The following is a 132681-nucleotide window of genomic DNA, read 5'->3' on the forward strand; positions in this document are numbered from 1 at the left end:
GTTACTTTGTTCGCATCTTTTCTGTTGATAACATTGCATTGTTTGCATCTTTTCTGTTGGTAACGTTACTTTGTTCGCATCTTTTCTGTTGATAACATTGCATTGTTCGCATCTTTTCTGTTGATAACATTGCATTGTTTGCATCTTTTCTGTTGGTAACGTTACATTGTTCGCATCTTTTCTGTTGGTAACATTACATTGTTCGCATCTTTTCTGTTGGTAACGTTACTTTGTTCGCATCTTTTCTGTTGATAACATTGCATTGTTTGCATCTTTTCTGTTGGTAACGTTACTTTGTTCGCATCTTTTCTGTTGATAACATTACATTGTTTGCATCTTTTCTGTTGGTAACGTTACATTGTTCGCATCTTTTCTGTTGGTAACATTACATTGTTCGCATCTTTTCTGTTGGTAACGTTACTTTGTTCGCATCTTTTTTGTTGATAACATTACATTGTTTGCATTTTTTCTGTTGGTTAGGTTACATTGTTTGCATCTTTTCTGTTGGTAACGTTACATTGTTTGCATCTTTTCTGTTGGTAACGTTACATTGTTCGCATCTTTTCTGTTGATAACATTACATTGTTTGCATCTTTTCTGTTGGTAAGGTTACATTGTTCGCATCTTTTCTGTTGGTAACGTTACATTGTTTGCATCTTTTCTGTTGGTAACGTTACATTGTTCGCATCTTTTCTGTTGATAACATTACATTGTTCGCATCTTTTCTGTTACTAACATTACATTGTTTGCATCTTTTCTGTTGGTAACGTTAGTTTGTTCGCATCTTTTCTGTTGGTAACATTACATTGTTCGCATCTTCTCTGTTGGTAACGTTACTTTGTTCGCATCTTTTTTGTTATTAACATTACATTGTTCGCATCTTTTCTGTTGGTAACGTTACTTTGTTCGCATCTTCTCTGTTGGTAACGTTACTTTGTTCGCATCTTTTCTGTTGATAACATTACATTGTTTGCATCTTTTCTATTGGTACGTTACATTGTTCGCATCTTTTCTGTTGGTAACATTACATTGTTTGCATCTTTTCTGTTGGTAACGTTACATTGTTCGCATCTTTTCTGTTAGTAACATTGCATTGTTTGCATCTTTTCTGTTGGTAACGTTACATTGTTCGCATCTTTTCTGTTGGTAACATTACATTGTTCGCATCTTTTCTGTTGGTAACGTTACTTTGTTCGCATCTTTTCTGTTGATAACATTACATTGTTTGCATCTTTTCTGTTGGTAACGTTACTTTGTTTGCATCTTTTCTGTTGATAACATTACATTGTTTGCATATTTTCTGTTGGTAACGTTACATTGTTCGCATCTTTTCTGTTAGTAACATTACATTGTTTGCATCTTCTCGGTTGGTAACGTTACTTTGTTCGAATCTTTTCTGTTAGTAACATTACATTGTTTGCATCTTTTCTGTTGGTAAGGTTACTTTGTTCACATCTTTTCTGTTGGTAACATTACATTGTTCGCATCGTTTCTGTTGGTAACGTTACTTTGTTCGCATCTTTTCTGTTGATAACATTACATTGTTTGCATCTTTTCTGTTGGTAACGTTACATTGTTCGCATATTTTCTGTTAGTAACATTACTTTGTTCGCATCTTTTCTGTTGGTAACGTTACTTTGTTCGCATCTTTTCTTTTGATAACATTACATTGTTTGCATCTTTTCTGTTGGTAACTTTACTTTTTTACATCTTTTCTGTTGGTAACGTTACTTTTTTCACATCTTTTCATCTTATTATGTCCTTAAAGGTCGGCCCGGCAAGGCCAGGTGGTTAAAACGCTCGATTCGTAATCTGACAATAGCGGGTTCGAATCTCCGTCGCACCAAACGTGTTCGCCGTTTCAGCCGTGGGGGCGTTATAGTGTTACGTTCAATCTCGCTATTCGTTTGTAAAAGAGTAGTCCAAGAGTTGGCGGTGGGTGGTGATGACTAGCTGCCTTCCCTCTAGTCTTACACTGCCAAATTAGGGACGGCTAGCACAGAGAAACCTCGTGTAGCTTTGCGCGAAATTAAAAGAACAAACAAAACAGAAACTGCATCGTTCAGGCAGTTTATATCACGTGTCACATAAATCCTCGTTCCAATTGAAAATCCTAGAAAAAGGATTTGTTTGAAAAACAAAATTTTATAGTATTTATGGTTAATGACCTGAACATCTACATTATATACAAGTAATTACAAAGCAGATCAACAGCTTTATACTATCAGTTCATAAGTTTACAGACTGTTCGATTTTCCTAACAGTTCGATTAAATTCAACAGGAAAAATCCAACAGTAAGAAACTTCACATTCAGGAGCGTAGATCCTGGGGGAATGGAGGGATACATCCCCCTTTATTTTAGGAGTGGGTATGGTGTATACAATCATCCCCTCCTACTGTTTGGTCTGTTGAATTGTTTTATTTCATCACAGGCCTGCAAAATGTGTGTTTGTTCTTGTGATTCTCGTGTTCTTACCAATCGAATTACATAATTAGGCCTAGATGTAGGCTTTTTCAGTAGCCGAAATGTACATCTTTAATATAGGCGTGCTTCTAAGCTTTTCGATCTAAGCGATAGTTCGTAAGTATCAGTCAGCAGGCCTAAGTATACATGCAAGTATCGTGGCAACAAGATTACTCTGTGACTGTATGTTTACAGCTTTCAGGTTCACGTAATCATAGATTACCAATTTGTAAATTGAAGAGTCCACATAAGTGGTTTAAAAAATCATCCCCCCATCGGGTGTAAAAAATCTACGCCCCTGCGTCACATTTAATTAAATACTTCAGAGAAAACTTGATACTTAGTACGAATGTTTATTTTGCTAAATTTAACATTTTTCCTCTCAGTCAGATTAAGTGAGCACTCTACTTAACAAGTGCATTTTCTGCTTTCAAATTAGCCAACATGTCACTCTGTTCTTTAGCGGATGTATACTGTTCATATTGAGTAAGAGGTTTAGTTAAGTCAAGGCAGAAGAACAAAATGAAAGGAAGACAGGAACGACTAAGCAGTGAGATTTATTTTTCTGTGCGGACTCGTTTTTTGGCAGGAAATGGACAGCGTATGAGACAAAACTATTCTGCCATGTAATTTAACTTTTGAATATTAAATAGATTACTTCGCTTTCCTTTCAAAAAGTTCGTCCTTGCGAATATAAACCAAGCAAGAATATTGATTGTGTTTGTTCTTTCCTAGGCTTCCGCTTTTAAATAACAGAGGAAGCTGATATAAGTAAAATAATTGGTGAGGAAATCACACCTTTATTAATTTACATATGAACCTGAAAAAAAAGACAATAACGGGATGATTATTACCATTGTGCAAACAAACCAAACACAAATCTTTAGAAATAGCTCAGTAACTGGAACTCATATTATCAATAAAATGAAAATGAGTGTGTAATAATTATATTAATTGTATCCACGGATTAGAGCATAGGATTTAATGTCACATTTTTTACAGTAAACAATAATTGAATTTTTCACATAACTGGCCAATGAAATGATGAACTGATATAATGGCACCATTAAACATATTGAAAGATTGTTTTAAGCTTTGAAATCAAGTTTAACACAACATGTATACTTTGAATCGAAGAAAAAAAAAGTTCCTTTCCTTCTTAACAATACGAAAACAATAAATTTAGGCTCTTGAAAATTGTCTGTATTTATTGTTCAGTTTTTGTACAGTCAAATCCATTTCTTCTGTTATTGGTTTTTAGATAAGGAAATTGCATTATGTTTGGATAAGCTTTTAGGTCTTTGTTTTGCCATGTTAATCGATATCAGATTAATTAGTTTACTTTGTTTTGAAAGTAAGCACAAAGCTACACAATGGGCTATCTGTGCTTTGCCCTCCACAGGTACGGAAAGCCGGTTTTTAGCTGTGCGAGTCTGTAGACGAACCGTTGTGCCACTAGAAGGCTAATTAGTTTATTTTTCAAAACTGTTTTTATATGTTTGTTTGTTTTGAATTTCGCGCAAAGCTACACAAGGGCTAACCGCTCATCATTTAGCAGTGTAAGACTAGAGGGAAGGCAGCTAGTCATCACCACCCACCGCCAACTCTTAGGCTACTCTTTTACCAACGAATAGTGGGATTGACCGTCAAATTATAACGCTCCCATGACTGAAAGGGCGAGCATGTTTAGTGTGATGAGAATTCGAACCTGAGTCCCTCAGATTGCAAGTCGAGCGCCTTATCCACCTGGCCATGCCACAGACAAAGTAATAAATGATTTTCTAAGTTAACTAAATAAATACAAGCTTTTCACACAGTTAAGTTAACCACTTAAGTGCATTACACGTTTTTATAAGTGTTTTCAGAAGTTGCGTTGAGTGAATCTCAAATACACTGTTCCACAACTGTCATGTAGCTTATTTTTATTTTCGAAATAATCTACAATAGCATTTATATAATTATTTCACGAACCCCAGTTTTAAACTGAAAAATATTTCTTGTTTTTATTTACTAGTTTTTAAAAAAATTTGACACCAGTATCTTTTCAGAACAAATCGTATAATAACATCTCGAGCTCTACTGACATTTACGTATAAAATCATGTCTTAAACAACATAATGTAATTTTACTCGCTTCAAGGCATTTTAAATATTTAAACTATTAAACACCAGATATCGCTAGTGTTCGAAGACAAACTTTAGGAACAAAATCTAAAGTATGCTTCTTTGACGCTAAGCATAAGGCACGTTTTAATGGCAAAACAAAATATTATTTGTTTTTTGTAACAAAATGTTCTTTTTTCATTAAATCGGAATTTTTGTTTTAAGAATAAAATACATTGTTGTTTTTATCACGAGAATTTTTGGGCTGTGTTTCAATTTCTTCTTCCACTTGAAAACTAGGGTTTGATTGAGTGATTGTTTGTAACGAAGCACAAAGCTACACAATGGGTTGTTTATGCTCTGGTAATCACGGTTATCGAAACTCGGTTGTTAGCGTTGTACGTCCGCAGATGCACCATTAATATACTGGGAGGGGGGTTTATACAGGGATTCACAAACTTATTTTTGCCAAGCCCACTTTGAGGTGACGATCGCTTACGTAGAAACCCCACGATCTCATGATCCTCCTACAATAGCTTTGAGACCTCTTTTTAGGCCAACAGTTTTTGTACTTTCAAAGTTCAAAGAACCGGCATGGCCAGATGGTTAAAGCACTCAACTCATAATCGGAGAGTCGCGGGTTCGAATCCCAGTCACACCAAACATGCTTGCCCTTTCAGCTGTGAGGGCGTTATAATGCGACGGTAAATCTCACTATTCGTTGGTAAAAGAGTAGCCCAAGAGTTGGCGGTGGATGGTGATGACTAGTTGCCTTTCCTGTAGTCTTACACTGCAAAATTAGGTACGGCTAGCACAGATAGCCCTCGTGTAAAGCTTTGCGTGAAATTTAAAACAAACCAAACCAAAGCTCAAGTCTAGGGTTAGGTTCTTCGCGAAGTATAGAGTGCAGGTAATATACATTCTGTAGCGTTCCCTTAAGAAAAGAACAACTTTGTTTTCCACATTTTGTTGGAAGACATTCTTCGCAGAATGCCTTTTCCCTTTCTTTCTCTTCTGTGATGAAAATGGGACAACTGTTCTCAAGGTTATATTAAAACCTCTTGTAGAGAGTTCCGAGTTTTCAGTTGATATTTTCATAATTATTAGTGTATTCGATCAGAGTTGAGTACAGAGTTGAGTCGAAATGTAGAAGTTCTTAAAGTGCCGCAGACGGTAAATAATAATGTTTATGTTTTTACCTTTATCTGGAGGTAAAAAAAAAACACATTTTCTTTCTAGTTGAGAAGTTGAGAGCTATATTTTTCCGAGTTAGCCTTTACGTTCATTTAACTGGTTAGTGTTGTCAGCATAAATTCATACAATGGACTATTTGCGTTTCGTCTACGGGGAAATTCGAACCAGAAACTTACACGTCGACCCATTAAAGACTTTTCAGATTTAACTACAAATAAAGTGTACAATCGTATCAAATATCGATTAAAACCACTCTTCGTATGTATATTTTCTATATAGGTACAGATATAGATGTACTGTTATAATGATTAACCCTTTTACTGCGTATTTGACATATTTGTATTCAACTGTCGGAGGTAGGCCGGGCAATACACTGTACGGTCAACAGCAGTCAATGACTTATAAAAGTTAAGTAGAAAATAACATCTAGTTACGTTAATAATGATCGTGTACAAATAACTGATTACAACTTAAGGCTGTAAGATATTTTTGAAACAAGAAAACAATGGAGTTCAGTGCGCAGAATCTTTGAAAGCGATAGGGCTACGAATCTGTGAGATCAAAATCCAGCACGTGATGTACGAAGCGGCTTCAAACTTCCTTTTAAATAGCAACTATTTTAAGCCACAGAATATTAATATTTCATCAAAATAATATATACTATGCAAAAAACATTAAATACAATAAGCAGCTACGTTATAACTGTATGGCTTTGTTTGTTTGTTTGTTTTAATTTCGCGTAAGGCTACACGAGGGCTATTTGCACTAGCCGTCCCTAATTTAGCAGTTTAAGACTAGAGGGAAGGCAGCTAGTCATCACCACCCACCGCCAACTCTTGGGCTACTCTTTTGCCAACGAATAGTGTGATTGTCCGTAACATTATAACGCCCCCACGGCTTGAAGGGTGAGCATGTTTGGTGCGACGGGGATTCGAACCTGCAACCCTAAGATTACGAGTCGAACGCCTTAACCCATCTGGCCATGCCGGGCCGTCTATAACTATATAAGCATCGTTTTCTACATCACAAACGTAAAAGGCTCGACCGAAATTCCGCAAAACCCTCAATACTTCAGTTACAAATTAATACATGCTTTACCCAAACACTAATTGACATATTGTAAATACGTAACAGAAGAACAGCTTATGGTTGTCATATGGACATATCTTTATCATATGCGTATGTGGATGTAATTCAACCTATTAGCATTTTTGTTTGTTTATTTGGAATTAAGCACAAAGCTACTCAACGGTCTGTCCGTGCTCTGTTCACCACGGGTATTGACACCCGGTTTTTAGCATTATAAGCTCGTAGACAAACCACTATGCTACTTGGGGTCAAGGGGTTATCCGTGCTCTGTTCACCACGGGTATTGGAACCCGGTTTCTAGCAGTATAACTCTGCAGACATACAGTTGTGCCACTGGGAGGCCCCTTTCCGAATTTCTGATTGTTGACTGGTTGAGCTTTACCAGAAGGCTAGAAAACCAATCAAGATACTAAAAATAAAAAAGTTTTGTACATTATAATTAAGTACAAAGCTACACAAAAGGTTATCTGTGCTGTGTCCACCATGAGCGTCGGAATTCAGTTTTCTTTTTAAGCCTTCAGCGATACCCCCTGTTCCATTGATAGCATCCAAAATAGGGTTAGAAAGCAAATCCTAATTTACTCTTTCCGATTTACAAAAATATAGAATCACTGAGTGCTCAGCCTGATAAGAGTAAGAAAAAAAGCTTCAGGTAGTGTTTAAAACTGAATAACAATTATTACAGTTTATTATGTTAATAATTCTGCATAATCCATACAGTATGGGCCTTCAAGTGTCTAATAAGATAATAATATTATAACAGGAAGCTAGTGTTGTTTAAAAATAAATAAATATCTGTATCAAGTCATTTCTTTACGGAAATTATGAAACGGTTACTCTTAAAACGTCAGGTCACGTTTGGTTTCGTAAGAAGAAAACTTACGTTAATGGAGCTTAATATGTGAGGTTTATGGAAATGCTCAGGGCGGTTTCAAACAGCGTTTTAAAATAAGTGTATTTAAAAGAAAGATTTCTAATGATATAACAACACAAGCGTGCTTTGACAGCAGACTTGCAGCCACCGTAGACTGATTAACTGACTGGACTTGAGCTCAAAGCTACACAATGGGCTACCTATCCTCTGCCCACCACAGGTATCGAAACCCGATTCCTAGCACTGTGAAACTGCAGGCATACCGCTGTGCTACTAGGAGGTCATGTAGACAGTAAGTCTCTCAAGTGTGTTTTGATCTAATAAAAAAAATAACAACAGGACATCCGACTGAAAATGGGCGGATACGTCGTTTTGTTTGGTTTCTTCTTCTTTTCGGCTCCAATAATCGTTTCACATGAATATATTTTTAACTCATCGATTACATCCACTTTATCGGAGCAGCCACATTGAGATCTATCAAATTTCTTTGACAGTGATTGGCCTACGGTAAAAAAACAAAAAACAAAACAAACAAACAAACTCGGAATACATGGTAGTTTCAATTTCAAGCCTGGTTAGAGCAACTTTGAAGTCGAGTTCCCACTCAAACTGTATACTAAGCCTAGTCAGGAGTTATTCGTTTCTTTCTTTGTAAGCCTAACCCCATCAGTTTCATTGACTTCGTTCAGTACTTCTATTATCGGTTTTCTTTGTATGAGGAAACCCTGCCATTATATTTCCTATTCTGTGCTAACATAAAAATATGTTTCTTATTATTGCTGGGCCAACTGGGCGATCGGATTAGACAAGTGAAGTGACATGAATATATTAGAATAATAAATAAGAAACGTATTTGACTTTCTAAGAGAGATATGCGTCTCACATATGAGATATGTTTTATACTTTAATATTACTGACATATCTTGCACAGAAAAAATTCTAACTTACTATATTTGTTTATCAAACTTAGGGATTTATTTTGGTTGTTGCTAAGCGTAAAGATACACAATGGGCTATCCGTGCTCTGCCCATTGTAGGTATTGAAACTCGAATTTTAGCATCGTAAATCTGCAGGCTTAACATTGTATATGCATCATATCTAAGATACGCATTTAAGAAAGTGTAGTTATTAGGTATATGACTTTAGGTGTGCTTTTATCCTCTATCCGGTAGCTTGTCCACAAGTAAGTAGGTTTATAAAGCTATAAATCGTGTTTCAATACCTGCGGTGGGGCAGAGTTTATTGTGTAGCTTAGTGTTGTACAACAAACGTTCCATATATTGTTAGTTTTTGGAATTTCGCACAAAGCTACTCGAGGGCTATCTGTGCTAGCCGTCCCTAATTTAGCAGTGTAAGACTAGAAGGAAGGCAGCTAGTCATTACCACCCATCGCCAACTCTTGGGCTACTCTTTTACCAACGAATAGTGGGATTGACCGTCACATTATAACACCCCAACGGCTGGAAGGGCGAGCATGTTTGGCGCGACGCGGACGCGAACCCGCGACCCTCAGATTACGAGTCGCACGCCTTAACGCGCTTGGCCATGCCGGGCCCCGTTCCATATAAAAAATACTTAAATAATCATTGTATCTCGTAACAATTCCATAAAATGGTAAAAACTGCACTCTTTATAAATAATCTAGGTTTAGTTTGTCAGCTACCAGTATTTTCTATACTTCTTTCAAAGAACCAGAACAAACTTGTTGGTACAGAAGAAGATATGAAACAGTCATCATGATGGTAAGTCGACGTTTTGAATATCGTTTGTTTAACGAGGATGGATTAACCGCCCTCTGATAATATGAATTAAAACACACGAATCTCTTTAGTCAAGAGTGAGTTGTTATTTTTTGTAGCGGAAAGTTACATTGTTTTCCTACGTAAGTAATACATTATCGCGATCATATAACACTGCACAACAAAGTGTTTGCTTCTTGAACACTGTTGGGTGTTCTTTATAGGTGTTTGGCTACTTATCACCAAAATTACATCCAAATTTGCCCATCACGTACAGTTTCATCGAAATCTTCAGTCTCACCAGGACATTGCTACAATGGACAAACGATATCAGGGCAACTGGAATCCGTCAATGCTTGCTGACCACTGTTGGACACTGCAACGTGATGCACCGGACATTGAATACAAACGAAATTCAGGAGCAAAACACTTTTAATTATGTTGAACTTAATAGCGTATTAGAAACATAAACACAATTAAATACGTTATTGCCGGTGAACAGTTAACTGTCTATTTCTCAAGAGTTCCTACGTGATGAAGGAAAACCAAAACTATATTTGTGTATACCCACCAGGTACCTGTCACAATCAGCAAAAACTTTTCACGAAGCAAAACTTAAAAAAAAAATTGTTGTGCAGTGAAATTATTAGAAAAAAGCGTTTCTTACTCTGCATTTCAAAGAACGCGATCAGAAACTAGTGAAAAGGAATTCACGAGTTTCATTTATTTGTGCATCGTATGTTGGGTTAAATATATAAGCCTCTATCCAAACAGATTGGCCCCGGCATGGCCAGGTGGTTAAGGCACTCGACTCGTAATCCGAGGGTCGCGAGTTCGAATCCCAGTCACACCAAACATGTTTCCCCTTTTAACCGTGGGGACGTTATAATATGCGAAATTTTTGAGTCAAAAACAAAACAAGACAAACAAACAAACCAAACAGGTTGTGATAGGAAATATAACGTAGACCACGTGAGATTATAAAAACAACAACTGTTGTTTGGATTTTAAATGCAAGGCTACATGGTGGACTATCTGTGGGTAATCTAATCTCGGGTTTTAATGTTGTAAGTCCTTTAGCTTATCACATACCCATTATGGAACTCTGGTGTTATCACAGTCAGAAGTACATGTCCCCGTCGCGCCAAACATTCTCGCCCTTTCAGCCGTGGGGGCGTAATAATGTTACGGTCAATCCCACTATTCGTTGGTAAAAGAGTAGCCCAAGAGTTGGCGGTGGGTGGTGATGACTAACTGCCTTCCCTCTTACTACTAAATTAGAGACGGCTAGCACAGATAGCCCTCGAGTAGCTTTGTTCGAAATTCAAAAACAAACCAAATGGTTAATTTGGCCTAGAGTTAATTGTTTGATAACTAAACACACATTGTTCTATGGACGGACTTTACAGTATGTATAGTTTAATTACGTATATATATTTATCTATATATAACAAAACTCGTGTTCCTTTTTTTTAATTACCAAAGTGTTTTTAATACCTGAATCATTTATTTGATTTCATAGTATTACTGGTTACTTTTCAGAGTAAAAACTACAAAACCAGAAAACAACTTAATATTTATTTAAAAATACCATTTAAGTTTAAAATGAATACAAAATAAGCAGGTTTAGTTTAACTGTTTTCTTCTTTTGGATTCCTTTTATTCTTTTAATATTTTTTATTAACTTAGACAACAAAATTAATTGTCTTGTTACTAATAATTTAAAATCAAAGCCTAATGTAAAAGATAAGTATTTGATTTAACATCAACAGTACAATTAATATAACACAGTTATCAAATTACGCCAACTACATATATATTTTTAAAATGCTTTATTTATAAAAATTAAATATTCATCCTAAAGGGGCGTTATCATTTATCTGCGGACTTACAACGCTAAAAACCGGGTTTCGATACCCGTGGTTGGCAGAGCACAGATAGTCCATTGTGTAGCTTTGTGCTTAATTCAAAACAACAAGTTATTATTTAAAGAGAAAGGTTCTTTTGCTTATGTTAAAAACATAATTTATGTTTTAAAATGTTCTATTTATTGAAATATAACAAAATCGTATGTTGGAGAAACTGATAATTTGAGACTAAAAGTTAATTTATTTAGGTATCGTGTTAAAAATCTGGAAAATTTTATCTACAGGTCAGTAAAAAATATATTTTTTATCATTGAAATTTTTCTAACTAAGTGATCTAATTTTTTTTCAAAGTGTTTCCAGTTTTGGAATTGTAATAGCAAAAAAAAAAAAAAAAAAAGATATTGATCTTTATCGCCCTCTTTAAACATGTTTTTATTTTTTATTTCAATTGAAAGCCGTTAGGCGTCGAGGTAAAAATTAGTCCAGGTGTGTTGGCGCGCAATATTTTATCTCGCTGAATTATACCTCAAAGTTATCTTCGAAGAAACTCAAGGTCATTCTGAAAAATGTAAGTAAAACATTCTTATACGATTATGTGGTGTATAAATTTGTATATTGTATTGAATAGCTGTTATTAACGTTTACAATATTCTGAAAGTGGTGTTAATTTAAATCATTGTTTTAATTTGATTTTCCATTGTTAATAATGGGAAACTTTATGTTGCAACCCGAGTTGTTATTTTGGAATTTAAAAGTAAGAAAATATAAGATGAAAAACTTGCACACTGGTACAAATGTTATTACTTTCCAAAAATGTATTAAGTTGTTTTCTAGTGTTCGCACCCTGTAAATGTATTGTCACAAAACCAGTAAAATAGAAATGATTCGTGTTACTCTTGAGTTGTTGAAGTAAAATTATCTTGAATTATATATACACACCTATAACTTTGAAATGAAACCAAACTGAACTTTATAAGATACACGAAATATATACGAGTATAATATTTTTTTATAAATGGCGGAACGCTACGTATGTAACCTAACTTTTCAATGTTTTCTGTAACATTGAAACTCAATATTACTATACCTAGCAGGGTTACGTAATTCTCGTTACCTGGTTATCTTTATGACATTAAAAGTGTTATACTTGTTGTTGTTTTTTTATTTATTATATTTTTGTGCGCCAGCAATATCAATCGTGTGGTTTGTACACCCGATTCATTTTATTACTCATCAGGTGCTCTACCAACCCACCCTCAAATTATACGCCCAAAGTAGTGCATCGTCCGTGTGTGAAAGGAATCATTCGGGTCTAAGACAGGAGAGTTCTGAGAAAGAATTAGAACATTATCGTTCTAATTTTTTGGGTTCGCTTCTCTGGAAAAGTGACTTGTATGAAATAATGAAGTTTTGGTTCTCTCCACGAACACATATATAGCGATTTAGACGGCGTTATAACTACAGGGTGGCCCGTAAGTCCCTACCCATCCATATGTTATTATGGTATATTCAATTACGCATGTATTATAAATTTGTTTCTTTTCTTCAGAGAAATATGGTCGATGTAAACCCATTTACACTTGAAAATGTCTCGCAGAACACGGCATCGCATGATATTATGCAACGAGAATGAGGGACAGCACACAGATACACTGGATACATAAGATATATGGATGGGTAGAGACTTACGAACCACCCTGTATAATAGGTTTTAACTTTGCTCAGTCACTAATGCGGAATAGTTTTTAAATATTCAGGCATTTTGAAGATGGTTTTAAACTTGCGATTTTTATCGTCGCCATTTTGTTTCATCACAGTCTTTATTGTTAATTGATATTGTACTTGGACACAATACTCAACTTAAAGTGAAACCATACTGAACTAAAGTTTGTGTGTGTAGTATCTAAAAACATTTAATTATATAAAAGTTTCTAAAGTTTATATCCATGACTGAAATTTTGAAAATTAATGAACAAACAACTATGAACATGCATTAATATCTCTAATGTTTTGTTTATCCTCTTAATTATTCACATGAATTGTGATAAACAGAGCGTCCTATACATTTATTATATAGTTTTTCCTCTCTTTATTATTGATAATAAAAAAAAATTCTACCATCTGTGGAGTTTCTTAGAATCTTAAGACTGCAGTCCTGGCACTCTATCTTTGTGATGGCTGACAATTCAGTTTTTTATTACTCGCAAAGCTACATACTTGGTTATCTACACTGTTACCCACAAAGGATATCAACACTCAGATATAGCGTTATAATCTTTCCGACTCTTCGCTGTGCTGCTGTGGAGAAAGTTATTGACTCTAACTAATTTTACCAAATATTCTAATTGTCCAAAATGGTACTGTTTGTTTATAGCAGCTTTTGAAACATAAGAAAGACAATGGAAGTCGTGATAAAATTCCATGTTGTAGTTAGTTAATAAAAAAACCGTTAAGGTATTTTTAACGCCCTTCTGAACTACCTCTTCATTGTAACAAGTGAATCTGATACTATCAGTGACTATTGAAAATGTACGAGTTTATTGTTTTTTCACATGACATAATGTTCCCCGCTGGTAAAGGGGCAAGTGCTAAAAAAATCTGGGGTTAGAATCTCGCGGTGGGCTCGGCAGATAGCCCGATGCGACTTTCCTATCAGAAAACAAACGTGCAGACAGCTAAATGCAACCCTGTTCTTAAAGAAACATAACGTAATTGATCATAAATTTAAAATATTTCTTTGGAATATTCAAAGTTAACATATTTTTGCCATTTTTCATCGTTTTAGATATTTTATAAGTTAGTATAGACTACGATTAAAACTTGATAAAACACTTGCTGTGACAATTTATACAAGTTTTTGTTTTAAATGCGTTGCTGTTTATTTTAACTAAAGCTTTTACTTCTGTGATTATAAGTTTTGGATGAAAAGGTTGTCGTAAGGTTAAAGGCGATTTGATTGAGTTGTTTAAGGTTAAAGATGGTTATCTTGATGGGTCATAGAATTTTGGTATTTAATAGCGGGAATGGTAAAACTAAAAGACAAAAATGTGTTGTGGCGGGCTAGAAGATAAGACCTTATTTCTTCCAAGACGGTGGTTGACCTTTGGAACGGGATGCTGTTAAGTTAGAAAGTTTAAGGAAAACTTAATAAATGCTTGTACGATAAGCACCAATGTTTAATAGATAAGATGGACCCTTCTTTTGTATCTTGGTCTATGTTAATTGTTATATCTTAACTGTATGACTCATATGCTGTTCTCGACCTTCATTCTTCGTAGCATCATCTAGAGAATAAATCTTCTTTATTATGGAAACTATCGCCATCTATACACGGACTGGTTGGTTGGTTGGTTTACATTGAAAATGTGTGAAGATTTATTGTAAGCTTCCATGGTATTTGAGTTTTGGCAATTGTCATGTCTGTCTTTTACTTACATCATGAACTGCATCGCTGGATGTTGTCTATTCAGGTGGTTTTATGGATTCTGGAACTCTGTCTTAAGTGTATGACTATATCACGTGAACGCAGCTGAACTTAATCCTTCGTCTTAGAATATGGTTTGAGGACATTACCTTCGAAATGTTCCATATGCAGGTTATTAAATACCAGATAGAAGTGACCTATGGCTAGGCCTTGTTTTTGTTGGTAATATTTCGTTGAGTTAAAAAAGAAGATTCAATTATAGTAGTGTTTATCAGTTTCAGCTAGTCAGATTCAATAACGCTTTATCCTAAAAGTCATCTACTGTTCTTGTAGTTTATCAATAACACCTGAAACCAGTTACTATTGTTCTATAATGTAACACAAGCACGTAAGCGCACATGCTTGCGCGAAGCTTTACCACCTTAGGCTTAACGAGTTGCTTTTCGTATAAACCTTTCAAACATTTTCCAGTGTACATTTCGGTAATTCAGTGAATGTATTTATTTATTTATTGGCTTTTGTTTTATGTGCGACAAATCTCTCTCCTACACTGCTACAGGTTTCTGGACCTACTTTTCATATTAATTATATTTAAAGCACAGATTGGAACAGTGACATTGATTAGCTGGCTTTGTTTTATTGTTACGTACACTACAGAGCCTTGCAGTTCGATTGTGTTCTAAAGATATATCGTCGTTAACTCGTATTTTCTATAATTTATTATCTGCACGGTTTTATAGGGGGTTTTATTCAAATATTTACCATAAAGTTGCGTTTGTTTCCTTACCCAATAAGAAGAATATTTCCAGACTTTATTAGAAATGTTTATCTCGAATGAAAAGGACTTACGAAGTTAGACAAGTTCATGGTTAATAATTACGGACCAGCTAAAGTAATTTAGACCAACAAAAGACGCTATAAAGATTAAACCCTGTTCTAAGCGTTATTTACAACAATATTAATTAACTTACCTAGTTTTCTAGTCATCTTTAAAAGATAGGAAGCCGTCCAGCTGTCCCTCAAGGGTGATGATTACCAAGATTTATCTTGGCAATCGATGATGTCATTGCAGATTGGGGATTTTAAGAGATGTTCTTATTTTCTATAGAATTAATAATTAACGCACTATACTTTATAAACAGTTATTAAACCGAGAGACGAAGTCAGAATAAGGCTAAAATAATGAAAACTTTAATGTTGTTTTAGTTTGTTTTTGTCGACTACGCCATCGTCTTATTGGTCAAGTTGTTTTTGATAACTGATTATCGTAACGAAAGGTAATTTTAGAAACTTGTATGGTTTTAATCATGTAATTATTAGTACTTCTCATAAAGGAATACTTCCTATTTGGTACTTTCAACCAAAATAGCATCTCATGTAATACAAGGGGTTAAAAAGCTAGGTCAAAGGTCCCCTAGGATTTAAGCGTAGTTATCTCTAATTCAGAACTACCAATTAGAGGAAATCAGTCACTTGAATGTATCCAGTGCCTGTTATGTAACAACAGTTACTCTAAGCTGATTGTCCTCTTATTCATCAGCAATAAGTTTATGGAGTTACAACGTTAAAGTATAGGGTTTGATCCCTCTATGGACAGAGCACAGATAATTCATTGTGGAACTTGGCGCTAAAACTAAAATGACTGACAGGATTGACTGCACAGTTAACATGAGTCGGCCCTTGGACCTTCCAGTGCACAGCACCAGTAGTAAGAGGGGATCAAAGTGTAACGTGCAGTGTGGTATCCTTTGAGATCAAAAGGTCAGGTCACGTGACGCATAGTTCTTCAAACTGGTAAAAGAGAGCGAATTTTGTGCCACGAGGATGTATAGATCCACAAAGTAAAACCATAGGTGGGTAATTTCAAACTGTGTTGCTAGGGGGCGAATAGTTGCAAATTGCGTGATTAGGGGTAGGCGTTGACCTCTGCTATAGACATGGAAAAAAAGTTTCATGTGGTTTTAGTAAAGCTGTATCATATCAAATAAACTAATCTAGTTTTTAGTTTATATATTCTTGTTAAGATGACTTTTTCATTCATCGCGAAAACAATAATAAACACTTTATAAATACGTAAAATTAATTTTAGATCTAGATAGAGGACTGCTTTCCATGTCAAATTGTCATTTATGTTCTAGAAATATATTATTTACAAATATTAATTACAGCTGTAAATCCAAACTAAAACTTGGTCGTATCCAATTTGTAGTACAAATATCTTTAAGTGTATCGTAGTTTTATTATTTGCATTATGTACTTCAAAATTTATACTCATTTTAGCGGTAAGTTTGGAGGCTTACAAAGCTAAGAAATGGGTTTCGATACCCGTGATGGGCACAGCACAAATAGCCAACGCACTGTTTTGCACTTAGCAACAACAAACACGCGTTTGTTTACTTACAAAATGTTCTAAAATGGAATTTTCTTATTACCAAGAAAACATCAAAGTTATATCTGTATATGTTTGTTTTATCTATCATACAGCTTTCCATTAACTCCAAACGATTTACTTCTGAATATCACACTGATAAACTGTTGGACTTTACGGCATGACTTCATAGTTTATGTATCAAACTATCACACAATAATTTATTTTACTGTTGTTCGTGTTAACAATTTTATATCCACTTGGAGTAGTACACTAGCATTTAATTTATCAGGGCTTTTGCGTCCAATTTTACTTTTTAGTTATTAAACTCTATTAAAAACAAACGTCCTTGTTTCAACTGAGTAAAGCAACCTTAATGTCACGTTGTACTTTTCTCAACGAATGACCCACCGTAGATGAGAATTTTTTGCGTGTAATAATTTCGTGTTTTGTCACAGATCTTTTAGTATGTCACAACTTCCACGTTTTTCTATGTATCTGTATAAAAACACTTTTTAATAAACAATAAATACGTGGGTACTTCCTTCAGGTAATGCACTTCTTGGTTAAAAGTTATGTAGCCGTGACAAAACAAGAATTTTATCCGAAGCGCAGATGAAAGAACTTGTATTCAAATATATCATGACTTTGAACATGGACGAGTTTCCACCGTTTCAAAATTATTGAAATTCGGATGTGGATCGACAATGCATTCATCGTATTCCCTGGGAAAGTGGTCACATCAGCTGCCCCTAATCTGTGGTCAGAATTTTGAGAGAAAACCTCACGATGTTTTACAAGAAAGACAAAGAGGAAGTTGAAATCCTGGGGAAGCTACTGAACATTTTATTTTAAAATTTGGAATTGTTTGGATGCACCCATATCAGTAAACTTCCAGCATCTACTTTACCTTGTATCTATCACAGGAATAAACATGCCACTCTAGTGTTAAAAAGTAAGTTGTGTGCTGCACAAACTAACAGTTGTTTATGTTTTATATCTATTTAATCGTCATGACACTTAACATCAGGAGTTGCGCCGCGTATTACCTAAAACAACACATAAACAGATTGAAGGAATGTTTTTATCGGAGCTAAAAAAATAATTAATTTTCCGTATTTGTGAATAAACTTTAAACACTTTAAAATAGTAACGTTTTTTTGACAAACGAAGAAACCAAGTCGACACAGGCCGTTGTTTAAATAGTTCGCAGAGAAAGCTTCAGTTAATATAAAATAAAACAACTTGCTAATACAGAAAGGAGATTTTCTTCCATTTCTTGGTGTTATTCTACTTTCATCAGATTGAGGGTTTGGCAGGAGAGGCTGATGGTACTTAAATGAATGATTATTAATAAGTGTTATTTCTTAATTACTGTATTAATTAAAAGTACAGAAAATGGCCATTATTCCCTTCAAACTTTGCTTTAGTGACCTGGAAAGTGAAATTTAGAAATTAACCTATTTTCTATGTAAAAACGGGCAAACTTTCACACTTTCATTTACATAAGGTCTGAATAAAACAACATATGAATCAAGATTTACATGTATTTATACTAAAGTTATACAAAAATGTTTAGAAGTGAGTAGTTTTTTTTTTTTTTTTTAGATTTGCGACTGTAATGTAAATCACTTTCACATATCAGCCCCCAAATATAGTTTCCCATCATGTTTTCGTTATACACTCCCAGGTAACAAAAGCAAAGTTTGAAGAGAAAAATAGTTTTTTTTTTCATTTACTTTAGACATAAGCAACCGGGAAATAATACTTTCTGTCCAGGAACAATAAAAAGTAAAAGCTTTGTTACATAGTGTTATCTTAAGGAACAAAACGTTCACTTCTTTAGTACACATAAAGAAACAACAACATCAGTAGATTTAATCGTACGTTTGAAACTGGAATGTTGTACTATTTTACACATCGTGGAATTGACATATTTCTTTGTATTGAAAAATCTGTTAGGTTCTCATAATAAAACATGTAATCACAATAATAAAATGAGACTAGCGAACGTCAGTTAACCTTAATCTAGACCCAGTGGTTCTCACACTTTTAGTCTGAGGCTTCCTGGATCAGAATGAAAACGTTTGAGCCTTCACCAATCTATAAAAACGCCTTAAAATGTGATTTATCGATTTTGTAACAATAATTACTGAACTTTATATATGTATGAAGTATTTTTTTAAATTAAAATCTTTGTTTGTAACTTAATGTAGCCTTTTTCCTGCCGGTTTGTATGTATTATTAAATAATTAGCGACTTATTATGTTTGGGTTAAGTTTATAAACTGATGGGTAATTAATTTCACACTTAATTTTATGTAGCCCAACATGGCCAGGGGGCTGAGACACTCAACTTGTAATTCGAGGGTTGCGGGTTCGAACCTCCGTCGCACCAAACATGCCCTTTCAGCCGTGGGGGCGTTATAATGTGACGGTCAATCCCACTATTCGTTGGTAAAAGAATAGCCCAAGAGCTGGCGGTGGGTGGTGATGGCTAGCTGCTTTCCCTCTAGTCTTACACTGTTAAATTATGGACGGCTAGCGTAGATAGCCCTCGTGTAGCTTTGCGCGAAATTCAGAAACCAAACCAAACTTCCGAGTGACTTCTGGAACTGGAATAAATACTACGAGGAAGAGGAAAAATACATTTTTGTAAAATGGAACGATGTCAGATCTAGCTATAACTCCCAGAGTCGAATCTCCGCCATCAGAAAGCAGTAGTCACTGGTAGTCAGTCATTCATGATGACAAGAAACCCACTTGAATAAAAAAATATATTTTAAAGACTGCTGGTATGGGTATTAAAACTTTAATTAGGATGAAGTATAAAAAAACGTTTGACTTTCTTTGGGTATATTTAGGTTAATAGAGTTTGCAACTGACCGTTGCCGGGCATGTCCTAGTGACGAGTCTGAAAACGGGTATTAGAATATAGGGGGCGTTGCAGTTATATGTTAGGTAATTAATTAGTACAGGTTTAAAGGTGTTCCTTTATATTGGTTTAATTTAGGTTTTAGTTATTGTATGAGTAGGGCTTCTTTGATTTTACGTTTGTTTGTATTTGTTTCCCTTTCTAGTATCTGATTTGTTTTCTATGGTTATGTTGTGTTTATTTGATTTGCAGTATTCGAAAACCTGAGGTGTTTTGTGTGTGTGTGCGTGCTTTGAATCTATCTTCCGTTTTCTGCTTGTTTCTTCGTGGCAGTTGTTGGATTGTATTTTATAAATTATGTTGGTGTTTGTTAGTCTAGTTTTTACATAGTATGGACTTTATTTTTGAACCTGGTTTTTAAATAAATTTATTGTTTACTGGAATGATATATTTTAAGTTTTTTTTCCAAATGTTGGTTATTTTTTCGCTAATATTGGAAATATATGGTTTTATAGTTTGTTGTTTCCTTGAATTTATTATTGTTTGTTCATTGTTTGTGTAGGTGTGAACGTTCTTTTGTTTTTGAGTTAAGCACAAAACTATGCAATGGGCTATCTGTGCTCTGTCCACCACGGGTATCAAAACCCGGATTTTAGCGCTGTACGTCCACAGGCACACTGGGGGGGGGAGGTGTGTTTGTATAATTTTTTTCAACGGTTTTTGAAGGAAATTTGTGGGTGTTAACGAAATGAACTAAATATTTCGTCATTAATCTTATCTGGTGAGCATAGTTTTGTGGCTGTGTTTATTCGGTTTCTTAATATGTTTAGTTTCATGTGCTTACGGTCAGTTGCAAACTCTTTGTTAATCTGAAAATGACCTAATAAGGTCAAAACGTTGTTTTGTACTTTATTTTAATTTAGATTTCAATATCCGTACGAGCTCTCTTTAGGATACACGTAGTCATTAATTGCTATGGGCCAATCTAAGTGGCGCCACCTACTAATTGTTCTAGGAACTATAATACTATCAATACTATAGTTAACTAGTCATTCGTTTTACAACATTAACCTTGAAAGATTATGGGAAGGGGATACTGCCGGACTGCACTGTCTAAATAGTTAACAAAACGTACCTGGCAGTACAGAATGGATTTCCTCAACGTAAGAGTATTCCTTGTTTTACTATGACACTGTCGAATGTGGACTTGGAATGCGCTGCAAACAATGTATTCCTATACGTGGACCATGTCGTATTCACTTGGTGTATTATTGTTACCGGTATTTATAGGAACGAAAACTGTTTATTTAGTTTTGATAAAGATTGTTACGAAATCTTTGTTCATCACTTTGTTTCTAAATGCATTCATGTTAAATCAACTAACAGATACGTTTACATCAAATAGAAAAAAAACAACAACTTTACTATAAGAAATAAAAAAAACAAACTTAAAATCGTTTGTCTAAAACATAACAGATAAAGACACCGTTCTCAGACTTTGTTTAATGCAGGTGCAGGACATTTATACGTTATATTTGACAAATTATGGATAAAGGCGACTTTCCCTGTTTACCGTACACGAGAAAGTGTCGCAGATTCTGTCAACTTTAATTGAGTTACTCTGATTGAACAAAAACTTTACCGATTCTTGTCAGTGTAGATCTCAAGTATAACCAATCACATTTAAAATGTGATATAAGAACACGTTACATGTACTAACCTAATCGATTTTGCGTGATTTAAGACGTTCATCATGATTAGTAAAATACGGTACATGTTTTCGTTATACACGTTCGTTTTGTTTTGAATTTCGCGCCAAGCTACCCAAGGGCTGTTTGCGATAATCGTCCCTGATTTAGCAGTGTAAGACTAGAGGGAAAGCAACTTGTCATGACCTTCCACAGCCAATTCTTGGGCTACTCTTTCACCAACGAATAGTGGGATTGATCGTAAGATTGTATCGGCCCCATGGCTGAAGGGTTTGGTGGGACGGAAATTCGAACCCGCGACATTCAGATTGCGAGTCAAACGACCTGACCTCCCGGCCATGCCGGGGCCCTACACATTTATAATTATCATTACTTTTCCCATTTATGCCAATACCTACAGTAGTATTTGAGTGGAAGTCATTGTAACAAACCTGAACACGTAACTCGTATTAATGATTTTGATAAGACAATCAGGCATTAATTACACGATTCTCCTTCTGGTGTTTAAACACTAATTCTGTGGAGTATTATTCCGTATACATAAATATTGTTTTTGAGAAACATTTGTCTTTCCTGTCGTCCGATCTGATTTATTTTGGTACTGTGCGAATAACTCGTTGGAGCATTGGCGTTTGGGAGACAGAAGATAGACCTTAGATGTTATTTTTCGCATTTCTGATTTTAAACCTGAAATAACAAAAGAACACGGTTGCATGACATTGTTCAAAATGTTAGGCCTACTGGTTATCATCTGTATTTAACTATCACCGTGTTCAAAATGTTAGGCCCACTGGTTATTATCTGTATTTAACATTATCACCGTGTTCAAAATGTTAGGCCTACTGGTTATCATCTGTATTTAACATTATCACCGTGTTCAAAATGTTAGGCCCACTGGTTATCATCTGTATTTAACATTATCACCGTGTTCAAAATGTTAGGCCTACTGGTTATCATCTGTATGTAACATTATCACCGTGTTCAAAATGTTAGGCCTACTGGTTATCATCTGTATTTAACATTATTACCGAGAAAGAGGATTATTTTTAAGATTACAACAGTAGGGTCCGATATAAGGACACTTAGTTATTACAATATGGTGTGAGGACACTTAGTAACTAACTTACTAAGATTCAATCTGTGTCATGAAAATATTGGCTAGAACTGGTGATACAGGATTGCCCACACTTAAGCCATTTATTTGTATGTAGTTTTGTTCATTGAACATAGTTTTGGTGGTAGTGAATTCTGTAAGAGTTACTAATTATTTGCTGGGGTTGTGTGTTAATGGGTTGGGGCCTTGGATGTGCAATTCTAAAGCTATCTTACAAGCTTCGGGGCCCGGCATGGCCAAGCGTGTTAAGGCGTGCGACTCATAATCTGCTTCGTAATTGGCCAAACATGCTCGTCCTCCCAGCCGTGGGGGCGTTATAATGTTACGGTCAATCCCACTATTCGTTGGTAAAAGAGTAGCCCAAGACTTGGCGGTGGGTGGTGATGACTAACTGCCTTCCCTCTAGTCTTACATTGCTAAATTAGGGACGGCTAGCAGAGATAGCCCTCGAGTAGCTTTGTGCGAAATTAAAAACAAACAAACAAACAATACAAGCTTCGGTAGTTGGGACTTCAGACAGGTGCTATTAGCGACAACACTAAGTTGACGAGTGAAGTATTGATACAAATGACTGCTATTAATGGTAACACTTAGTCAACGAGAGAAGTGTTGCTACAGGTGGCTGCTATTAACGACACGTAGTCAAGGAGTAAGGTATGGCTTTGTGAAAGTTAACTAAATAAAAAGAAATGTTAAGTTTATATTGCGCTTGGTAAAACCAGAGTGCGCTAGTTTCTATAAAGTTATTAAGAACGAACACGTCTCAAGTGTGCTTTCAACTTGGATACTAAGGCAGAATTAATCGAGTCTTTTAAGTTTCAAGTAGTTCAGAGTTTACTGGAGTGTTGGCCTGCAGAAATTTTTTCTTCTTATTGTTATTAAGTTTTTATAGAGTCTCGGATTTTAAAGTTATTTGTCCAAAAACGTATCGTTTTCCCACGGGAAGATTTAAAACGAGACCGTTGTAAAACGGACATTCTAAGGAGTGTATTCATTATAGAAGAATAGTACTGAGAAATATGTTTACAATAAGAAATATATGGCTTGCTTTTAATATAATTAAACAAATAAAAATGAAAATAGAATCCCAGAAAAAAATATTGCAGGAAGTGAAGAACATTAAAACTCCGAAATGTATAAGTAAACACAAAAAAGCTCAATATACTGTCTTATCGAGTCAGTAAAACAGTTGTAATTATAACTGCAAACAAACAGGAGTACATCAACAGATAAAGGAATCCCACAGGGAATATTGTTTAGCGGAATTTTTCGCAGTTTAATAAAACGAGTCATAGAGTAGAGGCGAACTCGTTTCGTCAAAAGCAACAAAATAGATAGGTATACGTTGGCTGTAGGAGGCGTTTTCTTCACAAAATCAAGTATTATACAAGACCACTCCACTCCTCTAAGAATATAATTGAAGACAACTTTTTGAAGGCTTAACTTGATTTTACTTTAAGAGAGATTTTTATTTCTTTAACTTCCGAGGAACAAGAACGAGCTGAAAATAAACTAACATTTACGTGATTTTAGGCCCGCCATGGCCAGGTGGTTAGAGGCTAGAGTACTCGACTCGCTGTCTCAGAGTCGAGGGTTCGAATCCCCGTTACACCAAATATGCTCGACATTTCAACCATGGGGCGTTATAATGGTTCAGTCAATCGCACTATTCGTTGGTAAAAGAGTAGTTCAAGAGTTTGCGGTGGGTGGTGATTACGAGCTGCCTTCCTTAATTTAGCAGCGTTAAGACTAGAGGGAAAGCAGCTAGCAATCACCACCCACCACAAATTCTTGAACTATTATTTTAGCTCTCTCGTAGCTGTGTTCGAGATAATGCTTTTGTCTTTCTGGTCAGACAATATGATTCGAATGCAATTATTTTTTTCTGGTCAGACTTTATCTGATTCAAAGATAATGTTTTTTGTTTTTTTTCTGATTCTTGCTTTATCTAATTCAAAGATGATGGTTTTGGTTACAGTAAGTACACTGATTTTTAAAGTATCGCTCTGGAATTCGAGGACAATGATTTTTGTCAGTAAAACTTTACGGGATTCGAACACTGATTTTTGCCACATTATTTGTCTCGAATACCCCAAGTCCTAGTTTCAGCTGGTTGATAATTAAAGATCGAGTTTGGCAGTATTTTCAAGTTATTCCATTAAAGCTCAAATAACTTTCTTTAAGCTTTCTATGGCTCACCAGATGACATGTTAATGCAAGTGTTTTGAATGTCTTGTAATTTATGGCCAGGTGGTTAAGGCACTCGTCTCGTAATCCGAGGAACGCAGGTTCGAGTTCCCTTCACACCAAACATGCTTGCCTTTTCAACCATGGGGGGGTTATAATGTAACGGTCAATCCCACTATTCGTTGTTAAAAGAGTAACACAAGAGTTGGCTGTGGGTGGTGATGACTAGTTGCCTTCTTTCTAGTCTTACACTGCTAAATTAGGGACGGCTAACGCAGATACTCCTCATGTAGCTTTGCGCAAAATTCAAACCAGACTTGTTATTTATACGAAACAACACGTGGAAGGTTCGAAATTTTAAAAGATAAAAGAGAAATAGCACTCTTAGAACAAGCTGTGGTCCTTAAAAGACTTGTACAGGGATGCAATTATTGTAATTTTTTTTCCATTTTGTTTTCGTTAAAAACTTTGAAACCATTTGTCATACTTCTCTTCCACTACCATATCATGACTTTATTACATGTAATTCAGAAAACAGTCAATGTCGAGAGTGCAGATTTGTCAATATCTAAATATGTGTTAGGTTTAACGTACGAAGCTCCGTGGTGTCAAACACTTTTCGTAGTTTCCGAAAATCTGGTCGTTAAAATGTTTGAAATCTTGTAGTCAGAAATTCATAGTAGCGCACTGCTATTAAGGTAATGATTAATAAACGTGCCGGTAATTTTGTTAGGCTGTGTGAGAGACTAGAGGAATTGAGTACAAATATTTGATGAATTCGTTCGTGGAGGGGGTAAGAGTGGTTAGATTTGAGAACATGAGAACGTTTTCATGAAAACGTGGTATGAGGTAATTTGAAAGGAAATATTTGCCAGGAATATTAAGTCGAAATGGATTAATTCAATAACCAAACAATTTTATCGAAAAAGGAATGTTTAAGAAAAACTGTTTGAAGACAGTTGAAAAATTCAGGAACCATTGAAACAACTTACCAGTGATTCTGTTAAACACATGTTGGCGGCGTGGCCAGGTGAGTTAAGGCGTTCGACTCGTAATCCGAGGGTCGCGGGTTCGAATCCTCGTCACACCAAACATGCTCGCCCTTTCAGCCGCGGGGGCGTTATAATGTTACGGTCAATCCAACTATTCGTTGGTAAAAGAGTAGCCCAAGATTTGGCGGTGGGTGGTGATGACTAGCTGCCTTCCCTCTAGTCTTACAGTGCTAAATTAGGGACGGCTAGCACAGATAGCCCTCGTGTAGCTTTGCGCGAAATTAAAAAAAAAAGATCGTGCTAGTTGAATGATATTTGTTGAATAGTCCTGAAGCAGAGCTTTTATACTAGAATCATGTTACTAGTCCTAACACTGATTCTGTAAAGAAAACTATTTGTGGCAACATCACATCACTTGTCATTCGTTAAGAGCACATTATGTTGTCACAACACTGTCAGTATTTATAGCACTTTGTTTTGTTGTCACAACACTGTCAGTATTTATACCACTTTGTTTTGTTGTCACAACACTGTCAGTATTTATAGCACTTTGTTTTGTTGTCACAACACTGTCAGTATTTATAGCACTTTGTTTTGTTGTCACAACACTGTCAGTATTTATACCACTTTGTTTTGTTGTCACAACACTGTTAGTATTTATAGCAGCACTGTTAGTATTTTTTTGTGGTCACAACACTGTCAGTATTTATAGCATTTTGTTTTGTGGTCACAACGCTGTTAGTATTTATAGCATTTTGTTTTGTTGTCACAACGCTGTTAGTATTCATAGCATTTTGTTTTGTTGTCACAACGCTGTTAGTATTCATAGCACTCTGTTTTGTGGTCACAACGCTGTCAGTATTTATAGCACTCTGTTTTGTTGTCACAACGCTGTTAGTATTTATAGCATTTTGTTTTGTTGTCACAACGCTGTTAGTATTTATAGCATTTTGTTTTGTGGTCACAACGCTGTTAGTATTTATAGCACTTTGTTTTGTGGTCACAACGCTGTTAGTATTTATAGCACTTTGTTTTGTGGTCACAACGCTGTTAGTATTTATAGCATTTTGTTTTGTTGTCACAACGCTGTTAGTATTCATAGCATTTTGTTTTGTTGTCACAACGCTGTTAGTATTCATAGCACTCTGTTTTGTGGTCACAACGCTGTCAGTATTTATAGCACTCTGTTTTGTTGTCACAACGCTGTTAGTATTTATAGCATTTTGTTTTGTTGTCACAACGCTGTTAGTATTTATAGCATTTTGTTTTGTGGTCACAACGCTGTTAGTATTTATAGCATTTTGGTTTGTGGTCACAACGCTGTCAGTATTTATAGCACTCTGTTTTGTTGTCACAACGCTGTTAGTATTTATAGCATTTTGTTTTGTGGTCACAACGCTGTTAGTATTTATAGCATTTTGGTTTGTGGTCACAACGCTGTTAGTATTTATAGCACTTTGTTTTGTTGTCACAACGCTGTTAGTATTTATAGCATTTTGTTTTGTGGTCACAACGCTGTTAGTATTTATAGCATTTTGTTTTGTTGTCACAACACTGTTAGTATTTATAGCACTCTGTTTTGTTGTCACAACGCTGTTAGTATTTATAGCATTTTGGTTTGTGGTCACAACGCTGTTAGTATTCATAGCACTCTGTTTTGTTGTCACAACGCTGTTAGTATTTATAGCATTTTGGTTTGTGGTCACAACGCTGTTAGTATTCATAGCACTCTGTTTTGTTGTCACAACGCTGTTAGTATTTATAGCATTTTGGTTTGTGGTCACAACGCTGTTAGTATTCATAGCACTCTGTTTTGTTGTCACAACGCTGTCAGTATTTATAGCACTCTGTTTTGTTGTCACAACGCTGTTAGTATTTATAGCATTTTGGTTTGTTGTCACAACGCTGTTAGTATTTATAGCATTTTGTTTTATTGTCACAACGCTGTTAGTATTTATAGCATTTTGTTTTGTGGTCACAACGCTGTTAGTATTTATAGCACTCTGTTTTGTTGTCACAACGCTGTCAGTATTTATAGCACTCTGTTTTGTTGTCACAACGCTGTTAGTATTTATAGCATTTTGTTTTGTGGTCACAACGCTGTTAGTATTTATAGCACTTTGTTTTCTGGTCACAACGCTGTTAGTATTTATAGCATTTTGTTTTGTTGTCACAACGCTGTTAGTATTTATAGCACTTTGTTTTGTTGTCACAACGCTGTTAGTATTTATAGCATTTTGTTTTGTGGTCACAACGCTGTTAGTATTTATAGCATTTTGTTTTGTGGTCACAACGCTGTTAGTATTTATAGCACTTTGTTTTGTGGTCACAACACTGTTAGTATTTATAGCACTTTGTTTTGTTGTCACAACGCTGTCAGTATTTATAGCACTCTGTTTTGTTGTCACAACGCTGTTAGTATTTATAGCATTTTGTTTTGTGGTCACAACGCTGTTAGTATTTATAGCACTTTGTTTTCTGGTCACAACGCTGTTAGTATTTATAGCATTTTGTTTTGTTGTCACAACGCTGTTAGTATTTATAGCACTTTGTTTTGTTGTCACAACGCTGTTAGTATTTATAGCACTTTGTTTTGTTGTCACAACGCTGTTAGTATTTATAGCATTTTGTTTTGTGGTCACAACGCTGTTAGTATTTATAGCATTTTGTTTTGTGGTCACAACGCTGTTAGTATTTATAGCACTTTGTTTTGTGGTCACAACACTGTTAGTATTTATAGCACTCTGTTTTGTGGTCACAACGCTGTTAGTATTTATAGCACTCTGTTTTATTGTCACAACACTGTTAGTATTTATAGCACTTTGTTTTGTTGTCACAACGCTGTTAGTATTTATAGCACTTTGTTTTGTTGTCACAACGCTGTTAGTATTTATAGCACTTTGTTTTGTGGTCACAACGCTGTTAGTATTTATAGCACTTTGTTTTGTGGTCACAACGCTGTTAGTATTTATAGCACTTTGTTTTGTGGTCACAACGCTGTTAGTATTTATAGCACTCTGTTTTGTTGTCACAACGCTGTTAGTATTTATAGCACTTTGTTTTGTTGTCACAACGCTGTTAGTATTTATAGCATTTTGTTTTGTGGTCACAACGCTGTTAGTATTTATAGCATTTTGTTTTGTGGTCACAACGCTGTTAGTATTTATAGCACTTTGTTTTGTGGTCACAACGCTGTTAGTATTTATAGCACTTTGTTTTGTGGTCACAACGCTGTTAGTATTTATAGCACTCTGTTTTATTGTCACAACACTGTTAGTATTTACACCACTTTGTTTTGTTGTCACAACACTGTGGTGTGCCTTGTAAGACGCACACCAATTTTAGAAACTTGTTTTTGTTTGGTGTTTTATGGTGCTAAACAGCCAGGCTGTCTGCGCTTTTTTTTTTTTGAAATACAATTGTAAGAAAAGTATTTTGACTCGGTAACCAACACCTTGATGTAGACTTGACCTTTTTCGACCTACTGAGTAAATACGTCATATTCTTCATAGTATATTAACAATATTAGTTAAATGTTTTATGCTGTTGAAAATACTTGTAATTAGTAAGTAGTGAGATTACAATCTCAGACATAAGACCGTTTTGTGTAGACCCTAAGCTAACCTCTTGTCTTAACCAATCACTTTTGTCTTGCAATATGCAATGGGATGCTTCAAGGTATTATCAAAGTATTAAGTGCGTATTACGAGGCGTAAGATACGGTGAGTATTCCCAGTAGTGTGTGTAAGTTACAACACGTGATGATTCTCACGTCTGTATATTTGTAATTATAACACTTTATTTTCTGTCAAAATGATGCAATTCTGACACTTCCTGCAATAAGATTCTACACACAATTCCTTGTGTTTTCAGAACTATATGGTTCCACATCTTGATGTGGAGTTAATAACTAGTTTCAATGCTTCCTTAGCTGTTACACCAACTACATTCAATACTGCGTGGATCAAAACTCGATTTTTATTATTTTTAACGTTTTAAGCTGTCGGTGTTACCGTTGACCCACCGAGTTGAGTAAAAACTCAACTGGTTTATGCAGGTAACGTTGCGTATAATATAATCATTATTAATTTAAAAACAAAACAAAAGAAAACCGTATACATAATAGCATCTAATACTTTAGGTATCCCCAATTGAGAATATTATTAGAATATTTTAAAATTAAATTTGCAAATAACCAAATAATTTTTTTTTAAAGTTAATTTGAACGCAGTTGAATGCACTTGAATACATGTTGCTAGGTTACTGCTGCTACTAGGATATTAATACATTGATTTATTTTAAAATATGATACAAGAGTTAATACTGGTTCACATATATCATAAATTTTAATTGACTTCTCTATTTGTTGCTAAGCCTAAAGCTACACAATGGGTTATGTGTCGTGCCCACCACAGGTATCAAAACTCGGGTTTAGTAGTATGTCTTCAGACGTACCAGTGAACCACAGGAAGATATCTAACTGACGTATTGCTGTGTACACAAGTTAGCTGTTTCTCTCCAAATTTTTTTTGTATGTTCCTAAGCGCAAAGCAGTATAATAAGCAGTTTTTGTGGTGCTCAGCGCGGGTATCAAATCATGATTGTTAGTGTTATAAGTCCTCAGAATTAACACTGAGCCGTTGGTGTGCAAATATAACTATAAGCATATCTCTTGTTAAGTATAAAGTTATACAAATAGTATATCTATATCTAACCAAATTTTTAATGTTATAAGCCCTCACTCTTGTCTCTAGGAAATTGGGTGTTTTTTGTGAAATTAAACAATATTCTAAGTTTATTTACGATATGAATTTCTCTTTTTGCAGATTGTGGTGTTCCTTAAATAATTAGTTTGACGTTGTCATATTAATTACGTATGCAAATAAATTCGTTCATATATTCCATATCTTTTTAGCACCATTTTATTGTATATTAAAAACTGTTAAGTTTAGTTGTGTTTATATATACACATTTTTTTTTTCAGTAACAGATTTTTTGTGTGTCTTGACGGGAAATGTTTACCGAAATTCCCCCAAAACTTTGTTTTGGTTTACTTTTACCATGTTTTGCTGACCAAATATTCTTCGAGAATAATCTTCCAACTAGAAGAGAGTTGCACAAACCGTGTATATTTTGGTAAAATATTGTTAACTTTAGGCTTAGGCCACATTCTGTTTTTATCGAACAAAGACTTATAATAAGGGAATGCCTTTTATTGACAGTTATTTGTGTTGTAAATTCGTGCGCAATCCACGCCATCACGTGCATCAGTAACTTTGATTTGTCCAAACTCTTCGTAGCTCATGGGGTGAATCTAGGTAACTTTACGTCTGTAACATCCTTTGGTCGAAACACTTATGCTCTTCCTGTGACGTCATTGAAATAAATGGAGAAGTTTCTTTCCTTTGATCAATAATCCTACTGTTAGACATGGACGTAATTGATTTCACCAAAGTTGGCAACCAGTCAACAGTATCTACCAAACTTTCGAACAACTATGTTTATTACACGACTGAAAAAATCGTCATCTTTCTCGCAAAACTACTAAACTTGTGCTCCTAACAAACACTTTCGAAGATAACACGAAGCTGGAAAATCATACTGTTCACGTACACTCTATAATTGCAACAGTAATTTATAGTTAGGCTTAGCGAACGCTAAGAGGTTCCTCCTTGTATTATAATCGATTCCATCGAAACTTAGTAACACTGGGTTGGAAATTATCGTTTTTCTTACTCTTAACCGACTATTTTTTTTCTCTTTTTTGTTTTTTTTTAACTCTGAGCGGAAATCTAACTCTTACCGTTATATACCAACACGTAAATATAACCTTAATGTGATAATTTCTATGTTTGTCTCTGGTATATCCAGCGACAACGACTACAAATGTTTAGTTTCTTACACCCTTGCAATTCAGTCGAAGTGTGCTGATTTACTAATGCAGATAATACCTAAAATTGACCCTTTCTGGAAGGGTAACATTTCGTATCTTTTTTTGGTTAAGAGGGTCGTTCGTTCGGTGATTATAAAAACACAAAAGGAACGAAATTTTAGTGCTTCGAAAAAAGTATTGTCTCAATGTTTTCAATTATTTTCTGTAAGTGACACTGTTCTTCCCTCTGCTTTAAAGGTCTAGCCAGATAATTACAGTAGGGTTTTTATTAAAACCGCGAAACGTCAGCGACAGCTTGGCGTCGTGTCTGCTGACTAGTGAATTGAAGTAGAAAGATTTTATTGTTTCATTTTTCGCGTTTTTGTTTGTCGATATTGTTTGTTTTGAATTTCGCGCAAAGCTACACGAGAGCTAACTGCGCTACGTGCCACTAATTTAGCAGTGAAAGACAAGAAGGAAGGCAGCTATTCACCACCACTCGCCGCTAAATCTTGGACTACTTTTTTTGCCATAGTGGGATTGACCATCACATAATAACGCCTCCACGGCTGAACGGGCGAGCACGTTTGGTGTGACGGGGATTCGAAGCCGCGACCCTCGGATTACGTGTCGAACGCCTTAACACGATATTTTAGCGGTTATCGCAAATTGACAGCAAATGATGGAAATCATTAAATAGGTTAGAGAACTTGTTAACAAAACATTCGAAACTAGTTTTAATTAGTTTTACAATAAAATCTTAACCCTGAAATAAGATGTTTAGTAATGTATCACCTAGTAGCAGCACCTTTGTCTCGGACATGATTTTTTAAAGATTAATCCGACTTCTATCAAACAAATAACGATTAAACCCAGGTAGTGATAAAAAATACTTATAAAAACCGCAAAATCCAAAACTGAAAGTTTGTTTGTAGCCCCGCACGGAACTAATCCAAACTAACTTTGTGAACACCCTGCGAAGTGGTAACATGGACATACAACACATGGTATTATTATATTTGTAGAGACGTGTTTTTATGGATACTAAAATATTTGATGTCTAAGCTCTAAAAACATTATTTTAAGCCTTTTTATATAAAAATTAAGGATACTCTTTTGACATACTTGGTGTACCATTCGAAGTTCCAATAAGTAGTACTTAAAGTGGAGGTAGGTGTCGCTTTGATCGGTAATGGCGACATCTGTTAAGAATTAGGTTAGAATTATAATGAGTCAAATAAAGTTGCGAGAAATTATAAATAATAGTTTCAAGAGTACAGTTTTGAATTAGATGAAAAGTACATTTTCATCTGTAAACAAAATATTCCAGGGTTTTGTAACTTTTGTTTTTTCGTTTGTGTTGAATCCAAGAAACTGATTTTATAAAACTTCTCACTATTATACTAAACACGGTGTCTTTAAATTTGTGTCTAACTTCTGTGTCCAAAGATGTAAAACGTTCCATATTAGTTTAATCAGAACGAAACCACTATATGAGTCAATAGTTCCAATCCCGTCAGTCAACATGCTCGGCCTTTGCCTTTCAACCGTGTGAGCGTTATCATGCAACAATCGATCCACTATTCGATTAGAAGAACCAAGATATTTGTTAAGTTGACTAGCTGTTTATCCTTCAGCCTGTTATCACTTCTAAATTAAGAATGACCAAAACGCACATTCCTCGGAAACTACAAAAAGAAACGTAAAGAGTTTGGATTTGTACCCATAAAAAATACTTTACTGCTCAGTTTAGTTCTTAATGAGATAATTAAACGTCTGATTTGTACCGTTCAAAATGATTTACTGCTCAGTTTTTCTGATTAAAAGAACCAGTCGTCTAATTTGTACCCCTTCAAATTATCTTATTGCCCAATTTTGTTGTGATTAAGAGAACTAGTTTTGTGATTTTAAATATTTTTTAACATTTGCTACTTGTTTATTTCAAGAAAAACGGACAACTTCAAACTGTTTCTCGTACTTACTCTGCATGTTACAGTTGAACATCTGTGTTTAAGTGAGGTTAAAATTTGGATGTTTTGTTCATAGGATCATGATTTTTGTTTGTTTAGAATTAAGCACAAAGCTTCCCAATGGGTTATCTGTTCTCTGCCCGTCGCGGGCATCGAAACCCAGTTTTTGTGTTGTAAGTCAGGAGACACACTGCTATGTCACTGAGTACCTCGGTTCATAAACAGGAAAGTTTTGACTCTAATATTTTGTTCAAAGGCAAATTAACCCCCTCTCTCTGTGGTAGATTTGGTCTTTAGATACCTGCAGTAAAAACTGTTATTTTGAGCTTGGAAAGCATGAAAACTACCAGTCGTTCTAAATAAATCTATTTCTAAATGGAAATTCTGATAAGAATGAATTTGAACAAAGCTTTCGGGGTACCAACTTCTGTTAAGTTACCATTTGTGTATCTCAGGACGGCAGGTATGGGTATTAACACTTTACTAATAACAATAAAGCAGAGAGCAACATTTCAGCCTTCTTATATATCTGTAGGTTAACAAAGAGAGAATTGCAAACATAATGGACACAAATTGCACAATTCGTGATGAAGAGAAACCCACTTGAAGTCAAAATGTACCTCGGGATGGCTGGTATGGATATTAACACTTTTACTGATAAAGCAGAGAATAACGTTATTACGAATTGTGTAATTTTTGTCTATTAAGTTATTATTACAGCAAAGCCCGCTTCTGCTGCTTTTTCATTATCCAATAATAATAATAATATTTTCTAATTTGGAAGAATTAGTAACAAATGATTTGGTGAAACGTTCTTTAGGATTAAGGGAATCTCCTAACATCCTTTAATTGTGGTACCGTTTCAACATTTAAAAAAAAATTCTTCACGTATCATGTACCCTTTATACTCGTATTTACACTGAGGAAAAATATCTTTGATAACTGTATTATATTTCTATTTTTGAAAGACGTAAATAAATCTCGAGGCAACTAAGATTTATTTTCGAGTCATTGTGATTTTGTTCTTTTGAGCTTTTACTGCGGTTCGGAGTACTTGTCGCAAGCGTGATCAATCGACGATTGTGGTATTTTCGTACTGTGTACGGCGCCGTCTCGCCTACAGGATAGATAGTACATCTCAAAATTTGAAGAAACGTGAGATCTTCAGGCAGGTCTTCAATCCACTCGATTTCTTTAGTCTACCAAGCTTCAATTCAAATAAATCATCACGGAACTGTTGACCCGTTTTATTAATTCTCAGTCATGTATGCGAAATTTGGAAGGATAAAAACTTTTAATGTTTCCGTCTGAGAGTCTTATTCACTAAAACCGGTTTTAGTATCTGCTCTGTAAGATGTGTACCTTTTTATTTATATTTTAATGTAGTCAGGGCTAAGTTTAAAAGCCAAACTTAGAACTTATTAGAAATCTCAATTTTCTTATTCTCCACATTACCTCTTGTGGCTCAGCGGCATGTATGGGGCTTATAACGGTAAAAACCGGATTTCGAAACGTATAGTGGGCACGGCACACACAGGTCGTAGTGTTGCTTTGTGTTTAAGTATAAACAAACATTCTATTACACATCACGCTTATATTATCGGTTGCTTGATTGCATAATAAAGGGTTTTACCGTGGTCTCTCTCATTCGCGCCCCCTAGTGGCAGCACAGCGAATTGACACCGCCATAGATCGGGTTTCGATACCCTGTGTGGGCAGAGCACCGATGTAGCTTTGTTTAATTCCAAACGAACTGTTATCCGTATTTTTTTTAAAGTTCAAATATAACGAAATTAATATCGCAGATGGTTCCCCCTCAACCACTAAAGTATGGTTCTGATTTCTTCAGTTTTATGTATATATTTTTCGATTATAGAATATCAATTTGGGGCGGATTAGTTTGCATATCGAAATTAATATTGCACAGTAACCCCCGCAACGCTTTCAATCAATGTAGGATTCTGTTCTCTCTAATACTACATGTTTTTAATTTACAATAAAATTGAAATTTGTGGTGAATTGATGTGTATGGGAAATTAGTATCGCCCAATAATTTCTTGTCGCCTGCTGAAGGCTCCTATGAGAGGGCCGGTTCTCGAAAATAATGGTATTTTAACGTATTATAAAGTCTGTGTGTAATACTACATGTTACACAATGTTTCCGAGGGTCGCGGGTTCGAATCCCCGTCGCACCAACACACGCTCGCCCTTTCATCCTTGGGGGCGTTATAATGTTATAGTCAATCCCACTATTCGTTGGTAAAAGAGTAACCCAAGAGTTGGCGGTGGGTGGTGATGACTAGCTGCCTTCCCTCCAGTCTTATACTGCTAAATTAGGGACAACTAACGCAGATAGCCCTCGAGGTACTTTGCACGAAATTCAAAAACAAACACTGTTTCTCCAACTCTGGCTTGATTTTGTTAGGACATTGTTAATGTTTTAGACACATTTTGGTGACAAAATTTGAATACCAAGTATGTTTAATTAACTGCAGTACAAGTACGTCAATATTTAATATATTTCGTCACTCAATTCTGCTTCAGTAACATGTTAATTCAAAGTAAAATTAATATTGTCCACCATTCAGAAAGAAAATCATTTTATTAAACTGTTTCACTTATTTTAAAATTTCACATTTATAACTTGGATTCAGTGATTAAAAAAAACTACTCTTCAATACAAGGCAGGTAGCTATGTTGTGCTATCTATGTGTTATCTATTAATCTATATCAGTTATCTATCATATTTGAGTGCTGTATCAGCGGAATTATGAGATAGTAAGGATCGCATCAAATCTTCATTCATATAGCAGTCTTTATGTAGTAGTAAGGATCGCATCAAATCTTCATTCATATAGCAGTCTTTATGTAGTAGTAAGGATCGCATCAAATCTTCATTCATATAGCAGTCTTTATGTAGTAGTAAGGATCGCATCAAATCTTCATTCATATAGCAGTCTTTATGTAGTAGTAAGGATCGCATCAAATCTTCATTCATATAGCAGTCTTTATGTAGTAGTAAGGATCGCATCAAATCTTCATTCATATAGCAGTCTTTATGTAGTAGTAAGGATCGCATCAAATCTTCATTCATATAGCAGTCTTTATGTAGTAGTAAGGATCGCATCAAATCTTCATCCATATAGCAGTCTTTATGTAGTAGTAAGGATCGCATCAAATCTTCATCCATATAGCAGTCTTTATGTAGTAGTAAAGATCGCATCAAATCTTCATCCATATAGCAGTCTTTATGTAGTAGTAAGGATCGCATCAAATCTTCATTCATATAGCAGTCTTTATGTAGTAGTAAGGATCGCATCAAATCTTCATTCATATAGCAGTCTTTATGTAGTAGTAAGGATCGCATCAAATCTTCATCCATATAGCAGTCTTTATGTAGTAGTAAGGATCGCATCAAATCTTCGTCCACAGAACAGTCTTTATGTAGTAGTAAAGATCGCATCAAATCTTCGTCCACAGAACAGTCTTTATGTAGTAGTAAGGATCGCATCAAATCTTCGTCCACAGAACAGTCTTTATGTAGTAGTAAAGATCGCATCAAATCTTCATCCATAGAACAGTCTTTATGTAGTAGTAAGGATCGCATCAAATCTTCATCCATAGAACAGTCTTTATGTTAGTAGTAAGGATCGCATCAAATCTTCGTCCATAGAACAGTCTTTATGTAGTAGTAAGGATCGCATCAAATCTTCGTCCATAGAGCAATCTTTATGAAGTAGCAAGGATCGCATCAAATCTTCGTCCATATAGCAGTCTTTATGAAGTATCAAAGATCACATCAAACATTCGTCCATAGAGCAGTCTTTATAAAATAGCAAGGATCACATTAAATATTCGTCCATAGAGCAGCCTTCTGATGTTATTGAACATTACAAACGTGTTATTAGCGTCGCATTTGGAGAAGTGTCGCTCACGGGCGGCAGTTGCAATTTCTATGCCTTTAGTTGTGTTTGCAAACTTTCAGAGAATAACTGAAAATTGGAACTGCGCGCGACTGTCAGTCCGCAGGGAATTGGAAAACAGTTAGCTAACAACCGCTGTCAAAAAGTAACTCCAAAAGTTAGTTTCCACTTTGAGAGATAGTAAGAATAGAATTGTCATCGGGAAGAAGAAATGAAAAATAAAACGTAACGTGACAGAACTTTATTACACTCATTACACGTCTTTAACTCGTAATTTGGTAAAAGGGCATCGCTGAAAGTGGTCTTAAACCACAAAAAGAAAGACTTAACAGTGTTCGGATTTTAACGTGGACAGTACCCTTACAGTTTTAGTGAAAGGACAACACTGAATGTGGTCTTGAACTATAAACCAAACCTACGAAGCTTGAAACTCTTTTGAAAATAATTAGTTAAGAATATTTATAAATGTTTCAAAGTTTGTACGTAATTAAACTACAGGAGGTCGAATATTGCCCGGAAGCCGAAACGAGAGAGTTTTTGGAAAAGTTTCAACTATTAACTTTAAACGTGGTCATCACCACGTCTCGTGATTAAGCGTCTCGCGACATTTGTATTCCAAATTAATGCTCTAGTAATTGATCCAAATGTTTTAATCCACGAGAAGTTCTTAACAGATCTCGTTAGCTAACAGCTCGAACTAAGACAGTGATTCATGGCTCTTTGTCAACTCTCCTGTCACAAAACAGTAAACATTTGTTAGTAAGAGAGACCTCGATAAGTAGTGTCAAATAACGTACTGTTTATTTTGTTCTTACACTTCAATACATAAAACATGAATTAGAATTCCTTAACTCACGGTTTTATGATATGTGATTCAGCCAATCAGAGGAACACTTCGTAACATCGGGGTTTATTTTAAGTACTATTGGTTTTTAAAACTTTTACGTAATTGACATTTGAAACCATCGGTAGTTGATAAAACTAATTGACGAAAAGTAAGTTAGTTGTGAAACTACAACTGACGTTTTTTTTTTTCCACTTTTGTTAAAACGTTTAATCTTTTCCTCGCATAATTGTTAGTGGATCTTGATCGGTAAACAGTTTTTAAATATAATTAACAGAGGTTTATCTGAGTCCCGAAGTATCCTATCTTACTGACTGCTGAAATCCTACAATTGGTTGCATATTTTACAGGTCGTGACTACTCATACCAAGTTATTTTAAACACGTCACTTTTAAGGTTCCTAAGTTTGTACTTAAATTTTTATGTTGTTTCTCATAATTGGAAGGGTGACATTAGCTTTGTCTTTGTCCGTTTCTTGAATATCTTCTGACCCTCCTTAACCTTCTTGTTACATGCAACCAGTGGGTTACGGCGTTCGAATCCCCGCCGCACTAAACATGCTCGCCCTCTCAGCCGTGAGGGTGTTATAAGTGACGGTTATCCCACTATTTGTTGGTAAAAAAAAGTATCCCAAGAGTTGGCGGTGGGTTGTGATGACTAGCTACCTTCCCTCTAGTCTTACACTGCTAAATTAGACACGGCTAGGGCAGATAGTTTCGAGTAGCTTTGCGCGAGATTCAAAAAACAATACATGCAACCCGCGTGGTCCTTCTGTTACGAAACTTGAGTCTGCACCTGCATGGCGTTCTCCTGTTGTGGAACCCTCCTGATCCTGCTGTTGTGGAACCCTCTTGTCTTCCAAAGAAAGTCGTATTTTGTGCAGATTTCCTTACATTTCAGACACAGTTTACAGAACGAAATAGTTTATTAAGTCCAGATTTAAAGAAACTTTCATAAATTATTCAACGCACGTTATCTTCCGTAACAAAACATTGCACAGTTTCACAGTATATGTGCAATATAACACCATACTGCAGTAGCCATACGCGTACGCGGTATGAACGCTGCAATTTCTTTAGTACTTATTTACCCCATCTAATAAAACTGTGTATACAAAATGTTTGTTTTAATGCGCCACCTGATGTGTGTCATCCTTTTTTCTTATTCTGATTTTTGGTGGGTTGAGTCTTTCAGGCTTAGGTTACTTTTCTTCCAACCTAATTAGACAACAGTACTTATTATATAAGACTTAGATAATCTTTAATAAAGTCGTAAGAGTCCAAATTAATAAAAACTTGTTAACAGAAATATTAACATAAAACTAATTTATAATTGTGTGTAATATAAAATACGTATCTGGCACGTGCGGAACAGGCAAGTGTGAAGTATACGATAAATACGCGGTAAGGACATCAGCGAAACTACGTTTATTATTTTTAAGAACCGCAACTTAAGTTTCAATAATTAGCTTTCACCACTCAGCATTATTTTAAATTGCTCTTATTGAAATATTCCAAAACTTAAAACATACAAGTGACGACAGTGTTAGTGTTGCGTTAAGTTCATTTTTAGGAGTTCAAAAAGGTTAAATTTAATTGTGTGAAGGTCGTATTATTAAACAATGAAAGTACATTCTCTAAGAAATATTATTATAAGCGAAAAAAAAAAAAAACAACCGCGGGAGTGGAACCCAGGACTTTCGGATAATAGGTACCAATTCAATAGTACGAGTCATCTCTGTTTCACCTCACTCATGAGGCTTCTTAACGCCGAGTTTGATACCTCGTGCCACTTCGTGTTATTATGATCTAGCAAATACGGCAGTGATTTGCTACTGCCCATCCAAAACATAGAAGTCTGGCTAGGCTTCTATATTCAGTTATTACTTTGTGAAGCTTATGCTACGAATCAATAAAAGTATAATTTCAGTAGTTTATGTATTGTTGTTTTTAAACTAGAACACCCTTTTTATTTCGTAAAAAGCTACACAAATGTTATCTGTGTATATTCGTCATTAACAAGCAAGAGGGAGGACAGATATCCAACACCATCCATCGTCAGGTCTCGTCTTATTGGATGACAGGATTTTACTGTCAGCACCACAGCGCAAAAAGTGTGTCAACGTGCCGAGCTTGTTTTTGCTGCAAGGAATCGCGAACCATGAATCTTTAGATTCGTAGTACAGGCGTCTTAATTACTAGGTGACATCTCACCCGAGGGAACAAAGTGGAAGTGGGACAGTGGGCGTTTATGATATGGTACTTGTAATGTTTATAAAACCATTTAATGGTTAGGTAAAGGGTATCGTTTATAAATAAAAAAAACTATCATTCTTATAAACTCAAGGTACTCGTATGGCTAACTTGTTAATTTTTTAACGTAAATCACCTCTCGTCTCGTTCTAGTGTTGTTACATTAAATCGACTGAATTATAAATAAATTAATTTTCATCGCAACAATCCTATCTACTGCCATCCCTAATTTGCATTACAGACCTCAAGAAATATAAGCAGACTTCAGCAACTTACCATTCACTCAAGTGATTGACAGTCACTCTTAACACATCCACACCAAGTGAAAACATTTAGTGATTAGCAAGGAGTTCCGTCTGAGCCCACTGAGGAGTATGGTGTACCATTCACTGAAAATTCATTAAGTTAAGTGTTTTTGTTTTCAATTTTTCACCAGTTTATTTTCACCAGTTAAATAAAATTCAGTTTAATTGCTTAATGTTTCAGACTGAAAACCGAACCATTTGTAAAAATAAACGTGCCAGTTTGTGGAAAGTGTGGAAATTAGTTTATGTCCGTAAGTGAATGAAGCAAAAACAATTAATTGTTAAAGATCGTATCACGACTGGATCTGGAACAGATTTTAACGACTAAACTTGTATCAGTTGACGCAGTAATTTTTTAACAACCAAAGAAATAACATTTTTATTACCAATTCTCTACAATACATAAAATAAATAGACCTGTTTAGAAGTTTCAATTTGAATCTAAGAACTAGATTTGTTTCTCCAGAAATGTAAAACATTGATGTGTGCCAGTATTAGATAGTTAACGAATTATTGAGTGAAACGCTAATTCATAAACCCAAATACATCGTTTGGTTGTTTTGTTAAGGTGATGTGGTACACAATAAACAAAATAAAAATGTATTGGTGTTTAGTGCTCGAAAGCTGTATTATTTCAAGCATTTTCTTTGTTTTTTTGTTTTTTTGTTTGTTGTTAGGACCAAAGCTGCACAAAGCTTTCTGTTCTGTGCTAACTAGAGGTTTCAAAACCCTGTTTTGTTTTTCGTTATAAGTTTTCAGACTTTTTGCTGTACAACTCTGAGAGGGAAGGCATTAACTTTGGGAGAAGTGTTTCCAAAGTAATGAAATTGTGTCCGAAATTTATACACAGTTTAAGTACAGTTTTAAGTTAGAAAATGAAGTATCACACAATTCCCTCCCAAAACAACAACACCACCAAACAAACATTAACGAGTATATAAACGATTAGATAAAAACCGTGTAATATACCTAAGTGGTTAATCTAAACGTACGAAAAGCTTGTATTTACCAGGTTTACATGCCGGAAAAAACGTTTATATCTTTGTTTGTGGCATGGCCGGGTGGGTGGTAAGGGCGCTCGACTCGTAATCTGAGGGACTCGGGTTCGAATCCTCGTCACACCAAACATGCTCGCCCTTTCAGCCGTGTGGCGTTATAGTATGACGGTCAATCCTACTATTCGTTAGTAAAAGAGTAGCTTAAGAGTTGGCGGTGGGTGGTGATGGCTAGCTGCCTTCCCTCTAGTCTTATACTGCAAAATTAAGGATGACTAGCGCAGATAGCCCTCGTGTAGCTATGCGCGAAATTCAGGCTAAATCGTATTAAAATAATTACGTCTAAAACCAGAGGGCGCTATTATTCAAAACTGAATTATCTGATTGATTTCTGTTTGAGAGACGAATCGTTACACGCGAGTGATCTTTAATTCTATAATTGTTTCATGTGAAATACCAACGTTTAGCTCCGAGTCGTAGGTCAGAGTGACCATTGCCACGTCATTTTGACGTGTCAATCTTGAACATCTGTCTACTCGTTTTGCTTTTGTTGAGTCATCGTAATTCGACTTTATATTCAGTATGCCATAAAAAAATACGCACAGAACGCCTAATCTGTCCAAAAAGGGTCATCTAATCCCTGGAAAGAGATATCTGATTCATCACACGTTCCGTCATAGATGAAGCATTATTGGCTCCACAAACAAAAGTCGTGGCGTCTGGCGACAACAAAAGAGACATCGCGTCTCGTGTGTGCTCTGTTAATGACGTACATTTCACCCCATATACCTTCACCTAGTTTGTTCCCGTGGAGATGTTTCGAAAATACGGGTGTCTGAGTGATCACATCATAAACAGCTGTCACCTGAGTGAATACTATTTCAACCGATTAATTTAGGCTTATGTTGAGTATGAAAGCAATGCTACACCGGTTATCTTTTACGTTTTTATTAATGTCGTGACTTTTGGGGCACACACACCACTGATATTAAAGTTACGAAACAGAATATAGTCCTATTACTCGACGACGAGTGTAATTAATTAATTTACACTTTACACACTTAATTTTCTCGACTTTTTGTAGCTGTTTCACTGATTTGTTTCTAAAGTTTGTTCAAGAAGAACAGAAAAAAAAAACAACGGAAATAGGTTATGAAATAAACGTGCAGGCCAAAGGTTAAAGACACAAACCACATAAGCAGCTGCCTGGTGCGCAAGATAAGATAACGCTAAATCCTACACAGATGTATTTTTTATTCGGATATTTTTATTGTTATGTTTTCGAATACTGCAAGGGCCATTCTTTACATTTAATCAACAAAAATTTTTAACTTCACTGATTTTGTTTTAAGGACCAGTCGTTGACTTCCTACGTCGCTAAGTACATTCAGTTACTTACGATTTAACAACAGTTGTTGGTCACAAGTACCCAATGCATCTGCGAACGTTCTTTTAACCAATGTATCGAGTTTTTTTAGTACACAATCGAATGTGAATGGAAAATGAGTTTAATGTAACAAAATGTCTGAATGCATACTTGTTATTCCAAACATCAACACATAAGTTAAAAAACGCCCATTTTCGTAACAAGCCACCAGAGTTTATTATATTACTTCATTGTATGTAATTTTATTTAAACAGCTACAGAAAGTTGTGTCTGCGTGGATCTATTCTTAATTTCGAACTAATAGGCTAGAGGGAAGTTAGTTAATTAACGACAAAACTGTGCTAGAGGGAAGTTAGCTGGCTAAGGACGAAACTAGGCTAGAGGGAGGTCAGCTAGCTGACGACGAAACTAGGCTAGAGGGAGGTCAGCTAGCTGACGACAAAACTAGGCTAGAGGGAGGTCAGCTAGCTAACGACAAAACTAGGCTAGAGAGAGGTCGGCCAGCTGACGACAAAACTAGGCTAGAGGTAAATCAGCTGGCTAACGACAAAACTAGGCTAGAGGGCAGTCGGCCAGCTAACGACAAAACTAGGCTAGAAGTAGGTCAGCTAGCTGACCTCCAACTCTTGTACTGCTCTTCTTTAAGCGGAAAACGAATTTTGATTTTTCTTCTTTTAGTGCCTCTACGTTTCTATCTTCTGAATCGTAATTTTGTGGCACCAGTATGGTGAAACGTAAACCCTCGGATTTATCTTCCGGGCAAGCTAACCACTATTTTACACCCGACAACTCTTTCTTTGTCAAGATTTAGTGAGGATCGTAAAAAAATCCATCAGTATTTCTCTGGTGGTGTTCCGGATTTTAGCCGTGTAAGTTTGTTCCCCTGGTGGACAAGGCAAGTAGCCCAATAAAAACCATTAACTGACAGTAATTTCTCTGGTTTCTACGTATCTGTATTCAATATCGTTTGTCATGATTTAGAAGAATATTGTGCATATACTGAGCAAGTCTGTTAAAATTTACCCCGCCATGGCCAGGTAGTTAGGGCGCTCTACTCGCAATCTGAAGGTTCCGGGTTCGAATTCCATCACACTAAACTTTCAGCAGTGTTAACATTATAACGGTCAATCCCGTTATTCATTGGTAAAAGAGTAACCCAATACGTTATAATATGACAGTCAACCCCACTATTCGTTGGTAAAAGAGTAGCCCAAGAGGTGGCGGTGGGTGATGATGACTAGCTGCTTTCCTTGTAACGTTACAATGTCAAATTAGAGACAGCTAGCGTAGATATCCCTAGTACAGCTTTGCACGAAATTCCAAACAAACCTAACCATTGAAACTTCATGATAAAACTCAAGAAAAAAAGAAACTCTATGATACGTTAAATAAATTGTCATTGGTTATTCTGTTTTCAGATGAGATAGGCATATTTCTCCGAGGTGTTTTGACTTATTATGCGAATTTACACGTACTTCATAATATACAGTAATAGTGAAAATAATAGCTTCATTAAGATCACTGTTTTTTATGCTCTTCGAAAGAACTGGTTTCCTAGGAAGGAACATAATTAGTATTTCTTTTGAATAGACCAGTTACATAAACACATCCAAGTGTCGTTTAGCAAAGTCTGAAATGTTAAATTGGGGTTGATATTTAAAAACAAAAGCTTTAATGTAAATCTTTGCAATTATTTCCAGTCATCTCTGTTTCGGTTGAGATTTTCAACATTCACATTTTTCGATAAGAAATAAATGCATTCTCTCTTTCATTTTAATAAGACAACCAGGGAAAGAGAGAGTTAACAAAAACAACAGCAAAACAATCGACTACTTATTCGGCTGATTAAGTCAAAGGTTATCACTAGGGAAACAACTCAGTCCAGTTACTTCTTTCGCTTCTGAATAGTTCACAATATCACTGCTAGGGTAAATAACGAAGAAAGTACAGCTAATTCGTTTTTTGCTAACTAGGTCGTTAGGTCACGTAAGTTAAAATGATCAAATAGTTGTGGTGGTTTTTAGTATTTTGTGACACATGGGCTAAACCTCGGGTCACAGGTTCTGCAAGTTCAGGCAGAATATCACCAACTTAGTACTGACAACTAAATAAAGGGCACCAATCAGCAGCGTCTGTCGTCTATACAGGGTTGTTTCTTTTTTAACCGAACAGCGAGATGACTGTCACAGTTATAACACCGCCGTGGTTGAAAGTGCAGAACATTTTCTGAAACATATCGGGACACGAACCTGGACCTTCGGTTTTGTAGCGTCATACTCTAGCCATCAGAACAATGTGCAGTACTGAGATCAAAGTTCGGTTATTTCATTCGTTGCTGACTAGGCCATCAGGCCACTGCTGGAATAAATATTAAACGAATACTGTTTTTTCTTTCAATGAAATCAAGAGAATGCTTGTAGAATAAATGTGAAACAAATTCCAAACATTTTTCTTTGATATCGATGGTATAAGAATGTTCCTAATAGAAAGATCTATTAAACACCAATTATTTCTTTCTTACTCTAGTGTATCGTGAGATTATCGCTTGGAGAAAACTGAAACACCAACTATTTCTAATAAGGGTATCGTGAGATTATCGCTAGGAGAAAACTGAAACACCAATCCAATAAAAGGGTATCGTAAGATTATCGCTAGGAGAAAACTGAAACACCAATCCAATAAGGGTATCGTGAGATTATCACTAGGAGAAAACTGAAACACCAATTCAATAAGGGTATCGTGAGATTATCACTAGGAGAAAACTGAAACACCAATCCAATAAGGGTATCGTAAGATTATCGCTAGGAGAAAACTGAAACACCAATCCAATAAGGGTATCGTGAGATTATCGCTACGAGAAAACTGAAACACCAGCTATTTCTAATAAGGGTATCGTGAGATTATCGCTACGAGAAAACTGAAACACCAATCTAATAAGGGTATCGTGAGATTATCGCTACGAGAAAACTGAAACACCAGCTATTTCTAATAAGGGTATCGTGAGATTATCACTAGGAGAAAACTGAAACACCAATCCAATAAGGGTATCGTAAGATTATCACTAGAAGAAAACTGAAACACCAATCTAATAAGGGTATCGTGAGATTATCACTAGAAGAAAACTGAAACACCAATCCAATAAGGGTATCGTAAGATTATCACAAGAAGAAAACTGAAACACCAATCTAATAAGGGTATCGTAAGATTATCACTAGAAGAAAACTGAAACACCAATCTAATAAGGGTATCGTGAGATTATCACTAGAAGAAAACTGAAACACCAATCTAATAAGGGTATCGTGAGATTATCACTAGAAGAAAACTGAAACACCAATCTAATAAGGGTATCGTGAGATTATCACTAGAAGAAAACTGAAACACCAATCTAATAAGGGTATCGTGAGATTATCACTAGAAGAAAACTGAAACACCAATCTAATAAGGGTATCGTGAGATTATCACTAGAAGAAAACTGAAACACCAATCTAATAAGGGTATCGTAAGATTATCACAAGAAGAAAACTGAAACACCAATCTAATAAGGGTATCGTAAGATTATCACTAGAAGAAAACTGAAACACCAATCTAATAAGGGTATCGTGAGATTATCACTAGAAGAAAACTGAAACACCAATCTAATAAGGGTATCGTGAGATTATCACTAGAAGAAAACTGAAACACCAATCTAATAAGGGTATCGTGAGATTATCACTAGAAGAAAACTGAAACACCAATCTAATAAGGGTATCGTGAGATTATCACTAGAAGAAAACTGAAACACCAATCTAATAAGAGTATCGTAAGATTATCGCTAAGAGAAAACTGAAAAAAAAAATCCATTACTTTTTTGCTGCTAAAGAACTTTCTTAAGAAAGTGATAAAACAAGACTTCGAGCTTTTTTTATTAAATCTTTAAGAGTTTGAAATTGGCAAGTTTTATCCACCTGCTTTTAGCAGAATTTCGTGTGAATCTACGAAAAACCAAGACCTCTGATTGTTGGTTGAACTGGTTGTTTGAAATCATTTACATTTCAGGTTTACTTTAATAATTGTCCATATTTCATTCGAGAGGATAGCAGTAATTACGTTTTCCGCACAAAACAGTGACGCTTGTCTTCTAAAATCAAAGTAACTAACGAAACTCGAGTCATGAACCCAACACTTTAAATCAACTCTTCCTGTATTGACTGACTGACTGAGAAAAGTATGTGTGATTGGTGAATCGCTTGACGTACAAACATTTGGGTAACCTACTGTACGCAGGACGCTGTAACTCGTTTGTGCTAACATTCAAAGAAGTAATCGTTAGAGAACTTGCAGTAAAATGATCTTCTGACGTCATGTAATAGTGCTTATCGTATAACATTAGCATTTTCCCATTCTTGCCAAGTGAGAATTCCATGAAAGATGCCAAACAATGATAAATGCTCACGCAGTTAAAGTCCTACTAATTTTTAACAGTTCCTAGTTTTCTTTCCTTCGAACAGTTCTAAAATGCTAAAATTAAATAACTAGAGGAAATACAAGAAAAAAAAACGAACTTTTTTTCACTGCGCAGGCGCAGCGTGCACCCGCCTACGTTGAGTCACCCAATCGCTCACTGAGGCTTAAAACGGCGACCACTGCCGTGTTTCACATGCATTCAACTGTCCTAGACTGTGAGCAAGGGTCAAATCCGGAATCTGTTCCAGCTAAACTTTCCTCTGCTTTGAACGTGAACCCGAGCGAACACACCTGGGTCAGCGCCATCTTAAAACTCTCTTTCTCCGTGAAGAAAATTCTTGGTAAGTCTTACGGATATCGAAGAAAAAATTTGTAGCATTTAGAGTTCGAACTTAAATTTCTAATATGCCAATACACACGAAGTAACCTAATTTTCCGCAAAGTCTTTCTTCGTTTCCATCATGCAACAAATAACTCTCTCTCAAAGCAACTCAATCACTTTGACACACCGTTTCTCAATGGTGTTCGTAACTTAGAATCAAAATATCTGTTTCCTTGGTTGACAGAGAAGAAGTTGATACATCATATGAACCAGTGAGATTACTCCACGTTTTTCAAATCTAGCTTCACTCAGAAGAAACACACGTCTGACAATGTAAAAATAAAAATAAGGTCGGTTACCCTAAAGTTTGTATCTTGTTCTTGTGATAACTTGTTTACACACGCACACAATATGCAATATTTCTCTTAGAATAATTAAGAATCAGAAAATTGTCACTACGAAACAAACTCGATAATGTGAGCTTTATTGAAAGGCAGGTATTCCTTCTTCGAACGTAATATGAGTAGGAACTCAATAACCTGAGTGTTTTTGGAAGGCAGACCATTTTTCCACTTGCATTGTCTACTAAAATACAATAAGTATTGTAAAGAAAAGGTAAATGAAGTAAGTATTACTTTGGAGCAGAATGAGGCTTAGTGATTGGTGTTGTGAACTGTAAATTTGAATTTCTTCAGTTATTCTAAAGTTGCTAGTAACAACAGCCGTGCTTCTCTGTTTGGAGCTTTGTGTGAATTATAAGAGTGACAATCAAATACTAGTATGTAATCTGACACGTGTAGCCCAGGGTTTAGGTTTTGTACAATTTTGTTTGTTTAATGTTTTCAAATGAAGGAAATATTTTTAACTGGTTTGTGCAGACCTATACCATTCTATAGTTTTCTTATCGGGTTCCTTTTATGGGAATTTGTTTCTTTGGTTAGCTTAGCAATACGTATAAAGATTTATGATGCTTATAATCGGGTTTCGGTACCCATTGTGGGGATAGAACAGATAGTCCAATGTAAAGTTTTTGAGCCAAACAACCATTCAACAATCTGTTTGACTGTGTGTGAGTTCTGTTTATTATTCTTAAATACTCATATTAGTAAGAAACAATTTTACTGTGCCAAATATATGGCACACGATCTGAGGTACCCGATCTTTGTCCGGGTTACGAACTTGAAAAAACGTGTTGGTGGATGCTCTCTTATAAATGGCAAAAGAATCCTAACTTCCACCCAATGTATGTTTAACATAACATTATTACAGTATTCATTGTTAAGTTTTGTTCAAGCTTTTAAGAACTCGGTATGTATATACTTTACGTGGTATACGCTGTACAATGGTCAGGGTGACTTTGTAGGAAGAGGTATGGGATAAAGTAGTGATGGTAGGGAGCTCTGTGTTATCCGCTTTAAATATCTAATTCCTAGTGTCCTTCCACAATGTTTGATATGATTAATCAATTGACGGTCATTGGTCATAGAAGTGTCTTACGGGTCGAAGGTGAAAGGTCACGGGTCAAATAGGAAGTGGGTATAATTCAAGAAACGGCTCTTTACATCACCCTGTAGATGGGGACTGTTGGAGTAGACGCTACAGTTTAGTTGATGTAGCACTGCAGTAATGGCGGCCAATACTTCATAGGGAGTACTATTTCACTCTTTGAGACTCATGAAATGTATGTCCCTCCCACAATGTGTGTTTGTGTTGTTTCTTAGAAAAGAATTGTCGTTTTTGGTGTAAGGATGTTGCGCCATCTGTGAATAAAGTTAACATTAACTTCCGTCAAAATAATAAATATCAATAACATCAGTAATGAACCATCATTAACATGTCTCTTGTTACAAATTATCATCTCGCAACATTTGGTTAAGATTAGGCCAGCCACCTACGAGTAGTTAGATCGCGGACCAACAGACAGACACAGCTCATTGTGCTTTGTATATATATATAAAATATTGCACAAATCTGATGTGAAACAAACAAAATTCAATGTATTCAATATATCTTTCTATATAACAAAGTATTTTTAACAATGAAAACAAGCTGTTTTAATTTTTTATTGTACGCATAAAGGTGCACAAATACCTGTCGGTCCTCTTCCATCGCGGGAATAGAATCATAAATTTATGCATTATAAGCCTACCAAATCATCGCCGAGCCACCAAAGAGGGATATTTTTTCAAATGCGTAACTGGTATGTTTAGCTAATTGTCATAAACTATCCTTGTAAAAAAAAATTTTATTAAAAAATATATCTGTAACTTTCTTGCACTGACGGGATGCTGCAAAGCAGGGGACATGACAAGTTTAGAACTTACTTCTCAGCAAGTTAACTGACCTCAACAAATTATGTATTGCTTCTAAATATAGCAGTGAAACTTACATTAAATACGTTCTTTACTTTGACCTTCGAATTTTCAATATCACTCCTTATACCAATTTCGATTGGATAAAAAGGGAAACATATAATTGAAGTTCAATTTGATCTCCGATTGGATGGGAAGGGGAAAAATAATTGAATTTTAATTTGATCTCCGATTGGATGGGAAGGGGAAAAATAATTGAATTTTAATTTGATCTCCGATTGGATGGGAAGGGGAAAAAATAATTGAATTTTAATTTGATCTCCGATTGGATAGAAAGGGGAAAAAATAATTGAATTTTAATTTGATCTCCGATTGGATAGAAAGGGGAAAAAATAATTGAATTTTAATTTGATCTCCGATTGGATAGAAAGGGGAAAAAATAATTGAATTTTAATTTGATCTCCGATTGGATAGGAAGAGAAAAAATAATTGAATTTTAATTTGATCTCCGATTGGACAAAAGTAAAAGGAACTGTAGTTTAATCTCAGATTGGATAAAAATACACAATTCATTGTAGTTTAATTCGATGTTCGTGCCATGGAAAGCAAACTGTATAGTGGCACCAAGAAGGCGCACTCCATTAATGAGAGCAAATATGTCTATACTGGTAATTACCTTGTCGTGATTGTGTGCTGATGAGAGCAAGTTTGTCTGCACTCGCATGTATGTTGTTGCGATTCCGTGGCTTATCCGTAAGTATGTTAATTGTGGAACAAGACCTCTTTCACGTATCATATATATCGTTTACTCAAGGAGATACAGTAACTAGGTTTAATTAGCAGTTACAGAATAATCTGGCTCAGTAGTAACAGATTGTAAAAGATATTTTTAACCCTAAATAAAGTACGACATAAATCTTCGAACAATTTTTCAGCGTTATGAGGCTAGCGGAGTCACGGAAAGTTACGACGTATTCAGTGGTATAACAACTTTTCATTCTGTCATTAGTTCTATTTTTACCCTACACAAAGTACGATCTACAAATCTTAGAGCAACGTTTCGGTGTTATGAAGTTTACAGAGTCACTGCTCTGCTTATTGAAAACGTCGGTTAGTTTAATGATACAACTTTCACTGTATCAGCTGGTTCAGTTCCAAACACTAATGATTCTGTCAAGTTCTGGGTCATTCTTCATATGGTACGTGAACAACACAGCTTGGTGAAGAGAGTACACACTTAATAAAACATGGTGAGTACATTGTTAAAAATATCATTTCTACGTTCAAGTTAGCGAGTTCAAGGCTAATGGAAACTAATCTGTACATTATAATGACCTGATGTGGACGTAAGTAAAAAAAACTTAGTACAAGGCTAATAGACACTAATCTTTACATAATTATGACTTGATGTGGACGTAAGTAAAAAAAACTTAGTACAAGGCTAATTGACACTAATCTTTACATAATTATGACTTGATGTGGACGTAAGTAAAAAAACTAAGAGAGTACAAGGCTAATAGACCCTAATCTTTACATAATTATGACTTGACGTGGATGTAAGTAAAAAACCTAAGAGAGTACAAGGCTAATAGACACTAATCTTTACATAATTATGACTTGATGTGGACGTAAGTAAAAAAACTAAGAGAGTACAAGGCTAATAGACACTAATCTTTACATAATTATGACTTGATGTGGACGTAAAAAAAAACTAAGAGAGTACAAGGCTAATGAAAACTAATCTGTACATAATAATGACTTGATGTGGATGCGGGTAATAAAAAACGGAAATTGCAGGATATACAGAGTCTGGTACAGTATTTACAATCAAGTTTTGGGCGAACACAAACCTTCAACTTAAAAGCAAATAAATTGAGATTGAAAGAGAAATAATCAAAAGAAGGAAAATGAATCGTTTTGATGAAGTCTTGTCTCGGAAATTTCAGTTTTATTTAGTTAACTCTCACGATGCTTACGATATAAGTAAAGTCCACGTGCCTTTATCAAGATATTACTTAAAATTATTATTTATAACCTATGGTATTTCGAATAGCAAAAAACTACCAATTGATTATGATACATTGAATAGAATTCCAATCAGATGTACGCTATAAATGTCTCTGGAATTTCAGTCATCTGTCATCCAGAAGACGACGAACTATATTACTCGAGTGGAGGTTTATTTTTGTGTCTTACACGTCCTTTAAGACTACGCGATCTTTGTTATAGTAGTGTGTGTGTGTGTTATAGTTCTAACGAGGTAAGTTTAGAACTGGACAAATTCCTTACCTTTAACCTTTATTTTTGACATGCTTTTTAGATTATTATTAAATCACATTACTTTGTCTTGCTACTATAGCGCCACTTGACTACTATAGCACATCATTTTGCCATGCTACTAAAACACGTGACAGTTTGCACGAGCTACAAAAACTTCTGTTTTTCACTCAACGAAGGCCAGGCATCGCCAGATAGTTAAGGCACTCGACTGGTTATCTGAGGGTTGTGGGTTGAATCCCTGTCACACCAAACATGCTCGCTCTTTCAGCCGTGGGGGCGTTATAATGTTACGGTCAAACTCACTATTCGTTGGTACAAGAGTAGCCCAAGAGTTGGCGGTGGGTGGTGATGACTAGCTGCATTCCCTCTAGTCTTACACTGCTAAATTAGGGACGGCTCGGGACACTGGGCTAACAACCTACTCACTTAAATATTTGTTGAAGAATCCGCAAGCGATTGCGGCCCTATATTCCTAGATGGAATGTAATGGTGATAACTAACTATTATATATTGTAAATTTCAACACTGTTGTAATGATTCACTGATCCCTGTTAACGGTTGAATGATAATACATATAATTCTTTAGAATTCTCATATTCTTGTACGAAGGGCACGTCATAAGAGTTCTGCTTGGATGAACTTACTGATCAAAGCTAGGGTCTGAAATAACTGTCATGGTATCCCATGCAATGTCTAACTATATAGAAAGAAGCTAGCAAAACTCTAGCATATAGTACCGGCATATGCTGGAAGAAATAAATTTAAGAGCATTCTACAAATAAACCTTGATGAAAACCTTAATACTATTTTTTTTTTTTTATCAGGTCACTGCTCACAAAGCGTTGAAAATTGTCGGTAGAGCAGATAGTTCTCATAAACGCTTTACGTGATTCTGGTTAGACTCTTTAACAAATTGCTACAGATTTGAAATGGTCCCTAAACACTGTCACGTACGTTCTAGATAGTGAGATAGAAAAGTGTCCACTTCTACGGTAGCAAGAAGACTGAACAGTTACTTCAGTCAAGAGACTGAAATTTGTTAAACAATGGACTGTTGATGATTGGAAAAGAGCGTTATGAAAGGATTAATCCAAGTTTGAAATATTTGGTTCACAGCATAGGTTGTACATCCAGCGGAAGAAAAGTGAAAGATACCTCAATAAATAACGCCTATCATAAAGTATGGGGGAAGAAGTGTAATGATTTGTTAGATATTTTTCTCTGCTGAGGCCACAGGAGATATTTGCAAAACAGATGGAATAATGAACCAGATGAATAATAATTATAATAATAATAATCAGTACCATTGGATACTGATCCGTCATGGTAAATCCACTGATTTGCGTTTTATTGGTTAAATGATTCTACCACCAAGAAAATAACTACTCCAAGCATCCAAACTCTGCAGAAATTACTTAGCTAAGAAAGAAGTTACTGGAATCATCCAATTGATGCAAAGGCCCCCACAGAGCCCTGATCTCAATCCAGTTCAACAGGTCTGGAATTTGATAGATCAAACACTTGACAAATGAAAAGTTACTTCCAAAGAAACTTTTTATGGGGGTGTATCAGACATTTGGAGTATCAGTTTGGTTTGAATTTCACGCCTTGCTACACGAGTGCTATCTGCGCTAGCTGTCCCTAGTTTTGCAGTGTAAGGCTAGAGGAAAGGCAGCTAGTTACAACCATAAACCGCCAACTATCGGACTACTCTTTTACCAACGAACAGTGAGATTGACCGTCACATTATCACGAAAATGCGAGCATGTTTGGTTTGACGGGGATTCAAACCCACGACCTTCGCATTACTAGTCGAATGCCTTGACCACCTGCCCATGCCGGGCCTCATTTGAAGTAAAAGCCAAAAGGATGTGTTGAATAAATATGTTACAATAATGTCCAAAAGACTCTCTCTGGAACAAGATCGTTACTTTAGAGAAGTTTCTGACTTGATGTCTTTCTGATAATTTAAATTTCGCTCTTCTAGTATAATCTAGTTTTGTTTAAAACCATCTTTATAATTTACGAAATAAAAAAAAAAACTGCTATTGTAGTGTAGACCCATTTTTTCAAGGCTACGAAAAGGAATGTGTCAACTGAATAACATCGCTGAAAACATTTATTACCTTAGTAACCCCACTAATTGGAGTGAAGATGGAATATCTTTAAATGTTAAAGGAGATTTCAGTTGGGTAGGAAAAATTCTGCCTTTCAAAAGTGGTTGGATTTTGGTGTGTTGTGGTTTGTTTTAAAAATCTTGTGATTTATTACTCCAATAACATGGTTTATTTTACGGCTATTTTACAATTTTATCAAGTACACAGGTATTTTGTTCAAGTCTAACATTTCTTTTGTATAGTAGAAAACTTATTTCAGGTTAAACAAATAATTTTTTTTCTGTAAGGCAATGCAATATTTCTGTATTGAATTCACTGTGAAATGGAAGGCATCTCACTGTTACAGAAATATTGGTTATCACCGTAGAGGGAGACGTTTCGGAAATCTTCCTGAAGAAAAACGGAAGACTTTCGAAACGCCCTCCTCTGTGCTTGGCCCGGCATGGCCAAGCGTGTTAAGGCGTGCGACTCCTAATCTGAGGGTCGCGGGTTTGCTTCCCGTCGTGCCAAACATGCTCGCCCTTTCAGCCGTGGGGGCGTTATAACGTTCAGTCAATCCCATTATTCGTTGGTAAAAGAGTAGCCCAAGAGTTGGCGGTGGGTGGTGATGACCAGCTGCCTTCCCTCTAGTCTTACTCTGCTAAATTAGGGACGGCTAGCACAGATAGCCCTCGAGTAGCTTTGTGCGAAATTCGAAAACAAACAAACAAACCTCTATGCTTGCTCTGTGTAAGTAGGTGGTGCAGTCAATAATATTTATACAACTTTACCTACTCAGACAGTCAATTTAATATGAACCTTCTGCCTATGAACCTCTACAAGCAATAGTTATAGTTGTTAGGTTACGGCTTTTTGTTGTTGTTGTTTTTTTTTTAATTCCAATCGTGTGAATAAGTGTTTAAATTGTGATTTTTATTGCACTAATTTGATATCGTATAAATAAATTCATGCAAGCGTTTATCGGTCAACGTCATTTCTTTACAACTCAGTTTACAAGCCCTCTAGTGGACAAATATTGCGAAAATAAATATCGCAGTCCTGTTAGAACATTTAACATTTAGTGGACTTAATATTCGTAATGGAAATTTTCAGTACTTTCTATAACTTCCATGCCTGTTAGAGAGATAAAATATAACGATCTGATATTGGTGTATTGCCTTATAAGACATATAAGGCTAATTAAGATACGTATTGGGGAAGTCTGGCCCGCTTGCATTGCACGTGTACATGTTTATCTGTACTATAATTTTACACGAGTTATAAGTTGCCTTTAATGACTAAAGTCGTGACTGGACTATTGATGTTGTTATAAAACGTCATTATTGCGTGTTTATATATATATATATATTAGCTAATTGCTTTATGTATTACACATATAATATATTTTAGCCCCACAAGGACAGTGGTTAGTGTGATACTGGATGCGACTGGATGGGATCATTCAGCCATCCGGTGGTGCACTCCATTTTATTTCCCGAGGTGTTATTAGATTTGGGAATACAAAACGTGGATATGTGTTATGGCTTGAAATGCATTGACCATTTACTGAAACAAACAGACGACCTTAGAATATAGCATCGCCAGCCAACCAAAAGCACAGCTCGAATTTAAAAATAAAGTCAAACAATAATACTGAAATCTCCAAGACGAAAAAGAACCAGCAGAGTGAGGAATGGTTTGCCATAGATCTGGAGATCTTGCCTGGAGTGATGGATGGGATAGAGAAAAGTTAGTTTTTAAATATCATTGAAGCAACTGAATAAAAACAATGTATTCTTAAATTAAAGCAAACAAAGTATGATGGGGAAACATTATAAATTAACATTATATATGTATATGTTGAAACTCGTTTTTTTGTTATCTCCATGACAACAAGTAGAAGATCGTTTTTTGTGTCATATCTCCATGACAACAAGCAAACCATTACAAAATAGCGAATCTTGCATATACAGATCTGTAACTTGATATAAAGGACTGAAATAATGAAGCAAATAATTCCGAAATATCTCTGTGACAAATGAACAAGACAATGTCTCCGTGGTAAGAAACACAAGTGACAGTATAGTGAACTCTTTAATTATATGGAGTCGTATTCGTTACGAGGGACTTAAACCAAAATGTAGCTTTAAAGAGATTGAAAACTAATTAAAATCTAAGTATATGTTCTGATTGGGAGGAATGGAAGATTTTCTTTAATGATCGTGATGGTGAAACAATATTAGCTTTTAACTTTTTTGAAACCCAGTTTTCATATCTTTACCGTCCTAGAATTAGAAACATATCTCCCGAAACAGAAAGCATCGAATATTAAAATGTAAAAGGAAAATTAAATACTTGTGTAATCTATTCAACATACTAATCCAGTAACTCCAACTGTGTTGCTTTCCTTTGTATTCTTCACTGTAATATTGTATCTATTGCAAACTCAGTTTTTTGTCTAAACATGTGAAAAGCTGTGCACGCAGGCAGCGCTAAACATTCACATTTGAAATGACGGTATAATAGATATGATTAATGTTGATGCCAATTTTTTTTTAATTTCACAAGCAGGATATTCTACACTAATTTATTCGGAGTTAAACACACTATCATTCACATTTCAAAATGCAACGTAAATTATTACAACGTAGATTCACCGTACGTTATCGTTGTGTGGCTGTCAGTGTTTACTGAAATGTTAACAATTACGTTCAAGGTGGGTGTTATAAGTAGCTCAGATTTTTGGTTCCGAGTGAGATCAGGAGTGGAACACAAAACCTTTCTCAAAGTCCAGAAAATAATTTAAATTGATAGATTAGTTTAAACTTTTGTGGTCACTGAGGAAGGGTACTTCTGCTTGTAAAAATACACGTCCAAATGCACTCGAATAGTGAGGTACTGTTTGCCTTCTGTTGAAGAAAGCTTAATTTACAGATTATAGTAAATCGTGAGAAGCAATATTAGAAATACTATGGAATAACAACAACATCCGATGACTAGCTGCCTTCCTCTAGTCTTACACTAGTAAATTAGGCACGGCTAGCACAGATAGCCCTCGAGTAGCTTTGTGCGAAATTCAAGAAACAAAAAAAACAACAACATCTAAGAAGAAATTGACTTGGTCTACACCTGTAAGTGTGCACGTGCTTGTCAACCGATAAAATTCTTTTTTAATGTAAACGTTGTCTGGTGTGCCAGAGACATTACTATTCGTTTAATTGTTTAAATTGTATCTGTTATGTCAATCTCGGAGGAATCAAACCCCCGATTTTAGCATTTGTAAATATGTAAACTTACCACTGTTCCACTGGAGAGAGGGAAATGAAACATTACATAAAGTTCTCATTATACAAGATAGCTTTTCAATACTAGTAATGTTACTTCACTAAGTGTATTAAATACAACTGACAATGTTGAGAATGAGCTACAGTTTGTATAACCTGTTTATGTATAACCTGTTTATGTATAACCTGCTATAACCGTGAAACCTGGTAATTTGGATTTTCTTTAATCCTGTTATCGTTAACTCAAATAATAATGTTATTCAAATGGGAGCTTTTATTACAGCCACCATCAGGTGGAATATTATGGCGTGTGTGTTTTTATATATATATATATATTTGGTAGCCAAAGGTACCCTACCTATCTCATGACTTTGGCCACATGTCTATAATTCCATTGTATTCGCAAATGAATGTATAAGAGAGAGAGAGCAATAGTCGTGTAAAGAATTTTTTTATTATTAAAAAATAAAACGTGCAGCTTCGATAAAAACATTGTTTGTTTTTGAATTTCGCACAAAGCTACACAAAGGCTGTGTGCTAGTCGTCCCTAATTTAGTAGTGTAAGACCAGAGAGAAGGCAACTAGTCATCACCACCTACCGCCAACTCTTGGGCTACTCTTTTACCAACAAACAGTGGAATTGACCGTTACATTATAACGCCATCACGGTTGAAAGGGCGAGTACGTTTCTTGAGACGGGGATTGGAACCCGCGACCCTCAGGTTACGAGTTGAACACCTTAACCAACCTGGCCATGCTGGACCCCACGATAAAAGTATTAGAGTAATAAGATTTTAATAATAGATCAATACTAATTGAGACACGAAAATCCTATTGAACGTAAACTCTGTTTAACTTGAATACGCATAACTTGTACACGAATATCGAAACGTGTGTGTGTGTGTGTGTGTGTATATATATATATGAAACAGCATCATAATGGAACAAAATAAGAAATCTTAACTCTGTTCAGATCGTGGCCACTCATTGATTTGTAACTTTGACCATGGCCAATATTACTAGGTTGTTTGTTCTGAGTGTAGTTTAGTCTATTTATCTGTGTTTTTTGGGGGTTTGCGCTGTACAAAATTTTTGGGGTGCATCTTCATAAGACATATCAGTCCACTGATTATCAGGATAAGTAGTTTTAAACTTTTTGTTATTACAGTTTTGACTGTTACTCTCTGAAATAGGCCCAGCATGTCCAGGTGGTTAAGACACCTGACTTGTAATCCAAGGGTCACAGGTTCGAATCCCCATCACATCAAATATGCTCGCCCTTAATAACCGGTTTACTACTGATTTTTTAAAGGCCCGGCAAGGCCAGGTGGGTTAAGGCGTTCGACTCATTATCCGAGGGTCGCGGGTTCGAATCCCCGTCGCACCAAACGTGCTCGCCCTTTCAGCCGTGGGGGCGTTATAATGTAACAATCAATCCTACTATTTGTTGGTAAAAGAGTAGTCCAAGAGTTGGCTTACACTGCTAAGTTAGGGACGGCTAGTGCAGATAGCCCTCTTGTAGCTTTGCGCGAAATTCAAAACAAACCAAACTCTCTCAAGTTGTCTAATGGCGGGGATCAGTCTAGTATTCTGAGTTTAACTGCGATGTTTCGTTCTTCTAAAAAGATTCGTGGGATGGTGAACTACAAAATAGAATCGATCTTCTGAAGTACAACATCTTAATTCGATGTCAGCTGTAGATTCCTGTTAAAAGAGCACTTCTCACGTTTGTACAGATTTTATTAGCTTTATAAAAAAAAGTGTTCATTGTAACTTTGTGCTTTCTGCCTCTCTATCAGATCAGACACATGGATCAGGCGCATTAGAAGCACTTTCTATCAAATATTTGTTTAGAATATGTGATATAATGAGCCCTAAAAATGTCGTACCTTTTAACCCTTTATTTTCACAGCATTCCTGAAAACCATTGTTTACACTTCATTAGCTAGTTCGAAACTAAAATCCAGCGTCAAATGAACAGATAATGAATGTCGTCGATCAAAGGCAACTGTCTTTAAAAAACATTTTATAGAATGTCACTCGTATTTTCGTGAAGTTAATTGAAAATTTAGAGGAAAACTCCAATCCACTTATTTACGACTTAGAGGTGTTCTTTTTTTATGTTGACAAACGCCACCTTGCGTTGAAAAGATTTATTAAAGTTCAAATTATGTAATTCTTAAGTGAATATTCACTTAAACATTAATATTATTTGATACTTTAAAAGCAAACACCATTAGAAAACCTATTTAAAATATCTGGATTGATTTCGTGAGAAACTGAATAATTATTGGCGTTGTTGATATAATACAATTTATTTGGTTTCACAGAGTACTGATAAACTGTGATATAATACACTCTGTAATTAGTAAATCGTCCCTTAAGCAACAGTGGAAATATTTACTCTTGACAATTAAATAATTAAACAGTGAACGAAATTATTAGATACCTTATTTTTTTTATAACGTTATTACGTATGTATTAAAGATGTATATTTAATTATATATTTGTCCCCCTCTAGTGGCACAGTGGTATGTGTACTGACTTCTGTTGCTAGAAACCAGGTTTCAGTACCCGTGATGGGTGGAGCACCGACACCTAAGTTAACAAAAAATTATATCTTTGTCTTTGGCCCAGCATGGCCAGCTAGTTGAGGCACTCGACTCGTGATCTGAAGGTCGCAGTTTCGAATCCTCGTCACACCAAACCTGCTCGCCCTTTCAGCTGTAAGGATGTTACAGTGTGATGGTCAATCCTCCTATTCGTTCGTAAAAGAGTAGCCCAGGCGTTCGTTGGCAGTGGATGGTGATGACTAGCTGCCTTCTCTCTAGTCTTACACTGCTAAATTAGGGACAGTTAACGCAGATAACCCTCGTGCAGCTTTGCGCGAAATTCAAGAAAACAAACATCTTTGAAATCCCCTGGTGGGTCAGTGGTAAGTTTTCATATTAACAACGTTAAAATCCAGGATTCGATTTCGTGGTGGAGTACACAGCATATTGTCTAATGTGACTTTGCTCTAAAATATATAAACATCTGACGTAAAATGTATTTCAAAATTATTTTCATCGTTTAATAATATGAAGTGTATTTTATGTAAACGTTGTACGTGCTGTCTCTAAGGCCTACAAATTTATTAAATTACTCATTTTACGCTAAACATGTACCTACTGTTTTAACGCGAAGTTTACTAAATTAAACATTGTGCTCTTAAGCGTACAGCAGCGAAATATCAGATCCATAATGTTATCTAGTGGGTCAGCAGTAACTTTTTGTACAGATTCGCAACTCTAAAATATGGTGTTTGATTCTCGCGGGAAATATAGCGCAAAATAGCTCATTTGCGCTAGACTGTGTAGTTCTAGTTTATATATTACTAAGTTAAACCAAATTATATGTCCTTTAGCCCCTACTGGTACAGCGATATATCTGCGGAGGTATACTGCTGGAAAACGGGTTTCGATATCCGTAGTAGGCACAGGACGGTTATCCCTTTGTGTAGCTTTATGCTTAATAATAAAGAGCAAACAATATTGTTTTAGTTTATAACGAGTCTAATCCAAACTATATTGTTCTAGTTTCTATGGGAGTTTTGAGTCCGGATTACTTCACCGAATGATGACCTACATTAACCTGTTGACTGCCAAGTATTTCAGCTGCTACAATACAACTCCAATGCTTTATTTTGTAACATTTTTTTCGTGACGCCATTTTGGATCGAAAGTGAAACAATTTGTAAGTAGGTCAAAGGCATGTATGGTGCTGATATCTAGCGTTGAAGTTAGGTATTATTGAGAACAAATTAACTCGTCCGTGGCACTGTGTTACCGATCAACTTGGACGAGTTATCTCGTCTACGGCCCTGAACAGGTTAATTCACAAAGAGTTGTTGTACTTTCTCATACAACAGTTTTAATTTCTTAACATAACTGCATGATTTAATTTTCAGCAACTAGTTGAGAAGTGGTTTTCGTTCCTAGGTTTGAAGTGGTATATTAGAGAAAAGACGACTAATAAAAACCAACCTTCAAGTAGACTAGTGGCATTGACCGTCACATAATAAAAATCCCTACTGCTGAAAGGGCGAACATATTCAATGGAGGGATTCGAACTTAGGACCCTCAGATTGCGAGTAGACCTCCATAATGGCCCGGCATGGCCAGGTGGGTTAAGCCGTTCGACTCGTAATCTGAAGGTCGCGGGTTCGAATTCCCGTCACACCAAACCTGCTCGCCCTTTCAGCTGTGGTGATGTTACAATGTGATAGTCAATCCTTCTGTTCGTTCGTAAAAGAGTAGCCCAAGCGTTCGTTGGCAGTGGATGGTGGTGATTAGCTGCCTTCTATCTAGTCTCACACTGCTAAATTAGCGACAGCTAGCGCAGATAGATCTCGAGTAGTTTTGTGCGAAATTCTAACATAAACAAACAAATAATTATTCATAATATCTGGCCCAAACTTTTGACACACATAACTTGAAACTTCAAGGAAAGTTAACCATTCGTTACCATCTATTCGTATTAAATTGTCAGCTACAATGATACGGTCTTGTTCCCTCCTTGACTGTTTTGATTTTTGTATCTCCGTTTAATGTTGAAATGACCATTTCAAGATTAAAATATATATACTGGTCTGACATAGCCAGGAAGTTTGGGCGCTCAACCGGCAATCTGAGGGTTAGAGGCTCGTCCCGCCAAATGTTTTCGCTCTTTGTGCTGTGGGGACGTTATAATGAAACGATCAATCCCACTATTCCTTGGTAGAAAGAGTAATCAAAGAATTGGCGGTGGGTGGTGATGATTAACTACCTTTACTCTAGTCTTTCATTGCTAAGTTAGGGTTGGCTAGTGCAGGTAGCCTTCGTGTAGTTTTGTGCGAAATTCAGAACAAGCCAAAACATGTAATAATAGTAAATATTCTGAGTTATGTCGATATTGATTGAATGTCACGTGCTCGGAGCTGCTACACCACTAAGAGAATCTCTTTCACACATCCTGAACAACAACAGCCGAGTTTATACGTCATGTCAGTACCTAAATCATCACAGTTGATCACTGATATGAAACTCGACTTTTTTGGCAAAGATTCCCGCCAGTTCGGAGCCTCGAGTCATCAGGCTTGTCTCGAATAGTCATTTAAGAAGACACTTTTAAGAATTTTCATGAATACAAAACTACTGCCATGTGTTTTCTTTCACAAATAATACTGGAAACTAGTTTTATATATATGTGTATATATATACACACACACCACGGAATGAAACTCATTTAAATTCCCTCAAGTTCCACTAACCCTAACCCTTATCACGTGACTAGAGGAAAAGCCTTTTTAGTAACCCCTGACATCACTAACTTTACTCCTGGAAGAAGGGGGGTGTAAAGATTTGCTATACTAATTTTTATTCCCCAACAATTATTCTGTATTATATAATTCTAGAATATCGGAAAGAAGAACTTGAATGCTGAGATACAAATAAAAGAAAGGTAGAGATAACAATCAGAAGTTATGTGCTTTAAATCATATAATAGATATAAACATATATACTGTGTTTTATGATTCACTTTTATTATATGAAGTCTTGTATCGTCTTCATTATATAATTTTCTCAAAGTCAATACATTAAGTGATGTCTTTGGACTTTTATAATTTTGTCATGTGTGTTTTTTTATAATGTTTTTTATCTTACATGAACCTATACTAATTAAAACATTGTTCCACTGAAAATAGTTGTTGATACAGGTATGGAAATAAAACAAATATCTCTGGGTAGAGAAAAAAAAATAGCAAAATCCAGTTTACTGTTGAAAAATAGACATTGTATTGTCAACTGTGATAATGGTTAACTCTCATGAATCTAACAAAACGTATTCAACAATTTGATTTTAAACCATTCTATTGATTAGTTCATGAAACAACATCAACAGTGAGTTTATCAATACGTCACAAAAATATATTGTTTGTTTATTTAATTTCGCGCAAAGCTACTCGAGGGCTACCTGTGCTAGCCGTCCCTAATTTAGCAGTGTAAGACTAGAGGGAAGGCAGCTAGTCATCACCGCTCACTGCCAACACTTGGGCTACTCTTTTACCAACGAATAGTGGGACTAACCGTCACATTATAACGCCGCCACGGCTGAAAGAGCGAGTGTGTATGGTGGAACGGAGATTCGAACTCGCGACTCTCAGGTCACGAATCGAACGTCTTAACCCACCTGGCCAGGCCGGGGCCTTTTTTTTTCCTTGTTAAGCTGGAAGTAAAATCCAGTCTCAGTTTCGTGATGTACCTAAAACAACTGACAGGTTGTATCAAAGACATTGTTTATAGTGATTGGTGTAAACCCGTTTATATTGAAGCTTATTCCATTCATTCACATGAAGAAAGCTATAGATAAAACTGTCATCCTTCGAGTTCATTGTGGTTACTGTAGAACGTTAGTTAAAGTTAGATAACTTTTTAGCTTATTTTAAAGTATTATGAAAATTCCAGTTTTTACTTTTTATTTTACCATCTCCAGTATTACTCTCCATTCAGATACGCGATGCTTGTGTCCCACGCATATAGATCCACTGTTTGCTTTTTTCTTTAGTGGACAATCTGTGGTACTACTCTCTATACCATAAACACTTTAAATTATAATACCATGCTATCTCGGTCTTTAAAATTTCACTTTCATATTAAGACCGTCATGGCCCTCCATACGCACTCCTAGTGCGTAGTATTATTTCTGCGACATGTTAGTTATCTCCCGATTTGCCATGGAAAGTCTTTCCTCAACAGACATTTGTGATAAGCTGGATTTTAAAGTGACGTTTCCTTCAAAATCATGGATTGCAAATATTAGAAGATACTTGTGTAGATGTGACAGTAATGATGACGCATGGTTCCTTCTGGTCTTCTCTGGAAGAAAATCTGTCAGATATTTCAAGTAAAGTAGCTTATGCGAAGTGAACATTTTTACATCACAAGCTTTGCTATTACCAGCGGGAGTGTAACTTTAAAACGGAATACACCTAGCCTACAACGTGTTACGAACATTTTCCACAGTTACTTGTTTATTTTGACAGTTAGAGTGAAAATACTGCTTTTACAGTATTGCCCAGATATCTAAATCTCTCTAGTATCAATTTTGAAAACCAAAAGAGTAGGAATTGTACTTTTCTAGTTGTTTATCTCCTGAGGTTCAATGCTCACATTTCACAAAGTTTCCTTTTTCGAGCGTTGTTGGGCCCGGCATAGCCAGGTGGTTAAGGCACTCGACTCGTAATCCGAGGTTCGCAGGTTCGCATCCCCGTCGCGCCAAACATGCTTTCAGCCGTGGGGGCGTTATAATGCGACGGTCAATCCCACTATTCGTTAGTGAAAGAGTAGCCCAAGAGTCGGCGGTGGGTGGTCATGACGAGCTGCCTTCTCTTTAGTCTTACACTACTAAATTAGGGACGGCTATCGCAGATAGCCCTCGTGTAGCTTTGCGCGAATTTCAAAAACAAACGAACAAACAAATCGAACGTTGTTAAAATAGGATTCCCCCCTAAAACCTATCGACACAGGCTACTTTATGTAGTTAATTTTGTTTCTAAATTTACAATAATAAAGGTAAAACTCTTAATGTTACAAGTACAATTCGTTTTCTTTACTTTAAATTACAGTGTACATCCCTAGACGACGACAGATCCAAAACATAGGTTTTACCATAGGCAACTAAAACGCCAATAAAATAACGAAACAGTTTGTTGATGTTCCATTCGGCGGTCTTCCTCGAGAGATTGGTTTAATTTGTTGAGTCTGTATCGCGGATATTCGAGCAAAGCTACACAAGAATTATGTGTGCACAGTTGTCTCTAGATTAGAGGGCAAGTTCTAATCATCGATACTTAATGTCCTTTGTTTTAATGTTACCTTCTACTTAAGTAATTAGTATTTGTTTATTGTTAAACGTAAAACTACACAAAAGAACATCGGTGGTATGCCCATAACGGGTATCGAAACCCGGTTTTTAGCGTTGTAACTCTTCAAACTTACCACTGAGCCGCGCAGAAGGTTTTATTCCCATTATTAGAAACAATGTATAACATAAGTTTGTTGTTTTTAAAGGAACTCTGTTGTTTCCATTAGTTTTTACTTTTATGCTGAGTTAGTAGTTCGATTATTAAATGTAATGGAAGGCTTAACCAAAAAAAAAAATTTTGCTTTTTTTGTAGAAATGTAGGCCTAACTTTAAAGACAACGTATCCTAGCAAACACTATCAAAAGCTATGGCGAGTATTAAGTTATAAGACAACATTAAAATTGTTTGTTCTTCGTATTTGGGCTCTCACTAGTGTAAAAACTGACACATTTCTCTGAAACTCGGCATGATCATTTATCGTGTCACTTTTCACATCTCTTAGAAATGTTTCAAATAAACTATGGCGCAGGCGCAATAACACAAACGTTACACTTAACTGAATCATTGTTGTTCGAATTTGATCAATATGTGTGTGTGTGTTATGTATTCGAACAATATTTCTTGGTTATAAAATTACACAAATTACACAAGTAAAAACATTTTTTATCTTTTAAAATTTCTTCTTGTTTTGCACAAAATTCGGACTTAAGCCTACATCAAATGACAGCATGTGTAATTGTGATTGATTATTAACTGCAATAGAATATTTCTTTACACCATATAATTTGTATTTGTACCTGTCTTATTATTAATCCCGGAGATTAAGATAATTTTGTCACTAGGTTGGGAAAACTATAAGACACAGTATGGTAAATAATTATTGTTCCGAAGTGTATTATTATCCGAAGGTGATGCACATTAACTTCAGAACTTATTAGTATCACACGTATTCCCTATGGCAACTGTATTTACGTCTTTTTTTTCAGTACAACTTTGTAACATTAACTGTTTTAGATGAATATTTAGCACTTGCTTGGTAAAGCATTTTAGCTGGAATTATTGCTGGGGGTTTGGATCTCATTGAATTTTGGAAGAAGTGTTCCATAAAATGTCTTCCTCCCACTGGCTCAGCAGTAAACCTGCGAGATCTCGACTCTCAAATCCTGGTTTCGATACCCACACAGCACAGACAACTGGGCACAGCACAGACAACCTATGTCGTAGATTTGAGCTCGACAACAAACGAATGAATCGCAGAACGGCTGGTATGGGTATTAACACCTTTTATTAATAAAATAGAGAACAACGTTTCGACGTTCCTGAAGATGACCTTTGAAGGTCAAAACATTGTTTTCTGCTTTATTAGTAAAAACGTTAATACCCGAACCAGCCGTTCTGAGATGCATTTTTATTTCAAGTGGGTTTATCCTCATCAAGAAACAAACGAATCTAAATTATGCACGAAAATTTATTGTGAATCCATAATTTTTAGGGTTAGACGGATCTTAATCTTGTATGTTGGTGTCTGTATCCCGTTTGAAAAGATGCGCACGCAAGTAAATTTCACTGTTCACTTTTGAAATGATGGAAGAACATTCAGTGAATTTGGAAGGGAATAACCTTAATAGTGCCATGAAAGAAAGGGATCTTGATATAATGGTTGACCAGTCTCTCAAGTCATCGAAGCAGGATGCTTTTGCTGGTAGTAGGGTATATAGCATTCTAGGCTGTGTCTACAGAAATATTGAATACAAGACTAAAGAAATTACAGTTTCATTGTATAGGTCATATTTGGAATATTGTGTTCAATCTTGGGTTATTTACCTCATGAAAGACATTGGATTTTTCGAAAGGATTTCTAGAATGGTGTCTGAGATGGAGTTACCATTCGAGGAGTGGCTGAAATCCCTCAAATTGTTTTATCTTGAGGAAAAAGAATAATTGGGATGGGTCTGATTGAGGTGTTTAAGATTGTAAAGGGTATTGATAAAATTGATGCATCATCCATTTTCATAACTAACAATGAAAATAGTAGGACTAGTGGACACAATTATAAATTTTGATAATGTAGGGGTCATCTTGAGCTAGGTCAATTTTGTTGTTCTGACTTTAGAATGTGTTGTCTTCGGATGTTGTGGAAGCAGTAAAGTTAAGTAAGCCTAAGAGTAAGTTTGGTAAGTACATGAATGACAAGGATTTACAAATGTATTCATTAACTGTTTAGTTTAGAAGATGAAACCAATAGGTTCCGTGGTATTCCAAAATGTTGTGTTAATAATGTTAGTACCAAGGTTTATTTCGCAAGTAGAATATTCTGAATTGTTAGGAATTGATCACGTGATGGTTTAGATTTATTCGTGTTTTTGTTTAGCGGTTCTAGGCATGACTGAAATGCTCAACAATTACTTACCGCAGTGGGTCGTATAAGTACTTCAAAGCTTTGGCCTTGAGTAAAACCAATAGTGCAACACAAGTAACCTTTTTAATGTAAATTTATCTGGTCACTGGGGACGGGTACTTTTGTTTCCAACATATAAATTACAAAAATAAAAATAAAATAAAATAAAATAAAATGCTGTTGTTGCCATATTATTCTCACTAGTTTCTGGCAAATTCTTCTATAAAATTTGTGATTTAACCTATTTGTATTATCAGTTCTTGACATTAAGTCTTCAAACAAAATTACAACCGCATAAGCCTACTCATTATGCAATATGTGAATCTCGCCTTTGCACAAATAATTATTTAATTTCACGATTAATTCCAAATCATTATTTATTAAAGTTGTCATCATTCGAAATCAGAAGTAAGTCGATGTATTGGCGAAGCTTTTAATTAATACTATTGTTCTTAAGCCTTGCACAGTAATAAGTTTAATCTTATAATAACTAGAAAAATAAAATACATTTTGATTATTATGTGCTTCTAAAAAGTTGCTGGGTGTAGATTTTATTTATCGGTCCATTAAAAAGTTGTTTATGCTTGTCTTTCGATCTAAATTTCATACTCAGAATTGTCGCCACCTAGTGACGAGTTAGTTGTAAAAGGAAAATATATAAATTGAGGGATATTACCTTTTATCATTTCTGGTTAGATGATGTCGCACCTGGGCTTGAGGTGAATTCTCAACTGGTTATTATATATATACGTGGGTGGGTGTTATACACACGCGCGCGCACACACACACACACACACACACACACATTACTGGCTGGAATCCGACTAATTTTCAAACTAACATGGTCTGCTAGAATTTTAAAAGAATGGGGAATTCATTGAAGTTTATTGTAACTAAAGAATGTGCATTACTTTTATTTAGGGACTGAGACTGAAAATACAATAAGTGAATAAACAATTTACATGTTTTTATAGTTCTATTTCGCAAGTACTTGTTTGGCCTTAATAGCGAAACGTCCTCCGGTTTAACTAGCGTTTTGCAGCGCATAAGTTGCTTTATTCGTGAAACACTTTAAAATATATGTTGCTAAGCAATACTCAAGTGTCGCCATTAATGGACTCCAGAGCAATTAACGTGAAAGTTTTACTTTTGTTAAATGTTTTATTTTCTCCAGTGGCGAATTATGAAAGCTTCCAAATAGAACTGTAAAACCAGGCTAAAATATAACACACGAACTTCTGCTGACTTCTAGAACAAAGTTGTTAGCTATGAGTAAAATAACACTTGAATCATCCGTGTTTTTTTGACAGCCAAAACGACTAAATACCATGGATTTACACTTTTAACTGTTCTGAAACTTGTATTGATTTTTTTAAAACGGTCTGTTTTTCCTTACGGTAAAAGGTATTTGTTAATAGATCAATGAATTGGTTTATTCCCAGTTGCTTTCTACAAAATATAAGTCTGTTTGTTGTTAATCTGAAATCTACACGATGGGCTAACAAAAATCGGTGTTAAGCCTTGAGACCTACCATTAACTTATTAGGGGGGGGGAGTTAGTTTTGTGGAGTGTTTTCTGCTTGTTAGGTTGTGTGTTATAATGATTTTGGACATACCTAATGGTCTGCCTTCCTAGTTTTCCCCAGATATTTATTATTAAAGACTTCTGCATGTTATTTGTTCTCAGACGTGTTCATTACAGTATGGTCTTTGTACTTCTTACTTAATGTCTCATTACAGTATGGTCTTTGTACTTCTTACTTAATGTCTCATTACAGTATGGTCTTTGTACTTCTTACTTAATGTCTCATTACAGTATGGTCTTTGTACTTCTTACTTAATGTCTCATTACAGTATGGTCTTTGTACTTCTTACTTAATGTCTCATTACAGTATGGTCTTTGTACTTCTTACTTAATGTCTCATTACAGTATGGTCTTTGTACTTCTTACTTAATGTCTCATTACAGTATGGTCTTTGTACTTCTTACTTAATGTCTCATTACAGTATGGTCTTTGTACTTCTTACTTAATGTCTCATTACAGTATGGTCTTTGTCTCACAGTATTCTTTGTACTTAATGTCTCATTTCAGTATGGTCTTTGTACTTCTTACTTAATGTCTCATTACAGTATGGTCTTTGTACTTCTTACTTAATGTCTCATTACAGTATGGTCTTTGTACTTCTTACTTAATGTCTCATTACAGTATGGTCTTTGTACTTCTTACTTAATGTCTCATTTCAGTATGGTCTTTGTACTTCTTACTTAATGTCTCATTACAGTATGGTCTTTGTACTTCTTACTTAATGTCTCATTACAGTATGGTCTTTGTACTTCTTACTTAATGTCTCATTACAGTATGGTCTTTGTACTTCTTACTTAATGTATCATTACAGTATGGTCTTTGTACTTCTTACTTAATGTCTCATTACAGTATGGTCTTTGTACTTCTTACTTAATGTCTCATTACAGTATGGTCTTTGTACTTCTTACTTAATGTCTCATTACAGTATGGTCTTTGTACTTCTTACTTAATGTCTCATTACAGTATGGTTCTTTGTACTTCTTACTTAATGTCTCATTACAGTATGGATTGTACTTCTTACTTAATGTCTCATTACAGTATGGTCTTTGTACTTCTTACTTAATGTCTCAGTACAGTATGGTCTTTGTACTTTTACTTAATGTCTCATTACAGTATGGTCTTTGTACTTCTTACTTAATTCTCATTACAGTATGGTCTTTGTACTTCTTACTTAATGTCTCATTACAGTATGGTCTTTGTACTTCTTACTTAATGTCTCATTACAGTATGGTCTTTGTACTTCTTACTTAATGTCTCATTACAGTATGGTCTTTGTACTTCTTACTTAATGTCTCATTACAGTATGGTCTTTGTACTTCTTACTTAATGTCTCATTACAGTATGGTCTTTGTACTTCTTACTTAATGTCTCATTACAGTATGGTCTTTGTACTTCTTACTTAATGTCTCATTACAGTATGGTCTTTGTACTTCTTACTTAATGTCTCATTACAGTATGGTCTTTGTACTTCTCTTACTTAATGTCTCATTACAGTATGGTCTTTGTACTTCTTACTTAATGTCTCATTACAGTATGGTCTTTGTACTTCTTACTTAATGTCTCATTACAGTATGGTCTTTGTACTTCTTACTTAATGTCTCATTACAGTATGGTCTTTGTACTTCTTACTTAATGTCTCATTACAGTATGGTCTTTGTACTTCTTACTTAATGTCTCATTACAGTACTTTGTAATGTCTCTTTGTACTTCTTACTTAATGTCTCATTACAGTATGGTCTTTGTACTTCTTACTTAATGTCTCATTACAGTATGGTCTTTGTACTTCTTACTTAATGTCTCATTACAGTATGCTCTTTGTACTTCTTACTTAATGTCTCATTACAGTATGGTCTTTGTACTTCTTACTTAATGTCTCATTACAGTATGGTCTTTGTACTTAATGTCTCATTACAGTATGGTCTTTGTACTTCTTACTTAATGTATGGTCATTACAGTATGTATCATTTGTCTTTGTACTTCTTACTTAATGTCTCATTACAGTATGGTCTTTTGTACTTACTTAATGTCTCATTACAGTATGGTCTTTGTACTTCTTACTTAATGTCTCATTACAGTATGGTCTTTGTACTTCTTACTTAATGTCTCATTACAGTATGGTCTTTGTACTTCTTACTTAATGTCTCATTACAGTATGGTCTTTGTACTTCTTACTTAATGTCTCATTACAGTATGGTCTTTGTACTTCTTACTTAATGTCTCATTACAGTATGGTCTTTGTACTTCTTACTTAATGTCTCATTACAGTATGGTCTTTGTACTTCTTTACTTAATGGTCTCATTACAGTATGGTCTCATTGTATGGTCTTGTACTTAATGTCTCATTACAGTATGGTCTTTGTACTTCTTACTTAATGTCTCATTACAGTATGGTCTTTGTACTTCTTACTTAATGTCTCATTACAGTATGGTCTTTGTACTTCTTACTTAATGTCTCATTACAGTATGGTCTTTGTACTTCTTACTTAATGTATCATTACAGTATGGTCTTTGTACTTCTTACTTAATGTCTCATTACAGTATGGTCTTTGTACTTCTTACTTAATGTCTCATTACAGTATGGTCTTTGTACTTCTTACTTAATGTCTCATTACAGTATGGTCTTTGTACTTCTTACTTAATGTATCATTACAGTATGGTCTTTGTACTTCTTACTTAATGTCTCATTACAGTATGGTCTTTGTACTTCTTACTTAATGTCTCATTACAGTATGGTCTTTGTACTTCTTACTTAATGTCTCATTACAGTATGGTCTTTGTACTTCTTACTTAATGTCTCATTACAGTATGGTCTTTGTATGGTCTTTACTTACTTAATGTCTCATTACAGTATGGTCTTTGTACTTCTTACTTAATGTCTCATTACAGTATGGTCTTTGTACTTCTTACTTAATGTCTCATTACAGTATGGTCTTTGTACTTCTTACTTAATGTCTCATTACAGTATGGTCTTTGTACTTTCTTACTTAATGTCTCATTACAGTATGGTCTTTGTACTTCTTACTTAATGTCTCATTACAGTATGGTCTTTGTACTTCTTACTTAATGTCTCATTACAGTATGGTCTTTGTACTTCTTACTTAATGTCTCATTACAGTATGGTCTTTGTACTTCTTACTTAATGTCTCATTACAGTATGGTCTTTGTACTTCTTACTTAATGTCTCATTACAGTATGGTCTTTGTACTTTTACTTAATGTCTCATTACAGTATGGTCTTTGTACTTACTTACTTAATGTCTCATTACAGTATGGTCTTTGTACTTCTTACTTAATGTCTCATTACAGTATGGTCATTACAGTTGTCTTTGTACTTCTTACTTAATGTCTCATTACAGTATGGTCTTTGTACTTCTTACTTAATGTCTCATTACAGTATGGTCTTTGTACTTCTTACTTAATGTCTCATTACAGTATGGTCTTTGTACTTCTTACTTAATGTCTCATTACAGTATGGTCTTTGTACTTCTTACTTAATGTCTCATTACAGTATGGGTTACTTAATGTTCATTACAGTATGGTCTTTGTACTTCTTACTTAATGTCTCATTACAGTATGGTCTTTGTACTTCTTACTTAATGTCTCATTACAGTATGGTCTTTGTACTTCTTACTTAATGTCTCATTACAGTATGGTCTTTGTACTTCTTACTTAATGTCTCATTACAGTATGGTCTTTGTACTTTACTTAATGTCTCATTATGGTCTTTGTACTTGGTCTTTGTACAGTATGGTCTTTGTACTTCTTACTTAATGTCTCATTACAGTATGGTCTTTGTACTTCTTACTTAATGTCTCATTACAGTATGGTCTTTGTACTTCTTACTTAATGTCTCATTACAGTATGGTCTTTGTACTTCTTACTTAATGTCTCATTACAGTATGGTCTTTGTACTTCTTACTTAATGTCTCATTACAGTATGGTCTTTGTACTCTCAGTTACTTAATGTCTCATTACAGTATGGTCTTTGTACTTCTTACTTAATGTCTCATTACAGTATGGTCTTTGTACTTCTTACTTAATGTCTCATTACAGTATTCTTTGTACTTCTTACTTAATGTCTCATTACAGTATGGTCTTTGTACTTCTTACTTAATGTCTCATTACAGTATGGTCTTTGTACTTCTTACTTAATGTCTCATTACAGTATGGTCTTTGTACTTCTTACTTAATGTCTCATTACAGTATTTCTTACTTAATGTCTCATTACAGTATGGTCTTTGTACTTCTTACTTAATGTCTCATTACAGTATGGTCTTTGTACTTCTTACTTAATGTCTCATTACAGTATGGTCTTTGTACTTCATTACAGTATGGTCTTTTACTTAATGTCTCATTACAGTAGTATGTACTTCTTAATGTCTTTGTATGGTCTTTGTACTTCTTACTTAATGTCTCATTACAGTATGGTCTCTTTGTACTTCTTACTTAATGTCTCATTACAGTATGGTCTTTTACTTCTTACTTAATGTACAGTATGGTCTTTGTACTTCTTACTTAATGTCTCATTACAGTATGGTCTTTGGTACTTAATGTCTCATTACAGTATGGATTGTACTTCTTACTTAATGTCTCATTACAGTATGGTCTTTGTACTTCTTACTTAATGTCTCATTACAGTATGGTCTTTGTACTTCTTACTTAATGTCTCATTACAGTATGGTCTTTGTACTTCTTACTTAATGTCTCATTACAGTATGGTCTTTGTACTTCTTACTTAATGTCTCTCATTACAGTATGGTCTTTGTACTTCTTACTTAATGTCTCATTACAGTATGGTCTTTGTACTTCTTACTTAATGTCTCATTCAGTATTTGTACTTCTTACTTAATGTCTCATTACAGTCATTACAGTATGGTCTTTGTACTTCTTACTTAATGTCTCATTACAGTATGGTCTTTGTACTTCTTACTTAATGTCTCATTACAGTATGGTCTTTGTACTTCTTACTTAATGTCTCATTACAGTATGGTCTTTGTACTTAATGTACTTAATGTCTTAATGTCTCATTACAGTATGGTCTTTGTACTTCTTACTTAATGTCTCATTACAGTATGGTCTTTGTACTTCTTACTTAATGTCTCATTACAGTATGGTCTTTGTACTTCTTACTTAATGTCTCATTACAGTATGGTCTTTGTACTTCTTACTTAATGTCTCATTACAGTATGGTCTTTGTACTTCTTACTTAATGTCTCATTACAGTATGGTCTTTGTACTTCTTACTTAATGTCTCATTACAGTATGGTCTTTGTCTTACTTAATGTCTCATTACAGTATGGTCTTTGTACTTCTTACTTAATGTCTCATTACAGTATGGTCATTTTGTACTTCTCTTACTTAATGTCTCATTACAGTATGGTCTTTGTACTTCTACTTAATGTCTCATTACAGTATGTCTTTGTCATTACTTAATGTATCATTACAGTATGGTCTTTGTACTTCTTACTTAATGTCTCATTACAGTATGGTCTTTGTACTTCTTACTTAATGTCTCATTACAGTATGGTCTTTGTACTTCTTACTTAATGTCTCATTACAGTATGGATTGTACTTCTTACTTAATGTCTCATTACAGTATGGTCTTTGTACTTCTTACTTAATGTCTCATTACAGTATGGTCTTTGTACTTCTTACTTAATGTCTCATTACAGTATGGTCTTTGTACTTCTTACTTAATGTCTCATTACAGTATGGTCTTTGTACTTCTTACTTAATGTCTCATTACAGTATGGTCTTTGTACTTCTTACTTAATGTCTCATTACAGTATGGTCTTTGTACTTAATGTCTCATTACTTGGTCTTTGTACTCATTACATGTTCATTACAGTATGGTCTTTGTACTTACTTAATATCTCATTACAGTATGGTCTTTGTACTTCTTACTTAATGTCTCATTACAGTATGGTCTTTGTACTTAATGTATCATTACAGTATGGTCTTTTACTTCTTACTTGTCTCATTACAGTATGGTCTTTGTACTTCTTACTTAATGTCTCATTACAGTATGGTCTTTGTACTTAATGTCTCATTACAGTATGGTCTTTGTACTTCTTACTTAATGTCTCATTACAGTATGGTCTTTGTACTTAATGTCTCATTACAGTATGGTCTTTGTACTTAATGTCTCATTACAGTATGGTCTTTGTACTTAATGTCTCATTACAGTATGGTCTTTGTACTTAATGTCTCATTACAGTATGGTCTTTGTACTTAATGTCTCATTACAGTATGGTCTTTGTACTTAATGTCTCATTACAGTATGGTCTTTGTACTTAATGTCTCATTACAGTATGGTCTCTTTGTCTCATTACAGTATGGTCTTTGTACTTCTTACTTAATGTCTCATTACAGTATGGTCTTTGTACTTCTTACTTAATGTCTCATTACAGTATGGTCTTTGTACTTCTTACTTAATGTCTCATTACAGTATGGTCTTTGTGGATTGTACTTAATGTCTCATTACAGTATGGTCTTCTTACTTAATGTCTCATTACAGTATGGTCTTTGTACTTCTTACTTAATGTCTCATTACAGTATGGTCTTTGTACTTCTTACTTAATGTCTCATTACAGTATGGTCTTTGTACTTAATGTCTCATTACAGTATGGTCTTTGTACTTAATGTCTCATTACAGTATGGTCTTTGTACTTAATGTCTCATTACAGTATGGTCTTTGTACTTAATGTCTCATTACAGTATGGTCTTTGTACTTAATGTCTCATTACAGTATGGTCTTTGTACTTCTTACTGTACTTAATGTCTCATTACAGTATGGTCTTTGTACTTCTTACTTAATGTCTCATTACAGTATGGTCTTTGTACTTACTTAATGTCTCATTACAGTATGGTCTTTGTACTTCTTACTTAATGTCTCATTACAGTATGGTCTTTGTACTTCTTACTTAATGTCTCATTACAGTATGGTCTTTGTACTTCTTACTTAATGTCTCATTACAGTATGGTCTTTGTACTTCTTACTTAATGTCTCATTACAGTATGGTCTTTGTACTTCTTACTTAATGTCTCATTACAGTATGGTCTTTGTACTTACTTAATATCTCATTACAGTATGGTCTTTGTACTTCTTACTTAATGTCTCATTACAGTATGGTCTTTGTACTTACTTAATGTCTCATTACAGTATGGTCTTTGTACTTACTTAATGTCTCATTACAGTATGGTCTTTGTACTTACTTAATGTCTCATTACAGTATGGTCTTTGTACTTACTTAATGTCTCATTACAGTATGGTCTTTGTACTTACTTAATGTCTCATTACAGTATGGTCTTTGTACTTACTTAATGTCTCATTACAGTATGGTTTTGTACTTCTTACTTAATGTCTCATTACAGTATGGTTTTTGTACTTGTTACTTAATGTCTCATTACAGTATGGTTTTTGTACTTGTTACTTAATGTCTCATTACAGTATGGTTTTTGTACTTCTTACTTAATGTCTCATTACAGTATGGTCTTTGTACTTCTTACTTAATGTCTCATTACAGTATGGTCTTTGTACTTACTTAATGTCTCATTACAGTATGGTCTTTGTTCTTACTTAATGTCTCATTACAGTATGGTCTTTGTACTTACTTAATGTCTCATTACAGTATGGTCTTTGTACTTCTTACTTAATGTCTCATTACAGTATGGTCTTTGTACTTCTTACTTAATGCCACTGAAACAAGATGGCAAACTATTAATTTGAAAGACATGGTTTAGTTTCAGGCTTAAAATTTTACTTACGTATGACCGACCGCAGTGTCTTTTGTAATAAGTACAAAAAGAAAGATCGAGGAGTTATTTGTCGTTTTTCCTAGAATTAACTGCCTTCATTTACCTGGATTGTCCAAAATGCCATCCGAACATCCTTGTTACATCTTGGCGTTATTGCAACAACGTACTTCTGCCAGTTTTGTTACATCTTAGCGTTATTGCAACAATGCATATATGCCATCTTTTTTACATGATGGCATTATTGTAATAATGTACACATGTCATAAGCGTTACGTTATTCATGCGTTGCTGATACAGTTCAATAAACCTACATGAGCCCAATAGGGTGCCACCTGTAATTCTGTAGAAATGACAGTTCCAGTCACTCGATTGTAGACAAACCCTGAGAAGTCTGGAGATGTTTTCGACTTGAAGTTGCGTCTTGCTGCGAATCAGAGAGTCCTCCTGGTACCACTAAAATGATTTTTCCCAAAACTAAATGTTATACCAGAAACCACTTGAATATTCTTACCTCAGATAACATCTGCTATTTTCCTAACTTATTATTTTACCTGACTGACGTTGTTTAATTATATTTTTAACAAATGAATTTGTTGGATATTGACTTGCAAATTTCATCTTATCCACAAAGCTGACTCCACTCTTCAAATTCCTCCATTTTCTGTTGCTAAGACTAGCGACAGCTTATTTCATAGCAATAGATGTTAAAGAATCTTACAAGTTTCTCTAACTGATTGTTTAAACTCGTTAATTTGCAGTCGTTTTATAGTTTTAAAATTGTTAATTTAATAGTAATTACACAACGTTACTAAATTTAGAAACTAAAAACTTGACAAACTTGCCAGTTTTTGATGTTATTTACTAAAACCATAGTATACTAAGTAATTTAATTACATGTACTAAAACTTTATCAATTTCTTGATGTTATTTACAAAGACTATAACATACTTAACAGTTTTTGTTAATGTTTATTCAAGAAAAACCTGATTTACTAGTTTATTATCGTTTTGTAATAAACCCTGATCTATTCACTAGTTTATTATCGTTTTGTAATAAACCCTGATCTATTCACTAGTTTATTATCGTTTTGTAATAAACCCTGATCTATTCACTAGTTTATTATCGTTTTGTAATAAACCCTGATTATTTACTAGTTTATTACTGTTCTGTAATAAACCCTGATCTATTTACTAGTTTATTACTGTTCTGTAATAAACCCTGATCTATTTACTAGTTTATTATCGTTCTGTTATAAACCCTGATCTGTTTACCAGTTTATTATCGTTCCGTTATAAACCCTGATCTGTTTACCAGTTTATTATCGTTCCGTTATAAACCCTGATCTGTTTACCAGTTTATTATCGTTCCGTTATAAACCCTGATCTGTTTACCAGTTTATTATCGTTCCGTTATAAACCCTGATCTGTTTACCAGTTTATTATCGTTCCGTTATAAACCCTGATCTGTTTACCAGTTTATTATCGTTCCGTTATAAACCCTGATCTGTTTACCAGTTTATTATCGTTCCGTTATAAACCCTGATCTGTTTACCAGTTTATTATCGTTCCGTTATAAACCCTGATCTGTTTACCAGTTTATTATCGTTCCGTTATAAACCCTGATCTGTTTACCAGTTTATTATCGTTCCGTTATAAACCCTGATCTGTTTACCAGTTTATTATCGTTCCGTTATAAACCCTGATCTGTTTACCAGTTTATTATCGTTCCGTTATAAACCCTGATCTGTTTACCAGTTTATTATCGTTCCGTTATAAACCCTGATCTGTTTACCAGTTTATTATCGTTCCGTTATAAACCCTGATCTGTTTACCAGTTTATTATCGTTCCGTTATAAACCCTGATCTGTTTACCAGTTTATTATCGTTCCGTTATAAACCCTGATCTGTTTACCAGTTTATTATTGTTCTGTAATAAACCCTCATCTATTTACTAGTTTATTATTGTTCTGTAATAAACCCTCATCTATTTACTAGTTTATTATTGTTCTGTAATAAACCCTGATCTATTTACTAGTTTATTATTGTTCTGTAATAAACCCTGATCTATTTACTAGTTTATTATCGTTTTGTAATAAACCCTGATCTATTTACTAGTTTATTATTGTTCTGTAATAAACCCTGATCTATTTACTAGTTTATTATTGTTCTGTAATAAACCCTGATCTATTTACTAGTTTATTATTGTTCTGTAATAAACCCTGATCTATTTACTAGTTTATTATTGTTCTGTAATAAACCCTGATCTATTTACTAGTTTATTATTGTTCTGTAATAAACCCTGATCTATTTACTAGTTTATTATTGTTCTGTAATAAACCCTGATCTATTTACTAGTTTATTATTGTTCTGTAATAAACCCTGATCTATTTACTAGTTTATTATCGTTTTGTAATAAACCCTGATCTATTTACTAGTTTCTTACTGTTCTGTAATAAACCCTGATCTATTTACTAGTTTCTTACTGTTCTGTAATAAACCCTGATCTGTTTACCAGTTTATTATCGTTCTGTAATAAACCCTGATCTGTTTACCAGTTTATTATCGTTCTGTAATAAACCCTGATCTATTTACTAGTTTATTATCGTTCTGTAATAAACCCTGATCTATTTACTAGTTTATTATTGTTCTGTAATAAACCCTGATCTATTTACTAGTTTATTATTGTTCTGTAATAAACCCTGATCTATTTACTAGTTTATTATTGTTCTGTAATAAACCCTGATCTATTTACTAGTTTATTATTGTTCTGTAATAAACCCTGATCTATTTACTAGTTTATTATTGTTCTGTAATAAACCCTGATCTATTTACTAGTTTATTATCGTTTTGTAATAAACCCTGATCTATTTACTAGTTTCTTACTGTTCTGTAATAAACCCTGATCTATTTACTAGTTTCTTACTGTTCTGTAATAAACCCTGATCTGTTTACCAGTTTATTATCGTTCTGTAATAAACCCTGATCTGTTTACCAGTTTATTATCGTTCTGTTATAAACCCTGATCTGTTTACCAGTTTATTATCGTTCTGTTATAAACCCTGATCTGTTTACCAGTTTATTATCGTTCTGTTATAAACCCTGATCTGTTTACCAGTTTATTATCGTTCTGTTATAAACTCTGATCTGTTTACCAGTTTATTATCGTTCTGTTATAAACCCTGAACTGTTTACCAGTTTATTATCGTTCTGTTATAAACCCTGATCTGTTTACCAGTTTATTATCGTTCTGTTATAAACCCTGATCTGTTTACCAGTTTATTATCGTTCTGTTATAAACCCTGATCTGTTTACCAGTTTATTATCGTTCTGTTATAAAACCTGATCTGTTTACCAGTTTATTATCGTTCTGTTATAAACCCTGATCTGTTTACCAGTTTATTATCGTTCTGTTATAAACCCTGATCTGTTTACCAGTTTATTATCGTTCTGTTATAAACCCTTATCTATTTACTAGTTTATTATCGTTCTATAATAAACCCTCATCTATTTAGTAGTTTATTTTTCTTTATGAAAACCTTGATGTATATACCATCATATATGTAAAAACGGCTCAGTTTAGGTTGAGAAAATATTTTATGTAGAGGATCGAACAACGTCTCGACCTTCTTCGGTCATTGTCACGTTCACAAAGAAAGAAAGAGGTAACTGACCGGTAGCTGACCACATGTTTGAAGGGGTTTGTGTAACTAAGCGTAGGAATGTAGAGGGCATGCTTAATGTTTGAATATATATATATACACACACATACGTATATAAATATAGGTATAAAGGTGCTCCTTTCTATTGGTTTATTTTGAGCTTGAGTTGTTGTATAAGTAAGGCTTCTTTAATTTTGCGTTTGTTTATGTTTGTTTCTTTATTTAGTATTTGAGTGTTTTAAAGAAGCCTTACTTATACAACAACTCAAGCCCAAAATAAACCAATTCAAAGGAACACCTTTATACCTATATAAATAAATATATTCAAACATCTGAGCACGCCTTCTACATTCCTACACTCAGTTACACAACCCCTTCAAACATGTCAGCTATCGGTCAGTTAATTCTTTCTTTGTGAACCTGATGATGACCGAAGAAGGTCGAGACGTTATTCGCTCCTCTACATACAAATTTTTCTTAACCCACCGAACCGTTTCTACACACATCTTTCTCTAAAAGTTCGTTTTCTCGTCACCACTGATTATATACCATTTTTCATGATGATTACCTAATACTTTCCGGTTCGAATCCCCGTCGCACCAAACATGCTCGCCCTTTCAGCTGAGGGGGCGTTATAATGTGACGGTCAATCCCACTATTCGTTGATAAAAGAGTAGGCCAACAGTTGGCGGTAGGTGGTTATGACTTGCTGCCTTCCCTCTAGTCTTACACTGCTACATTAGGGACGGCTAGCGCAGATAGCCCTCGAGTAGCTTTGTGCGAAATTCCAAAACAAACAAACAAACAAACCCTCTAGTCTTACACTGCTACGTTAGGGACGGCTAGCGCAGATAGCCATCGAGTAGTTTTGCGCGAAATTTCAAACAAACCAAAATTAATACTTTCTAGAACTACCAGTATCTTGTGGTTTTACCAAACACTTGCTGTACTTACTGGTTTATAATACTCTTTATTCGAATTCTATATACACATATATTATTTCTTTCGTTGGACGATATACTTGTATAAATGTAAAGCATAGATCTGTGATTTCACCTGAAACCTACTAAACAAAGACTATCAAATTGTGAATAAACTGACACACTGCTTTCAGATCGTGAATTCTTATAACGACAGCGTGATAAAAGCTTCTGAGATCTGCTGATAACAGACGAACAAATCCTTTACGAGATATTCAGCAGCTTTCTCAAATACTCAAGTACTGTGGCTCCTAAGTACGTAAAGCGCCTCCCCCAATTGGCTAAAATCCGGGTTTCGATTCCCGTAGTGGGCAGAGCATAGGTAGCCCATTGTGTAGCTTTGTGCTTAATTCAAAACAACAACAAAAGCAACAACTACATGAAGTTATAGTGAACCAACTAGAAGTCGGACATGACGAATGTGGCGCTTCTATTACAAGACCCCCCCCCGACAGAAGAACGGTAAGTGTTCCGATTTACAACACTAAATTTAGGGTCTCTAGTCTTATCAGTAAACATAGCAGATAGCTCGATGTGGCTTTGCTGCAAGAACACACTCGCATGCTCTACTACATGAAAGTTGAAAGGCCATATCCTTGGACACCGTACAGTACTTTCTTACCGTTTCGCCAATCTTTTGGTAAAAGTACCGTGTCAAGGGATGTAGATGAATGTCATTGAAGTTGAGCAGTTTTGGTCAAAACGTTTGAATTATGTTTCTCGCCTTTAAAAACCATTACAAAATTATTTTTGAACAATGTATAGTCGGAGCTATAAATAATGTGGCTCGAACTTATAAAATGAATTAAAGTTTTAAGTACGTTATTTTACGGATTTTCCGACTCGACAAGAAACTCGATTCATTTTCTTGATCAAATTTGCTCTTATGACTTTGTTATGGAGTTCTTTTTGCAGTCTGCAGATTCCGAGTTCGTATATATTCACCCTTTCAACTGAGAGGACGCTATCACGTTACGGTAAATCCCACTTTACTTTGGTAAATAAGTAGCCCAAGAGTTAGCGGCGAGAGGTGCTGACTAGCTATTTTCCTTTAAGTCAGGTCCGGCATAGCCAAGTAGTTAGGGCGCTCGATTCGTAATTCGAGAGTCACGGGTTCGAATCCCCGTCACTACTAAATTAGAGACGACTAGTCAAATAGCCCTTGTATAACTTTGCGCGAAATTCGAAAACAAACAACAAATAGTACACTGTTTGTCTTCCCTTGACAAAGATCTAACAAGAATAATGGCTTTGACTGGCGGTTTATTATCCACCAGGACGGTACAAAGAATTCTAATTACTAAGCTGGTTTATATTCTACATTTCAGCGGCTAGTTAACTACTGTCTAGAGGGAAGTCCAGGGTAGTAAAATACTTGGAATCAGGATTGTATCCATGACCTTCTTGATAGAAGGACCACTGTTCATTCCACTCTTCTGTTAGGAAATGCAACAACTAATTGTTTTATTATTTCAAAAAGGGGTATCCAAATTTTGTTCAGGGTTGATTAACTGTATTGTCCGTCAGGTGTACATAGAACTCTTCTTTTACGTTTCTTTTTCTCGTATGGGGCTCGCATGTATTTTATTTAGTATTTCAATTAATTAAATAATAGTGTTTGAGAAATTTTACAAAAGTCCTAACAATGGGCTCACCTTTATCTCCATCATTCGCTACCCAGCCGTTTGAAGCTAGGGCTGAGCCACGTTAACAATACATTCGTAATATCAGCACACACAACACTGAAGGTGCTGAGTTGTATGGGCATTGGAACTGCCATTTCTACAGAATGACAGAAGGCGCACCCTATTGGGCTCACGTGGTAGCTGTCAGGAACCAATGAACACCTGATCAAACTATCCACTGATAAAGTTTTGTTTATCTGAAGTCGAGCACAGAGCCACACAAGGAGATATCTGTGCACAGTTCACCACGGGTATTGAAGGAGTCATAGGAGACTGTAGTATTGATCTACTTACAATAGCATGTGAAGCTAGAGCAGAAAAACAATACAATAAAAGAGAATGTTGGTACATGAACCAAGTACAACAAAATGTAAAACATTCCTCGTACAGCCACCTAACACAGTCAATCAACCTAGTGTAGATGTCAACATGTACAGCCGCCTAACACAGTCAATCAACCTAGTGTAGATGTCAACATGTACAGCCGCCTAACAGTCAGTCAACCTAGTGTAGATGTCAGCATGTACAGCCGCCTAACAGTCAATCAACCTAGTGTAGATGTCAGCATGTACAGCCGCCTAACACAGTCAATCAACCTAGTGTAGATGTCAGCATGTACAGCCGCCTAACACAGTCAATCAACCTAGTGTAGATGTCAGCATGTACAGCCGCCTAACACAGTCAAACAACCTAGTGTAGATGTCAACATGTATATTCGCGTAACACAGTCAAACAACCTAGTGTAGATGTCAACATGTACAGCCGCCTAACACAGTCAATCAACCTAGTGTAGATGTCAACATGTACAGCCGCCTAACACAGTCAATCAACCTAGTGTAGATGTCAACATGTACAGCCGCCTAACACAGTCAATCAACCGAGTGTAGATGTCAACATGTACAGCCGCCTAACACAGTCAATCAACCGAGTGTAGATGTCAGCATGTACAGCCGTCTAACACAGTCAGTAAACCTAGTGTAGATGTCAGCATGCACAGCCGCGTAACACAGTCAGTCAACCTAGTGTAGATGTCAGCATGCACAGCCGCCTAACACAGTCAGTCAACCTAGTGTAGATGTCAGCATGTACGGCCGCCTAACACAGTCAGTCAACCTAGTGTAGATGTCAGCAACACATGGATACTGCACCTGAAACCATGCGTGTGGTTGATTGCTACAATTCTCAAAGGGTAAGTCATTAGACGAGTGCCTTTATGTTGAGAAAACTCAGGATCGAATGTTGGTCAGTTACAGCAGATTAGCAGCATAAGCGATGGATAGACAGCCAATCGATACTGGTGTGACTGTAATTAACTAACCAGTTATACTCAAGTCACGAGTTTGAAATTTCATTTCTGTAAGTTACTGAATTGTGGTTATTTGGTGTCTCGGAGTTAGTAACGGTTAAAATGACTTTTTTTTACTAGAAGAAATTAATACTAAAATGTAATCGCTAATGAGCTAACCTTTAGTTCGTAGTTCGACTTCACTGTATTAACGTATTTGATAAAAATTACGAACACACCGTAGCCGTGGTTTGTAAAAGATTATTAAATATACTGAGTTAAACAATTCAGCTGAATTATCGTACTCGGAGTAACATAAATTCGATGAATGTTTTTTAGAATTATGAGTATGACAAAATCCGAGAATTGTTTATCAAGACAGAATTTAGTTCTAGATAGATGGTACCACAGGTTTACCAGATCCCACTGCTATCAGCAGATGTACCACAGGTTTACCAGATCCCACTGCTATCAGCAGATGTACCACAGGTTTACTAGATCCCACAGCTATCAGCAGATGTACCACAGGCTTAGCTGATTAATAGATCCAGCAAATGTACCACAGGCTCAGCTGATTAACAGATCCAGCAGATGTACTACAGGCTCAGCTGATTAACAGATCCAGCTGTACAACAGCTGTCAGTCGATATACCAAAGATTACAGTTTTTATACAAGGTCCAATGGAGCCATTATGCTAGGTTATATCTTCACTAATAAAATAGTTATTGATTAAAACCTCAATGCTGAGAAGATAATTGAACGAATCAAAATATACGTCAAACTGAAAACTTGCTAAATAGAAAATATTAACACAGAAGTAGCGAAGAATGAAACTAGGGTTGTTATTATCGCATTTGGTATTATATCAACACTAGCTGTGTTATGCAGAGTCGTGAATAACAAACTCTAGTCACCATAACAGATTACTGCTGGAACGAAGAAACTTGAAATCTTTCCTTGAGTGTTATGTGCAAAGATACGAATTATAGAAATATAATTAAATCTGTTCTGAATATGCATATGTTGTTCTGGACATGTATTCTAAAGGAAGAGGATTCTAGTAACTTTCAACATGGCGTATCAATTTCCTTGATTTCAGCCATCATTGTAATTCTGTTTATGTACATCAGTAGCCCAGCATCAGCCAGTTTTATGAATATGCACACGCATTACGAATGAACAAAGGCCAGGTGGTTAAAGCGCTCAACTCGTAATCCGAGAGTCGCGGGTTCGAATCCCAGTCGCACCAAACATGCTCGCCCTTTCAGCCGTGGTAGCGTTATAATGTGACGGTGAATCTCACTATTCGTTGGTAAAAGAGTAGTTGGCGGTGGATGGTGATGACTAGGAGTCTTCCCTTTAGTCTTACACTGCTAAATTAGGGACGGCTGGCGCAAATAGCCCTCGTGTAGCTTTGCACGAAATTCAAAAACAAAGTTGTGGAGGTGTTACAATAAAAAATATATACCTTTGTAGCTATATCACTTCAGAAAAACTATGGTCGTGTTTTAGTTTGTTGGTGACCATATTTTTAAGATGATTTTTTTGCAGAAGTTTAATGTAACCAATACAAAAGCTAGAGTGTGTTACGTCACACTTGATTTCTTGAAATGGGAGGAGTCATAGAAGCCAAAGTGAACTTATCCAGATACAACAGTTCGATTACTCTCTGCCCACTGCAATTTTGGTGAGGGGGTGCAAGGTGGTCGTGAGGGGAATAGTTGTGAAACCTTATAAGTGCAGTGAATGTTGGTATAATAAAACTCGTGTAAAGACGTAATGTGGGATCACCTTGCCTAGATCCAAGTGCATAAAATTGATCATGAAACTAAAAATTTCAATTGAATATTGAACTTAAATCGTTTCTGAAGTAAACTATTTTCTGTTATTAATAGAAAAAATAAATCTCCTTAATCGACGGAGACTTTCAGTTAAGAAATCAACAAATAATTTTCCAGTTATATTGTCTTTACCTTTCGGTAGAAAAACTAAACAATATTAGGTTATACTTTTGTTGTTAAGCAATATGACATAAGAACCATTGTTGTAACGTGGTACTACAAGTACGTTTTGTATTTATTGAAATGTTAATCTAATAGATTTTAACCAATAATTAAGTAAATATGTCACGAATTCATTTCGTGAATTATCTTGATTTTGATTGACTCACAAAGAAATTTAACAACGTTTGACTGCCTTGACTGAACGTTTCTGCCTCAGTACTAAAGGTCAAGTTATTTCAGAATATCATCTAATTTATACAGTGCGAGATCATTAAAATAATTACCTAATGTACTTATCAGCCTAGCCTCGTCACCTGAAAGTGAAGTCTTCCAATTACCCATATGTTGATTTCAGTTGTCATGTGATCTTTGTTGAGTCAGTATAACAGTATCTGCAAATTACATATAATTCTGTCTAGACAGGGCTTATGTGACCGTGGTCTTCCACAAATTTCTCCCTGCATAGATAGCATTTCCAAACAGAACGTTAGTGACCATGGTCTTCCACAAATTTCTACCTGTCTATATAGCATGTCCAAACAAAACGTTGGTGACCATGGTCTTTTACAGCTTTATCCCTGTCTATATAGCATGTCCAAACAGAACGTTGGTGACCATGGTCTTCCACAGATTTCTCCCTGCTTAGATAGCATGTCCAAACAGCATGGTCTTCCACAGATTTCTCCCTATTTGGATACCATGCTCAAACAGGACGTTGATGACCATGGTCTTCTACACAGATTTTTTCTTGAGGTACAAAAAACCTCTAATGTCGATAAATTCATCGATTCACATAGACTATAGATAGAAGGCAATCTCGCAGCTCCTACGATCTCACCCTTCTTTGATGTTTCCACTGAATCATTTCCAAATAAATCATACTTCGTGTACTTAATTAGAAACTATTTCCACTTGTGAGCCTAAGTTTCCGTCAAGAGATCTGGAATATCAGATTGAAATGTCATATCCAACCAGTTAGTTGAAATCCTCCATTTAATATGCATTCCTTTCATTTGTTGTTAATATCAAGAGATGTCATTTATATTTGTGTGATTAAATATAACTTCATTTCCTCTGTTCTAGAGTAATTACCACATACTACGATGCCATATAAAGACGGCTGGCTACCTTCTAAAAAAAAAAAAAGCAACTGAAGACTTTTTAGTAAGGCTTAAGACTCTCGTTCTAACTACAGCAGAAAGCACAAGACAAAATTAGTAATTTTGAGTAATTAGTAACCACTTAATTCAGTTGTTAAATTATGTTTGTATTTAAGCAAACTACGAAATGCCATCTTTGCTCTGCCAACCGTGGGTTATCGAAACCTTTTCCAGCGTTGTAAGTCTCTAAAGACAAACTACTACTGTGTCAATCTTAAAACCTTTTCATTTGTCATTTCTTATAGCGATGGTTGTTCGCTGTTGCTCAACATCGTAATTTTTATTTTAAAAAAGTTTCTGAACATGTTTTATTTTACTCCTCTAGATGAATTTTCCACAGGCGTCTTATTTAAAGTACATATAAGTCAATTAATAGAACCACTTTAAAGTATTCCAGTACTATTGGCGCTACAGAGAGATGCAACTGATTCAAGAACGTTGTTCTGATTCCGAAATTTTAACTGATCCTTGCCATGCAAACAGCTATTTATTACAAGGTATTGCTGCAACTCTATGAACCTTTAATAACTGAGTCATCGTCAACTTGCAATTCTTTAGTACTATCTTGTTAATGGTACCAAGAAATAATTCCACTTTTATCGCAAAGTATTCTTAGGCCTAATATGAGTCTAAAATATTTTGGCGTCTCAAATACTGTGCTTTAATATTTTCCCCCATGTTAAAGAATCCTTTCATAATAGTGAGCCCTTTGACTCGATATCGTTTAACAGTTTCACAATATGAATATTACTATTGTGGAAGGATTGAACTAGATATAAATCTTATAACCATAAGATACCTATGGCGTCGTGGAATTCATTGATAGTCATGAAAGGTGACAAGAAACCAACTTGAAGTAAAAATGTATTCTAAAGACGGGTGATATGGGTATTAAAACTTTAATTGAAATAAAATATTTAACAACGTTTCGACCTTTTTAGATCATCTTCAGGTTAACGAAGAAGATCTAAACGTTGTTCTGTACTTTATTTTAATTAAGGTTCTAATACCAATATCAGCCGTTTTTATAATACATCATTAGCAGCCTTATACATATTGACGACAATGGTGCCATCTATAGCACCATGACTGGAACCTGCGGTGTGTCTTCTTGTGAAGCTGTTTTGGCAGTGTGGATTTAGAACTAGTATGATTTTTTTTTTCAGGTATATTGTTTCTCATTTAATATAGTGCAAGTAAAAACATATAATTTACTGAGGTAACACGGTGCGTTTGTGTTATATACACATACATACTAAAACAAATCCATTTGAAAATATTTGTTCAAAGCTACACAGTGGGTCATATGTGCTCCAACCGCGCGTATCAAAAGCTAATTTATAACGTATTTACAACTGGATCACCAGGGTCGACTCAATGAGGAAACATGTAAGTAATACTTATGCATACATTTGTGTCTGATTGTTTGAAAACAACAAAATTAGCCGGATCCAGTTATTACTCATTCTTTGATTTTAGGATGCATTCCTCTGTCTCCTACAGACGGCGTTCCCCATAATAATGTGCGTTACAACTGAATAGGTAGAGACTTCATCACTTGTAAGAACTTCAAGAGAACATCTCACACCATGGACTAAAACATCTTCTCTTGTGACGTGACTATTTAAAGAACATTAGAAAATCAAAAACATTCTGCATCGGCAGAAAGTACAATTATAGGGATTCATATTTACGGCTGGTTCGGGTTATAATTATCAACGGAATAGTTATTCATCGCTACAAGACTGGTTAAAATTAATCAGCAGCTTTTTAGGGAAAATAATTTTGCATTTTTGTCGTTTCATATAATGTATTTTACATAAGGCCCCTTATAACCATCTCCTCTAGTGGCTGAGCAGAAAAGCTGGAAACTTATAAAGGTTAAAATCAGATGTAGATATACGTGATTTGGAGGGCACTCTTAATGGTAAATGTGGATCATTCTGCTAAACAATAAACAGAACTAAACAAACCTGATCAACGAACCAGTCTACTAATGAGAACTAATATGCCTCGAGGTTCTAGTTCTCGGCTGGTCAAGGTATGGGATTTATTTTTCACTTATTGAAAAAGTTTCAATAAGTTGGTTTAGCTATGTTTTCAGTCAAATTAGTATATTTATTATACTTCTTGATGCACCAGATCTCTATAATAATATAGTAATTCAAATCCCAAACGCCGAAATCTCATAAGCCCACTTGTCGTAGGCCTAACATTAGTTAAGCCTTAATAACGTATGGCATATATTTGATAATTGGGTAAATTAACAATAACTTTTGTACTCCTTTTGTTTTAGTTTATTTTAGGCTATACTGTACCTTATTTAATACTATCAATAAATAAATTTAATGCTATTCCTGGACTTAACAATAGGACCTTTTTTTGAAAGTTTTGATAATCTTATAACACGTTGTTGATATCCAGTAAAATAAAGTGTACGTGTATGCACAATTACGTAACAAGGTGCGCGCGCAATCATGAGATAACCAAAAAATCAGTTTTATTATAACAGATGCTGCAAAGGAAGATTATAATTATTTTCTAAACCATGTCGTTTTCAGTTGGCTATTTAAGTGTCCACGTTCTCCACAGTTCTCTACAAGACATCCCTGAGATTTGTTTATTTCAAAACGTAAACGAATTCACCGCTTTTAGCCCCACCTTTGGCATCAAACTATTTCAAACATTATTATTTGTAAAACGATAGAGAGCATTTAAGTAATACTTGTTGTATAAGGAAGAAAATAACCACACGTGTTCTCCGCCTTAAATCAAGAAAGTATTAATCCCCGCTTGTACAGCGGTAACTCTACGGATTTATAACACTAAAATGAGGGGTTCGATTCCCTCGGTGGGCTCAGCAGATAGTCTGATGTAGCTTTGCTATAAGAAAACACACACAAGAAAGTCTTAAAATTTACACGTGCAGCGTGTGTAAACACCTATATATCGATATGAGAATACTAGAAATGACCTCTTGCCATTAATTGTACTCTGCTTTTAGGATAAGAGCTTTCTATTAGGTTTACTTCTTTCTCCGTTTTCTGTTTTTTTTTATTCCTCCTTACTTAGAGATTCCACGTATAACTTTATAGCTAGCGACAACAGAGCTAATGATCATTTTTCGTCTTCTATCCTGAAGATAAATGATCACAACGCATCATATTTCGAGATGTATCTTTCCTTGATCATTATTTTTATAACGTATTTGTGTTTTCTCGGGAGTAAAATGTCTTAATATTAGCTCGATTTTTCGTAACTTTAAGCCTCTGATATATGTGGAACTAGCTGCGCGAATATGAACTATGCCATACCGGTGGACTCAACAGATAGCCAGATGTGACTGTGGTGTAAGGAAATACACTATACTATACTGTTAAAATATTTAATCGAAACAATGGATTTATAGGTACTCACATGTTTTTTGTGAACATTTCAACAATTTTGGTACACATTTGTGTGATGATAAAGTTAAACATTGTGTTTCTTGATTCATATTTTTGATTTAGTCAAATATTTTCTAACTTTCAATATCTAAAATTCGCGCAAAGAAAGAGTATCGAACGTTCTTGTGTATTTTCATTTGAAAAAAATTCTAACGTTCAGCAGATATTTTCACATAAGTTTCTAATTTTGTACAGCTATTGTCGCATAAAACTGGGCCCGGCATGGCCAGGTGGTTAAGACGCTTGACTCGTAATTCGAGGGTCCCGGGTTCGAATCCCTGTCGCACCAAACATGCTCGCCCTTTCAGTCCTGTGGGCGTTCTAATGTGATGGTCAATTTCACTACTCGTTGGTAAAAGAGTAGCCCAAGAGTTGACGGTGGGTGTTGATTACTAGCTGCCGTTGTGTAGCTTTGGGTGAAATTAAAAAAACAAAGAAAGAAATCCTAAACCTGAGTCTTTCCTCCCGTGGTACAGCGGTATGTCCGTGGACTCACAGTGCTAAAAACCAGGTTTCGAAACCCAAGGTGGGCAGAGCACAGATAGCCCTTTGTGCTTAATTCCAAACAATCAGTTTAAACCCTAAACCTTTATGGCCATTGTGAACTTTTTACAAAAATGTGCTAGCCATAAACCTGAAAACAAAACTGTTATGGTCAAAGCCACTCTTACTACAAAAGTTTGTTAGCCCTAAACATGAAAAACATCAGTCCTGGCCAATGGCAGCTCTTATTAAGTATGAAGGTTTGCATTCTCTAAGCAAACTGGGTGAGTTAAAATTCTAAACTATGACCCGTGGAAACCTAACCTATAACCTTTCTTTAATTCCAGCGAAGTTAATAGAAACTGCTTGAAAATAAACACCTAACAATTACATTAAATGTTCGTTTTTTTCATATACAGAAATAGTTGAACTTTCATTCGTCTCGAATTAAATTTTTAATTAAGTTTTATAAAAATCGTAAAAAGGGCAACTGAATTTATTCAAATAACCAAATATTACTGATCTCGATTCGTATCGTATTACGTTTAACCTTTCATTCTGATAGGAGCTCTTGCTTTTAAGAAGCTAAATAGTCATCTTTAGGTAAAGATAGTAAAAATTAACTTCTGAACCTATTTCAAATGCACATCCCTGAAATCGGAAAGGTTTAAGAAAGCAGAATTATTCTAAAGGAAACAGTAACAGGATCGAGTCGAATCACGTTCGTATCTCGCTGAATTTCGCATATACGTAAATTGGTTGCTCGCACCGAGGTATTAATATAACTTTGGTCTTATCTGTAAGGACAAATAATTCGTATTTGAAACTTGTACATATTTGAATTTTGAATTTTTTAGTGAGTTCGAAGTACGGTATCTAATATATTTATATCAGAAAACATTGATTTTCTTAAATATTTGTTTTTCTCAACTGCATAGCTGTGTTTTAATTTCATTATTCAATACATAACGCCTTATTGCACCTCGTGCACTTTCAAGCCGAGTAAGAAATGCTTCAAAATACCAATAATATTCTAGTAAATATAGGTATTTATCAACTCCGGAATGGAATTTTATAATCTTAAATATATATTTTTATGTGTATCTACTTGAACTTACTTGTATAAGTGAAGTTTCAACTGTACAACATTTTTACGACTGAAAATTTTGTGATACACTGGGAAACCCCTGCCTGAAAAACATTTAGTAGACTGAACTCAATTTCAACTATCTTAAGCCCGGTATGGCCAGATAGGTTAAGCTGTTCGATTCGTAATCTGAGGGTCGCAGGTTCGAATCCTCGTCGCACCAAACATGCTCTCCCTTTAAGCCGTGTGGGCGTTATAATGTGACGGCCAAATCGACTATTCGTTGGTAAAAGAGAAGTCCAAGAGTTGGCGGTAGGTGATGATGACTAGCTGCCTTCCCTCTAGTCTTGCACTACTAAATTAGGGACGGCCAGCGCAGATAGCCCTTGTGTAGCTTTGCGCGAAATTCAGAAAACAAACAATCCAACTATATCTTGTTTTTACTTCGTATTTTTCATAGTAAATAGTTGTTTAAAAAAGTGTTTGTATATTATTATTATTATTATTACATATATTAATCTCTGAATTACTTAAATGTAATTCTTGAATAGTAGCTGTAACTTTAACTACGATTAAGAGAGTGCATTTAAATATTAATAGAAGATGACTTGTTTTCGTTTTAATACCATGTTTATCAGTCAAGTAAAACTCGCATGAACCTCTGTGTTGTGGAATTTCCAAAGTAAACGTAGTAAATTGGAAAGTGTTCTTACTTTTATCTGGTAAAGTGTTCTTCGCAAGACATCTCCTTTCTTGAGTACAAGTTTTGCCATGAGAAGATTGCGTTAAGTAAGCTCTAAGTGCCATATAGTCCAGGTCAACCGCAGAATTCACTTGGCTGTAATTTGATTTAATGAAAGAAGGTGAAATAATTGGTTTCGAACGCGAATATTTTATCCATGTTTGTTATTATTACGTTATATCTAGAGAAGCAATAACAGGGTATTGTAAAAACAAATAGTATTTATATTTTCGTATTTATAGTAAACTTACAGACGCAATATGTCGCCGTCTCAACTCTCTGTGGCAAGGTAGGCCTAACATCCATTACCAACCGAAAGAGAATTGATTTTCACTCTTACAAATCACCATAAGTTTAACTACGGGGAATTTTTTGTGATGTTGATGGCCTCAAATATTAGTTTACTAACACGGGGCAAATTCTCGTCCATAAATTATACGTGTATAGTAATACAGTGAATATCAGAATTCATTAGTAAGTATGCCTAGAGTATGAAAACAGTATAATCATTATTAAACGTTTTTCTCAAGATTCGGGGACCTTATTTTATTATTCGCCGATAGAGGGCTAGCGAACATCTCTTATAAAAGATGAACTTTTTAAATGTTACTTCAGTTCTCTCTTACTAGATAAGCAATTGTAAATTACTTTGAAAATAGAATTACAATCTTCGCATTATTCAAATTATTCCCTAACTGATGAAAAGTTTTGGAAAATCGATAATATTTTGTATTAATTATTTCTAAGCCTAATAATCCTTTGACTCGAGCGGAAGCTAAAGGTGTTGAGTATGTTTTTTCTCCGAAACTATAACAAACTGGAGACATATTATTGATCAAACAACTACAACTCGTTATAACGGTTAAAAACTAACAAACTGGAGACATATTAATTAAACAACTACAACTCGTTATAACGGTTAAAAACTAACAAACTGAAGACATGTTATTAATTAAACAACCACAACTCGTTATAACGGAACAAAAAAAGATACTTTTAGTTTTTTTATTATCTTGAATTTGGGTCCAGAACAACGTGTTTCTCGTTATCGGAAGGTTTAGATGCCTAACGTGCACAAGTAACAAGCAGTGTTCGTAAAGCGTAAGACGTTTTAACGAACATCGAATATCTATCTGTCTGTAAATGTTTATTTCACCCCAGAGCCTAAGTTAATCTTGTTGGCAAGTGCTGTCTTCATCCCCGAGAGGGTCAAGACGTACTGAATAACTTTTAATTTGTTAACTTTCTTAGGTTTGTGTTCCAGAGAAATATAGTGAAGAAGGAAAGCTCTGAATAATTTTTAATTTGTTAACTTTCTTAGGTTTGTGTTCCTGAGAAATATAGTGAAGAAGGAAAACTCTGAATAATTTTTAATTTGTTAGCTTTCATAGGTTTGTGTTCCTGAGAAATATAGTGAAGAAGGAAAACTCTGAATAATTTTTAATTTGTTAGCTTTCATAGGTTTGTGTTCCTGAGAAATATAGTGAAGAAGGAAAACTCTGAATAATTTTTAATTTGTTAACTTTCTTAGGTTTGTGTTCCTGAGAAATATAGTGAAGAAGGAAAACTGAATAATTTTTAATTTGTTAACTTTCTTAGGTTTGTGTTCCTGAGAAATATAGTGAAGGAAAGCTCGATTTTCCTTCTCAAGCTTTAGGTTATCTTCTAATAAATAATTCTGTTTGTTCATTATAAACTGTCGCAGTTTTCACTAGAGTTATAACAATAAAACTTTCATGTTGGATTAATTCTTGGGTTTGCTATTGTTATTATTAATTCTGATGTACGTTATCATAAGTTAGTGATATGATGATGTATTTGCTGTGTTCTAGCTTTTCATGTTACGAGATGTCACTTCAGAGGTTTTGTACTTTGTTTGATGGGTTCTAGCGTTTCATTTTATACCACATCAGAAGTTCTGTTCTTAGTGTAATAAGCTTTGCTGTGCTCTATTGTTTTACTATATACTGTAGTAAAACCTCTGATGTTGTGTTCCACTTTGTTGTGTTCAAGTATTTTACGTTGTATTACCTCAAAAGTTCTGTTCTTAGTGTGTGACACTGTATTAGCTCTTTATTGTATCTATTTGCTGTTTTTTTTACACATTTTATTTGTTTAATACTTGGAATTATTATAAAACTGTCAGTAGTCGCTGACGTCACGAGGTGGTAAGTAACATGCTATTATTGCGATAGAAGTACCTTCTGTTCATGAGTTAATGCCACGATCGTTGACCTTAAAGGCATGGCCAGTTTGTTAAGGCACTCAACTCGTAATCTGAGGATCGCGGGTTTGAATCCCCGTCGTACCAAACATGCTCTCCATTTCAGCCGTGGGGGCATTATAATGTGACGGTCAATCCCACTATTCGTTGGTAAAAGAGTAGCCCAAGAGTTGGCGGTGGGTGGTGATGCCTAGCTGCCTTCTCTTTGATCTTACACTGCCAAATTAGGGACGGCTAGCGCATATAGTTCTCGTGTAGCTTTGCGCGAAATTAAAAAAACGCTCACAAAAAACATTAACGTTAAGATCACCATGATATGCCTTAGGCTTAACGTGAGGCCTAACTGTAGTGAAAGTTGCTATGTGAAAGTGACAATTTTGCAACACTACAAGTGCGTTTGCTTTAAGTACTTCTCTCTGTAATGTTTTCCCTTTATTGTTTATAGTATTATAAATAAATACATAAACCATTTTAACCTTCTAGTAAAATAATATTTATACTTATATTTAAATGTTTTGATTTTCTGAGTTTGTTTGAGTTTTAATATTTTACGGGGAAATTATAGGAAGAATTTTAATATAGGATGATATTAGAATTAAGTAAAACTGCCAACGCTCTTACAAGCAGATATTCCGCGTTTAGAAAGACAAGTGCGCTTTTGGTTTCTTTGTACTAACCTCTAGTTTAAGTTGTTTTATTTTCACTTTTGCACACCATAAACACTTAAAATGATCTTTAATATAACGCCTTTTGTACCCTGACATGAAACATGTTGAACTCATTTTGTGATGACTAAAATCGTTTTAATGTTATTGTTTGTGTTGCCACATTCGGCCATTCTTTATCTGACAACCGTTGTCTGGACAATAGGCCTGCAGCGTGTATCCATTGTAAAAGTCTCCATCGTAAAGTATCATGTTCCAAGCTTACCACTCCACCTTGCTTGCTTTCTATAATCCTTTTATCAGGCATTTATTATATATGTTACAACAAACCGTCATCATGTTATTTTCAATTATTATGATCAAATAAGAAATTTACATTAAATTAACAGGTCTAATTAAAATTGCAACTAAATTATCTATTTTATTTTCAGTAATTTTAATTCATTTATTTCCAAATATTTATTCCATAGCTATTGATAACCAGTAAACCAATGCATTCATATTTATATTCATAATATTGATTTTGCAATACGTTTTTACCTATTTAAACAGAAGAATTCTCTCAATCATTTATTTTAAAAAAATTCATGTTACTGAAAACATGTTTTTAAGGATCAGAAGGTGTCGCTTTAAATCAGTCGTTAAAGCTTTTATCTTGCATTTTATGCCAATCATTTCTATTCATGCTTAGTTACTTCATTAACTTTTCAATTGGTACGTGAATGTATGCGAGTCATTATTTCTCACGTCAATAATATTTTGTTTCGAAGGAGAACTAGTGCAATTTCCTTTCCTTCTCTAAGGAGAGTCTGTAATTTTAAACTGAATAGTGGGATTGACCGTCACATTATAACGCCCCCACGGCTGAAAGAGCGAGCATGTTGGATGTGACGGGGATTCGAACCCGCGATCCTCAGGTTACGAGTCGTGTATCTTAAGCCGTGCCGATTGGAGAGAAAGCAGCCCCTCATAAGCATACACCGCCAATTGTGTTTTGGTGCAACGCACCAACAGCCACATACAGGGTGGCCCGTAAGTCCCTATTCATCCATGTATCCAGTGTATCCGTGTGCTGTCCCTCATTCTCGCTGCATAATATTATGCGACGCCATGTCACAATATGCTCTTCAAGTGTAAATGGGCTTGCATCGACGATATTTCTCTGAAAAAACGTAACAAATTTATAATACATGCGTAATTGAATATAACATAATAACATAATAACATATGGATGGGTAGGGACTTACGGGTCACCCTGTAGAGTAAAGCGTATTTGTGAGGAAACGTGATTCCTTGGATTCACAGTATGGGTAATTTATTAACTAGGCCACGCCTGACTACATGTTTATTAGATTGCTTTGCTTATCCCCGGAAGGTTTTTAACTTGAATGTAATCTGTATTGTTATCCATTGGACGCTTAAACATAAGAAATTGGTAGTTAAATGTGATAAAATTTTCATATGCGATGTGTTTGGGTAACTAGTTAAACGATAAAGTTGTAACTATTCTTTGGTTCATTGCCACGAAGGATACATTTGTCACTCCTAATACCTGTATAGTTAGCAGTAGCGAAATATAGAAAATAGGCTTATCTCGGAAAACATCTTCCATTATTTCTTGTGACCTAACCGTCAGAATCTTTTAAAATTTATTGAAAAATAAATTCTAAACAAAAACAATAAAATGCAATTAACGGAATAACTTTTATATCCATTGGATATACTTCAGTTTGATGTCTATTAATAGCTACCTTTCTACTTCGGTTGTCTGTTTAGGCTTGACATTTTTATCTCGAACAAAAAAAAACAAGAACTTAAACTTACTATTTTAACATGAATATTGAAAATAGTTCACTAATTTCCATTTGATATTAAGGAAGAAAAATTCTTTTAGGTCATAAACCTTTCCAGTTCTTCGGTTTCCATTTATATTTTGAAAATTCGTTTATCCATGTACAAAAGTACATTTTTCTTTCTCTACCACGGTAAAAAAAAGCTACCTTGCATAAGAAGGAATTGTATGTTTTATAGATAATACCAAGTAAAATAACTTGGAAAAGATGTAAAAGGTGCGAGTTTTATAGACTAACCGTTGCTGATGTCGTAGTTACTGAAAATTGAGAAAACAAACTTCTTGGAGAGTAGTGTCTGATATGACAGTAAAATAATGAAACTTTTAAAATCAGTTCAAATAAATTAATACTACGAAAAGTTAAGTATCAAAGTTAGTGCCCTTGTAAGAGTGGCCATTGCAAGTAAAGACTTCTTTAGGCTTACAAGTGAAGGTCTAGTGTGCCATTCCTAATGACACATGAATATTGCCAATAAACCAATAACCAATACGCGCCCTTGAATAGCTTGTATAAATACGTAGTAGTCAATATATGTATCCTATTCGGCATGACCAGGTGGCGCTGGACTCGTAATTTGAGGGTTGTGGGTCACACCTTTACCTATACCAGACATAACTGAAGCACTGTCTCAAGAGAAACTAAGACAGTTTTCCCATGGAATTTTTCTCTTTGTCAGTTCATGGTCCAAAAGTTTGAAAATATTCTCTCCCTTTGAAGCTTCTTTCCATTCTGCCATTGTCAAAAGAGAACAAACAGTTTTTCCAAGCAAAGGGTCAAGATATCGTACAACCACTGGATACAGTTTTGAGTCATCCATGTCAGTGGATCCATCTGTGGCTAAACTGTAAACACTGTTAGTAAGTATGCTTGAAATCATTTTGTCATCTTCATAACCCAACATTTGTACAATGGCTGCAGTTTTGATTCTAGCACAGCCATATTGTTTCGCTATATCAGAGTCTGGGAACATTTTTCTGAATAGATGTCCTGCATGATCGGCTACAGCTAGGGGTAAATTATGAGCAATGACGAATTGCGTGAACATCACTTCTGCATTTATGGTTTCATATTCTGAATTCTTACTCATAAATGTCGGTATCTGCATCGTTTTTGTCTTCGCCTCAGCCTTTTGTTGGTGAGATTCCGATTTTGTATGTCTGGAACAATCGTTTATCCCGCCATGCGCCACAGAAAAATTGAAGTGACAAACTGTACAAAACGCATGAATGTCACTGACTTTTGATGTAATGACCGGATATTTTGCACTATACTCTTTTCTAAATTTTTGATTCACAGTTTTAGTCCTTTTAGATTTGCCAGAAACAAGACAATCTGGTGAACGAGGCCTCTTTTTTTTTCCATCTTGTGAACGATCGCATTGGTGTTTCTATGCCGCTTAGAAAACGAGAAATACCAATCTATGCGAGCGCTGATTGGCTGACAAGCACTGATGACGTAACTATGGATTCCCCCACGTATCCAGTAAGGAGAAGCACCGCACTCAAACTATTGGTAGACGTCAGAGGTACAAATATTTATTATTTCAAGCACAAACATGATTATCGCAAGTAGCCATTTGGACTATGTCTTTTACTTATTATTAAAATTTAGTTGTATCTCACTAGAAATTTTCTTTTCACCCCTTTCAAGCCCTGGGGAAACACTTTATCACTTTATTGTATAGGCCTATGTAATATATAATAATTTGGGAGTTGAAACAAGTCTTAATATTTGTCTGTATGAGTGTATAGTCGCAATGTATACACCAAAACCATAATGATTATGCTCACATCTAAATGGTTAGCATCTCTGCAATTCCTGTGGCCTTAGGACTTACCATTATTGTCTTCCAGAGTTTTTTACAGTGGCTGATTAAAAAAAAAAAGGAAAATTACATACCTCACTTGTTATCGTTTGTGTTCGAAGCGTGAAATATATATATTTCAACAGGAACTCTCAAGGTTTAAAGTGTTAGATTAGACAGACTGTTAGGAACTCCCACGTGTCCTTAATACAATAAACGGCCTTAAGGCCGCACCGGGTTTTCTAAAACGCGTATGCACAACGTTTGAAACCGAATTTTGATATTCGTAGTGGGCAGAGCACAGATAGCCCATTGTGTAGGTTTAACTACAAGCAACAGCAAGAATTTTTCTCGCTTTATTAAGTATGGAAACAAAACCCGCTTTAGTCCGAGTACATTTATAGAGCATGAACTAGTTCTATGATCTATGTATAAAGCATTAACTGATTTAGTAATTATATAACCTTTCTGTAGAGCAAGAACACATTCAGTAATTATATGAACTCTGTATATAGTACATGTCTTATTCAGTAATTGTACGAACTCTGTATAAAAAGCATATCTTATTCAGGACAGGAGTTATATGGACTCTATATAGAACATGTCTTATCCAGTATTTATATGAACTATTTCGAGCATGTCTCTTTCATAATTGTATGAACTCTATACGGAACCTGTCTTGTTCAATAATTGTACTGACTCTGTATACGGCATCAAGTGATCTAGTGATGCTGTATTCTATCCTGAGGTTGTAGACATTTGTTTTTTCTTATGAAAGAGTCTTACTTGCGTTTCCAAAATACATGATTTTCATTGTACAAAGTTAACATGTACTAACACCATAAGCATTATTAATATCTTAAAATTAAAGATGTGTGATAACATATACTACTGGAATGTTTTAACATTCATCCAATTTGTTTCTCGCTGTAAATAATTTAAAAAAATGGAATTATCTGAACACTTCGCTTAGCGAAAATATGCTAAAGAGAAAAGCTATTTTCTCAGGGGCACATCCGAGGAAATTACAAGTAGCGCCTGTTAAACGGTTTTCTTTGCACAGTACTTGAAATGTGATGAGAACAGGGTGATTCGTTTCTTCTGTAGACAGTCATGCATTGGAAATGTTAACAAATTGATTTATTAAATCCAGAAATTACCAGAAAGTAACCATATCCTCTGTTTTACAAATTGTATTTTTTTCAACACTACAGTTCGTGTGTTAAAGTTGTTATGGGAAGAAACATTTTCATTGGATGTTGTCATTCCCAGTTTTAATGTTTCCTGTTTGTTGGGTTCAATACGTATAATAACATTTTTTATGTACTCTAATTAATTGATAAACTTTCAGCGCTAATGTTCAGGGTTAGATTCCCACAGTGGATAGAGTGCAAATAGCATATGGTGTGACTTTGTGCTAAAAATCGAATAACCTCATTTTAATGTAGAATTATTTTATAATTACTTGAATTATACAAATCGTGAAATACGTCACAGGATATAAATATGTATTATAATACTGGAAATATACGATAAGAATGTAACAATAGTATTTTTAATAATTATTTAATAGCGAAAATATACAGCAACAGAATTATAATGTTCTCATTAACTCGTATGTTAGATAAAACAGCATCTAGTCAGCTACACCCCCGTCAAATCTCGAGTTACATGTTGTTCAGCTGATTAGTTAAATCTTACCTCTTATAATGTGTCTACGGCTGTAAAATGTAGAGATCGTTTTTGTTTTGCTGCAACGCCCCCTAACATTGAAATTTCACATTCACAGTCTGGACAAACAAAACACAGGGCCATGATTGTTCTTTTTCTGGTACAGTTACAAAACTTGTATCTATTTAATATAGGAGTATCCTAGGTTACAACAAGCTCTAAGTAATAAATAACTGAAACTATTTATGACCAGAATCCAAGTAGAAGTTGGCCATACATCTTCCTTAATTCTAACTAAATCTATCTTTTCATCTTTCTTAATTCTGACTAAATAATCCTTGCATCTTCCTTAATTCTAACTAAATCGATCTTCTCATCTTCCTTAATTCTAAGTAAATGATCCTTGCATCTTCCTTACTTCTGCCTAAATAATCCTTGCATCTTCCTTAATTCTGCCTAAATAATCCTTGCATCTTCCTTACTTCTGCCTAAATAATCCTTGCATCTTCCTTACTTCTGCCTAAATAATCCTTGCATCTTCCTTACTTCTGACTAAATAATCCTTGCATCTTCCTTACTTCTGCCTTGCATCTTCCTTACTTCTGACTAAATAATCCTTGCATCTTCCTTACTTCTGACTAAATAATCCTTGCATCTTCCTTACTTCTGACTAAATGGTCCTTGCATCTTTAATTCTAACTAAATTTTTGCATCTTTAATTCTAACTAAATAATCCTTGCATCTTCCTTTATCGATCTTTACATCTTTAATTCTAACTAAATAATCCTTGCATCTTCCTTAATTCTAACTAAATAGTCCTTGCATTTTCCTTTATGGATCTTTTCATCTTTACTTCTAACTAAATAATCCTTGCATCTTCCTTAATTCTAACTAAATAGTCCTTGCATCTTCCTTTATCGATCTTTTCATCTTTAATTCTATCCAAATCGATTTTAGAAGGATATTAGATATGGTTTATCTTTTTATGGCTGCTAGCGGTCTACACTTTTACAGTGAATTGAGATATAATAAGAAATATAAATTCACATGAATGGACACAGACTGTCTTGGCAGTTTTGTTTTTCCTTTATGAGCTCTTCTTTTCAAATTATTATTCTCGCTCTAATTTCAATAAGCAAGAAATAAAACTTAGGTACTTTAGTTACTTAAATTGTATGTAAATTAATGAGGGTAAATTTACTTTTGAAATTTTTAGTAAAACTCTGACACAGAGACAAGTTTGCAGGTTCTAACGCTAAAAACTGGGTTTCGATACTTTGTGGTGAACAAAGAACATTTGTTTTATTTAGTGCGTAACCGTAAACGCATCTACAAACTTTTGTTAGCTGGGATTATTTAGATCAAGTCACTCGTTATTCTCAAGACTGCACTAATTTTATTATACTACACAAATTTATAATTATCTTCTCAGATTTCACATGTATTGACTGATGAACTTTTTAAGTCATCAGACAGGATTTTCCACAAGATGCTCAACACACGAAGTTATTTTATACCTCCTGTACTAAAATGTGAAGTACAAGCTGGCAAACAATCCATGTCCTAGCTGATAAGTGAAGCCATCTAGTGTTCAAACACACAACTTTATCAGACAATAAATCTTCTGTTCGTATTTGCCCCCACCCCGGCTAAGAACCTGGTTTTATACCCCTGGTAGACATATGTACTTTCCTAATATTATTATAAAAATGCTACGTTGTCAAAAATCACTATCTAATTACCATAACAACAGAAAATGATCGATTAATCATTCACTTAGTTCAAGTTGTTGAAGTTAAATATTATGCTTTTATTACAACACTCCAAAATATTAGTGAAAATTAAGGATTTTTAGTTTTAAATGGAGCACAATGGACGGTATGTTCTCTTCCCACCATGGGTATCGAAACCTAGTTTCTATCGTTCTAAGTTTGCACACGTACTGCTGTTCCACTGAAGAGGGAGGGGGAAGAATTAGGTGTACTTCAGTACAAATTGTTTCATTTTTTTCACAAATCATTTCGTAAATTTAATAAATCTGTTGTATGAGAAAAACACCTTTATGTCACTAATTCTCCCTTTCGTGAAAATATTTCTTCAAAAAAACTATATTTTCCTGACATCTGTTGGTAGTTTAGACATCACCTTAAGTTATCAATAATATCATAAAGGATTGTGCCAAAAGAAGACTATTTCACATTTGTGTAAATAATCAACTTAGTAAAGACGATATCAAAATATATTGTAGCGTTTTAGTTGGATCAACGTAGTCTCGGTCAAGCTGCGGGTCAGAAGGTTCACTATCGAGCTTGCACTATATTGCTGAGTGTGTTTTCAAATAAGTATGTAGTCAGCGGGTGTTATTAACTATTCCCTCCTCTAATCAGCATTTGTAAGCAAGGGAAGTTTATGTTTTGGTATCCTTGATTTGGCAGTTTAACATTTGCCCTATAAAGTGTCGAGCACTTTAAATGTATTACATTCCTCTTACTGGTTGATCTAAAATAATAAAATTATTGTGTTGGAAACCCGGAATTTCGCAACTTATTGTCTTTAATTTTTCGTGATATTATATTCTACAGTGTACTTATGTATTTTCTCTTGAAACCAACGTTCACCACATAGATCGAACCCTGAATTTTAAAATTATGAAACCAGAAGCTTACCAGTACCGACTGTGTTATTTTAATAAATTGTATCAGAGGTAAAAAAAATTTTTGTTAGCTTTGAATTTAAACATTGCAATTTCATGTACGATATAAAAAGTTATAGCTATATTTTCTTTAAATAGCTATAAAATAGACAAAAACAATTTCATGAAAACAAGAAAAATGATAGCATTTATAACCGGTACGTGACAGTAATTTTCTACGTATAATGTGATTACCTTCTGAATTTTAATGTGTTAGAGATCTAAAATGTTAGGAAAATTTATACCACAGACAGATGTCATTTGACATTTTGTTTTCATAACACTGTCCTTCTTTGTCTTTAGTCCAACATGACCAGGTGGGTTAAGGCACTCGACTCTTAATCTGAGGGTCGAGGGTTCGAATCCCCGTCACACCAAACACGCTCGCCCTTTCAGCCGTGGGGGGCGTTATGATGTAACGGTCAATTCCACTATTCGCTGGTAAAAGCCAAATTGTGTTCATTGCAGAAATCGAACCCCTTATTTAACTTTGTCAGTCTGTAAACTTAACGATTTCTCACCAAGGGAACCAGTCGGAAATATATCAAACCAACTCAAAATAATTGTGAATAGTTCGCTTTTGTGAATTTATTTCAAAATAACCCAGTAATTCACTATTGGCATTTTCATTAGATTCTGTGTTTTCGTTTCATATCCAACGTATTATTTTGATTTTACACCAAGTTTCAAATTAGGATTGGATTGAACAGAAATTGTAATTTCAATGCCAAGTGTTCATTAACGTTTTTTCATTAATTAGTTTTCTGGGTTTTGATGGTGTTTTGAATACTTATTTTATGAAACAAATACATGTTAATGTAGCTTTAATGTATTTCTTCAGTGAAGTCGATCTGTTTAGAAATCCCCTCGTCTCATGACGCTATAAATCTGGTGCTTGTGGTGCACCGTCAGCAGATACTCCATTGCGTAACTTTGTGTTTAAAACTGTTGAATTGAAAATTACCCAGATTTAAGAAGATCTGTAACGTATTTTTTATTGGAAATAAATAAACTTAGATATAAAACGAGAACTCACTCCATGAATTAATTTAAAACTCTGTTATCAACATTTATTTCTCCGAAAAAATCGATGTAACTTCCTTTTCATTCTTAATGCAGTTTGATTATTTGATTTCAGTTATCTAACAATTTTTGCTTGAAGTCTTCTTTCAATTCCTGGTGTGATTTCTAAAACGTTCAGGTGATATTCATTAGATTATTACATGTGCAGAGGAACATTAACGTAAGTGGTGTTTGTTCATTTTTATTGTAAATCGAATTACCCAATTAATATTATGTTAAATGCAAAAAACGTAATTACATATATCGTTTCGTGTGATATTTGTTTTTGCCCGAAGCTCTACAATGAGATATCAACAATCTGTGTGTTGGTCAATCGATCCCCGGATGTTAGCGTTGTCAGTCCGGAAACTTACCAAAGACCCGCCAGGGGACTTGATATTAAAGCTTTGTTTCCCAGAAGTTTAATTAAATAAGAAAAGGAATATTAAACGTGAAAGAAAAACGTTTTGGGTGTAAGTTGAATATTTTATTACATTCAGCGGGAGATTAGTGATTTATAAAGTGCAGTTTGGAAACGAATCGGAAGTTCATAACTTATTAACTTGTTTATACAAAATAACAACAACATTGTTGTTGCTGGAAATCTCTTCTTTTATGAATAGCTAACATCTCTTTTGTAAAGTTGAACTTTTGTATCTGTCATAAAAATCCTGTTTTATAAGACTGTCTTTTATTTCATAAAAGAGACTTTTTATAAGGCTGATTTATTCAAATATATTCCATAATAAACATCTGTTTAGGAAAGCTGAATTATTCCATATCATGGACTTGTTTTATAAGACTAAATTATCCAACATTCTATAATATGGACCTGCTTTGTAAGGACAAATTATCTTTTAGCAAATGAGAGGAAATCCTCAATAGCCGCTGCACTTGAAATAATTTTAGGCAGAATTAGAGTAAATTAATCAATGAGTACTTTTCCCCTTTGTATTAGCTGTATTTTTGGGCGCGTGTATACATGTACAATGTTAATTCTCGTCTTTACTCTCAAGTTCAATTTTTTTTAGGGAGACGAATACATCAATCGAAAGGGTGTGACTTCAAGGGTTTGGAGTCCAAAATAGTAATCAGATATCAAATCGGTTAAGAGATGATGGAACAAACCCCGTTCTGATCTCAGAAGTTTTTGTTCATTTGAATCACTGTTGAATACATCACTTTAACAACTCTGTTACTGTTCAAACTCTTTACTCTATGTTTAAATCTCCTAAGAAATTTAACAACTTGCAATGCTAAAATTAATCATAAAATACTATGTTTCTAAATTATTGTCTGTATAGTCATTTTATAACTTTCTTGCTTCCTATAGGCCCTGCATGGCCAGGTGGTTAATGTGTAGCCTTGCGCTAAAATAATTAAATAAAATTCTGAAAATATCTTAATTTATAACCAATATTCTGTCTTGGGTTACTTATTGTGTTATTTCACACATCAAGCGTTTTGTTCGGTTGTATATTATTGTGTTATTTCACACACCGAGCGTTTTGTTCGGTTGTATATTATTGTTATTTCACACACCGAGCGTTTTGTTCGGTTGTATATTATTGTGTTATTTCGCACACCGAGCGTTTTGTTCGGTTGTATATTATTGTGTTATTTCACACACCGAGCGTTTTGTTCGGTTGTATATTATTGTGTTATTTCGCACACCGAGGGTTTTGTCCGGTTGTATATCTGTGCTTATGCATGCATGTGTTCTTCACAATAGATTAGGGGTGACCAATCTACAGCAGGGAAGCAGACAGAATTCTGCAGTATTTGTTACTGAAAAGACCAAAACACATTCTCCCGCAGAAGATCACACGTAACTTTGACAAGTTCCGAGACGAAACTGAAGTTTCCAGTAGCTCCATTTCAACGCTTTTATTTTATAAAATAATATAAATAATGTTGCTTTAAACAAATTGCTCTTAATTTATATATAATGGAACGTTATTAAAGAACTACATATCAGCTTTTTAAGAGCCTCGGGGTGGCAACCTCTGCACTAAATAGCATTGGTATCTCTTTAAAACTGTGATCGGAGTATATATCATTTCAAACATGCTAAACGGATTTCGTTATGATTCTAAATTACCAGATAAACAAGTATTCATTTTTATCCTCGGAGCGCTGGTAACTTCCTTACTACAATCGTCTGTCTGAGGTATTTATATTACACATTTTAACCTCGATCGACCTGAGGAACATCAAGTCTCAACTGTAGAACAATATTTACCGCTTCCTGAATTTCTTTAAATTTCTTGTGAATTGAACACTAAAAGAAGTGCGCAGAAATCTACTAGATTCCTCGTTATTATATTAAAACCACTAGAATTACGAGAAATAGACGGAAATTTATTCTCTGTAAGAACACCATGTCAGACGCCCCCTAGTGGTACAGTGGTATGTCTGCGGACTCGCACCACTAGAAACCTGGTTTCGATACCCGTGGTGGGCAGAGCACAGAGAGCTCATTAATTAAAATAAGGTACAGAATAACGTTTCGACCTTCTTACAACCAGCCGCCTTGAGAATGTATTTTCATTTCAATTGGGAGTTCACGTGATCACGAGACAGGTCATTGTGTAGCTTTGTGCTTAATTCTAAACAAACTGCATTAAATTCTCAGTATAAAACGTATACACCATAATGAGGATCTTTACTAAGCAGTTCCTTTCTGTCGAACTGGTGTGATAAGGTTCGTGGAAACAGGAGTTCCGATTTATGAGTACAGTTTCACAGAGTTGCATTATTTGAACAAATCAGGCGATCTGCGTTGTCCATTGCGGAGAACTGAACCCCGGATCTGAGCTTTGTAAGTCCATAAACTTACCGTTGTCCTATCGGAGGGGCCTAGCGGTTTCAAAGACATCACTTATGTAGAAGTGTTCGGCCCCTTCCCTACAAAAAAAACAACAAGAAAAAGTATGTAGGTTGAGGAAGGAATTTCCTTCCTAACTTCTCAACTGAATTCATTAGACGGCTAGTCAGTTAAAGATGACATTTTCATGTTCCATGAGGACATATTCCACTTAGTCACCGAGAAACGTGAGAGAAGAAATCTTAGCAAGTTCAGTCTTTCTCTTCTTCTCTCGTTACGAACTTGATTAGAAACCTGTCTGTCAAAACCAGTGTTATCGCTCATTGCCGCCATTTGCGGTAAAAGCATACAACACGTGCTGCCAATATCTGCGGAGGAATATTAACCAATTATTATAACTATTCGAGAGCAATGCTCGCGGATTAATTTCCGTGACTAAATTGTGTCCCCCGAGGCTCAACAGGGCTTATAAAATTACGCATCTGGGTTGTATTCCAGCTGAGGTAAAATCAACTAGATTTATTGATTTCTTAAAATCAGCCTGAATTATAAACATGTATTAAGAATGAAATATAAAAATAACCTACTTTTCTGCTAACAAATGCTACAAATTAATATTGCGTAGACTGGAAAAAACACACCTAATTTTAAATTTATGGCTCCTTAAAACTTAACATTTTTCCTAATACATACGTCTTAACAGTTAGAATCCATTATTTGTACCAATTATCCCAAAGATGTACAACAGTGTTTGATCAAATATTTGTACCCATTGTTATAAAGGACTGACTCTACGAATGTATTTAAAGTAAGTTATTGGCCCGGCCCGGCCTGGCCAGTGGGTTAAGGCGCTCGACTCGTAATCCGAGGGTCGCGGGTTCGAATCTCCGTCACACAAAACATATTCGCCCTTTAAGCCGTGGGAGCGTTATAATGTGCTATTCTTTGGTAAAAGAGTAGCCCAGGAGTTGGCGGTGGGTAGTGATGACTAGCTGCCTTCCCTCTAGTCTTACACTGCTAAATTAGGAAGGGCTAGCGCAGATAGCCCTCGTGTAGGTTTGTGAGAAATTCAAAAACAAACAAACAGACTTCTCTTTATCAAATGCACAGTCTATTGCCCTTCGAAATTCCTTCATAGTGTAAGAAACAGGTTCACAATTTTGAGGAAAAGTGGACACCAAATACACTGGAGTTATTCAGATATTCGCAATTCTAATGAAGCGAAATTCGAAACAAATCAAACAAATCTTTGCTGCTTCTATTCATCTTTTTTTTTCACACGGACTTGTAAGGTATAAACGTTGAAAAGTTGAATTTACAAGAATAACCATGACGATTTTGAAATATCTTTTTGTTTTCAAATTGGGTTTAAGGTCTAGTGATGACTAAACACTTCATAAACTAGTTTACCTATTGTGAATTTCTTGTCGTGCAGGTCGTAACGATGACTTCTGGTTGCCGAACTATTTCCGTTATGATACACATTGTTCTGCTGCTGCTCTGGACCAATCTGGACAATACAACAGGCTATCCTACGAGATACAGTTACCTGGACAACCACGCAGCTCCTCCAGTATCTTCTCTTCCCGAAGCCACTTCTGATAACGTGGCAGAGACACTTCCTGTAAAGTCCAAAGAGTTTCTTCTCAACTTGTTCTCTTCAGGATTATCAGACCTTAATCGGGATTATGAAATTCCCGATGGATCTGAAGATGTTTATGATTCTAAGAAATATGACCAGTGGTGGCGTTTACATCCCGAAGAGGCATCCAAACTTGCCACTTACAGTGACCTCTTTGAAGATGATGTGATTGACCAAAAGCCCTACAAATCGGTAAGTGACGAAGACACGCTATTCCAGAATATAGTTGAATCAGCCATTGCAAAACGTGGAAATCGCCCGTCTCTCTCGATTGTTAGCCCCCTGGACGTTCTCAGCCAACGGCTTCGCTTCGAAATGGCTCGCCATTGGATGAAACAGAGCCAGAAACAAATAAAAGAGAATGCTGAACTGCTGAGACATCTCGGGAAAAGGGACACAAGTCGGCTGGCTTCCAACTTCCGTCAACCTCAACAACACCACGAGGTAATGTTTAAAAGTATGTTTTATAGCAGAACCCTAAAATGTACGTTTCTCGTCAACAGTTACCTCTTTCGTGATCATCATACTAAAGAATTTACAGCTTCTATCGGTTCCAGCGTTCAGATACGTAAAATCTTCAATTTATTAAACATCCATAATCCAAAGATTTATAAATCAACGTACGTGCACTAAATTCTCGCATGATTTACGAATAGAAGAATGTCTCGTTTAACTGCATTAGTGTACGTGGTTTAACATTTCTTAAAATGTTTATTTGTATAATATTATATTGAAATCTACGCTCTCAAGCTACGCCAATGGGAGCCCTATACAGAGAGGTCAAATTCTATTGTTCACCGACTTTCTAAACAGGGAGCGCTTTTCTCCACACTTAGAAACCTAAATTAGGGTAAAATATGTGATTTTAAAAATGGGTGAAAAATATTAGTAATCATACTCCATTTATATCCAGCCCAATTTAAATTGTCCAAACCATTTCAAAATAAACAGAAATATCACATTAGTAAATAAGGGGTGTTTGAGTTTGCGAAAAAGAGCAGAATGGAGTTCTGTATATTACAAGACTGCAATACAGTATCGTGTATTTTGCTCAACTGAAGACATTTTAAAGACTGCAATAGAGTATCGCGTATTTTGCTCGGCTGAAGACATTTTAAAGACTGCAATACTGTATCGCGTATTTTGCTCAGCTGAAGACATTTTAAAGACTGCAATAGAGTATCGCGTATTTTGCTCGGCTGAAGACATTTTAAAGACTGCAATACAGTATCGCGTATTTTGCTAGGCTGAAGACATTTTAAAGACTGCAATACAGTATCGCGTATTTTGCTCGGCTGAAGACATTTTAAAGAATGCAATACAGTATCGCGTATTTTGCTCAGCTGAAGACATTTTAAAGACTGCAATACAGTATCGCGTATTTTGCTCAGCTGAAGACATTTTAAAGACTGCAATAGAGTATCGCGTATTTTGCTCAGCTGAAGACATTTTAAAGACTGCAATAGAGTATCGCGTATTTTGCTCAGCTGAAGACATTTTAAAGACTGCAATAGAGTATCGCGTATTTTGCTCAGCTGAAGACATTTTAAAGACTGCAATACAGTATCGCGTATTTTGCTCAGCTGAAGACATTTTAAAGACTGCAATAGAGTATCGCGTATTTTGCTCAGCTGAAGACATTTTAAAGACTGCAATAGAGTATCGCGTATTTTGCTCAGCTGAAGACATTTTAAAGACTGCAATACAGTATCGCGTATTTTGCTCAGCTGAAGACATTTTAAAGACTGCAATACAGTATCGCGTATTTTGCTCAGCTGAAGACATTTTAAAGACTGCAATACAGTATCGCGTATTTTGCTCAGCTGAAGACATTTTAAAGACTGCAATACGAGGGCTGTTCAAAAAATACGCGGACTGACGTCATAAAACAAAATGTACTTTATTTAGAAGTCACAGGTCTGGGACCCCTTCAAAGTACTCTCCTCCCCAACGGTGTTTTACACTTGTTGAAACAGTTCTGGTACGCTTCTTTTGTAATGTCCTCCAGCTCCTTCGTCGCATTTGCCTTAATCTCCGGAATCGTCTCAAATCTTCTTCCTTTCAAGGGTCTTTTAAGTTTGGGGAACAAGAAAAAATCGCATAGAGCAAGGTCAGGTGAGTAAGGGGGGTGGGGAAGAACAGTGATCGAGTGTTTGGCCAAAAACTCACGAGTTCTGAGGCACAAATTTCGCAGCAACGCGGTGCATCTTCAATTTTTCGGTCAAAATCTCGTAACAAGATCCAACTGATATCCCACACTCTTTAGCAAGCTCCCTGACAGTCAGACGTCGATTTGCCCGCACCAGGGTGTTGATTTTGTCGACGTGTGGGTCGTCAGTTGACGTGGAAGGACGTCCAGGACGCTCATCATCTTCAATGGACTGTGGACCATCCTTAAAACGTTCATGCCACTTGAAACATGCCGTACGCTTCATAGCAACATCACCGTAAGCCGTGTTAACCATAGCAAAAGTTTCAGTCGCAGATTCTCCAAATTTAACACAAAATTTCACAGCAAGTCGTTGTTCCTTCAGGTCATTCATTCTGAAATCCGCCAAACGAAAAAATCGCACTTCACTTAAAACCGCGTAGCTAATACACAAATGAAGATATCTACAGTCGGGAAATGGCATCGTAATCAGCTGATCTGTGCGAACCTAGCGACACCAAGCGGATTCCCCTGGAACCAACTGGAGCAACGCAATTCAAACAGTCCGCGTATTTTTAACAGACCTCGTACAGTATCGTGTATTTTGCTCCGCTGAAGGCATTTTAAAGACTGCAATACAGTATCGCGTATTTTGCTCAGCTGAAGACATTTTAAAGGCTGCAATGCAATAGTGCGTATTTTGCTCAGCTGAAGACATTTTAAAGACTGCAATACAGTATCGTGTATTTTGCTCAGCTGAAGACATTTTAGACTGCAATACAGTATATCGTATTTTGCTCAGCTGAAGACATTTTAAAGACTGCAATAGAGTATCGCGTATTTTGCTCAGCTGAAGACATTTTAAAGACTGCAATAGAGTATCGCGTATTTTGCTCGGCTGAAGACATTTTAAAGACTGCAATAGAGTATCGCGTATTTTGCTCAGCTGAAGACATTTTAAAGACTGCAATAGAGTATCGCGTATTTTGCTCGGCTGAAGACATTTTAAAGACTGCAATACAGTATCGCGTATTTTGCTAGGCTGAAGACATTTTAAAGACTGCAATACAGTATCGCGTATTTTGCTCGGCTGAAGACATTTTAAAGAATGCAATACAGTATCGCGTATTTTGCTCAGCTGAAGACATTTTAAAGACTGCAATAGAGTATCGCGTATTTTGCTCAGCTGAAGACATTTTAAAGACTGCAATAGAGTATCGCGTATTTTGCTCAGCTGAAGACATTTTAAAGACTGCAATACAGTATCGCGTATTTTGCTCAGCTGAAGACATTTTAAAGACTGCAATACAGCATCGCGTATTTTGCTCAGCTGAAGACATTTTAGGTTATCTACGCACACACGCACTCATGGTAAAGAATCAAACAAAACGTGGTCTAAGTCGCCATATGCTCTCTCACCCAATGGCTCAACGATAATTCTACATGCTTGTAACGTTAAAAATCAGGTTTCGATACCTGTGGTATACAAGCTCAAATAATCCATTGTGTAGCTATGGCCTTAACAACAGTCAAGTCAAAACAAGTACCCACATACCCCACCCTACATTGGCTCAGTGATAAGTCTGAAGGCTTAAAATTGGGTTTGATACCTGTGGTGGTAAAACACGGATAATTTTGTTTTTAACAACAGCCAAGCCTCCATGTGGTTGCTCACCTCTCCCATTTCACACTACACACACAATGTTGCATATTTATAGTGCCCATAGTGATGCCATAAAGACATGCCGATTTCTTAACAATATAAATATCAAAACAAAACAGAGAAACAACTGCAACTTTGTGATTAGAAACTTAACTGTGCTGAGAAACGAGACTTTTCACGTCAAAAAGCTAGTTGTCTTGGAAATGTTGCCGAAATTCGCTGCACATAAAAGTTTATTGTGTTGAGAATTATGTTTGGAAATATGGCGTTAAAAATAGAAACTTAATTATGTCTGGAAATATACTGATAAGAATAAAAACTTATTTTTTTTCTTTCTGGAAAGATTGTGCCAAGAGTAGAAAATTAACTGTAGGAAAGGTTTTTATAAGAATGGAAAGAACTGCTCGGAAAGGTGCTGCTAAGAATACAAATATTATTGTATTGGAAAAAAAACACATTTGAGTGTAAAAGCCATGTGGTACCAGTAATGTTGTTGTTAATGGAAATAACTTCGTAGCTTTAGCTACAGTACCGATAGTTTAATATGGACTACATGATTTGTTTGTATGGACTAAATTGGACCATGCTACGATTAGATGGAAACATAAACAAAATGGCAGATTAGCTTATGACATTTTACTTCTTCGTGGTTCTCAAGACGGTGGCCTTTGCCTGAAAACCAACATGTTAATTAAAACATGTATTCTATGTTCATTACTTTGGAAATACGTACAAAATATGTTACGAAGCTAGTAATAAACCTGGTAGCACGTATCAGCTCGTATATCCTAAGTGGAAGTACTTACGTCATCACAGTTCATTACTAGAACTTGTACGGCAGAATGGACAGACGTAATATCAATACGTCTTGTTTGTGGATTATGTGGAATCCTTTTGAAACGAACTTTAACTTCACCTAATGAGCTCAAAACTCGAAATAATTAATACTACTGGCTTTAGGCCATCTGGCATCAAATGCACGCTATACACCACGAGAAACCAGTGGAATGCGCAGTGTGTGACCTTGTGCCCTAATTAATACGGATACATTCTATTATCATAGCTGTTTAATCTTGTTTGTCGTTAGGTTGTTTTGTTTTTAATTAACATACTATATTATTTTATAAAAATCGATCTAAGTTCCAAAGTGGTGTGTTAAATTAATCAAAAAACACAAGTAGAAGACCGATGGACGGTGTATCGACAACAACTGGACAAGAGAGCGAGGAAAAAACCTGGCGGAGAACAGCATTAAACATCACTTGTAAAAAAAAAAAAAAAGATAATTCTAATACATATTTTTAACGTTTTCTACGTTCCCTATAATACTGGTCAGTTTACGATCAAGCATCATTATATTACCTGCTTAGGTAAGTCCATAGACAATGTACCTTCATCTTGACATCAGTTAGGTTCTGGTGAAGACAGTACTGCATTTCGAGCCTTTATGTCAGTTTGATTTATGATTTGAAATGTCACACTAAAGAAATCAATATCTTGTAACAATTAAAGTGTTAGTGAATGTTGACACTTTATTGTACGAAACAACTTACACTTTTGTTCAAATTAAGTTTAAAAACTTAGAGGAATAACAATGTTCAAGAATCATTGGCTCTCAGGTTTTCACTTATGTTGTTGTGTGTTACAGAAGTAATAACATTCTGGCTATAATGAACAACATTCTTTACATTTCGTATCTTATGTTTACAAATAACGTAAGTAACATTTTGTTGACAATAATTTCTAACATATTTTTCTAACCTGTTTCAGGCACTTCTAGGAGTCCTATCTGATGTCTGAAGGTTCGTTTCATCCCTGTTATAATGCTGTAAAAATGTTATTGTTTCTGTAAAATAATTTGTAAAGATCCATTCTCAACACAAACCTTAACTTCTATTGTTTGTTTTGTTTGCATTGTTGTATATATTTTAATTATGGTTATGTAGGTGCAGATATTCTAACTATGGGAACTGCTCTGGAAAAATAGTCAAAACAGAAGCAAACTGGTGTGACACCAAACCGTAACCATTAAAAAAAATGTCAATAAACAGTGTTGTCTGGCTTATCAGAAAACGTTATTGGTTAAGGCACTAGTCACGTGACTGTCAGTGTTGTTTTCTTGGATATCACGAATTTAACACGCCAGTTACATGACGTCTAAAACCCTTTTTTTTAATAATCGAGCAACAAATTGTGTTTAGTGAATTAATAAACCATTCACGTGACCGTTAAATAATCTTATCGAATATCAAATATTTTAGTAACGTTTGTTTGGATATTCGCGCAAATTAATATTTGTTGGCCCTTCCTTAAATTTGAACTACTAGATTAGAGAGAAAGCAGCCAGTGAACAGCACTGACACTTCATCTTCTGGGTTATTGTAATCGATTAGTGGGATTTCATCTTATCTTATAACACTCTCTCACCGTCCTAAAATGAGTGGTACGATTTTGTTGAAGTTGGATGCGAGAAATGGACTCTTGGGTTTCAAATCTGGCACGCTAACCACTTGGTCACGCCCAGACGTATTATACTAATCACGGCCACATGTAGTTCACAGAACGCTATTGCTAATAGTTGTACAGTTCCCATTTCGCCTTCCTCAGATTATAATAATATATCACCATCAGAAACATGGAATGAAACAACAACTCTCTAACATCTTTCTCATCTTAAAAATTATTTCTATTTTGTTGACTTCGTTAACAGCTCACTTTTATGTTCATGTTAATATAATACCCTTGTAGAGATCAGATTACAAACACGGTAAAACAAAGATAGTAACTCTACAAGAGAGGGCGACACAATGATAGTAACTTTACGACAGAGGGTGAAACAATGGTATTGACTTTACGACAGAGGGCGAAACAATGATAGTAACTTTACAGTATTAATTTACAACTTTAAACATGAATATTGCAATATCAAAATCAAACTAAAGTACAAGAAATACAAATAAATCACACTTTTGATTATAATAGCTAAACCAAAATAATGATAGAAATAATAATGTCTCGCGCACAAAGAACGAAAAGAAAAAACTACATTGCAGTATTACTTAAAATAACAGTACTAAACACTTCTCAAAGAATATTGTTAATTACACTAATATATTTTAACCAATAAATGTATTGCGTATCCCTATTTTACAACATTAGTCCTCTCTCTTTTGTCCTTGTTAGTTTAACTTTGAGTCTTAGGTCCAATATGGCCTTGCCATATGTTTTAAATAATCAAACATGAATGTGGTTACCAAACATTACTGTTAGGGAATGCTGGTGCTGGTGTTTTAACCTGTTGACTGCCAAGTATTTCAGCTGCTACGGCAACTCCGAACCAAGTTCAAGATACAACTCTGATGCTTCTTCATTTTGTAACATTTTCGTGACGCCATTTTGGATCGAAAATGAAACAATTTGTAAGTAGTTCAATTGCATGTATGGTGCTGACATCTAGCGTTTAAGTTAGGTATTATTGAGAAAGAATTTACTCGTCCGTAACACTGTGTTGCCGATCGGCTTGTACGAGTTATCTCGTCTACGGCACTGAACAGGTTAACTATAAAAACCTCTAGTTTAATATTTCAAACTAGTCAGCAGGTGAGCTGACATTGAAGATGAGGAAAATCTATGTTAACCAATCGATACTAGAAATGACATACACAATGTAGTAACTAAATATAATTCTTCTGCAATGGAAAAGAAGAATAGCGAACTATTTGAGAGTGCTCCAGTTTTGGGTCTGTTTATAAAAAAAACATTGGAACTTTTGTTTTTTGATCCTACGTGCTAACTTCTTAAACAAATTTGAAAAATAAAATAGAAATTGTTACCTCACAGTGCCACCTATAGTCTTATAATGTCAACAGACGTCACATAGTCTTATCTGGGGTCACCTAGAAATGTCATGTTAGGCGAGGAACTTAACTTTCCTGTTATGGCTGCCTGTTACATCAAGGAGATAGCTATTATTTCGTATACGTAGCTCCTTCTTTCGTAAGCACATTGTGCATCTTGATTCCAAACAAACTCACTTTCGTCACTGTTTCAGATCTGAAGCTTAGCTGAACACACTACGTTCTACCTGTCTTTCTTTCTCTTCACAGTTACCGGATTCTTAAAATAAATGTATCAGTTATTAATAGTTGTATTTCGTAGGGTACCTGAAAGTGTTCTGTTCCCGAGAGCAAATAAAACCAAAATTAAGAGTAACAAACATTTTTATTTCTTGCATTCGAAGTTCACACTTTATGCTGCGATGAAACCTACAGAGTGCACAAGCTTCTCATGATTCATAGTATGCGCACGTTTTACTGACGTCGCGATTACAACATTAAGCATCTCTTATGTAACGTCATTTTAGTCTCTACTGGTTGACTGACATCCAACACACCACACTGTTGTAAATGGTTAAAACTGGCGGCCCGTTCTTTCAGGGAAATTGCTTAAATTACTCAAAGGCCCCATAGTATAGCTGTTCTTCTAACTTATTAATACTCCACCTAATAACAAGTTAAAACAACCCCTTGCACCATTGGTAGCCCTAGACCCTGCGTAGCATAGACGCCACAATGTCTTGGAAAATGTCGTTTGATTGTGGTGACGAATGTGTCCATCTTGAAAAAGTCATTGCACTTCGGGGTGAAAAGAAAAAAACAGGTGGGATGGGATGATGAGTAATACCATTCAGGGAATATCCTGACGTTGTGCCCTTTTAATATAATCGAATTATCTAACTTCATCCATAAAATGTACTTTTGTTTTTACTTGGTCAGCCACCAGAAGTTTTATATGGCAGACACATTACCTTTAGATTTCGATTGTTCAAAGACATTGATGACGGACATATTTGGAAACCACACAAAGAAACTGTCTTTAATAGTGACACGCTTGCTTAAAGGGCATTTAGTGTCACGCCCCTTTGAAGATCAGAATAATTTAATGTCTTACAAAGTGTCTTAGATAACCTGTCGAGATGAATAGTGGTCAGAGAGCATGTAACCATGTTTGTAAACTTATATTAAAACGTTTACTAATAGTTTGCAAAGTAATGTCAAGATGTTCACACGTTATCAAAACTTGTATAATTGCTCTCATGTTTTGTGCTTGCGACCTGGATAGATTCCATCCAGCCCGTATTGGTAAGGTGTTTTAAAGGGCTCAAATTATCACCTGAAAAGGCACCCATTATCACGTCCCTTTGAAAACCAGAATAATCCTTGCTCTTACACAATCATTTACAAATTAGCTTGGATTAAAATCAACCAGTCGCCTGACACATCAAGATGTGTGTATTTTTCATATCCAAAGAAATAGTTTTAAAAACATTCTAAGCAGCGTTGAAATGATCAGTCGGTGTTATACTAACTATCACACTCTTCCTACAATATTTAAAAAACAGCTAAAATTAAACGATTCAGGTTTTCTCTTAATGTTTGTAATTTCAAGAATTTCGATTTATTTCTATGAGTGTCAGTTGATCAAAATTTTTATTTCTATCTAAAGTTATCTATTGATTCGGATGTATATCTTTTTTTTCAAGGAGTAACATACTCTTCGGATACCTAAAACATTACTTCCAATAACATGCCCACCGCTACTACAGCGGTAAGTCTACGGATTTACAACGCTAAAATCAGGGGTTCGATTCCCCTCGGTGGGCTCAGCAGATAGCCCGATGTGGCTTTGCTATAAGAAAACACACACACTCCAATAACATTAGCTTCTTTATGTACATGCCACTCCTTCCTTAACTCCTATCTTATCACATGTATAACGTTCCTTAACGACTGAGGAGTATTTCACGAACCCATTATCAATTATACCCGTGTTTTCTAGCATACACAAATAGCCAGCCAAGCTCTTCAGACGGTCTTAAATTCGTCCAATAATAAACTCAAAGAAAAGTGTTTAGAAAAAATATTCAATTATTCCAGTATTTGTTCTGAGGTTTTTTATAAATTAAATAAATATCAGTTTTTTTTTTAAATAATTGTTTCGACAAGTGTATAACACGTCACACCAGGGGTCCGGCACGGCCAAGCGTGTTAAGGCGTGCTACTCGTAATCTGAGGGTCGTGGGTTCGCATCCCTGTCGCGTCAAATATGCTCGCCCTTTCAGCCGTTGGGGCGTTACAATGTTACGCTCAATCCCACTACTCGTTAGTAAAAGAGTAGCCCAAGAGTTAGCGGTGGGTGGTGATGACTAACTGCCTTCCTTCTAGTATTACACTGCTAAATTAGGGACGGCTAGCACAGATAGTCCTCGAGTAGCTTTGTGCGAAATTCAAAAACAAATTTATAAAAAGAAAAATGAAAATCATGTGAATATTGAAGAAAATAAATTTACACGCATTCACAAACATAATTAATCGTAGACATACAGATGGATAAATACATAGACAGCTACATGTAATTGTATAGATTGTTTTGAATTTCGTGTAAAGCTACTCAACGGCTATCTGCGCTAGCCGTCCCTAATTTAGCAGTGTAAGACTAGAGGGAATGCAGCTAGTCATCATCACCACCCACCGCCAACACTTGGGCTACTCTTTTACCAACGAATAGTGAGATTGACCGTCACATTATAACGCTGAAAGAGCGAACATGTTTGGTGCGACAGGGATGCGAACCCGCGACCCTCAGATTACGAGTCGAACGCCTTAGCCCACCTTGCCGGGCCGGGCCCAATCGTATAGAAGAGGTGTGTTTGCATTTCTTTTATCGTTCACTTCTGGCACAGCGATGAGTTTTCGTATTTAGAAAACTACACACACACACACACACACATTTCTTTTATTATGAAAAATACTGCCCTCTCCCAGTGGCAGTCTAGAGATTCACACCACTAAAAATTGGGTTTCGATACCCATGGTGGGAAAAACACAGCCCATTGTGCTTAATTCCAAACAAACAAGAATATCAGCTTTTTTAACTTTTACTTTTATCAAATATGTTTTCTTGTGTCCATCAATGAATGGGTCAACGGTAAATTTGCCCATTTACAGATTTAACATCTGGGCCTCGACTTTCCGCCGTGTACAGAGCGTAGATATCCTATTTTGCTGAAAATGGACAGACAAATCCAATGTTTCTTGTGGCTACTGGATTCAGTGTTGTGAAAAATTCTAATTTTGCTCAACAACAAAATATTTACCAGTCAGTTTCAATATTATAGGCTCACATAAGGACCAACTCTATGACAAATTTGACCTTTTAACCTTTCAGGGTCATTCAAATGAATATTGATTTGGTAGTAGCTGTAGCAAGGATCTGCGTGGCTTTAGTTGAACGTTTGCGAGTTCGAGGCTTGTGCGCAACGTTCTGTTGTGTCCTTGTGCAAAGACACTTTATAGTTTGGAATGGACAAAGTTTCACCTAAAATTAATCGCAAGAGAAATAATTTACTTTGAGACCGACAAATTAAACACTGATAAGTAATATCTACAAGATATACTTGTTTCCATCCATTCATTTTATTACAGTATTGATTTAATCTTCGCCTATTGATATTTAATTTTTACTGTCTGTAAACTAAGATGACATGTGAAGTTTGTAGTCACCAGTTAACCTCTCTCCCTCACACACACACGTTCTTCATCACCAACAGCTTTTTCAAAGCATTGAGCTGGAACAGCTCGAACTTGGTGTCAGACATGAGCTGGAATATGTTTCCAAGTTATGATGTCCAGTGTCTGGTGAAGAACCTTATGGAAATCAGAGGAAATATAGAACCAGCCTCTGCTTAGCACGACACGGTATTGCAGGGCGAGCTGTCACTAAAATATCTCAAGAACAACTACTGACTTATCAGTAAAAGTTGCATGAAAGAAAGTGACGTTGACTGGTAGACACAGTAAACTGTGACTTCAGTACATGTCAATGGTAGACATATAATGAAACCTTTCCTGAAAGTAGAAATAATAAGAAACTGGCGTTTGCTTTTGACTGTTGTAAAAGAGATGCTGCTACTGCTGGACACAACCTTTACATACATTCTACTTATCTCTATTTGGAACTGAGGAACAAACAGATGTCCATCCATTATACCTCCATGAGAGAAATCCACTTGTTGCAGATCCCATCCTCATAAACATTCTGACTGATGTTGGTGGTGATGCATCTGCAAATAGCTACAAAGCAAATAAAGTTGATCTACAAAAAATTCAAAAGATCATGTCAGACTGCACCAGAACTCGCCCCGAATAAACAAGACGCAGTTATAACATTTAGGGCAAGAATGTCAGTGAAAATCCATTAGATCCTCGTATCTATCGATCCACGACTGCTCTTTCTACATTTAGTGGCAGCGACCAATGTGAGTTATGAAGACAAGAAGGTCTTCCAGTATGAACTTTATAAATAAGACAAGAATGTCTTCCAGTATGAACTTTATAGATATGAAGACAAGAAGGTCTTCCAGTATGAACTTTATAGATATGAAGACAAGAAGGTCTTCCAGTATGAACTTTAAAGATATGAAGACAAGAAGGTCTTCCAGTATGAACTTTATAGATATGAAGACAAGAAAAAGGTCTTCCAGTATGAACTTTAAAGATATGAAGACAAGAATGTCTTCCAGTATGAACTTTATAGATATGAAGACAAGAAGGTCTTCCAGTATGAACTTTATAGATATGAAGATAAGAAAAAGGTCTTCCAGTATGAACTTTAAAGATATGAAGACAAGAATGTCTTCCAGTATGAACTTTATAGATATGAAGACAAGAAGGTCTTCCAGTATGAACTTTATAGATATGAAGACAAGAAGGTCTTCCAGTATGAACTTTATAGATATGAAGACAAGAAGGTCTTCCAGTAAGAACTTTATAGATATGAAGACAAGAAGGTCTTCCAGTAAGAACTTTATAGATATGAAGACAAGAAGGTCTTCCAGTAAGAACTTTATAGATATGAAGACAAGAAAAAGGTCTTCCAGTATGAACTTTATAGATATGAAGACAAGAAGGTCTTCCAGTATGAACTTTATAGATATGAAGACAAGAAGGTCTTCCAGTGTGAACTTTATAGATTCCCATCTTCACTGTTTGTTTTCAGAGATTTCCTCAGCCAACCAAACAAAGCATTACCAGCTGATAGAGCTTGTTCAAGACATCACTCCACGTCGACTCCCATCCAGTGATGTGCTTGATGGAAGCTACCAACTGTAGCGACTGCAAGCACCATGGAAACACTTTTCAGAAAATCGTTGACTCTAATGTCCACTTTGTCAGTGAAAAGCATCCCAAGGCAGTTATCATCTTTGATGGGTACATGTCCGGCTCTTCGATAACCGATATGACCCATCTCACACGAGGGAGAAGGCACTGCACCTGACGTGAAGCTTCAATGTTACGACTGTGCACAAGGGTGACACAATAATTTCCACATTAAACTTTGTACCATTCGTTCAAACAAAGGTGTATTTCATTTTTCGAACGAAATTCTCTTTCGAAGCTATTTCAAACAAAGTGGTAGAGTCATACTTGCTGTAATAGTATGCATGGTGTCTGTTTGCGAATGACAAGTCAATGTTACATAATCATAGGTCAATAAAAGTGTAATATTATCAGCCAATTCTGTCTTTCTTTTGTTAATCTAAAATAATTTTAAGTTATTTCCAATGATATACTTCACGATGTTTTTTAAACAGTAAAGTTAGTAATTTTGTTGACCGACTACATCATCAAAATCATCCTTTAGAGATTATACAAAGTTTGAGGGATTCAGAATTTAAAATAACAGACATAAATTATTTTGTAATTTGTTTTGGGGTCACAATAACTCTTGACATAGGATCACCAGTCTACGACCCAAGCTATTTCGTTCTCATCCGTTTGTGTCCCTACAATCCGGGCCGAGCGCGTAAGGCGTACGACTCGTAATCCGAGGGTCACGGGTTCGCGCCCGCGTCGCGCTAAACATGCTCGCCCTCCCAGCCGTGGGGAGGTTATAATGTGACGGTCAATCCCACTATTCGTTGGTAAAAGAGTAGCCCAAGAGTTGGCGGTGGGTGGTGATGACTAGCTGCCTTCCCTCTAGTCTTACACTGCTAAATTAGGGACGGCTAGCACAGATAGCCCTCGAGTAGCTTTGTGCGAAATTCCAAAAACAAACAAACAAACCCTACAATCCGAGTTCAGCACCAGTCCCTAATTGTGACCGTCTTGAAATCGGAGGAGATTTGACTCTGACCTTCAATAAAGGTTGAGCCAGGATCACAGCGAGTCTACAATACACCATGTACTGACGAAAGTAGCCTGGACTGTGAACATGGTGACCCTACTTTCTTAATGCTCTACCACACCCTCACTACTTTCATGTACCCTGTTAACAGATTAGGATACAAAATCAGGTGACAATCTATACAACAATATATACATTTGTTGTAATTTTTATTGACAGTCGTTTGATTTTATTACTAAAATAAAGACACTACAGTGGTGTTATCAACTGGAATTCTCGTGCACGGAAGCGCTGGTGACATGAAATTTATTTTTCAAATAAGTAGAAACCTTTTTGAACAAAGAAAACTTACTTATGGGGCACATAAATTAAGTTATGCTTTTACAGGAATATGTTAATTAATAACCAACGGATCTGACGTGTGTGTAACATCACTGAAAATACGAAGTATCTTAAGAACATCTGTGTATTGGTTATATTATCTACAAGTCATCTAGTGGCTACAATTAACATTAATAATTTATGAGCCTCGAATAACTTTCCGTCAAAACACGATGTAAACGTTGGTGTTATTAATCTATGAAACTGTAAAGCCTGACAAAAAGAGAAAGTTGTCTTAGCTACCAATTTTGTTTGTTTTGAATTTCGCGCAAAGCTACACGAGGGCTATCTGCGCCAGCCGTCCCTAATTTAGCAGTGTAAGACTATGGGGAAGGCAGCTAGTCATCACCACCCACCGCAAACTCTTAGGCTACTCTTGTACCAACAAATATGAGGATTAACCGTCACATTATAAAGCCCCGATGGTTAAAAGGGCGAGCATGTTTGGTGTTACTGGGATTCGAACCCGTGACCCTCAGATTACGAGTCGAGTGCATTAACCGCGTGGCCATGCCGGGCCCTAAGTTACCGAAGAAACCTAGAGAGACACAAAGACATTTTAAGGTACTTCACAGATAAGCAAATTTGGTGGTGAGAAAAATACATACCCACAATTCATGAACTATACGTTTGATTAACACATCAAGGGTTGTATAAACAGAAAAGCACAGAATAATATGGTACATTTCCAAACACGTATAGGCCCGGCATGGCCAAGCGTGTTAAGGCGTGCGACTCGTAATGTGAGGGTCGCGCCAAACATGCTCGCCCTTTCAGTCGTGGGGGCGTTATAATGTAACGGTAAATCCCACTATTCGTTGGTAAAAAGAGTAGCCATAGAGTTGGCGGTGGGTGGTGATGACTAGCTGCCTTCCCTCTAATCTAACACTGCTAAATTAGGGACGGCTAGCACAGATAGTCCTCGAGTAGCTTTGTGCGAAATTCAAAACAAACAAACAAACAAACCAAACACGTATAAATAAAAAACAGAAATTAATACAAACACTAAATTGTTAAATGTAAATTCGTTCTTTGAAACTAGTCACAAATAATGAACTTCATTAATAAGAGAAGGAAAGTAAAAACTTAGAATTTGGGGTAGTGACAATTCACTTGGAATTATCATACTCAAACTATGTGCAAATTATCGTCGGCTATACAAGCAAAACGACATTGCAACAAATCAGCGTAAGATTTTACAAAATTTCCTATTGGACTATAAAAAAAAAATCGGTGTACACATCAAGTACGTTAAAGACAAATTTATAATAAACCCAACTGACGTAAGCCTGTTCCCTCACACTTTAGCTAAAGCACTATTAGGGATGAAAACCATGCCATAAATATAAAACAGAAATTCATCTATGGATTTTCATTGGCCTCTCTACGATGTTGTGTGTGTTTGTTATCTTTTTTAATTTTAGATACGTTTAAAAAAAATTCGGTTGAATCTGGATGTAGTACTTATGGAACAATTTGGTGAGCTGACTTAAAAACATTAAGCCTAATTCTAACAACTTACAAAAACAAATCAAGAATAATATGTAACAATATATCAACCATTGTTTCTGCAATACCCAGTGGCAAAGAGGCTTTTCAAATAATACCAGAATTCATCATACCGACTGGGATAACAATAATTTTAAATACATTCGCATAACTGACAAAAATCCACAGCGATGGACTCAGCAGAGCGCCTGATGTGGCTTTGCTATAAGAAAACAAACAAAATCCACAGTGGTGGATTCAGCAGAGCGCCTGATGAGGCTTTGCTATAAGAAAACAAACAAAATCCACAGCGCTGGATTTAGCAGATAGCCTGATGTGGCTTTGCTATAAGAAAACAAACAAAATCCACAGCGGTGGACTCAGCAGAGCGCCTGATGTGGCTTTGCTATAAGAATACAAACAAAATCCACAGCAGTGGACTCAGCAGATAACCTGATGTGGCTTTGCTATAAGAAAACAAACAAAATCCATAGAGTGGACTCAGCAGAGCGCCTGATGTGGCTTTGCTATAAGAAAACAAACAAAATCCACATCGGTGGATTTAGCAGATAGCCTGATGTGGCTTTGCTATAAGAAAACAAACAAAATCCACAGCAATAAAGAACTCGAGATGAATCTTTTCGTTTGAATGAACGTTAACTGAACAGGAAAAAAATGTATGAAAATTCTATGAGAGAGAAAGTAAAGTTTTGCATTATCTGATATTAACTACGTGAGAATCACAGAACTTGAATAACTGTGGGTCTCGAAATCGTATATTTTTTTCACCTTTGGATTACGATGGCTTCATAAAAAGTATCCAACAACAAACTGGCTCTACCACACATTAAAGTATTCCAAATTATTTACGCTTATTTAACTTATTTTTTTTATATTTTTGAATTTCATGCAGAGCCGCACGAGGGCTCTCTGTGCTAGCCGTTCCTGATTTAGCAATGTAAAACTAGAGGGAAGGCAGCTAGTCATCATTAGACACTGCCAATTCTTGGATTATTCTTTTATCAACGAATAGTGGGATTGACTTTCACATTGTAACGCCCTTACAGCTGGAAGGATGAGCATGCTGTAGCGTGTGACGTTATTTAAACCATCACTTTTGTATGAACCATGCAACAAATGAAACAAGAGCAGTCAGACAGATTACATACTATTACCCAACTGCTATTCGTTTTACATGCACGTGTTTCTATGGGGTAATGCCAAACTTGATTTTAGAAAATCTCAGATATGATGAGGAGTCACAACCTTGGTGTGTCCATAAAATGTGGTACAAAATCGATCACACGTTACACAGTTATTAACGCAAAACCGCGAAAATGCTCTATCTTCCATTACAAAAAGTGATCCAGAATCCAGATCCGGACCAAGTTTGGAGAAAAATATCCCATACTTCCCATATTGTGTACATTGGTCCGTTAATTTTCGACATACGTGCACGGAAACACAGACAGACACACATAACACAAACCCGGATGGAGGATAACTAAAATATAAACATAATTTCACACAAGCAAGGATAACTAAAATACAAATATAATTTCACACAAGTGAGGGTAACTAAAATACAAATATAATTTTACATAAGTGAGGGTAACTAAAATATAAAAATAATTTCACACAAGAGAGGGTAACTAAAATACAAATATAATTTCATACAAGTGAGGGTGACTAAAATATATAACATATTTCACACAAGCAAGGATAACTAAAATACAAATATAATTTCACACAAGTGAGGGTAATTAAAACACAAATATAATTTTACATAAGTGTGGGTAACTAAAATATAGAAATAATTTCACACAAGCGAGTGTAACTAAAATATAAACATTTCACACAAGAGAGGGTAACTAAAATATAAACATAATTTCATACAAGTGAGGGTAACTAAAATATAAATATAATTTCACACAAGCGAGGCAGCTAAAATATAAACATAATTTCACACAAGCGAGAGTAACTAAAATGTAAAAATAATTTCACTCAAGCGAGGGTAACTAAAATATAAACATTTCACAAAAGAGAGGGTAACTAAAATACAAATATAATTTCACACAAGCGAGGGTAACTAAAATATATATATAATTTCACACAAGCGAGGGTAACTAAAATATAAAGATTTCACACAAGAGAGGGTAACTAAAATACAAATATAATTTCATACAAGTGAGGGTAACTAAAATATAAATATAATTTCACACAAGCGAGGGTAACTAAAATATAAATATAATTTCACACAAGCGAGGGTAACTAAAATATAAAGATTTCACACAAGAGAGGGTAACTAAAATACAAATATAATTTCATACAAGTGAGGTTAACTAAAATATAAATATAAGTTCACACAAGCGAGGGTAACTAATATATAAACATTTCACACAAGAGAGGGTAACTAAAATATAAATATAATTTAACACAAGCGAGGTAGCTAAAATATAAACATAATTTCACACAAGTGAGGGTAACTAAAATATAAACATAACTTCACAGAAACAAGGTAGCTAAAATAAAAACATAATTTCACACAAGCGAGGATAACTAAAATATAAACATAATTTCACACAAGCAATGATAAGTAAAATACAAATATAATTTCACACAAGTGAGGGTAACTAAAATACAAATGTAATTTCACACAAGCGAGGGTAACTAAAATATAAATATAATTTCATACAAGTGAGGGTAACTAAAATATAGAAATAATTTCACACAAGCGAGGGTAACTAAAATATAAACATTTCACACAAGAGAGGGTAACTAAAATACAAATATAATTTCATGTACAAGTGAGGGTAACTAAAATATAAATATAATTTCACACAAGCGAAGGTAACTAAAATATAGAAATAATTTCACACAAGCGAGGGTAACTAAAATATAAATATAATTTCACACAAGCGAGAGTAACTAAAATATAAACATAATTTCACACAAGCGAGAGTAACTAAAATATAAACATAATTTTACACAAGCGAGGGAAACTAAAATATAAAAATAATTTCACTCAAGCGAGGGTAACTAAAATATAAACATTTCACAGAAGAAAGGGTAACTAAAATACAAATATAATTTCATACAAATGAGGGTAACTAAAATATAAATATAACTTCACACAAGCTAGGGTAACTAAAATATAAACATAATTTCAAACTCGAGACGGTAATTAAATATAAACAATTTCACACACACAACTTAAGATGAACAGAATAATGTGTTTGTCTGCACTTCGGCAAAACCCAGCGTGAATTAAACGAAAACGCAAAAGGAAATGTATGTACATTTGTGATATATTTTTATTGAGATGTGTACACATTATACGTATGTGATTATGTGTTTTTTTCAAACTAACAAAAACAGTTCATGTTGAGGTCGATACGCCTAGTAAAAGATACAACACTTCTATTTATTCATCTATCTATTTATCTATCTTTTTCGGTCGTTTAGTACGGGCCGGTATGGCCAGGTAAGTTAAGGCGTTCGACTCGTAATCCGAGGGGCGTGGGTTCAATCCCAATCGCACTAAACATGCTCACCCTTTCAGGTGTGGGGGTGTTATAAGGAGAAGGTCAATTCCACTATTCATTGTAAAAGAGTAGCCCAAGAGTTGGCAGTGGGTGGTGATGACTAGCTGCCTTCCCTCTAGACCTACACTGTTAAATTAGGGACGGCGAGCGCAGATAGCCCTCTTGCAGCTTTGAGTGAAATTCAAACCAATATTTATGTAAATGTGAGTACACAAACTAATGCGTGCACAAAGTTATATTTTGCAACTCAAAAATTGTAATAACGTTATCACAGTAAAACGTGTACTTCATATTTCTCTGCTGATTATATTTTTGTCCTATGACATTAACTTTTAACGAAAATTTTCATGGACCCATAGTTAACATAGAAACTAGGCACTATGCCTGTTGTTCCTAATAAATAATCCGGCCCTGAGAACATGTGGCATTTATTACAATAATTAAGAATCGCATCACACAAACGCGTGTGTTTATACAGGGTGGCCCGTAAGTCCCTACCCATCCATATATCTTATGTATCCAGTGTATCTGTGTGCTGTCCCTCATTCTCGCTGCATAATATTATGCGACGCCATGGTCTATGAAGAATTTTCCTCAACATAGCAGGGGTTATTGTTCCAAATGCCGCGGTGACAGCTGCCTTCAACTCACCGTTAGTATTATAACGTTGTTTATAATAACATGTGGATGGGTAGGTACTTACAAGCCACCCTGTATATCTGCAAATAACTGTGACAAATTTCTTCATTACTTCTTTAACATTACATTACTACTATATTTTATTATTATTTCACCAGCCTGGACTCGTTAAGACAAGAGAAACAACTATGAAATATACCAGCCTCAATTTATTAAGCCTAGTGAAACAACTTAAGTTCAGGCTGGTATATTTCATAGTTGTCTCACTAGCCTTATTAAGTTGAGACTAGTATATTTCATAGTTGTTTCACTAGCCTTATTAAGTTCAGGCTGGTATATTTCATATTTGTTTCACTAGCCTTAATAAGTTCAGACTGGTATATTTCATAGTTGTCTCATTAGCCTTATTAAGTTCAGACTGGTATATTTCATAGTTGTTTCACTAGCCTTAATAAGTTCAGACTGGTATATTTCATAGTTGTCTCACTAGCCTTAATAAGTTCAGACTGGTATATTTCATAGTTGTCTCACTAGCCTTAATAAGTTCAGACTGGTATATTTCATAGTTGTCTCACTAGCCTTAATAAGTTCAGACTGGTATATTTCATAGTTGTCTCACTAGCCTTAATAAGTTCAGACTGGTATATTTCATAGTTGTTTCACTAGCCTTATTAAGTTCAGACTGGTATATTTCATAGTTGTCTCACTAGCCTTAATAAGTTCAGACTGGTATATTTCATAGTTGTCTCACTAGCCTTATTAAGTTCAGACTGGTATATTTCATAGTTGTTTCACTAGCCTTATTAAGTTCAAACTGGTATATTTCATAGTTGTTTCACTAGCCTTAATAAGTTCAGACTGGTATATTTCATAGTTGTCTTACTAGCCTTATTAAGTTCAGACTGGTATATTTCATAGTTGTCTCACTAGCCTTATTAAGTTCAGACTGGTATATTTCATAGTTGTCTCACTAGCCTTATTAAGTTCAGACTGGTATATTTCATAGTTGTCTCACTAGCCTTAATAAGTTCAGACTGGTATATTTCATAGTTGTTTCACTAGCCTTATTAAGTTCAGACTGGTATATTTCATAGTTGTTTCACTAGCCTTAATAAGTTCAGACTGGTATATTTCATAGTTGTTTCACTAGCCTTAATAAGTTCAGACTGGTATATTTCATAGTTGTCTCACTAGCCTTATTAAGTTCAGACTGGTATATTTCATAGTTGTCTCACTAGCCTTATTAAGTTCAGACTGGTATATTTCATAGTTGTTTCACTAGCCTTATTAAGTTCAGACTGGTATATTTCATAGTTGTTTCACTAGCCTTAATAAGTTCAGACTGGTATATTTCATAGTTGTCTCACTAGCCTTATTAAGTTCAGACTGGTATATTTCATAGTTGTCTCACTAGCCTTATTAAGTTCAGACTGGTATATTTCATAGTTGTCTCACTAGCCTTATTAAGTTCAGACTGGTATATTTCATAGTTGTCTCACTAGCCTTATTAAGTTCAGACTGGTATATTTCATAGTTGTCTCACTAGCCTTATTAAGTTCAGACTGGTATATTTCATAGTTGTTTCACTAGCCTTAATAAGTTCAGACTGGTATATTTCATAGTTGTTTCACTAGCCTTAATAAGTTCAGACTGGTATATTTCATAGTTGTCTCACTAGCCTTTTTAAGTTCAGACTGGTATATTTCATAGTTGTTTCACTAGCCTTATTAAGTTCAGACTGGTATATTTCAT

The 132681-nt window shown here is 35.3% G+C and overlaps 1 protein-coding gene across 6 annotated transcripts; it reads left to right on the forward strand.

The window, feature by feature from the left end:
• The first annotated feature begins 11766 nt into the window (after positions 1–11766).
• LOC143246640 (uncharacterized) lies at positions 11767–116786 on the forward strand. 6 transcript variants are annotated; one of them, XM_076493694.1, is made up of 4 exons: positions 90579–90722; positions 110673–111071; positions 116462–116493; positions 116638–116786. In XM_076493694.1, the coding sequence occupies exons 1-3, from the start codon at positions 90678–90680 to the stop codon at positions 116489–116491; spliced, it is 474 nt and encodes a 157-aa protein (XP_076349809.1). In that variant the 5' UTR covers positions 90579–90677; the 3' UTR covers positions 116492–116493; positions 116638–116786. The 6 variants fall into 6 exon arrangements, with proteins under 6 accessions (XP_076349806.1, XP_076349807.1, XP_076349809.1 ...); XM_076493690.1 differs by having other exon boundaries at positions 90581–90722; positions 110673–111323; XM_076493691.1 differs by lacking the exon at positions 90579–90722 and adding an exon at positions 11767–11900 and having other exon boundaries at positions 110673–111323; positions 116462–116786.
• The last annotated feature ends 15895 nt before the right edge of the window (positions 116787–132681 follow it).

This window comes from Tachypleus tridentatus, chromosome 3 (assembly GCF_004210375.1).
Source record: "Tachypleus tridentatus isolate NWPU-2018 chromosome 3, ASM421037v1, whole genome shotgun sequence".
NCBI classification, from domain to species: Eukaryota; Metazoa; Arthropoda; class Merostomata; order Xiphosura; family Limulidae; genus Tachypleus; species Tachypleus tridentatus.

Bases quoted from the DNA above. Each gene is read 5' to 3' on its own strand.
- LOC143246640 (XM_076493690.1), top strand. From the start codon at position 90,678: ATGAGAACTAATATGCCTCGAGGTTCTAGTTCTCGGCTGGTCAAG. The intron at 90,723-110,672 runs GTATGGGATTTA...CTTGTCGTGCAG, and splicing joins CTAGTTCTCGGCTGGTCAAG to GTCGTAACGATGACTTCTGG. The intron at 111,324-116,461 runs GTAATGTTTAAA...AACCTGTTTCAG, and splicing joins AACCTCAACAACACCACGAG to GCACTTCTAGGAGTCCTATC.